At 42.0% G+C, this 144,179-nt stretch overlaps 5 protein-coding genes across 8 annotated transcripts; 2 read left to right on the forward strand and 3 right to left on the reverse strand.

Annotated features, from left to right (window-relative positions):
- Positions 1–16,888: 16,888 nt before the first annotated feature.
- Positions 16,889–19,103, reverse strand: LOC106572181 (tumor necrosis factor receptor superfamily member 6B). The gene is made up of 4 exons (XM_014146103.2): positions 18,557–19,103; positions 17,939–18,338; positions 17,615–17,797; positions 16,889–17,400 (listed from the first exon to the last, which is right to left on the reverse strand). The coding sequence occupies exons 1-4, from the start codon at positions 18,563–18,565 to the stop codon at positions 17,135–17,137; spliced, it is 858 nt and encodes a 285-aa protein (XP_014001578.1). The 5' UTR covers positions 18,566–19,103; the 3' UTR covers positions 16,889–17,134.
- Positions 19,104–19,383: 280 nt separating this feature from the next.
- Positions 19,384–75,287, reverse strand: rtel1 (regulator of telomere elongation helicase 1). Of its 2 annotated transcripts, XM_014146101.2 has the most exons (33): positions 74,940–75,287; positions 74,366–74,564; positions 73,992–74,085; positions 73,816–73,897; positions 73,379–73,439; positions 72,989–73,064; positions 70,769–70,853; positions 69,948–70,013; positions 67,251–67,404; positions 66,971–67,009; positions 66,179–66,251; positions 63,667–63,764; positions 63,302–63,357; positions 62,848–62,931; positions 62,652–62,733; positions 60,688–60,820; positions 60,338–60,451; positions 57,245–57,285; positions 56,467–56,552; positions 54,647–54,724; positions 54,405–54,482; positions 50,182–50,328; positions 49,843–49,958; positions 45,041–45,164; positions 37,459–37,639; positions 32,705–32,868; positions 29,573–29,668; positions 24,487–24,700; positions 22,117–22,254; positions 21,068–21,226; positions 20,257–20,478; positions 19,967–20,086; positions 19,384–19,630 (listed from the first exon to the last, which is right to left on the reverse strand). In XM_014146101.2, the coding sequence occupies exons 1-33, from the start codon at positions 75,039–75,041 to the stop codon at positions 19,566–19,568; spliced, it is 3,627 nt and encodes a 1,208-aa protein (XP_014001576.1). In that variant the 5' UTR covers positions 75,042–75,287; the 3' UTR covers positions 19,384–19,565. The 2 variants fall into 2 exon arrangements, with proteins under 2 accessions (XP_014001576.1, XP_014001577.1); XM_014146102.2 differs by lacking the exon at positions 20,257–20,478.
- A 9,349-nt stretch (positions 75,288–84,636) lies between these two features.
- LOC106572179 (stathmin-3) lies at positions 84,637–97,080 on the forward strand. Its single transcript, XM_014146100.2, has 5 exons — positions 84,637–84,902; positions 93,964–94,062; positions 94,255–94,448; positions 96,150–96,341; positions 96,538–97,080. The coding sequence occupies exons 1-5, from the start codon at positions 84,884–84,886 to the stop codon at positions 96,595–96,597; spliced, it is 564 nt and encodes a 187-aa protein (XP_014001575.1). The 5' UTR covers positions 84,637–84,883; the 3' UTR covers positions 96,598–97,080.
- Positions 97,081–107,286: 10,206 nt separating this feature from the next.
- LOC106572177 (glucocorticoid modulatory element-binding protein 2) lies at positions 107,287–115,225 on the forward strand. Of its 3 annotated transcripts, none has more exons than XM_014146096.2 (10): positions 107,287–107,414; positions 108,247–108,393; positions 108,811–108,884; positions 111,271–111,395; positions 111,645–111,748; positions 112,470–112,627; positions 112,728–112,802; positions 113,165–113,302; positions 113,535–113,657; positions 113,866–115,225. In XM_014146096.2, exons 2-10 carry the CDS (start codon positions 108,266–108,268, stop codon positions 114,465–114,467), a joined length of 1,527 nt encoding a protein of 508 aa, XP_014001571.1. In that variant the 5' UTR covers positions 107,287–107,414; positions 108,247–108,265; the 3' UTR covers positions 114,468–115,225. The 3 variants fall into 3 exon arrangements, with proteins under 3 accessions (XP_014001571.1, XP_014001573.1, XP_014001574.1); XM_014146098.2 differs by lacking the exon at positions 107,287–107,414 and adding an exon at positions 107,428–107,598; XM_014146099.2 differs by lacking the exon at positions 107,287–107,414 and adding an exon at positions 111,089–111,167.
- Positions 115,226–122,680: 7,455 nt separating this feature from the next.
- On the reverse strand, positions 122,681–124,814 carry pdyn (prodynorphin). Its single transcript, NM_001140923.1, has 3 exons — positions 124,725–124,814; positions 124,103–124,236; positions 122,681–123,644 (listed from the first exon to the last, which is right to left on the reverse strand). The coding sequence occupies exons 2-3, from the start codon at positions 124,223–124,225 to the stop codon at positions 122,973–122,975; spliced, it is 795 nt and encodes a 264-aa protein (NP_001134395.1). The 5' UTR covers positions 124,226–124,236; positions 124,725–124,814; the 3' UTR covers positions 122,681–122,972.
- Positions 124,815–144,179: the final 19,365 nt, after the last annotated feature.

Consider the following 144,179-nt stretch of genomic DNA (forward strand, 5'->3'; position numbering starts at 1 on the left):
AAAAAATGTGTAGACCTCCACAAGTCTGGTTCATCCTTGGGAGCAATTTCCAAACGCCTGAAGGTACCACGTTCATCTGTACAAACAATAGTATGCAAGTATAAACACCATGGGACCACGCAGCCGTCATACCGCTCAGGAAGGAGACGCATTCTGTCTCTTAGAGATGAACGTACATTGGTGCGAAAAGTGCAAATCAATCCCAGAACAACAGCAAAGGACCTTGTGAAGATCCTGGAGGAAACAGGTACAAAAGTATCTATATCCACAGTAAAACGTGTCCTATATCGACATAACTTGAAAGGCGCTCAGCAAGGAAGAAGCCACTGCTCTAAAACCGCCATAAAACAGCCAGACTACGGTTTGAAACTGCACATGGGGACAAAGATTGTACTTTTTGGAGAAATGTCCTCTGGTTTGATGAAACAAAAATATAACTATTTGGCCATAATGACCATCGTTATGTTTGGAGGAAAAAGGGTGATGCTTGCAAGCCGAAGAACACCATCCCAACCGTGAAGCATGGGGGTGGCAGCATCATGTTGTGGGGGTGCTTTGCTGCAGGAGGGACTGGTGCACTTCACAAAATAGATGGCATCATGAGGTAGGGAAATGATGTGGATATATTGAAGCAACATCTCAAGACATCAGTCAAGAAGTTAAAGCTTGGTCACAAATGGGTCTTCCAAATGGACAATGACCCCAAGCATACTTCCAAAGTTGTGGCAAAATGGCTTAAGGACAACAATGTCAAGATATTGGAGTGGCCATCACAAAGCCCTGACCTCAATCCTATAGAACATTTGTGGGCAGAACTGAAGAAGCGTGTGGGAGCAAGGAGGCCTACAAACCTGACTCAGTTACACCAGCTCTGTCGGGAGGAATGGGACAAAATTCACCCAACTTATTGTGGGAAGCTTGTGGAAGGCTACCCGAAACATTTGACCCAAGTATAACAATTTAAAGGCAATGCTACCAAATACTAATTGATTGTATGTAAACTTCTGACCCACTGGTAATGTGATGAAAGAAATAAAAACTGAAATAAATCATTCTGACATTTCACATTCTTAAAATAAAGTGGTGATCCTAACCGACCTAAGACAGGGAATTTTTACTAGGATTAAATGTCAGGAATTGTGAAAAACTGAGTTCAAATGTATTTGGCTAAGGTGTATGTAAACTTCCGACTTCAACTGTATGGGGCTAAACGGACGGGGTTGGCTTAGATTGTTGACAACATGTAAACTTTTAGTCTCGAATATTTATTGAAAACGAATACATTTGCAAAATTAGCACTTGTTGTCTCTCAAATATATTGCTACTGTCGGTTAATTAGCTATCGATTTTTTGCCATATTAGCATAGACGCCTCAAAACAAGACATGATATCAAGAACAATGATTTTCCACATGGTAGCTTCTTGTCATTGTTGCTTGCGATATGGCCATACAAAATCACAACAACACACAGCCTTCTGCCCCACTGAAGTGTGCGTATTGTTTTCGTAAGGTTGTCAGCTAACCCATCTATGTGTATTATATATTTTTGGCTTAAAATTAGATGAGAGTAGGGACTCCTGAGTGGTGCAGTGGTCTAAGGCACTGCATCGCAGTGCTAGCTGTGCCACTAGAGATCCTGGTTCGAGTCCAGGCTCTGTTGCAGCCGGCGGCAACCGGGAGACGCACAATTGGCCCAGTGTCGTCTGGGTAAGGGGAGGGTTTGGCTGGCAGGGATGTTCTTGTCCCATTGTGCACTAGTGACTCCTGTGGTGGGCTGGGCGCAATACACGGTAGCCAGGTTTATGGTGTTTTCTCTGACACATTGGTGTAGCTGGCTTAAGCGGGCATTGTGTCAAGAAGCAGTGTGGCTTGGCTGGGTTGTGTTTCAGAGGATGCACAGCTCTCAACCTTAGCCTCTCCCGAGTCTGTATGGGAGTCGCAGCGATTGGACAAGAGAGTAACTACCAATTGGATACCACGGAATTGGGGAGAAAAACGGTCCAGGGATCAATTCTATTCAATTGGCATTTTAATTTGTACAGTATTTGTATTTATTAAGGATCCCCATTAGCTGCTGAAGTCCTTATGTAAATAGAGCACACGCATTTGTTTTCATAACTTTGCTCTTAGAGAACCAAAACTGTGACTAACGGTGAAACAAATCAACATAAACTCCCCTTTTCAGGACCCTGTCTTTCAAAGATAATTCGTAAAAATCCAAATAACTTCAGATCTTCATTGTAAAGATCTTAAACACTGTTTCCCGTGCTTGTTCAATGAACTATAAACAATTAATGAACATGCACCTGTGGAATGGTCGTTAAGACACTTACAGCTTACAGACGGTGGGCAATTAAGGTCACAGTTATGAAAACTTAGGACACTAAAGAGGCCTTTCTTCTGACTCAAAAACACCAAAATAAAGATGCCCAGCGTCCCTGCTCATCTGCGTAAACATGCCTTAGTCATGCTGCAAGGAGGCATGAAGACTGCAGATGTGGCCAGGGCAATAAATTACAATGTCCGTACTGTGAGACAGCTAAGACAGCGCTACAGGGAGACAGGATGGACAGCTGATCGTCCTCGCAGTGGCAGACCACATGTAACAACGCCGGCACAGGATCGGTACATGCAAACATCACACCTGCGGTACAGGTACAGGATGGCAACAACAACTGCCAGAGTTACACCAGGAACGCACAATCCCTCCATCAGTGCTCAGACTATCCGCAATAGGCTGAGAGAGGCTGGATTGAGGGCTTGTGGGGTGGTCTCACCAGGTCCTCACCTGACATCACCGGCAACAACATCGCCTATGGGCATAAACCCACCGTTGCTGGACCAGACAGGACTGGCAAAAAGTGCTCTTCACTGACGAGTCGCGGTTTTGTCTCACCAGGGGTGATGGTAGGATTCGCGTTAATCGTCGAAGGAATGCGCGTTACACCGAGGCCTGTACTCTGGAGCGGGATCGATTTGGAGGTGGAGGGTCCGTCATGGTCTGGGGCGGTGTGTCACAGCATCATCGGACTGAGCTTGTTGTCATTGCAGGCAATCTCAATGCTGTGAATTACAGGGAAGACATCCTCCTCCCTCATGTGGTACCCTTCCTGCAGGCTCATCCTGACATGACCCTCCACCATGACAATGCCACTGCTCATTCTGTGCGTGATTTCCTGCAAGACAGGAATGTCAGCGTTCTGCCATGGCCAGCGAAGAGCCCGGATCTCAATCCCATTAAGCATGTCTGGGACCTGTTGGATCAGGGGGTGAGGGCTAGAGCCATTCCCCCCAGAAATGTCTGGGAACTTGCAGGTGCCTTGGTGGAAGAGTGGGATAACATCTGACAGCAAGAACTGGCAAATCTGGTGCAGTTCATGAGGAGGAGATGCACTGCAGTACTTAATGCAGCTGGTGGCCACACCAGATACTGACTATTACTTTTGATTTTGACCCCCCCTTTGTTCAGGGACACATTATTCCATATCTGTTAGTCACATGTCTGTGGGAACTGGTTAAGTTTATGTCTCAGTTGTTGAATCTTATGTTCATACAAATATTTACACATATTAAGTTTGCTGAAAATAAATGCAGTTGACAGTGAGAGGACATTTCTTTTTTTGCTGAGTTTAGCAGGCAGGTTATGAAGACAATTATAAGGGCACAAGGCAAGACCCAGATGCAGACACAGGAGGCAGATGGTTTGAGTCTTTGATATTTATTAATCAATCCAAAAGGCGTAGGCAAGAGAATTGCCTGTCCACGACCAAAGGTCAAAACCAGTTCAGAGTCCAGAAGGTACATAGTGGCAGGCAGGCTCGAGGTCAGGGCAGGCAGAATGGTCAGGCAGGCGGGTAAGTTGTCAAAAAACAGGCAAGGGTCAAAACCGGGAGGATTAGCAAAAAGAGAATAGAAGCAGGAGTACGGGAAAACACGCTGGTTGACTTGAAAGACATACAAGACGAACTGGCACAGAGAGACAAGAAACACAGGGATAAATACACTGGGGAAAATAAGCAACACCTGGAGGCGGTGGAGACAATCACAAGGACAGGTGAAACAGATCAGGGTGTGACAACAATCAAATATCTGTATCAGTAAAGAAAGGGCTTTTCCTTGCTGTCATGGGAAAATAAGCTAGAATAATACTCACGACCCACATGATGGAGACAGTACTGTATGACAGAGAACTTCTTAAGGCTAGGCGTCCCGCTAGTGGGACACCTGTCGACAACATCCGGTGAAATTGAAGGGCGCGCAATTCAAATAAATAATCGTATTTATAAAATCCTTCTTTATAAATCGCAAAAAGTCTGTTTAGTTGGCGCCATCGATTTCAGTAATCCACTTGTTCAATATGCAGACAAAGGAATCCAAAAAGCTACCGCTAAACTTTGTTCAAACAAGTCAAACTACGTTTCTATTTAATCCTCAGATACCTTAAAATGTAAATAAACTATAATATTTCATACAGAAAGAAGAATGTTCAATAGAAAACTAAAATTAGCAGTCGCACGCCGACAGACTGATTTTCCACTGTGACTCTTTGTACCAAAACTCAAAATTCTTCCTCATTTTGGAAGAAACAAGCCTGTAACCTTGAACAAAGACTGTTGACATCTAGTATAAGCCATAGGAATTGCAAAGTCAAGGCTGCTTGCCAATGAGCATATACCCATATTCTGCATTTACTCATCATCATTTATGAAAAGGATGAAGGTCCGCCACAGAATAATTATAGTAGACGGCATTTGTCCGAAAGTGATTGATGACCTATTTTATGTGTCACGTGGTTATGCCCATTTATGTACATCCTGACCGGATGTTCTCACACTATCGAGTGAGTGCTTATGTAACTTGATAGTGCAGCTGTTTTGGGTAAAGAATGTGTTTGCAATGTCCTGGTGATTGGTGTGTAGTCATCTTGTTGAACTGAAAGAAGATTGGGAAATTTGGGAATTTATGTAGTGAATGGGGAGGCCTGAGTTTGAACATTTTAAACAGATGGGAATTTTTGTACTGAACTTATGGAGCTGCTGTTAAGGGAGCTTGTGAAATGAAAAAGTATTTTCCGGGTAGGGCTGCCAGGGGCGGAAATCCCGGGGGGGACGGGGGGGACACGACCCCCCCCATCCTGGGAAAAATATGATTTGTCCCCCCCAATATATCACTGAAACATAACTATGTAATTTAAATAATATTAATAATACGCAATGAAAGCAATTGTGCTGATTATAGACACTTAATAGCGCGTTTTTAAGTTTCAAAAGATTGCAACCCCCCCACCCTTTGCCTCACAATGGTTTGAGCCACTACCAGTTCCTTAGCTTGCTACGTAACTGACGTGAGGTTAATCCAGTCAATCGCGCACACACACTAGCTGAATATGCAGTGCTAGCGCGCAAATATTAACTATTAAGCTAGCTAGTACCTATTCCATTTATGTGGCGTCGTCAAAGATGGAATCAGCATGCAGATGATGTAATTTAGTGCTTCAAAGTCTCTGTGATAAGGTTAGCGATAAACTGAAATCCAAACTGAACAGAACTACACTCTCTTCTACCATTGTCTTATATATATTTAATGGTCTCGTTGCAAAAGCTAAATTGTCGCAAGTGAACTTTTATTTATTTATTTTATTTCACCTTTATTTAACCCGGGTAGCAAAGATTATAGCAAACACCACTGAAACTGAATTGGTGCTCGCTAGCTTTGCAAATTCAGCTATTGTTGGAAGCCAGCCAATATGAAACAAACTACTAAAATTACAAAAGGTTGCAGCATATGTTGTGTAAATGGTGAACTCATACAGCTGTCAACTCTTGTCATTTAAAATCCGTTTCACATTTGCTAGCTACCTTTTAGATCGAAGCCCAAATAGAATGATTGAAGATGATAGAAGCCCATCTCCTACTGTAAATAACCTACACACTGTGTGTGTAGCCAGCCAGCCAGCCAGCCAGGTAGAAAAATGGCAGAAAAATAAAAGATGGACATCAGAGTATTTTTCAATACACCAAAACGCATAGTAAGAACCCTAGTAGCCTAATATCTCAAAGACTAGTTGATAAAATGTTCATAAGAAAGAAATGAAATTCTAATGGAAATGTTTCACAATGATGTCATTAGGCAGAGCAGGCAACAGATGGCACACAGACAGCAGAGTTGGGGACAGATATGCAGGGACAGACTGGCAGAGACAGGGAGTCTCAGGTAAGTTTGTTGAGTCTTTGTTTGGCAACATTATGAAAGGTTCTCCATTTTTTTGACTTGTAAAATAGAAACATAATTGGAAAATGCCATGGATACCCCCACTCTCAACTTAAACTGTTGACTGAACTAAGATTTGCTAAAGGCAATGGTATTGCTGTTGTGATTAGTTGTGTAGTTTTGGGTACCGGTAGTTAGGAGTACGGCAAACACCTTATTTCTTTGGTTCCTCAATATACATTTACCATATTACAATGTAGGCTATGTGTTACAGCACTACTTTTGGTGTCCCCCTCAGGAATTGCTCTTGAGAAAATTTCATGTAATTGTCCCCTCCAAAGTTGATATCAGATTTTCGCCAATGAGGTCTGCCTGAGTATAAGTAACTGTTAGACTTATCCTATTTGTATTTATTATGGATCCCTGCCAAAGCAGCAGCTACTCTTCCTGGGGTCCAGCAAAATGAAGGCAGTTTATAAAATTTAAAAACATTACAATACATTCACAACACACTGCATGGCCTCAGGCCCCTACCACATATCTACAGTGCTAAATCATTGTGTATGTATAGTGCGTATGTTATCGTATGTTATCATGTGTGTGTGTGTGTGTGTGTGTGTGTGTGTGTGTGTGTGTGTGTGTGTGTGTGTGTGTGTGTGTGTGTGTGTGTGTGTGTGTGTGTGTGTGTGTGTGTGTGTGTGTGTGTGTGTGTGTGTGCGTGTGTGCGTGTGTGCGCCAATGTTTGTGTTGCTTCACAGTCCCCGCTGTTCCATAAGGTGCATTTTTATCTGTTTTTTTTAATCTAATTTTACTGCTTGCATTAGTTACTTGATGTGGAATAGAGTTCCATGTAGTCATGGCTCTATGCAGTACTGTGTACCTCCCATAGTCTGTTCTGGACTTGGGGACTGTGAAGCGACCTCTTGTGGCATGTCTTGTGGGGTATGCATGGGTGTCCGAGCTGTGTGCCAGTAGTTTAGATAGACAGCTCGGTGCATTCAACATGTTAATACCTCTCATAAATAAAAGTAGTGATGAAGTCAATCTCTCCTCCACTTTCAGCCAGGAGAGATTGACATGCTTATTATTAATATTAGCTCTCTGTGTACATCCAAGGGCCAGCCGTTCTGCCCTGTTCTGAGCCAATTGCAATTTTCCTAAGTCCTTTTTTGTGGCACCTGACCACACGACTGAACAGTAGTCAAGGTGCGACAAAACTAGGGCCTGTAGGACCTGCCTTGTTGATAGTGTTGTTAAGGCGGCAGAGCATCACTTTATTATAGACAGACTTCTCCCCATCTTAGCTACTACTGCATCAATATGTTTTGACCAGGTGGGACCAAGTCATTGTTTTACAAGTCACAAGTAAGTCTTAGCACTCAAGTCCCAAGTCAAGACAGGTAAGTCCAAGTCAAGTCCTAAACTTTGAGTTTCGAGTCCTAAACAAGTCATAATGTGCTCTTCACCAAATGTAATACCATTTCATATTTTTAACAAGAGTAATAGTATATTACATTTACGCAAATCATGAATGCTTTTAAAAATATATTTATTACTTTCCAAATAAACGTTATATTTCCATGGAAATACATGGGTAGCCATGAGAAAGTCCCCCCCCCCCATAGTGATCGACTATCGAGGATCGCTATGGGGCACAATCGCCCAACCTTAACACACACACACTCTCTCTGTGTGGTTACAGTAGGCTAACGTATGTCAATGGTTTTAGGAACAGCAGTAACATCAGGCAGGATTTAGGTTACCAACTGCCTAGCCAGTTGTAGCTCAATCTTGGGTGCAATGATCACGTTCCCGCACTGACTGACTGTGTGGAGTCTCATTGATTTAACATTACGTTAGCCTACATGATACACCAGTAAAGTAATAAAATATATAGCTGTCGGCTATATTAGCCACGACTTACCGTTCTTTGTGCAGCTTCAAATGTCGAACAAAGTTGGAAATTGTTGCGCCTCCGTCTGTAATTTTCTTCCCACATGTTTTGCAAGTTGCAATCCGTTTTTTGTAGATACAGCGTCGTCTTTATATCCGAAAATAATAATTTTGGGTATCATCTTTCCAAGGGCTCCATCTGAATTCACCTGCCGACATTCCTCTGCACTGCCACGGACAACTGTTTCTCAGCCTGCACAATTTGATTGGCTGCTGTCCGATTCAAACTGTAATCCGTTAAATGAAGAGTTGATGCGCTGCACACTTTTTTTAATAGCATCATTTTTAATATTTGGGCTTGGGGAGGGTATCAAGTCAGGTCGAGTCAAAAGGCTCAAGTCCAAGTCAAGTCATGAGTCACTGGTGTTAAAGTCAAAGTCGAATTGCAAGTCATCATATTTGTGACTCGAGTCTGACTCGAGTCCAAGTCGTGTGACTCAAGTCCACACCTCTGGTTTTGACAATTTACAATCTAGTGTTACTCCAAGCAGTTTAGTCATCACAACTTGCTCAATATCCACATTATTTATTACAAGATTCAGTTGAGGTTTAGGGTTTAGTGGGTGTCCTATGTCAAGTCTAATACAGGTAAACCGATAAATCACAGAAAACTACAGAAAACATTTCTAGGAGAGAGAGAGAACCCTTCCCGAGGCCTTCTTTTCTAAGACGTCTTTCCAACAATTAAACATAATTATACATTTTAAATATATATTTTGTAGTAATGTGTGATAATATGTATGATACATGTAAAGGTTTAGTAACAAAACATTAGAGGCATAGTTTAATATTGCATAGTAAACCTTTAATAATAGTAATACGTTTAAATGTTGGTAGTAACATTTTGGAAGAAATAAAGGGTTTTAAAATGTAATTTACCTTTAATGAAATATAAGGCTCTCTGTGTGTGTGTGTGTGTGTGTGTGTGTGTGTGTGTGTGTGTGTGTGTGTGTGTGTGTGTGTGTGTGTGTGTGTGTGTGTGTGTGTGTGTGTGTGTGTGTGTGAGAGAGAGAGAGCATGTGTGTGTGAGAGAGAGAGCGTGTGTGTGAGAGAGAGAGAGGGAGCATGTGTGTGTGAGAGAGAGAGCGTGTGTGTGAGAGAGAGCATGTGGGTGTGTGAGAGCATGTGGGTGTGTGTGAGCATGTGGGTGTGTGTAGCAGGGCATTAGGTTACAAGCAGAGAAACTTACTGAAAACATTATTTTCTAAGACAAATACATGTGGCTGTGTGTGTCTCTGTATGTGTGCTTGTACAAGCGTTTTTTAAACCTGTCTAACCTCTGCCTTTCCAAAAGACTTCTCAGCATATCCATATGAAGGGTCAATAAATGTTTACAACCCTTACACCTCAGGAGACCACATAACAAATAGAATTTGTGCTTTTATGAGGCTTACGGTTTATTGGTTTATGATTCTGTTGAAAGAGGAATCGCTGTAGGTGTCACTGTCTGGGTTAAGACTACTGTGTGTTGTGAGGATTATGTTGTGTTATGATATGCCTACCTGATTTCATAACACAGATAAGGCAACAGTATCGGCTGTCAGTGACGTAAGAATAGGTTTTGTGTGGGCAGACAAAGCATGGAGACTGGTGAAGTGTAGGCCTATGTGAATAGCATAGGAAACTACTAGTGATCCAAATACCATTTTTGTCCCAACCCTAGCAACAGTTTCAATACTATCAATCTGACCCTGAGTACACATTCAAAATAACTTCCATTACTATCCAGATTCTCTATTAACATAACAAACCAGTGGTCTCCAACCGGTATAATTTAAAAGAACGTCCCGAACAACAATGCATTGGCAGGTCAATTCAAGCAAAGCCAGTATGCGGTGATAATGTATTGAGCCTATAGCTTACTGCACAAACCTCATTGCTACAGTACTGTTTTTAATTGGTTATTGTTGCATAGGCTTACATTTTTTAAGTCATGGTAATAAAAAAAATCAGAGCGGTAGATCTCAGCATGCGTTTTGACTCAGAAAGTGATCTTGACTCAGAAAAGGTTAGTGACTGTCACGGTTGTCTGAAGAATGGGACCAAAGCGCAGCGTGTGTATCGTTCCACATTTTATTATAACTGTGAAACTATGCAAGACATACAAATAAACTAATGAACAAAACAACAAACCGTGACGAAGAGGTGCAACATACACTTACTCAAAATAATCTCCCACAACTCCTAGTGGGAGAAACAACAACTAGAACCCCACATAGAAATACATAAACTAGACAAAAACCTCCAACATAGAAAAAAGAAACTAGAACCAACATAGACATAAATAAACTAGACAAAACCCTCTGTCACGCCCTGACCTACTCTACCATAGAAAAATAAAAGCTTTCTATGGTCAGGACGTGACAGTACCCGAACTGTCACCGGAAGCTCTGAACTGGGAATGCGCACTGGAGGCCTGATGCGTGGGGCTGGCACAGGTGGTGCCAGACTGGTAAAACACACCTCAGGGCGAGTGTGGGGAGCAGGAACAGGACACCCCGGACTGGGCAGGCACACTGGAGACCTAATGCGTGGGGCTGGCACAGGTGGCGCCAGACTGGTAACATGCACCTCAGGGCGAGTGCGGGGAGCAGGAACAGGACACACCGGACTGGAGAGACTCACTGAAGGCCTAGTGCGTGGAGCCGGGACAGGTGGCCCCAGACTGGTAACACGCACCTCACGGCGAGTGCGGGGAGCAGGAGCAGGACACACCAGACTGGAGAGACTCACTGAAGGCCTAGTGCGTGGAGCCGGGACAGGTGGCCCCAGACTGGTGACACGCACTTCAGGGCGAGTGCGAGGAGGAGGCACGGGACTTACTGGACTGTGAAGGCGCACTGGAGACCTGGTGCGTATAGCCGGCCTCAATTGTACCGGAACTTTAACACACTTCTCAGGACGAGTACGGGGAGCTGACACAGGACGTACTGGCTGTGAAGGCGCACTGGAGACCTGGTGTGTATAGCCGGCCTCAATGGTACCGGAACTTTAACACACTTCTCAGGATGAGTACGGGAAGCTGACACAGGTGGCATTGGATGACTAACACACTCCTCAGGGCGAATGCCGTGTATGCTACGCCAAATCAACAGCTCTCTCTCTTTACTCTCCAATTTATCCAACAATTCCTCAAACGTCTCTAAATCTCCCCTCCGTTCACTCTCCTCCAATTTATCTAATATTTCCTCAACGGACTCGTCCCTCGCCCTCGCCGACTAACCCATGTGCCCTCCCCCAAAAATATTTTGAGGTTGCTTCTTGGGCTTGCGTTGTTGCCGTGCTAGTTCCTCGTAGCGTCGCCGTTCTTCTCTCGCTGTCTCCGCCTGCTTGCCTTGATGGTATAACGCCTCGTAATATCGCCGTTCTGCTCTCGCTGCTTCAATCTCCTCTTTAGGACGGCGATACTACCCGGGCCTTGTCCAAGGTCCTGCCCCATCTAGGATTGCCTCCCAGGTCCAGTCCTCCTGACCACGCTGCTTGGTCCGGGTAGCTTTCTATGGTCAGGACGTGACATTGACCACTGTAATAAACCATAAACTTACAAATAAAGCACTTTAATATTGCAAGAAACATGCTGGATTTCTGGGAAAGAATGTACACCATTTACCAGAATAGCAAGACACTGCTGAGAAAACATTTTCAATAATTTATGCGGTTATCCCACTGGGCACAGATGTCAGTTCAACATAGTTTTGATTTACATTTGGTTGAGTTGTCAACTAATGGGAATTCAAAGTGAAATCAACAAAACATTTCACCATGTCATTGGATTCAGGTTAAAAGTTGGGTGAAAAAAATATGAAATTCCCTTACATTGACGACTTTTTGCAAATCCAATCAGTTTTCCACGTTGATTCCAAGTCATCGCATAGATTTTTTTGGGCTGTTGCCTAGTGGGATCATAATACTGGTTCTGTGAATACAATAATTGATCCTTCTATTTTCCACGACCCTGGAAAAACTCATAGTAGCTGTTGCCTTGGATGTTCCTTATGGTTTCAACAATTTTGAGTAGTGTATGGAACATTACCATCTTGTGTAAAAAGAAATCTTGGAAAATTACAATCTTGCTTTAATATAATGACATAGTAATGGAAAGTATACATTGACATTTGTAGTTACGTCAAAGGTAAAATTGAGACGATTATAGGGTGTGGGTGTGTGATTGATTAGTTTTGATGGTCACAGTCTTTTTCACTGTCATACGTCATGCATTTACTGTAAAAGGCTACTGACATTTGAGAAAATACATGAAAAGGTCATCCATTCACTGAGCAATCAGCGTAGGAGTTGGGGATACCAATCTTGTTAAGAACACACTGCATGAATATTGAATAACAAATATCATAGGGACCAAGTTTTTGCTCGGTGAGTCAGTTTCAACATAGTTGTGTAAATACCAACAGTTACTAGATCAGTCAGTTCATGCCACTGGGAAAGGATTATCCCTAGATTTGGCAGTCACCCATAATGTGGATTTAAATTGTTGATTAATTTGAGTTGGAGGCTGCGGTGCATTTGTCCTACTGCTTATAGGTCTACTGTTGATTCTTAGCAGTGGCTATTGGATGTTACTTTAACATTAGATTTAGACGTTTGGCAGTCATGCATGTGGATTGAAATTGATAGAAATTTGTGTTGGAGGCGCCAGTGCATTTGACCTACTACTTATAGGCTTGTGTGGCTAACCTAATGCATAGAGACCATGTTGATGAAAGTACTTCAAGAGAGCGAGAGTTGCACCCCTTCTGAAAAAACGTACACTCGATCCCTCCGAAGTCAACAACTACAGACCAGTATCCCTTCTTTCTTTTCTCTCCAAAACTCTTGAACGTGCCGTCCTTGGCCAGCTCTCCTGCTATCTCTCTCAGAATGACCTTCTTGATCCAAATCAGTCAGGTTTCAAGACTGGTCATTCAACTGAGACTGCTCTTCTCTGTGTCACGGAGGCTCTCCGCACTGCTAAAGCTAACTCTCTCTCCTCTGCTCTCATCCTCCTAGACCTATCTGCTGCCTTTGATACGGTGAACCATCAGATCCTCCTCTCCACCCTCTCCGAGTTGGGCATCTCCGGCGCGGCTCACGCTTGGATTGCGTCCTACCTGACAGGTCGCTCCTACCAGGTGGCGTGGCGAGAATCTGTCTCCGCACCACGTGCTCTCACCACTGGTGTCCCCCAGGGCTCTGTTCTAGGCCCTCTAATATTCTCGCTATACACCAAGTCACTTGGCTCTGTCATATCCTCACATGGTCTCTCCTATCATTGCTATGCAGACGACACACAATTAATCTTCTCCTTTCCCCCTTCTGATAACCAGGTGGCGAATCGCATCTCTGCATGTCTGGCAGACATATCAGTGTGGATGACGGATCACCACCTCAAGCTGAACCTCGGCAAGACGGAGCTGCTCTTCCTCCCGGGGAAGGACTGCCCGTTCCATGATCTCGCCATCACGGTTGACAACTCCATTGTGTCCTCCTCCCAGAGTGCTAAGAACCTTGGCGTGACCCTGGACAACACCCTGTCGTTCTCACCCTGTCGTTCTCAAGGCGGTGACCCGATCCTGTAGGTTCATGCTCTACAACATTCGCAGAGTACGACCCTGCCTCACACAGGAAGCGGCGCAGGTCCTAATCCAGGCACTTGTCATCTCCCGTCTGGATTACTGCAACTCGCTGTTGGCTGGGCTCCCTGCCTGTGCCATTAAACCCCTACAACTCACCCAGAACGCCGCAGCCCGTCTGGTGTTCAACCTTCCCAAGTTCTCTCACGTCACCCCGCTCCTCCGCTCTCTCCACTGGCTTCCTGTTGAAGCTCGCATCCGCTACAAGACCATGGTGATTGCCTACGGAGCTGTGAGGGGAACGGCACCTCCGTACCTTCAGGCTCTGATCAGGCCCTACACCCAAACAAGGGCACTGCGTTCATCCACCTCTGGCCTGCTCGCCTCCCTACCTCTGAGGAATCACAGTTCCCGCTCAGCCCAGTCAAAACTGTTCGCTGCTCTGGCACCCCAATGGTGGAACAAGCTCCCTCACGACGCCAGGACAGCGGAGTCAATCACCACCTTCTGGAGACACCTGAAACCCCACCTCTTTAAGGAATACCTAGGATAGGATAAAGTAATCCTTCTAACCCCCCCCTTAAAAGATTTAGATGCACTATTGTAAAGTGGTTGTTCCACTGGATATCATAAGGTGAATCCACCAATTGGTAAGTCGCTCTGGATAAGAGCGTCTGCTAAATGACTTAAATGTAATGTAAATGTACTGTAATTAAATGTTCATTTCAATGCCATGTGGCAAGGTCCTAGATGGAGTACCGGGGGCATCATTTATAAAATGCTATTTTTATATCAAATTTCAGCATTCAATTTTGCTTTATATGATGTCTTCATCCATGAATAAAGTTGTGTTAGTCACAAATAAGGTTGCAAAGCGGGGCTATATTAATGTGAACTGAGATTTTTTGGCTTTCTAGTGGCCTTTGTGGAAACTTCAGATTATCACAGCTAAAGAGATTAAGATAATTTTACTGGTCAATTACACACAAGGTCCAACAAAAATGTTTAATCTGCTTATAACCTAACCCTTCCGAAAGACACACATATACTGGCAAGAGAAAGTATGTGAACCCTTTGGAATTACCTGGATTTCTGCATAAATTGGTCATAACATTTTATCTAATCTTCATCTAAGTCACAGCAATAGACAAACACAGTGTGCTTGAACTAATAACACAGAAATTTTATTTTTTAGTCTATATTGAATACAGAATTTAAACATTCACAGTGTAGGTGTAGCAACTTATTATGTGACTTGTTAAGCAGAATTTTACTCCTGGACATATTTAGGCTTGCCATAAGAAAGGGGTTGAATACTTATTGACTCAAGACATTTCAGCTTTTCATTTTTTATTCATTTGTAAAAATGTTGAAAAACAAAGTCCAACTTTGACATTGTGGTGTATTGTGTGTAGATCAGTGTCAGAAAATCTCAAGTTAATCCATTTTAAATTCAGGCTGTAACACAACAAAATGTGAAAAAGGGGTGTGCAGGCACTGTATATGAATACACATTCTAAAAGTTATTCAAATGTAAATTACCAAAGTTACCATAGAGTGCCATAAAGGGTTATTTTTGAAAGTATTAGTGACAAGCGTTGCCATTTGAAGTGCAGCATGACCTTCAGACGTGACACCAACAGAGTTCAATCTGACACCAACAGAGTTCAATCTGACACCAACAGGCTCTTGAACCGTTTCTACCCCCAAGCAATACCAGTGATAAATAGATAACAAAATAGCTACATGGACCGAGTTTACCTTGTACCTTTATTGATCACAGGGCCCTACACACTCATACACACTGTCACTCCAACACACACACTCCCTCCATTATTTGCTCACACATTCATACTGACTCACCCAATACCTTTTTTGCATTATTGGTTAGAGCCTGAAATTAAGCATTTCCCTGTAATACCTGTTGTATTCGGTGCACGTAACAAATAAACTTTGATTTGATTGATTTGACCCTACACACCAGCACACTCAAGCTGCTGCTACTATGTTCATCTTATATCCTGTTGCCTAGTCACTTTACCCCTATATATATCTACCTCCATCACTCCAGTATCCATGTTAATATGGTATTGGAACTGACACTAAATATTTCCTGTATATAGTATGCTTTACGTACTTACTTTGTGTATTTCATATTTCCTATTGTTATTTCTCGTGTTTTTTTCTAGTAATACATTGTTATTGATTATTACATTGTTGGGTTTTGAGTTTGCAAGAAAGTAATTTCACTGTAATTGTGCATGTGACATTAAAAACTTGAAACTAAGGCGGTACGGGCCAGTACGGGGTCCAAGCAAAATAAATAGTGGTGGTAAGCCGTACCGGTAAAACGTGAGCCTATCACAATTAAAACAATATGCCCAAAAAACTAGAAGCTTTTCACCATTACTTAACATTACTGCATGTCAGCCGCATGACAAATGAGCTAATTGACTAGAAACCGGGTGGTATACGCTCCAAATTGTGATATGAGAACACTTACATTTTGTCAAGACGGAGATGAGTGGCCTAGACGCTCGAGGACAAGGCAGAGATGAGTGGCCGAGACCGAGGAGCGCGTGGACAACAGGGGATGAATCAATTCAGGCTACAAGTGTAGGCCTAATGAAAAGACACGTAGGCGTTTTGTAAGGGATGTTTCTCCATTCATCAAATTGCTGGTGCACAGTTGGGGTTTGGATGATGAAATGATTTTGTGAATGAACGAATGTGTGAGGGTAGTTTACAGGAGCATCTTTGTTAAGGGATTGTTTGACAATTAGATGAAAACATGACTGGTTGTGTTTCTGACACATTAACCCTTGTGTAGTCTTAACATTCTGTATACTCCCCTTGTCCTAAGGGTAAAAAAATGACCCGCCTTCACTAAACCCCTAAAATAAAGCAGCTTGATTTAATTTTAAACCCCACATCTATTTTGCATGAAGAACATCAAACGTTATGAATATCTGGGTTATCCCTCTTTATAATGCATAAAGACTGCATTTAATCAGTGGACACACCTCATTTTTATTACAACACACCTGTCATAATTGTTTTCTTCACTAAAGTAGAGGTTTATTATTATTATTGCTAAAGGTACTGCATAGGTGTAAACATACATTTTTTTGCCTAAGAAAGTAGCAGAAATAGTTAGTCATTTTGAATGCATTTTATTGAAGGGAAACAATAAGTCTTGAACTTTTTTGGCAACATAGTGATGTATTCTTATATACGGCACAATGAGGAATTCAACTACAAAACACCAGTCTTCTATTTTTTTAACCATTGCCCCCACCCACAAGGTGTATAAACAACAATAAATAAGAATAAAATAAGATAATGGATACAAAACAAAAACGTGAAGAACATAAACCGTTTACAATATGTGGTGATATTAGCCCTATAAATTCATATGAGGAAACCATTTGTTGACTTTAGTCCTTAAATGGAACAGCCTGTCTGTGTTCAGGATATCATGCATTTGAATTGCAAAAGGTTTGCCAGGTTTGTTCCTAATAGTTTTGATGAGGTCTAGTACAGTTGCATTTTTGGTTGTGGCTTTACCAGCACTCCTCCTGAGCACAGCCACCAGTCTTTTGTCCTTTCTTGGTGTGAGGATCTGCAGTGCCAGGAATTCCATCAACTCCCCATCACAGATAGCTTCATCTGAGTGGTTGAGAGAGTGAGAAAGAGAAAAGGAGAGAAACCAAGACAATATTAATTGACTACATTACAATAAATAATTCCACCTTTTGTGACGCACAAGTAAGGCTTTTCATTTCCAGTTTTGGTAGATAAGAAAACATTATACAATTATCATTAATAAATCTTTTCCCCTATGCCTACAAAAGACTAAACAGAATGGACAAAATATTCTGACCTTCATGTGTTCTTGAACCAGTCCTACATGCTGAGCAGTAAACATCATTCATATCATTGCCAGGTATAGTGGTGCGACCTGGGGCACACACAGAAAACTTCTGACAGGTTTTCCTACTGGAGGACTCCGCAGAGAAGAAGCCCACTGGGCAAGGTTCACACTTCACATCAGTGTGTGCAGTTCCTGGAAAATAAGGATATTGATCATAAAACGTGTATTTAATCTGTAAACAGATTGCAGTGGTTTGCAGAGCCAACTGGAAAAATAGCAGTGGAAAAGGCGTATTCATTATGAAGGGTAGCCAAACATTATCACTTAACCTACCATTGGAGATGACCCCTTCCCCGGGTGGACACCTTCTGTGCCTTGAACATGACCCATGTCTCATGTGAAACCCGTCCTTGCACTCGCACTGTCGGTTGTGCAGTTGGGTGCACGGTACGCTTTCAATCTCATCAGCCGTGCAAAAACGATTGCAGTATTGACACCGCTCGATATAGTTCCAGATCTCTGTGTAGTGGGACTTTGGACAAGGTCCGCAGTCGCTCTTGCGGTCCTTTGTGCAATGCTTCAGTAAGTATGTGCCAGGAGCGCATAGGTCGCACGTAAGGGAATCCCCTGTCGCGTCATCTCTCCAGATATAAGTCGATGTGTGAGCGCCTGGCTCTGGCACGCTGCCACCACAGAGCGCAAATACCAGGACAGGCAGAACACAATTTGTCAGCTATTGGAAGAAAGAGTAATGTTATCATTTAGAATTAATCATAACTTTTGTGTAGTCTACGTCTCTCAATGACTGTCCAAATCAATCAAATTACTATTTAATTTGAGGCGTTCAGCTTCAAGAGTCAAATAGCCTAGCCTACGCTATAGCATAATATCCATTTATTTCCCATAGGCACAGAAGAGCTCGCTATATTTGAGCAGAGAAATGATACTCACCGGATGCATTTTTCTCTCTAGTCAGATAGCAACTGATGTTAACATGTTCAACGTCTTTTGAATTTATAGGGCCTGATGACTAATACTTGGGGAAGCCCTTTCCAATGACAATAGCAAAATGACCGCTTCCGCAACATCAGTTCTGTCTTTGGTATTACATAAACTAGACGTAACATATTAAACATAAATCCGGGACACTCTAATATATGTTACGTTTGGTAAGGTTAAATAAGACAGCTTACTTAAGGCAAAAACGAAAGGAGGGTGATTGGTCGGGTGTATAAAGCGAAAGTCTAGCAACCCAAAAGTTGTGTTCAAATCTCATCAGTGACAACCTTTGCAACTATTTACTACTTTTTAGCTACTTTCAACTCCATAGCTAATCCTTCCCTTAACCGTTTTAGCGAACCCTCCCCCCAGCTAGCTAACTTCAGCCACAATAAATTGGAATTCGTGACATTGTACGTTTCGCAAATTCGTAACATATCATACTTATTGGATGATTGACATCCACAAATTAATATACACCATACGAAATGCAACATAGGTTCAAGACCATTTGCATACCAATCATTTCTCCCATCCTGATGTGTTCCCGTGTGAACAAGTAGTGTATACTTCAGGAGAAATTAGAGTATTGTGTCTAACAGTTATTTTAACAGTTCACTACTTGTCTAACAGTTTCAATACTGTAATATTTTCAGTTGATTATGTATAAAGGAGGTTGACAAAGCAGCTCTTAGCACCCATCAAAGCCTTTCTGATAAGAAAACAACCTAATATTTTGATCAATATCTTACAAGATATCATTAAAAAAAAAGAAACAATCACATGAACATTTGTTTAATAAAAACAGTTATAAAATATGTTGGGAAAATATTATCATAATCTGCATACATTTATTACAACACCACAAAACCCTCACTTTTTACCATAATTTCCATACAATAGAAAGCTAGCAGCATCAGAGTAGGGGGATTCTTCTTAGAGGCTCCACTTCCAACAGCTTTCATTTCCTTTGGCTGCTGGGAAAGAAAGACGAGATTTTCCTTTGTGCTTTCCCAGGTGTTGAAACTGTAAGAGACCCAAAATTACATTGAAAAATGGTTGACACTAAAATTCTGTTAAGCATATAAAAGACTGTCTTTTTCAATTCTAACATTGTTAAATTACATTTAATCCCATTACTACATTATTAAATTAAAATGGTCATTATTGCAAACCAGCTGTTCTCAACACTACCAAATAGTGTTAATTAACAACGCCTGTTAAACAAAAATAATGGGTTCAATAATTACTTCTAGAGACTTTATGCTCACTGCAGTTACAATAGTGCTGACAATACAAGGACTTCTACTGAATTGCTACAAGTTATTTTCTCTTGAAGGCACTTGCGAATTGTCCCTTCACCTTGCATTAGTTGGCCTGAAATCCCAGAGGAAGCACTTGAGCCTGTCGAGTCACCTATCAAGGCGTCCAGCATCTCTCTGTACTGTTTCTTATGGTGAGGCCGGATGAACAGGGCAAATGCTAGGGACACAAAGGATGACAAAAATAATATGCATCTATACCGTAGCATTTCATGGTTCATCGATGGATGTTCAAATGTTACGATTTGATTTAATTGAATTTCAGATTTAAGTGAGAATGCAAAGAACTGTGCTTGCCAAGACGCTCAAGTCTAATAGGCAAGAACTTACTGCTAAGGAGGTTAAAGTCTTCGTTTTTCTCAGTTAACAAACTCACAACTGTGCCCACCAGGCTATCATAGTTGTCTGTCTTCTTATAGCTCTGAATAGCTGAGAACAGTTGGTTGGACTTCTCAAGTCCAATGGATTTTTTCACAGCCGCTATGAAACTGGCGTAGATTTGACTCTTCTGAGCAGATTGAACTGGTGCTTGGTCTTCGCATTTAGGATCAACTGGTGAGCACAGAACAAGACAAACACGTTCAATCCTGTCAGGATTTGGCCAAACCAGTTAAAAAAAAAAACATGTCAACTTTTATACAGCATGTGCGTGAATGTGGCCTCTCATATCTCCATCATGCTCGATCTTTGTGTCATGCTCATGCATAGCCATGAAAGACGTGGTGGTATTTCATGGTGTCAACTTGGTTGGCGAAAGATTGGAACAATAACACCACATCTGTCATGGCGAACTTTTGAACAACGTTGTGGGGAGATTTGCCTGTAAGGTGTCAATGCTGAAGCTCCTTACAAAAACTCCTTGTAACTGTATGTTTGTAACTGAATGTAGAGGGGAATCCTTGGTTCAAAAACAAAGATTCAATTAAAGACTTCCCCCCCCCCACCAAAAAAATATAATCTTCAACTAGGCCTGTTCAGGAAGGCACAACTTTATGGAACATTCAAATATAAATATATTATGTAGAACAGATGTCGTGCAGATGAAATGTAGGGAATTGTGTCAGCTTTATTTCTAACATTTCTATCTGAAACGTTATGAACATTCCATCTCATGGAATACACTCCAGGTATCCAGCAGTACCTGTAAGCACTTGATTCTTTGGCAAACGCTCTTCTGTAGTCAATCTGTGGATTCCAAGGTGATGGCCTCCTTTATTAAGCAGCAGACTGGCGTTGAGCTGACTGCAGGAGGAGCTTGAGTCAGAAGCGACAACAACACCCGTCAGCTTTCCCGGCTTGGCTTTAAAACAAAAGCAAATCCAGGTTACTGGGTTGTTCAGGGGGTGAAATAAGTCGCATTTTTGAAGCCTTGCTGCAACGATGGTCATAATTGTCAGAAAGTTAGGCTCAGGACCAGCTCCAGGCATAAGCGGTCACTTAGGGCCCCTGGGAGAGAGTTAGCATAGTAGAAAAAACAAGGTGCAATTTCTACATTTGGCTGAGCGTCTCTTGTTATGTCAGTCACTCAATTAGCTATGTCAGCTAACAATTTTTAGATTGGTAACGTTTAGCCAGATATATAAATCATAGCCAAATACCAACCGGGCATGCTGGGCATATGCCCAGGGGACCTGACCTCCAGGGGGCCCCCATTGATTTTGTTAGTCACTCATTTAGATAGGGCTATCATTAATATGTCATAAGTCTTGGTAAAATGTGTAGAATTGCATGACATTTTTTATATAATTGCTAAACTTCTCCCCCACACCATGGCAAAATGTCTAGAATTGCAGAAAGCTTGCTTTAAAACTGGAACATTTTCTCCACATGGCAAAATGTGTAGAATTGCAGGAAATTCACTTTAAACCGTTTTTCTTTCCGTCGTGAAGAGGGGGCCACTAAAATGTTTTGTCCACGAGGTGTGGGGCCCCCCAACCAAATCTCGCTGAGGGCCCCCAAAAGGCTAGGGTCAGAATGTAATGATTCAGGAGTCATGAACTGGTATGATTAAGCCAAGACACTGGGTGGGTGTCATCTTGCTGAACAAAGGTATCCTTGCTTTAATGTGAAATGACTCATGCATCACATGTACAATCACACTCTATCCAGTCTCTTGAAATATCTGGAAAATACAGTGTTACTAAATGCATCCTACTGGTCAGTGTCAGAAACTAAGAATTGACTGCATACCCCCGTTCTGCATCAGCGTTTCTTTCTCCTCCTTGGAGAGCGAGTGATCAGGTTTGTAGTCACAGCCCTGGCCAGTCAGCTCCACGCACTTCTCATCAAATCTCTTCTTGTGGTGGGGTCGTATGAACTGGTAGAATCCTGAAATACAGTAAGGTTTGCATTCCTTTATGAACAAACCTGTGATATGAGCCATGTCTATCGTGAAAATTGTTAAATTTCCTAAAAACAGGAATACAATAATGCAGTTTGGCAGTTCATAGTTTACACAATTTCCTTGGAATCTTGAATCAGAGAGAAGATCTGCGCTACACTAAAGTTTGTGTAACGTTTGTGTACATGTGACAATTCATGACTCACCACAGAAGAGAACTTGTGTAACTAACTTCCTTTTTCCTGCATAACTTACATAATATCATCAACTGCATTACTCATGTGCTGGCTATGACTGGCCATGACCACTTAACATCCCGCTTCTAATGGATTCTCTTGTGACAATGATTTCAAAGTTCTGTTACAGTCAAAATGCTGATTAATGTAATTCTCTTGAAGTTGTCATTTGAAAACTGACAGTAATGACCAAAAACAGTAGACATTACAGAACCAGGAAAATCTTTTCACTGTCACACAGGAGTGGCTCATGTTTGGACTTCAGTTCTCATTCTCAGCCCGAACCCAATGGTCCTATACCAGGCCGACCTCAAATTCCAAGAATTGATTCAGGCCAGGCGGGTTGCGACCTAGCCACGCTGTGTTTGAGAAGGGAAAAAAAGTATACGTGTCTTAGCAGCTTTTACTACTGCGGTCTCTCAGCAGCCACATTATTCCAATGGCATCTGTTATTGGCGACACATTCTAACAAAATACTGTCTATGACTGCCCTGCTAATGTGCCATGCTGGACCTTGTAAACTATCTAAAGTAGACCCCTAATTTATCAAAATGTTTTCCTAATCAGGCATAGGCTTAATGCAGTTATTTCGGAATAAACTATGCATTCAAAACAGGGATTTTGAGCGATTATTCAAATGGATGTATGGCAGACAATATTTAAAGGCTCTTAAGAATTTTAATAATAATTTTATTAAAGAAATTAAATGCTTTCTGTATTTAAAGATTAAATCCACAGTAGGGGCAAACAGCGTCAAGGCCGTAATATTTTTGTTTTGTTGTTGTTGATAGAGTGGAAGTGAAATTGCAGTACATATTAGGCTCCCGAGTGGTGCAGCGGTCTAAGGCACTGCATCTCAGTGCAAGAGGCACCACTACAGTCCCTGGTTCGAATCCAGGCTGTATCACATCCGGCCGTGATAGGGAGTCCCATAGGGCGGCGCACAATTGGCCCAGCGTCGTCCAGGTTTGGCCGGAGTAGGCCGTCATTGTAAATAAGAATTTGTTCTTAACTGACTTACCTAGTTAAATAAAAGGTTGAATTAAAATATATTTTTTATATTCCAAATTGCGCATGCAATGATGTCCAAGAGAAAAAGATGGTGTCTGTCGTTTGCAGTAACTTCTATGTTGTTATAATATTGCAAACGGACGTGGCAGTTTCACCATTAAGAATTTCAGCTTTAAAAGGCATAAATTACTTGTATGCCGTGTAATGAAATTAATGAATGTTTGATTGAGATACTGTATATTTAAGTAGGCTAAATTACTTAAGACAGAAAACAGGACGCACTAACAGCTCGATAGATAAGGCTACTATAGCCTATATGCGAGTCAAGAGAAAAATAACACACTTCAATTGCATTTGCAGACTTTATCCCAATATTTGCCATCCAGTTTATCATAACAAAGGTGAGTTTTCAGCTCTCTTCTCTTTTCTAAGACAAGGGCTGTTTCCTCATCTCCTCACTCCACTCCCAACTCCAACGCATTGTTCTTAACACCCGTTTAAATCAATGTACTGGGGAGGGGGGGGGGGGGGTTACATTTCTGTGATGTGATGTCGGACCAAGCCTGGGCTCAGGCTTCAGCTCACCGGGCTTGGGTAAGACCGGCCTCAAATTTTCAGGCACGATGAGAACTCTAGGTTGGACAAGCGTAAATGACAGCCATCGTTGTCATTCGGGGTCAATGTATGCAAGAGGGGTGCGACTTCAAGCGATGTGACTTCTGATTGCTAGTTATTTTTTCCCTATGCTTCAGTCATGCCCTCCCCCACTCTTGGACATGCTGTGCACCCACACGCACGTCAGGCACATGCAGCAAATGTTTTTGCTTAAACATTATAATGTACCATTGAGTAGGATCCATTTTCTCTAGCTGAGTCAGAGTGACCTGATGACTCAGACGAGCCCAGTAGTGATCACACAAGGCCAAGATCCCCTACTATACAAGCTGAACCCACAAGCACACATACACACACCTCGGAGCAGGTTGTGGGTGTTGGCGTCCCCGGTGAAGAGGTCGGCTGCCTCGGCCAGCAGTTCGTCAAGGTCATCCATTCGTTTGTACGTCTGCAGGGCCGCCATGATTCGCTGGAAATTCACCTGACTCAGCGACCTTTTCATTTCCGCCAGGAACGACTTGGCTTTTCCCGCTTTGCCCTCCTCTGACACATCAGAAGACAGGGGGATTTTCTATGGGAGGTGGGAGATATGGTGTGTTAGTGTGTCCTACATCTTAGTGTGTCTAGCCATGACAGATGCAAGGGTATTTCACTGTGTTCATTTGGTTGGCAAATGGAATGATACCTATTATTCTAAGTTGTTTGAACAACGCTGTGGGGAGATGTGCCTGTAAGGCATTTACGCTGAAACACATTAACTGTCACAAGAAATGATGAGTTAGCGTGTGATAACTGTATGCCCCCAAAAACCATAGAAGCCTCTATATAGTGCCTTCGGAAAGTATTCAGACCTCTTGACTTTTCCACTTTGTTACGTTACTGCCTTATTCTAAAATAAAATTGACACAAAATACACCATAATGACAAAGCAAAAACAGTTAAGAAATGTTTACAAATGTATTAAATTTAAAAAACAGCAATAACTTAATTTACATAAGTATTCAGACCCTTTGCTATGAGACTCCAAATTGAGCTCAGATGCATCCTGTTCCCATTGATCATACTTGAGAAGTTTCTACAACTTGATTGGACATTATTTGGAAAGGCACACACCTGTCTATATAAGGTCCCACAGTTGACAGTGCATGTCAGAGCAAAAACCAAGCCATGAGGTCGAAGGAATTGTCCGTAGAGCTCCGAGACAGGATTGTGTCGATGCACAGATCTGGGGAAGGGTACCAAAATATTCAAGCAGCATTGAAGGTCCCCAAGAATGCAGTGGCCTCCATTCTTAAATGGAAAAGGTTTAGAACCACCAAGAGTCTTCCTAGAGCTGGCCGCCCGGCCAAACTGAGCAATCGTGGGAGAAGGGACATTGGTCAGGGAGGTGACCAAGAACCCAATGATCACTGACAGAGCTCCAGAGTTAATCTGTGGAGATGTGAGAACATTCCAAAAGGACAACCATGTCTCCAGCACTCCACCAATCAGGCCTTTATGGTATAGTGGCCAGACGGAAGCCACTCCTCAGTAAAAAGGCACATGACAGCCCGCTTGGAGTTTGCCAAAAGACACCGAAAGACTCTCAGACCATGAGAAACAAGATTCTCTGGCTGATGAAACCAAGACTTAACTCTTTGGCCTTAATGCCAAGCGTCACATCTTAAGGAAACCTGGCACCATCCCTACAGTGAACAATGGTAGTGGCAGCATCATGCTGTGGGTATGTTTTTCAACGGCAGGAACTGGGAGACTAGTCAGGATCGAGAGAATGATGAACGGAACAAAGTACAGAGAGATCCTTGATGAAAACCTGCTCCAGAGTGCTCAGGAACTCAGACTGGGGCTAAGGTTCACCTTCCAACAGGACAATGACCATAAGCACACAGCCAAGGCTGGAGTGGCTTCGGGACAAGTCTCTGAATGTCCTTGAGTCTCCAAGCCAGAGCCCGGACTTGAACCTGATTGAATATCTCTGGAGAGACCTGAAAATGAGGATCTGCAGAGAAGAATGGGAGAAACTCCCCAAATACAGATGTTCCAAGCTTGTAGTGTCATGCCCAATGAGACTCGAGGCTGTAATTGCTGCTTCAACAAAGTACTGAGTAAAGGGTCTGAATACTTATGTAAATGTGTGTATTTCTTGTGTGTATAAATTAGCAGAAATGTCAACCTGTTTTTGCATTATGGGGCATTGCGTGTAGATTTTTTATTATTATAATAAATAAAAATGTTTTAGAATAATCCTGTAACCTAACAAAATGTGGAAAAAGTCAAGGGGTCTGAATACTTTCCAAAGGCACTGTACCTCTGTCTCTCCCTCCACTCGTACAGTTCCACTCCATAACATATACATGACATTTGAGTGAGAGCTGTTTGAGGGGGCCTAAACGATGTGGAAGGAAGACTACTTGGAATTGTACGAGGTCATCACCGGGGAGTGTACTGTGGAAAACATTCAAAACGAGGGGACAAAAGAGAGCGCCAAATCTACTCCATACTTTGCAGTCCTTCCAGGATTTAGAAATTCTGAGGTGTCACACAATTTTAACCAATGAACTTACTTTTACAGCATAGGAAAACTGAACAAAAATGAAAAAAAAAAACATAACATGCCACAATTTCAAAGATTTGACTGAGTTACAGATAAGGAAATCCACCCATTGAAATAAATGAAATTATGGATTTCACATGACTGGAAATACAAATATGCATCTGTTAGTCACAGACACCTTAAAAAAAAAAAAAATGGGCGTGGATCAGAAAACCAGTCAGTATCTGGTGTGACAACCATGTGCCTCATTCAGCGTGACTCATCTCCTTGGCATAGAGTTGATTAGGCTGTTGATAGTGGCCTGTGGAATGTTGTCCCACTCCTCTTCAATGGCTGTGCGAAGTTGCTGGATATTTGTAGTCATGGGAACATGCTGTCATACACGTCGATCCAGAGCATTGCAACCATGCTCAATGGGTGACATGTCTGGTGAGTATGCAGGCCATGGAAGAACTGACAGCTTCCAGGAATAGTGTACAGATCCTTGCGGCATGGGGCTGTGCATCATCATGCTGAAACATGATGTGATGGTGGTGGATGAATGGCACGACAATGGGCCTCAGGATCTCGTTATGGTATCTCTGTGCATTTAAATAGCCATCGATGAAATACAATTGTGTTTGTTGTCCGTAGCTTATGCCTGCCCATACCATAACCCCACCTCCACCGTGGGGCACTCTGTTCACGGTGATATCAGCAAACCACTCACCCACACGTGGTCTGCGGTTGTAAGGCCGGTTGGACATACGGTCAAATTCTCTAAAACGATGTTGCAGGCGTTTTATGGTAGAGAAATTAACATAAAAAATTCTCTGGCAACAGCTCTGGTGAACATTCCTGCAGGCAGCATGCCAAATGCATGCTCCCTCAGACATCTGTAGCATTGTGTTGTGTGACAGAACTGCACATTTTAGAACAGCCTTTTATTGTCCCCAGCACAAGGTGCACATGTGTAATGATCATGCCGTTTAATCAGCTTCTTGATATGCCACACCTGTCAGGTGGATGGATTATCTTGTCAAACAAAGTAGGGCACAAAAACAGGGATCTTCTATTTGAGTTCATGAAGCATGGGATCAACACTTTACATGTTGCGTTTATATTTTTTTCAGTGTAGTTCAATCAAGCCTGTGTTGACAAACTTTTCACTCTGTCAGCGCATTTGTGACAAATTGGTTTTATGGCAATAGTTGTGTCATTGGTGTTAAATAATTAATTACTAAGATATACAGGGACCTTGAGCATTCCCTCCAATAACAAATATTACAGAGGGAGGGGTCTATATTAAATAATTATTACCATTTTAGTATGTAAAATATGAGGATTCCATTGCTCATTTGGTGTGTCTAAATACAAAGTGTCATTGGTGTTACTCAGTTTAAAGGAAGGCTAATTATATTGTGAACAAAATTATGAATCATATCACTTTAGTAAATGTTCTTTTAAAGGGTTAATAATCGTTCCTTTTATGCATCTGTGGCCTACATTTAAGAAAATCCTCAATTACCTAAAATGTGTCATTGGTGTTACTACTCCTAGTGGTGGCACAATGTTATCACAATGGTACAAATTATTTAAAATATTTAGATGATTTAGAATAGTAAGATCTAACCAAATTACATTTAAAAATGCAGAAATATTAAGTAAATTATTTCCAAAATGCTATGCCCAAATCAATGCCACCGCAATTCTAAGAACCACCCTACTATAACAGAGGGTTGATTCACCATAGTGTGAAATCAACCTACAACTTAAATTAAACGCTTAGACTTTTAATAGTTGGGCATCAGCACACATTTCAGCAAATACATGTCTGTTTCAAATAGCTGCTGGGTCTAAATTAATTGTTTACAAGGTTACCATGGACACCGCTCTAGTCATAATTTATTTTATTCTGTCATTGTTGCTAGCCATTGCGCCACCAAAAAGAAAACATCAAATTCAAGCTAGCAGTGATCAAACTGGGTGTGCCGTAAGATGATCAGGGTGAACGCAAAGGAGATCTACGACACCGAGTGACAGTGGAGCCTCTGACTTCGCTGCTGGTGCAGGCTGGCTTGACAAATTCCTTAAGTGTATCAAGTTCTCAGTCAGACGGCACACTACTGTTGGAAAGAGACGCCTGGCTCAAATAGAAGCCTGACGCTAATAAGCGCCGATTGTGTTCAGTGATTGAAGCAAATAAACGACCAGGCTATTAATTTAAGTTTTACAGTAGTATATTTGATAAAACCATCTGGACAAAATTAAACTATACATTTTTCATAGTCCATACTGTGACCTGAATTTCTCTTGAAAACCTACTATTTAGCCAATTTTATCAATTTGAATGTGTCTCAATGAGTTTATCACAGATTCAAAACTTATATTACGTCACAAGTTAATTTAACAAAATGACAGTGTCTTTTCATTGTACCTAGGTAATATTAATACAAACCATGAGGATGTTCACGGTTTGCCAAACAGACAAGACTCAACAATAGGTAATAGGCATGTACAGCACGATTTTCCGTGAGTCAGTATCACACAGAAACCTCCGTGCCAGAATAAATAATGGAACTCCCGTTCAATGTATTTTGTTCCACAAACCCTAGCCAACGCATCCTTGTGCAAATGATGATAGGGATCAACAATGCGGGTGACACATAAACAATGGAGTGAGAGGCTCTTGTGACTGTGGTATGAAGACAGTGTGTTGGAGCTGGGGGCTAGTCTTAGCGTTAGCCTTATAGGGTATTTCTGAAATAATTGTTTGTGCCATCATTCCTCTGTGACCAAGCTGCTACAAGTTGGGGGAAGCGTGAGGATGAGTTACACACAGGCCTCAAACTTAGTGCGCTATAGAGCTTTTAACAGCAGTTGTGTTTAGACATCCAGTATTTCACATACCCGTTCTTGGACCACTTTGATTTTTCGTTTTCCACCACGCAATTCGTCATCCACCCGCTTGTCGTACTGAAGAGACAGCGTGGATATGCGATTAGCCTAAACAGAATGGAACCATTATCAGACAATGTTGTTAGCATCATCAGCAGTTTTATTCAGTAATACATTTATACTAAAAAAAAAATACACTTTTGCTATGATCACCTACTGTATGGTCCTCCTAAATCTGCTGTAAACAGCCGTTACCTTACACTACCTAAGCTCATAGCGTCCCTGGATAATAAAAACAGAACCTTACATGAGCTTATTATATTATTTTCTCATCATGGTCTATTGATTGATCCATCGTGACCAAAGAAAAATTATATATATATATTTTTTTAAACTTTAGGACATTTGATATTTCAGGAAACTATTGAGAGAAAGAGCAGACGGGATATGTTTTCCCCCCTCAACTGAAAGATATCATATGGTTACGTTACAATCTCCATACTACACCACTTTGAATACATGCCCAATACTTTGGCTCATTCTAAGTCGCATGCTAAGATATTGGAAGGAACAAAGTCTATAGTGCATGACTGACTAACTTCAAAAGTAGTGTTACCACATCCAATAACTAGCCTAAGCTTGCAGGTATCTATTATTTATTTCGTAACTTACTAAACATGTGTATTGAGACAACCACCGCTTCCACATGGCTTTTGGGAACTGGAGCCGGAGAGCATTTTGTTCAGACCATAAACACACATAATTTGTTCAGCGTTAAGTGGGAAATGGCATTTAGAAAAAAAGAGTAAACAATAGGCCATTATAAAAGGTGCTCAACCACTGGTGGTGAATCTGTCATCCAAAGGGTAATATAAGCCCTGTAGTTTTAAATGTGTGACCTTTTGATTGTGCTGATACAAATAGACTGTATGGCTTTACAAAATGTTAGTGAGCGGATTACTGGAAACTGTATGTAGTGCTTAGCAAGTGTCACATACTTGCTAGCGATAAAGGAAACAATAGCATTATGTTTCATTTATTACAAGTATAAAATTATATTTGATTTAAAATCGGTTTGATTTAATAATGTTAATTTTAACAAATAAAATCAATGAAAAACAGTATAAGTATTTCGTAGACAATTGGATGAGGGGAGTAACAGAAATAGATAGAGCTTATATTACCATTGAAATATTATCTAATATAGTTTTCACAATTCCTGATATTTAATCCTAGTAAAAGTTCCCTGTCTTAGGCCAGTTAGGATCCCCACTTTATTTTAAGAATGTGAAATGTCAGAATAATAGTAGAGAGAATTATTTCAGGTTTTATTTCTTTCATCACATTCCCAGTAGGTCAGAAGTTTACATACATTCAATTAGTATTTGGTAGCATTGCCTTTAAATTGTTTAACTTGGGTCAAACGTTTTGGGTACCCTTGATGCCATCTATTTTGTGAAGTGCACCAGGCCCTCCTGCAGCAAAGCACCCCCACAACATGATGCTGTCACCCCCGTGCTGTAACCCCCCAATAAGTTGGGTAAATTTATTGTGGAAATTCCTCCTGACAGAGCTGGTGTAACTGAGTCAGGTTTGAAGGCCTCCTTGCTCACACACGCTTTTTCAGTTCTGCTGACAAATTTTCTATAGGATTGAGGTCAGGGCATCGTGATGGCCACTCCAATGCCTTTGTTGTCCTTAAGCCATTTTGCCACAACTTTGGAAGTATGCTAGGGGTCATTGTCCATTTGGAAGACCCATTTGCAACCAAGCTTTAACTTCTTGACGGACATCTTGAGATGTTGCTTCAATATATCCACATAACATCATGAGGAAGGAAAATTATCTATTTTGTGAAGTGCACCAGTCCCTCCTGCAGCAAAGCACCCCACAACATGATGCTGCCACCCCCATGCTTCACGGTTGAGATGGTGTTCTTCGGCTTGCAAGCCTCCCCCTTTTTCCTCCAAACATAACAATGGTCATTATGGCCTAACAGTTCTATTTTTGTTTTGTCAGACCAGAGGATATTTCTCCAAAAAGTGTGATCTTTGTCCCCATGTGCAGTTGCAAACCACAGTCTGGCTTTTTTATGCCAGTTTTGGAGCAGTGGCTTCTTCCTTGCTGAGCGGCCTTTCAGGTTATGTCGATATAGGATTTGTTTTACTGTGGATATAGATACTTTTATACCCGTTTCCTCCAGCATCTTCACAAGGTCCTTTGCTGTTGTTCTGGGATTGATTTGCACTTTTCGCACCAAAGTACATTCATCTCTGGGAGACAGAATGCGTCTCCTTCCTGAGCGGTATGACGACTGCGTGGTCCCATGGTGTTTATACTTGCCTACTATTGTTTGTACAAATAAACTTGGTACCTTCAGGCGTTTGGAAATTGCTCCCAAGGATGAACCAGACTTGTGGAGGTCTTTTTTCTGAGGTCTTGGCTAATTTCTTTTGATTTTCCCATGATGTCAAGCAAAGAGGCACTGAGTTTGAAGGTAGGCCTTGAAATACATCCACAGGTATACCTCAAATTGACTCAAATTATGTCAATTAGCCTATCAGAAGCTTCTAAAGCCATGACATTTTTCTGGAATTTTCCAAGCTGTTTAAAGGCACAGTCAACTTAGTGCATGTAAACTTCTGACCCACTGGAATTGTGATACAGTGAATTATAAGTGAAATAATCTGTCTGTAAACAATTGCTGGAAAAATTACTTGTGTCATGCACAAAGTAGAGGTCTTAACCGACTTGCCAAAACTATAGTTTGTTAACAAAAAAATGGTGGAGTGGTTGAAAAACAAGTTTTAAATGACTCCAACCTAAGTGGATATAAACTGTATGCTAGCTCATATTTAGTCAACTAAAACATGTTTTTGCTCAATGCTGTGGGTTCTTAGCATTTACCAATCAGTCTCCTTATTTCATCACTTAAGGACGGTTTCCCTAAGTGAGTCCAGGACTCAGCTTGATCTGGTACAACGATATTGGCAGTTGCATCAAAGCAGTGCAACATGCATTTCTCCTTCTGCACCAGTTTAACTAGACGTGTTCAGTAAAACATTCCTTGATATTATTTTGAAGGACCACCATCCTCGAACTCATCTGTTCAGACAGAGGTTTCTGTAGTAAAGCCAAGTGTACCCTCTCCTCGCCCCCTAGGGCCTCGTCTTCATCTCCATAGCGGCTGTCGCTGTGCTCCAGGGCGTCCAGCAGGCCGGCTGGCCTCCTCCGGCTCGCCTCCATCTCCGTTTCGTACTCGATGCACAGCCTAGCCATGCCGTTCCCCTCACTGCTGCCATGCTCATCTGAGAACAGAAACAGGAGACAGGTGATGAGACAAGTGATCAGATGTGATGAGACGAGTCACTTCCAGGCCCACAAACACGACCAGACCTGTGGCAAATAGTTCAGGTCTCTCCTGAAAAAGTAATTTTGTATCATCTCAACAAGACTAACCTGGTTAAATAAAGACTTTCATACATTACAGCTGCGCTTGATTTAGTTTGCCCACCCAGTACAATGGAACCAATAGAATAGTCCCAACAGTGCAAACTTCAAATTAAATCACATTTTATTTGTCACATACACCGAATACAACAGGTCAAATCAAAATCAAATTAAATTGTATTTGTCACATACACAGTTAGCAGATGTTAATGCGAGTGTAGCGAAATGCTTGTGCTTCTAGTTCCGACCATGCAGTGATATCTAACAAGTAATCTAACAACTTCACAACTACCTCATACACACACACGTGTAAAGGAATGAATAATAATATGTACATAAAAATATATATGGATGAGCGATGGCCGAACGGCATATGCAAGATGCAGTAGATGGTATAGAGTACAGTATATACATATGAGATGAGTAGTGTAGGGTATGTAAACATGATATAAAGTTGCATAGGTTAAAGTGACAAGTGATACATTTATTACATCCAATGTTTAATTATTAAAGTGGCTAGAGATTGAGTCAGTACGTTGGCAGCAGCCACTCAATGTTAGTGATGGCTGTTTAACAGTCCGATGGCCTTGAGATAGAAGCTGTTTTTCAGTCTCTCGGTCCCAGCTTTGATGCACCTGTACTGACCACGCCTTCTGGATGATAGCGGGGTGAACAGGCAGCAGCTCGGGTGGTTGTTGTCGATGATCTTTCTGGCCTTCCTGTGACATCGGGTGGTGTAGGTGTCCTGTAGAGCAGGTAGTTTGCCCCCGGTGATGCGTTGTGCAGACCTCACTACCCTGTGGAGAGCCTTACGGTTGTGGGCGGAGCAGTTGCCGTACCAGGCGGTGATACAGCCCGATAGGATGCTCTCGATTGTGCATCTGTAAAAGTTTGTGAGTGTTTCTGGTGACAAGCCGAATTTCTTCAGCCGCCTGAGGTTGAAGAGGCGCTGCTGCGCCTTCTTCACCACACTGCCTGTGTGGGTGGACCATTTCAGTTTGTCCGTGATGTGTACGCCGAGGAACTTAAAACTTTCCACCTTCTCCACTACTGTCCCGTCGATGTGGATAGGGGGGTGCTCCCTCTGCTGTTTCCTGAAGTCCACGATCATCTCCTTTGTTTGGTTGATGTTGAGTGAGAGGTTATTTTCCTGACACCACACTCCGAGGGTCCTCACCTCCTCCCTGTAGGCCGTCTGATCATTGTTGGTAATCAAGCCTACCACTGTAATGTCGTCTGCAAACTTGATGATTGAGTTGGAGGCGTGCATGGCCACGCAGCCATGGGTGAACAGGGAGTACAGGAGAGGGCTGAGAACGCACCCTTGTGGGGCCCCAGTGTTGAGGATCAGCGGGGTGGAGATGTTGTTACCTACCCTCACCACTTGGGGGCAGCCCGTTAGGAAGTCCAGGACCCAGTTGCACAGGGCGGGGTCGAGGCCCAGGGTTTCTCGAGCTTAATGACGAGTTTGGAGGGTACTATGGTGTTAAATGCTGAGCTGTAGTCGATGAACAGCATTCTTACAATGGTATTCCTCTTGTCCAGATGGGTTAGGGCAGTGTGCAGTGTGATTGTGTCGTCTGTGGACCTATTGGGTCGGTAAGCAAATTGAAGTGGGTCTAGGGTGTCAGGTAGGGTGGAGGTGATATGATCCTTGACTAGTCTCTCAAAGCACTTCATGATGACAGAGGTGAGTGCTACGGAGCAATAGTCATTTAGCTCAGTTACCTTAGCTTTCTAAGTTGGCTGCGGTGAAGGAGAGCCGGCAGGTTTTGGTAGTGGGCCGTGTCGTTGGCACGGTATTGTCCTCAAAGCAAGCAAAGTTATTTAGTTTGTCTGGGAGCAGGATATCGTGGTCCGCGACGGGGCTGGTTTTCTGTTTGTAGTCCGTGATTGACTGTAGACCCTGCCACATACCTCTCGTGTCTCAGCCGTTGAATTGCGACTCTACTTTGTCTCTATACTGACGCTTAGCTTGTTTGATTGCCTTGCGGAGGGAATAGCTACACTGTTTGTATTTGGTCATGTTTCCGGTCGACTTGCCCTGAATAAAAGCAGTGGTTCGCGCTTTCAGTTTTGCATGAATGCTGCCATCAATCCACAGTTTCTGGTTGGGGAAGGTTTTAATAGTTGCTGTGGGTACAGCATCACCGATGCACTTGCTAATAAACTTGCTCACCGAATCAGCGTATTCATCAATGTTATTGTCCGACGCTATGCGGAACATATCCCAGTCCACGTGATCGAAGCAATCTTGAAGCGTGGAATCAGATTGGTCGGACCAACATTGAACAGACCTGAGCACGGGCATTTCCTGTTTTAGTTTCTGTCTATAGGCTGGGAGCAACAAAATGGAGTCGTGGTCAGATTTTCCGAAAGGAGGGCGGGGCAGGGCTTTGTATGCGTCGCGGAAGTTAGAGTAACAATGGTCCAGGATTTTTTCCGCCCGGGTAGCGCATTCGATATGTTGATAAAATTTAGAGAGTCTTGTTTTCAGATTAGCCTTATTAAAATCCCCAGCTACAATGAATGCAGCCTCAGGATATGTGGTTTCCAGTTTACATAGAGTCCAATGAAGTTCATTCAGGGCCATCAATGTGTCTGCTTGGGGGGGATATATACGGCTGTGATTATAATCGAAGAGAATTCTCTTGGTAGATAATGCGGTCGACATTAGATTGTAAGGAATTCTAGGTTATGATCACACCACGTCTCGTTAATCATAAGGCATAACCCCCCCGCCCTTCTTCTTACCAGAGAGACGTTTTTTTTCTGTTGGCGCGATGCGTGAAGAAACCAGGTGGCTGTACCGACTCCGATAGCGTGGCTCCGCGAAACAAAGAACGTTACAATCTCTGATGTCTCTCTGGAAGGCAACCCTTGCTCGGATTTCGTCTACCTTGTTGTCAAGAGACTGGACGTTGGCGAGTAGTAAACTCGGGAGCGGTGCGCGATGTGCCCTTCTACGAAGCCTGACCAGAAGACCGCTTCTTCTGCCCCTCCTGCGGCGCCGTTGTTTTGGGTCGCCGGCTGGGATCCGATCCATTGTCCTGGGTGGTGGACCAAACAGAGGATCCGCTTTGGGAAAGTCGTATTCCTAGTCGTAATGTTGGTAAGTTGACGTTGCTCTTATATCCAATAGTTCCTCCCGGCTGCATGTAATAAAACTTAAGATTTCCTGGGGTAACAATGTGTTACGTTCCCCAGTTTCTGTGTTGTGGTTTGTATATTTTCATGTATGCATTTCAGGAAATGGCTTCCTGAAATTCTCCAAGCAGCTGATTGGTCGGCCTTATTGCTAATTGGAGAGCTGACCCCGCCCCCTCGTCAGGACGCAGCTGTCTCCCATTAACAACTCCTGAAGCTTTATAAGCCAGTGTTCTGTTTCTCAGCAGGGGAGATGATTGCTGAGAGAGAAGGCTGATGGCTAATTCTGTGTTCAGAGTTTTCTTAAGTATTGTGTAGCTGCTGATTTGAGGTATGTGTGTGTGCCAATAGACTTGTGGTTTTGATTATTGGAATTGCTTACTTACATTTGTGTTATTCTGTTTAATTTGTTCCCAGGGAGGAAGGGGAAAGCACCTAGGGAGTACTTAGGCAAGAGGCCCGCGGGCATACATAACCCGTAGTAGTTTACTGTCTATGCACACTAGGAAAGACCTGGGCGGACCATCCCCTGTATTTTGGTTAGTGCACCAGGTGGTGCTAGTTAGGTAGTGGGTAGGCAGGTAAGGTAGGAGAGGGGGCTTTGATATTTACTTTCTTTGCTTTGGTTCCGTCCAGCCCCTTTTCCCCAAACTTACAGTGCAACGGAATAAATTTCCTGTAAACTGTAATTCTCTGCCTTTTGTCATCCTTACTCACACCTACAGTCCATACCTCTTTCACACCACGGAGAGTTGAGTTGTAGCAGGGTGTTGCGTTCCCTCTTCCGAGAGGCGTGCGTAACACAATGTAAGAAATAATACATAAAAAAACAAAATACTGCATAGTTTCCTGAACGCGAAGCGAGGCGGCCATCTCTGTCGGCGACTGATGTTATATGTAGACCTTCCCGTGAAATGCTTACTTACAAGCTGTTAACTCTATTTCTTGAACTGCATTGTTGGTTAAGAAAATATTTACTAAATAAACAAAAGAAAAAAAGAAAAAAATAACGAGGCTATATAAAGGGGGTACCAATACAGAGTCAACGTGCAGGGTACAGGTTAGTTGTGGTAATATGTACATGTAGGTAGGGCTAAAGTGACTACATGGACAAATTACCACGACTAACCTGTACCCCCGCCGGAGGAAGCGTTAAGTCAAGTACATCTCAAATAGTATTTAATAGGTATTGAACGCAGATCTGCACATGACAGAACTGATGAGAAGCAAAAGCCTAAGGAGACATTGTTATGCAACTAAAACGTTCACTCAAACCATGTGTGGTGGTGGTTGATACTCACTCAGCCGTCGCCTCTTCAGACTGGGCACGTGGGAGTCCAGTACTTTGGCCTTCTGGGCGAAACCTCCCTTGGTGGAGCCCTCGGAGGAGTGGCAGGGTCCGGCGCTGACACACTGAGCATCTGCCGAGTGTACCACCCCACCACAGCTCCCCTTTGCTGGCTTCTTCTCCGGAGGAGGCCTCTGGGACATTGGAACAGTCAAAGAGTTCAGAGGTCAAGATTAAGGTCAGAATTCAACAAAAATTGGTCTCACATCTGCAGTGAAACAACAAAACCAAATGGAGGAATAACAGTTTCATCCCCAGTTGTGCTACTTTGAATCACCCATTGACACTACCCACAGTCTAATCGAGGGAGATTGACTCCCTGTTCTGAGGAAAGGCTAGATGTAGACTTCAGTTCTGACGAAAAATCTTGGTTACAGTTCTGAGGAGAGCCGTAGGCTACAGTTCTGATGAAAGATGTTCAGTTCCCAGCCAAATGTATTGGCAACCTTGACCATTTTTTAAATAATTCCCTAATTATTCTATAATAAATAAATAAATAAATATATATATATATATCTTAACATTGTTAAGTAGATTCTCAACATTGCAGAAACATTTGTTTTTGAAACTTAAGTTTACAATTTTAATTTAGAGAAGAAGATTCAAGAAACATGGGGGAGGTTTGATAATGCTGTGGGGTTGCTTTGCCGCCAGCACCGGAGGCCTTGAACATGTGCAAGGCATCATGAAATCAGCAGATTATCAAGGTGTGAGTCCACTATTCAACCCAGTGTGCAAAAACAGGGCATCCCTTGAAGGTGGGTCTTCCAGCAGGACAACGACCACAAACGCATCAAAAAGCACACAGGAATGGTTCAAGAATAAACACCGGACTGTTCTGGAGTGGCCAGCGATTAATCCAGATCTGTATCCCATGGAAAACCTACGGTGAGATCTGAAAACAGTAGTTTGTCGAATGCACCCCTCAAAAATGGCAAAATTTGAGCAGTTTGCAGCTGAAGAGTGGGCAAAACCACCAGTAGAAAGGTGCAGCAAGCTGATGGCCACAAAAAGCATTTGTCAGCAGTTCTTGGCCAAAGACCATGCAAACCAAGTATAAGCTCTTCTGTGCTAATAATGTTATCCATGCCATTTCTTTTTCTTTTCAGAATTATTGTAAACTTCAGTTACCAAAAACTAAAATGGTTCAAATTGTGTGTGAGACCAAAAGTAATTTTGAATTTCAACAAATGTTTGAAGAAATAAGGAATTATTTTAGAAAAGTGCAGGGTGCCAATACATTCGGCCAGAACTGTAGGCCAGGGGATCCCAAATCTGTTTGTGTCTGGGAACCCTTTTGAGATGGCAAATTCATCAGGAACCCCCTCATAATATCAGAACACAACTCCTACTTTATAGTGCAAAAAAAAAATTGCATACAAGTATCTGCAGTTTAATGTTGCCCATGCTACGTCAATGGGTTGTGCAGTGCATTCTGGACGATTCTGGGACAAGGAGCGCTCTCCTTCAAAGAGTCTATTGGGCACTAGCTCAAACTTAACATTAGCACGAATTTCGTCAACAAGAAGTACAACATTACAAATCTTTTCCCGAGATATGAGATAATTAACTTGTCATCTGTAATATGTTATAGCTTTGGAATCATGACACTACGTACTTACAAGGGAAATAAGCATGTTTCTCGAAATATACACTGACTTAAAGGGATTGTGTGACGATTAGCTTAGCAACCACATGACGCAGTATGACAACGTGAACGCAATTGGTCGACAGTCTGCTGGGTGGGACGTTATACAGTGCATTCAGAAAGTATTCAGACCCCTTCACTAATTCCACATTTTGTTACAGCCTTATCCTAAAATGAATTAAATTGTTTATTTCCGGGGAAGGGTACCAACACATTTCTGCAGCATTGAAAGTCCCCAAGAACACAGTGGCCTCCATCATTCTTAAATGGAAGAAGTTTGGAACCACCAAGACTCTTCCTAGAGCTGGCCACCCGGCAAAACGGGGGAGAAGGGCCTTGGTCAGGGAGGAGACCAAGAACCCAATGACCACTCTGACAGACCTCCTCTGTGGAGAACGGGAGAACCTTCCAGAAGGACAACCATCTCCGCAGCACTCCATCAATCAAGCGGGCACATGACAGCCCGCTTGGAGTTCGCCAAAAGGCACCTAAAAGGACTTTCAGACCATGAGAAACAAGATTCTCTGGTCTGATGAAACCAAGATTGAACTCTATGGCCTGTATGCCAAGCATCACATCTGAAGGAAACCTGGCACCATCCCTACGGTGAAGCATGGTGGTGGCAGCATCATGCTGTTGGGATGTTTTCAGCAGCAGGGACTGGGAGACACGTCAGGATCAAGGGAAAGATCAACAGAGCAAAGTAGACAGATTCTTGATGAAAACCTGCTCCAGAGCGCTCAGGACCTCAGAAGATGAACCTTCACCCCAGTCTAACAGAACAACGACCCTAAGCAAACAGCCAAGACAATGCAGGAGTGTCTTCGGGACAAGTCGCTGAATGTCCTTGAGTGGCCCAGCCAGAGCCCAGACTTGAACCCGATCAAACATCTCTGGAGAGACCTGAAAAAAGCTGTGCAGCGATGCTCCCCATCGAGCTTGAGAGGATTTGCAGAGAAGAAATGGGAGAAACTCCCCAAATACAGGTGCCAAGCTTGTAGTGTCATACCCAAGAAGACTCGAGGCTATAATCTTTGCCAAAGGTACTTCAACAAAGCACTGGGTAAAGGGTCTGAATACTTATGTAAATGTGATATTTCAGGTTTTTATTTGTAATAAATGTGCAAAATTAAAAAAAAAAAAAAAAGTCATTATGGGATATTGTGTGCTGATTGATGAGGGGGAAAAACTATTTAATCCATTTTAGAATAAGGCTGTAGAGTGACAAAATGTGGAGAAAGTCAAGGGGTCTAAAGACTTTCCAAATGCACTGTACGTTCCTCCATTCATTGGATTCATATCTCCTTTCTATAATATATCTGGCAACGGCACCATGCAATGTACCCTGGACTAAAAAGGCAGACAAATAGGAAAAATGTGCTAGACCCTCTGTTAAATTACACATTTCTTGAGGAGGAATATCGCAAAAAGAGAGAAGACATCCTCCCGAGTTATAACGTCGGCCAGTACTGAAATGTAACATGCATGATAGAGGTTTTCGCGGTCTAAAAGTCGCATTCCTATTCATTTCCAGTGTAGTGAGAGCGACTATCACAGTGCTGCTGCTTGAACGCCAATAACTCAGATACACATGAAAACGTTTCCAATCCCCCACCCCCCCCCCCCGGATCATTGCAGCTAGCTAGCTTCTATCCGAGTGGCCACTCCTGGCTAACGTCTCTGTCCCGAAGCAAGAACCAATTAGCCTGGAGCTAGCCTTGCTAGGCCCATCAGGCACTCATTGAGCTTCAATACCTATTTTGCCGACTGGCCTGGACCCCCACCAACCCATCACAACTGGACTACCGACGTGATTCGCCCGAGGGGGTCTCTCAACTGGCTCCTCCGTCGTGACGTCCCCTGACGTCCCGCCTATCCGTAAGCATGCTAGCTGTCTAGAGCACATTGGACTGTTAGCTTAAGAGGCAGATCGGACAAATTCTTTGGCCACTATACCTATTTTGCCAATTGGCCTGGTTTTCCACACGGAGCCCTGCTGATCCGTCTGCCGACGTAACAGCACGAGGGGGCCACAACAGACTTTCTCCTGTTGCGACATCCCTCAAAAGGCCCTTCTGCTAGCTTGCTAACCCCAGCCCGCTAGCTGCCTGAAGCCACTCACTGGACTCCTATGATCACTCTGCTACGCATGCCTCTCCCTAACGACAATATGCCTTGTCCATTGCTGTTTTGGTTAGTAAATATTGCCTTATTTCACTGTAGAGCGTCTAGCTCTGCTCAATACGCCTTAGTTAACACTTTAGTTCCACCTCCCACACATGCGGTGACATCACCTGGTATAAATGATATTTCTAGAGACAATATCTCTTTCATCGTCACTCTATGCACAGGTTTACCCCCACTGTATTCACATCCTACCATACCCTTGACTGTATATTATGCCTTGAATCCATTCCACTGTGCCCAGAAATCTGCTCCTTTAACTCCCTGTTCTGAACGTACTAGACGTCCAGTTCTTTTAGCCGTACCCTTATCCTGCTCCTCCTCTGGTGATGTGGAGGTTAATCCAGGCCCTGCAGTGCCTAGCTCCACTCCCATTCCCCAGGCGCTCTCATTTGTGAGACTTCTGTAACCGTAAAAGCCTTGGTTTCATGCATGTTAACATTAAAACCTCCTCCCTAAGTTTGTTTTATTCACTGCCCTAGCACACACTGCCAACCCAGATGTCCTAGCCATGTCTGAATCCTGGCTTAGGAAGACCACCAAGAACCCTGAAATTTCCATCCCTAACTATAACATTTTCCGACAAGATAGAACTGTCAAAGGGGGCGGAGTTGCAATCTACTGCAGGGATAGCCTGCAGAGTTCTGTCTAACTATCCAGGTCTGTACCCAAACAATTTGAGCTTCTACTTTTAAAAATCCACCTCTCCAGAAACAAGTCTCTTACCGTTGCCGCTTGCTATAGACCACCTTCTGCCCCCAGATGTGCCCTGGACACCATATGCGAATTGATTGCCCCCCATCTATCTTCAGAGCTCGTGCTGCTAGGTGACCTAAACTGGGACATGCTTAACACCCCGGCCATCCTACAATCTAAGCTTGATGCTCTCAATCTCACAAATGATCAATGAACCCACCAGGTACAACCCCAAATCCGTAAACACGGGCACCCTCATAGATATCATCCTAACCAACCTGCCCTCGGTCTGCAGTCAAGCAACCACCCCTCATCACTGGCAAACGCTCCCTAAAACCCTTCAGCGAGCAGGCCTTTCTAATCGACCTGGCCTGGGTATCCTGGAAGGATATTGACCTTATTCAGTCAGTAGAGGACGCCTGGTTGTTGTTTAAAAGTGCTTTCCTCACCATCTTAAATAAGCATGCCCCATTCAAAAAATGTAGAACCAGGAACAGATATAGCCCTTGGTTCACTCCAGACCTGACTGCCCTTGACCAGCACAAAAACATCCTGTGGCGTACTGCATTAGCATCAAATAGCCCCCGCGATATGCAACTGTTCAGGGAAGTTAGGACCAATATACACAGGCAGTTAGGAAAGCAAAGGCTAGCTTTTTCAAAACAGAAATTTGCATCCTATAACACTAACTCCAAAAAGTTCTGGGACACTAAAGTCCATGGAGAATAAGAGCACCTCCTCCCAGCTGCCCACTGCACTGAGGCTAGGAAACACTGTCACCACCGATAAATCTGTGATAATTGAGAATTTTAATACGTATTTTTTTACAGCTGGCCATGCTTTCCACCTGGCTACCCCGACCCCGGTCAACAGCCCTGCACCCCTCACTGCAACTTGCCCAAGCCTCCCCCATTTCTCCTTCACCCAAATCCAGATAGCTGATGTTTTGAAAGAGCTGGAAAGTCTGGACCCCTACAAATCAGCAGGGCTAGATAATCTGGACCCTCTCTTCCTAAAATTATACGCAGAAATTGTTGCAACCCCCATTACTAGCTTGTTCAACCTCTCTTTCGTATTGTCAGATCCCCAAAGATTGAAAAGCTGCCACAGTCATCCCCCCTCTTCAAAAGGGGGAGACACTAGACCCAAACTGCTACAGACCTATATCTATCAGGGGCCTTTCTAAGGTCTTTGAAAGCCAAGTTAACAAACAGATCACCGACCATTTCGAATCCCACCGTACCTTCTCTGGTATCCGAGCTGGTCACGGGTGCATCCCTCAGCCATGCTCAAGGTCCTAAACGATATCATAACCGCCATCGATAAGAGACAATACTGTGCAGCTGTATTCATCGACCTGGCCAAGGCTTTTGACTCTGTCAATCACAATATTGTTATCGGCAGACTCATCAGCCTTGGTTTCTCAAATGAATGCCTAGCCTGGTTCACCAACTACTTCTCTGACAGAGTTCAGTGTGTCATATCAGAAGGCCTGTTATCCGGACCTCTGGCAGTCTCTATGCGGGTGTCACAGAGTTCAATCCTCGGGCCGACTCTTTTCTCTGTATACATCAATGATGTCGCTCTCGCTGCTGATGATTCTCTGATCCACCTCTACGCAGACGACACCATTCTATATACTTCTGGCCCTTCTTTGGACACTGTTAACTAACCTCCAGACGAGCTTCAATGCCATACAACTCTCCTTCCGTGGCCTCCAACTGCTCTTAAATGCAAGCAAAACTAAATGCATGCTCTTCAACCGATCGCTGCCCACACCTACCCACCCGTCCAGCATCACTACTCTGGACAGTTCTGACTTAGAATATGTGGACAACTAAAAATACCTAGGTGTCTGGTTAGACTGTAAACTCTCCTTCCAGACTCACATTATGCGTCGCCAATCCAAAATTAAATCTAGAATCGGCTTCCTATTTCACAACAAAGCATCCTTCACTCATGCTGCCAAACATAGTCAGTTTTACTAGGGTATCCTACTGATCCTTGACTTCGGCAATGTCATTTACAAAATAGCCTCCAAGACTCTACTCAGCAAACTGAATGTAGTCTTTCACAGTGCCGTCCGTTTTTCCCCATATACTACCCACCACTGCGACCTGTATGCTCTCGTTGGCTGGCCCTCACTTCATATCCGTTGCCAAACCCACTGGCTCCAGGTCATCTATAAGTCGCTGTTAGGTAAAGCCCCGCCTTATCTCAGCTCACTGGTCACCATAGCAGCACCCACCCGCAGCACGTGCTCCAGCAGGTATATTTCACTGGTCAGCCCTAAAGCCAATTCCTCCTTCGGCCGCCTTTCCTTCCAGTTCTCTGCTGCCAATGACTGGAACAAACTGCAAAAATCACTGAAGCTGGAGACTCATATCTCCCTCACTAGCTTTAAGCACCAGCTGTCAGAACAGCTCACAGACCACTGCACCTGTGCATAGCCAATCTGTAAATAGCCCATCCAACTACCTCGTCACCATATTGTTATTTATTTTGCTCCTTTGCACCCCAGTACAGGTACTTGCACACCCATCTTCTGCACATCCATCACCCGTGTTTAATTTGCCATACTGTAATAATTTCGCCACTATGGCCTATTTATTGCTTCACCCCCCTTATCCTACCTTATTTGCACACACTGTATATAGACTCTCTCTATTGTATTATTGACTGTATGTTTGTTTATTCCATGTGTAACTTTGTGTTGTTGTTTGTGTCGCACTGCTTTGCTTTATCTTGGTCAGGTTGCAGTTGTAAATGAGAACTTGTTCTCAACTAGCCTACCTGGTTAAATAAAAGGTGAAATAATTGTATTTTTTTAAATGGCAGGGCATTGATATAACATCATTCAGATGCACAAAAACAATAACATTCAAAATGGGTGAACCTTTCCTTTAAGGGTTATTATTACAGTACATTCCAAATGTATAATTTATCGGTTCCCTCTCAAGCAGTCAGAAAGTCACTCAAGATGTACTCTTCTGCTTGACCCACTTACAAGTTTCTGTGCAACTCTGAAGAACTGCGCCACGTCACGGACCACATTTCCAAAGTTGTCGTAAGTGCGCACGTAGGGCCTTATCCATGAGGGTAGCTGGGCACGTGCGTCTGTGCTTTTGAACCTGGAGGAAATAGCCAACGGACACTAGAGTTGCATGATAGGAAAAACTCTGGTAACACTAGAACGTTCAGTAATAAATAATTTAAGGCATTTACAAACAGTTTGTTCACCATTTATAACTCATTACTACCACATTGGAGAAGGTTGGTAAGCTACTGCTTATTCTTTATCATTGATATGATTTAAGCCATTTTGACACCTTAAAAGAGCATCAGGTACTGCTGGAATGTCTACCAATGTCCATCTTTTTGTGAGAAATTACACTGGTCACTCAAAACATTTATAAAGTATAGCCTAGATAGCCATCACTTCATATGAGGAACCACAAAAACACTTTACTAATGATTAGTAAACAGTTTAAAAAGGACCTATATTAAACATCTTATGAATTATTTATGAATACAAGTTGTTTGTGTGAATAACTAGCTTACTAACATTTACAAATGGGAGAAATGTTGAGCAAACTTTAAATGCCTTATAATTGGTTTATTACCGACTGTTACTAGAAAGTGTTACCAAAACTGTAACAGTCAGTCTGACGATACTGACAGAGACACTAGATCGAATAATCCACCCTTACAACAGAACAATGTAAACAGAAGTTCTATTCAGTGTCAATGTTGAATAGAGACAGACATGAGTGACTCTATTGAAATAATAACTACTGTTGGATTCGGGGTGAACATTGAACACTGATATACTAGAGACATGATAGATCAGAAGGATAAAGCATAAAGGAGTGTAAGAGACTGGTTTTTACATCAGAAGTTAAAGGGTATCTGTAGGAGACAGTGGCTGTGGAATGTGCTGGGTGGATGGGAGTAAGTCACGGGAGTGCGATAGAGGATACGGGTGGAGAGCTTTGGATTAGACATCAAGGGGTCAGGTCAGGTCACCATAAGGAAGACAGAACGGTTTATTACGCTATCACTTTGTCTTCCTGTCGAACCATAAGATGTAAGGATTGGAGAGAAGGAGGAGTGTCTAAAGTGGAGTAATACATACATACATACATACATACATACATGCATACACACACTTGTAGTGGTGGAAACATGTCTTTGTCTGAATTACAGCTGTAACGACCCTTTGGGAAGAATTAAACTTGGTTAAGCTTCACTAGTCTCCATGAGTTATTTATTCAAAATTGGAACCTAACACTACCTACCAATACATAGGTGAGATAGCTGATGTTTTCAACTTCAACATAATAGCTGGTGATTCCTAAATCACTATAACGTTAATATTCTATATTGATGGTGACAAGTGATGACTGGTACAGCACATACTGTACTGTACCAGTCAAAAGTTTGGACACACCTACTCATTTAAGGGTATTTAATTATTACTATTGTCTACATTGTAGAATAATAGCGAAGACTTCAAAACTATGAAATAACATATGGAATCATGTAGTAACCGAAAAAGTTTTAAACAAATCAAAATATGTTACATTTGAGATTCTTTGAAGTAGCACCCTTTGCCTTGATGACAGCTTTGCACACACTTGGCATTCTCTCAACCAGCTTCACCTGGAATGCTTTTGAAACAGTCTTGAAGAAGTTGCCACAGATGCTGAGCACTTGTTGGCTGCTTTTCCTTCACTCTTCATCTCAATTGGGTTGAGGTCGGGTGATTGTGGAGGCCAGGCCATCTGATGGAGCACTCCATCACTCTACTTGTTGGTTAAACAGCCCTTACACAGCCTGGTGGTGTGTTGGGTCATTGTTCTGTTGAAAAACAAATGATAGTCCAACTAAGCCTAAACCAGATGGGATGGCGTATCGCTGCAGAATGCTGTGGTAGCAATGCTGGTTAAGTGTGCCTTGAATTCAAAATAAATCACTGATAGTGTCAACAGCAAAGCACCATTACACCTCCTCCATGCTTCACGGTGGGAACCACACATGGAGCTCATCCGTTCACCTAATCATCGTCTCACAAAGATTGACTGACCATCATGTCAAAGTAATGATGGACTGTCATTTTCTTTGCGTATTCTTGCCATAATATGGACTTAACCCAAAAATAGGGCTATCTTCTGTATACCACCCCTACCTTGTCACAACACAACTGATTGACTCTAACGCATTAAGAAGGAAAGAAATTCAACAAATTAACAAGGCAGACCTGTTAATTGAAATGCATTCCAGTTGTGCAAAGCTGTCATCAATTCAAAGGGTGCTACTTCAAAGAATCTCAAATATAAAATGTATTTGTTTAACACTTTTTTGGTCATGATATGATTCCATGTGTTAATTCATAGTTTTGATGTCTTCACTATTATTCTAAAATGTAGAAAACAGTAAAAAGGAAAAACCCTGGAATGAGTTGGTGTGTCCAAACTTTAGACTGGTACTGTAGGAGTTACGAGGCAAAGGATGATGACTAGAATCCTATAGGACAATATAGTTTATGTGCCGGTCATGTGATGTTTACAATGTCAACCTCTATTTCTAGAGACATGTCATGTTCCGTCACCAACGCTGCCTGAAGAAGAATATAGGCTGATCTGCTCCTACTTGAATATACAGTTGAAGTCAGAAGTTTACATACACTTAGGTTGGAGTCATTAAAATTTGTTTTTCAACCACTCAATAAATTTGTTGTTAATTAACAAACTATAGTTTTGGCAAGTCGGTTAGGACATCTACTTTGTGCATGACACAAGTAATTATTCCAACAATTGTTTACAGAAAGATTATTTCACTTAATCACAATTCCAGTGGGTCAGAAGTTTACATACACTAAGTTGACTGTGCCTTAAACAGCTTGGAAAATTCCAGAAAAATGATGTCAATTGGAGGTGTACCTGTAGATGAATTTCAAGGCCTACCTTCAAATTCAGTGCCTCTTTGCTTGACATCATGGGAAAATCAAAGGAAATCAGCCAAGACCTCAGAAAATGTAGACCTCCAAAAGTCTGGTTCATCCTTGGGAGCATTTTCCAAACGCCTGAAAGGACCACGTTCATCTGTACAAACAATAGTACGCAAGTATAACACCATGGGACCACGCAGCCGTCATACCGCTCAGGAAGGAGACGCGTTCCGTCTCTTAGAGATGAACGTACTTTGGTGCAAAAAGTGCAGATCAATCCCAGAACAACAGCAAAGGACCGTGCGAAGATGCTGAAGGAAACAGGTACAAAAGTATCTATATCCACAGTAAAATGAGTCCTATAGACATAACCTGAAAGGCCGATCAGCAAGGAAGAAACCACTACTCCAAAACCGCCATAAAAAGCCAGACTAGGGTTTGCAACTGCACATGGGGACCAAGATAGTACTTTTTGGAGAAATGTCCTCTGGTCTGATGAAACAAAAATAGAACTGTTTGGCCATAATGACCATTGTTATGTTTGGAGGGAAAAGGGTGAGGCTTGCAAGCCGGAGAACACCATCCCAAACATGACGCACGGGGGTGACAGCATCATGTTGTGGGGGTGCTTTGCTGCAGGAGGGACTGGTGCACTTCACTTGTTGGCAATCAGAGGTCAGACGTTTCTTGTAGTTGGCCACCAGGTTTGCACACATCTCAGGAGGGATTATATCCCACTCCTCTTTGCAGATCTTCTCCAAGTCATTAAGGTTTCGAGGCAACTCGAACCTTGAGCTCCCTCAGATTTTCTATGGGATTAAGGTCTGGAGACTGGCTAGGCCACTCCAGGACCTTAATGTGCTTCTTCTGGAGCCACTCCTTTGTTGCCTTGGCCGTGTGTTTTGGATCATTGTCATGCTGGAATACCCATCCACGACCCATTTTCAATGCTCTGGCTGAGGGAAGGAGGTTCTCACCCAAGATTTGACAGTAAATGGCCCCGTCAAATGATGCGGTGAAGTTGTCCTGTCCCCTTAGCAGAAAAACACCACCAAAGCATAATGTTTCCACCTCCATGTTTGACAGTGGAGATGGTGTTCTTGGGGTCATAGGCAACATTCCTCCTCCTCCAAACACGGCGAGTTGAGTTGATGCCAAAGAGCTCCATTTTGGTCTCATCTGACCACAACACTTTCACCCAGTTGTCCTCTGAATCATTCAGATGTTCATTGGCAAACTTCAGACGGGCATGTATATGTATTCTTGAGCAGGAGGACCTTGCGGGCGCTGCAGGATTTCAGTCCTTCACGGCGTAGTGTGTTACCAATTGTTTTCTTGGTGACTATGGTCCCAGCTGCCTTGAGATCATTGACAAGATCCTCCCGTGTAGTTCTGGGCTGATTCCTCACCGTTCTCATGATCATTGCAACCCCACGAGGTGAGATCTTGCATGGAGCCCCAGGCCGAGGGATATTGACAGTTATTTTGTGTTTCTTCCATTTGCGAATAATTGCACCAATAAACCTACCATTAAAATGAGAGACTGATCCTTTCATTATCAGTGGGCAAACATACAAAATCAGCAGGGGACCAAATACTTTTTCTCCCCAATGTACATGTTTGTAAACAATTGTTGGAAAATGTACTTCTGTCATGCACAAAGTAGAAGTCCTAACCGACTTGCCAAAACTATAGTTTGTTAATTAACAACACATTTATTGAGTGGTTGAAAAACAAGTTTTAATGACTCCAACCTAAGTGTATGTAAACTTCCGACTTCAACTGTACCCGATGATCACCTGAAATGACCAGCATGCACCCCTGGTGATCACCTGAAATGACCAGCATACAATACTGACCTGTGGTCGCACAAGAAGATAGCCCCGTAGTCATCACGGTGGCGAATGACTCTTCCAATAGCTTGGTTCACTGCCCTGGACGCCTGCTGTCTATACCAGTTCTGCCCCGATAGGTACTACAGACACACACATGGAAAGACAGAGAAACACACTTATTAACTAGATGTCCAACTTCTTAGTGCATGAACATCTTTGCCAAAAATGTTTTAAAGTATATGTTTTGTTTGCTTTTAGTGAGAAAAAAAGTGAATTGACAATTTACATGGGCATTAGTGAAGTCCTAATAAATCCTGTAATATATCATCAGTCAGAGGACCAGCGAAGGGGCTTCCTCTATACCTGCACCCCAGGGGTCTTCTTCCTGCACATCTCATCCAGGTACTGCATCTTCAGAATGACCCGGGGGTCCATGCGGGGCGGGAATGGGAGGCCAGTGATTATGACCCCTCGGCCATACGTGTCAGCAAAATCCAGCCCCTCGCTGGCCTGGCAGAGGTACAAGGAAACCAATCAAGGCACACAGAAAACACCATGTATGGGCTTAAGATCAATTCAGAGTGATGTCTCCATGCGTTGTCAAAATTGTAGCGACCTTAACCTAACACTTAGCGACCTCGTTAAGAGGTTTGGATATCTTACCGAGACAGCTGAGGTAGTGGTCAATTTCACTTTGAGTCAAAATGCAAGCCGAGATCTACCGCTCAGAATTTTTTGTATTTTAAATATGACTTATAAAAACAGAAGCCTATGCAACATTAACCTTTTACAGTTCCAGAACAATGAAGTTTGTGCAGTAGGTTTAGCCCAATACATTACTGCATTGGGACATGCTTGAATTGCCCTGCCAATGTTGCTCTTCTCAGACCATTTCAAAATAATATTTCAAAATAATATTTCAAAACTTGAGGTATGATCACACCAGTAATAGATCAGTTGTTGTAGTACTTGTGAAGCACAGCTCAAGTGAGCATAAAATTGATGATTGAAAATATATTATCCACATTTTTTTTCTCCACTGGTCTGACATGGTCAGTCTCAGCGGAGGGAGGTAGAGAGCAGCTCCCTCCCTCCACTGAGACTGAACAAAAAGGGGACAACATCTTCCAACTGATTGTGAAACTCGAGTCGCACCGCATTATTTCTGCTTTTTTCATTTTCTACATTGGTGTCAGAAGTGGGATGGAACCCATGAGGCCATCAGAGGGCCATGTGCAACTCAGGAACTTGGTATAGAGAGGCGCGGGAAACGCTTCCCCGAAGGAAGGGGCGTCAAACGGTTTGGATGTCTTGGCGTAACAGCTAAGGTGTTGGGTTGACAGTCACTGGTCACGGGTTCAAGTCCCAATCAGCGGTACCCCCTGAATTTGCTACAAGATATTTATGTCAAAAGGCTTAAACAATATTTTTTATAAGGTTTCTGTTCACAAAAAGTAGATTACCCAATGAAATGATTAAGACGGGACACACTCCAGGAACAAATGTAAGTACATTATTTGTTTTAATTAAAAATCATAATAACAGCAGCCAGTGCTTGAGAGGATGCAATAGGCAAAACTGGTTGAAATTAAGTCATAATGAGGTCATACTGTATCAACCAGTTTCTGGTTGTATTTACTGGGAAATGGTTCTCAAACAATGCAGTATTTTTCAGGTATGAGCAATGCCTAAAACTCGGAGGCATGTGTGCAGGTTTTTCCTCGATTTTTTTTTACACAATACAGACAAAATACAACATACCAAGGTACAAACATCAACGACATCATACCCGCCCAGACACCTTTTCTCACGCCTATCTCCAGTGACTGTAATCATCTCTGCAACGTATCACGGGGGGGGAAATCACTAGGAAAGCCAAGCCAAGGAAGAAAAATAGCCATATTACAACTTATGTGTTGTGATAATTGCGTTGTTTGGTCTATAACCTGTTAGTTCATATGCCTTGCCACCGTGATACATAGGCCTAAGGCCGAGACAATAAGAAGACAGAGTGGCAGAATAAATTCAACCACACAAAACTGGAGAACAACATCTGTCCTGTTAAGTCCACAAAGCATATTGCATGTAACAAACAAGTTAGTATTTCAGAAATTTTTTGGACTACTAAACTACTATTGATTTAGAACTGTTAGGGTTTGACCAACTATTTGTTTGCATAACCTATATAATATAACAAAGAAGCTATGCTATAATATTAAGTTTATACTCTATATGATAAGAGCATACTGCTGTGTGAAAGGAAGGGGCTCATGGGATGGTGAGTCATATGGAAAGAATGCAGATGCTGTAAATCAGGGATGTGGAAGAGCTTGTTAAATGATAACGGCAGGATATGGGTGAAATGTATATGCGGAGGGGTGTCGGGGTTTTAGAGAACTGTGCGTTGTGCAGCCACAAGATAAATCAACTGCCAAAGATAATAACTACGCCCGGCAACAGGAGGCGTCTCGAGGTTGGGACCAACCTGCACGCCAACGATAGGATGAGTAAGTTTAAACCACGCTCATCCTCCCTCTGACAGGCCAGCAGTGAGCGGGAACTATCTCTGTCAGAGTATTTAATGAAAATCAAAGGATGTGTAACTCAGTTCTCTGTTTTGCCCTGCGAGGTGTTACCAGGGAGCCCGTATATACGAACCACCTATTTACCCTTCAAGTGTTTGCATTAATTAAAGTACAAAGAAATCAGAAGTTACTATGTGCTGACTATTTTGTTCCGATACCAGATTCGAATTGACGCGACTTAACAGAACCATGCAGAGTTAGGCTACCACAAGTCGCAAAGAAAACAGGAGCTGCCTATACTGTTCCAGCTTTAACATTTCAACATAATCAAAATCACCTATGCTTAGTCTAATACAGTGACAACTAAAAGATACCAAAAACAATCCAGTCCAATCAACATAAGCTAAATACACTGAGAAAAATATTAACGCAACATGCAACCAATTTCTAAATATTTTAGAGTTACAGTTCATATAAAGAAAATCAGTCAATTTAAATAAAATTCCTATGGCTTTAATCTTTGGATTTTACATGACTGGGAATACAGATATGCATGTATTGGTCAGACACCTTCAAAATAAGGTAGGGGAGTGGAACAGAAAACCAGTCAGTATCTGGTGTGACCACCATTTGCCTCATGCAGCACGACATCTCCTTAGCATAGAGTTCATCAGGCTGTTGATTGTGACCTGTGGAATGTTGTCCCACTCTTCAACGGCTGTGTGAAGTTGCTGGATATTGGCGGGAACTGGAACACACTGTCGTACACGTCGATCCAGAGCATCCCAAACGTGCTCAACGTGTGACATGTCTGGTGAGTATGCAGGCCATGGAAGAACTGTGACATTTCAGCTTCCAGGAAATGTTTACAGATCTTTCCGACTTGGGGCTGTGCATTATCATGCTGAAACATGTGGTGATGGCGGCGGATGAATGGCAACAATAGGCCTCAGGATCTCGTCACGGTATCTCTGTGCATTCAAATTGCCATTGATAAAATGCAATTGTGTTCATTGACCGTAGCTTATGCCTTTCCATGAAAAGCAAATCGAAACTGGCTTCCCTAAACTTTTTTTGGGGTGTGCCAGGACTATTCACATTTGAGCTTGTTTAGTTCAACGCTGATTGGCTATTATTTCATTTTATTATCAAGGGAGGCCAAATGCTCGCTGGCTTCCATTGCAGCAACAACTTCATTCTTTTTGACCAGATAGATGGGCTACACATAAAGAAACAGGGTAGGGTGGCAGGGTAGCCTAGTGGTTAGAGCGTTTGGCTAGTAACCGAAAGGTTGCAAATTCAAATCCCCGAGCTGACAAGATACAAATCTGTCAGTCTGGCCCTGAACAAGGCAGTTAACCCACTGTTCCTAGGCCGTCATTGAAAATAAGAATTTGTTAACTGACTTGCCTAGTTAAATAAAATAAAAATAAAAAGAGGGGCGCTTGCGCGGATGCTTTCTCCTGCGAGATGCATGCAGCCTCTTGCGAATTTATGGGTAAATTATGAAACACAGAGACAAAAGATGTACAATTATGTTTTTTTTGGTTTTTTTTCAGGAAGCCTGGCTTCCCTTGACATCCATGAACGCACGCCACTGCTGCACCCTTATATGGAATATCTTGAAATATGCAGACAGAAAGATTGAAAGTAAATTTAGATTGTGATACTTCTGACATCCAACTTTGTAACTCTGCCCATAACTTTTGGACTTTAAAGCATTCCCAGAAAATGACTCTGTTGTTGTGCTGTAGAATGTGTTAATTTGGTCTTGTATAATAAAGTGTGCTGTTTTTCCAATGAGGCCTGGTGACATTCTGCTTTGCCAAATCAGGAACTACTGTGTTGACATTTAAAAAGAGGTAGCATGCTATGTTTCCCTAACATGACGATGTTAGGCCATGGAGGGTAAACAGTGACCTTTTGGTAGAAGTGATTTACAGTATGTGAGTGGGCGACTATCTGAACCAGTAAATGCTATAAAGCCATTAGAGCAGAGGAAGTACTTCAGGCAAGAATATGGGGAAGACAGACTGACCATGACAAACAAACAGGTCTTACCTTTCCCCGACAGACCGCAAAGAAGCTGCCCCCTTTAGATTTTGAGTCATTGACTTTGTCATAATAACCATCAATTATCTAGACAAAGGGGAAATGGTATGGGTTAAGTTAGTTTCGCTGTACTAAAGATAGTCATCATGGGAATGTTTCTTCTGCACTGTCATTTACTGTTACGGTCACAAAACTGCAGGTAGTGACAGAGTACATGCAGTGTTTTGCATGGGACTGTCTGCAGCACTGACCTCCGTGAACGTCCCCTTTCCCCTGGGCTCCACAAACATGGGCTTTATGTTTTCAATGCGGTCGGCATGCCCGTTGGCCTGGGGAAAAAAAGCAGGCATAGAAGAGCATGTTATTATATTAAGTAAGACCAGAGGATTCTCATCACAGGCTCAGCATCAAAAATGAAGCAGGAGGATCCCCTACACACACAGTGCCTTCAGAAAGCATTCAGACCCCTTTACTTTTCCCACATTTTGTTACGTTACAGCCTTATCCGAAAATTGATAAAATTGTTTCCCCCCCTCAATCTACTCACAATAGCCCATGATGACAAAGCAAAAATAGGTTTAGAAATGTTTGCTAATTTATATATATATATATATAAAAAAAAAATACATCACATTTACATAAGTATTCAAACCCTTTACTCAGTACTTTGTTGGAGCACTTTTGGCAGCGATTACAGCAGCAAGTCTTCTTGAGTATGACGTTACAAGCTTGGCACATCTGTATTTGGGGAGTTTCTCCCATTCTCCTCTGAAGATCCTCTCAAGCAGTGTCAGGTTGGATGGGAAACGTTGCTGCACAGCTATTTTCAGGTCTCTCCAGAGATGTCCAGGCTCTGGCTGGGCCACTCAAGGACATTCAGAGACTTGTCCAGAAGCCACTCCTGCGTTGTCTTGGCTGTGTGCTTAGGGTCGTTGTACTGTTGGAAGGTGAACCGTCGCCTTCCCAACAGTTCTCCCATCTCCACAGAGGAACTCCAGAGCTCTGTCAGAGTGACCATCAGGTTCTTGATCACCTCCCTGACCAAGGCCCTTCTCGCCCGATTGCTCAGTTTGGCCAGGCGGACAGCTCTAGGAAGAGTCTTGGTGGTTCCCAACTTCTTCCATTTAAGAATGATGAAGGCCACTGTGTTATTGGGGGCCTTAAATGGTGCAGACAATTTTTGGTACCCTTCCCCAGATCTGTGCCTCGACACAATCCTGTCTCGGAGCTCTACAGACAATTCCTTCGACCTCATGGCTTGGCTTTTGCTTTGAAATGTATTTTCAACTGTGGGACGGTATAATAGACATGTGTGTGCACCTTTTCAAATCATGTACAATGAATTGAATTTACCACAAGTGGATTCCAATCAAGTTGTAGAAACATCTCAAGGATGATCAATGGAAATAGGATGCACCCCGAGCTCAATTTCAAGTCTCAAAGCAAAGGGTCTGAATACTTATGTAAATAAGGTATCTGTTTAATTTTGTATAAATTAGCAAAACAATTGTCATTATGGGTTATTGTGTGTAGATTGCTGAGTATTTTTTTATTTAATCCATTTTAGAATATGGCTGTAACATAACAAAATGTGGAACAAGTCAAGGGGTCTGAATACTTTCCGAAGGCACTGGATAAGGTCTTTAATTTATGATTCATCACACCGCTTGTCCTCAGCCATCTAGGCAACATACACTGCTTTGGATCTGGTCCTATGCCTGCTCCAGCGTTGAATTTCTGTATTACGGTGACGTCATTGTCCAGACCTTGCATCCATGCAGTTACCAACACATGGCAACGACTGTTGCCATGTCTAGGTAACCATAGAAGTGTAGAGTTGGCATCAGCACATACTGTACACATACAAGGCTACCTCTACATCAGGCCTTGGGTCAATTCAACACAAAATCATTTCGCTGCAGGAAATAGATTGATATTCAAATCCTATCCTGAAAAGTACTTTCATAGAAAAAGTTATCAATGTATGGGTGGAATTTCAAAAAAGTTGCTGAATTGAGGGTGTTCAAATGGTGACAACCTCTTTTCTGAGGGATCTCTGAGCTGCACTCACCCTCCAGAACTCCAGCGTCTTGTCCATCACAGGGTAAGAGGGGAAGAACACCAGCAAACCGTGAGGGACAATGCGTCCCAGATTCACTGCAGAAAGAAAAAGGAGAAAGAAGGAGAATTGTGGTAATATAGTAGAATGGGTTGTCTCCAGTATGTTTCTCGAGCTGATGCTCTCTAGCATTAAAGCAATGGCTGGAAGTCTAGTGAAACTACCTTCATACTGGACACAGAGATACAAATGGTATCCATGAGTTCATCTGACTCAGGGGAAGTAGATAACGGGCATCATTGCTAAAATTCCGTAGTATCCCTTTAATATACTCCTCCCCGATAACAATTTGCCACTGGAGGTCATTCAAGGTCCTTGTATATCTCTGTAATGAGTGATTTTCAAGATGTTTACAGCAATTACATAAAAATTAAGGATACACATTACACTAGTAAAAAAGATGTATATTAATAGCCTTTGTTTTTATTAATCAATACATTAAATAATTTTGTTCACTTTGGACCATTGAATTTTTTTTGAAAGAAACCTCTAAATCCCAAAACATCTCACTACAACTCTACACACCACTACTGGGACAAGTCAATTTGATTATCCCATCTTTAAACAATGCACAAATAATATTTTAACATTGATAAACATTGCAATATATACAAAAACATTTATGATGTGTAACTAGTTTCTCTCATGGTTGCAAAGGCAAGATACACAAATGCCACCGCAAATCAAGAACAACGCACAGATATTAATTTGTAGGATATGTTCATCTTACCAACAGTGTTCCCTAAAGATGCCATGTTTTCAGGGACAAACCTTTGAAACAAATAGTGAATGTGTGTTAATTAACCAAAAATTATATTAGCATACATGCAGTTCCTTCAGAAAGTATTCAGACCCCTTGACTTTTTCCACATTTTGTTACGTTACAGCCTTATTCTAAAGTGGATTTAAAAAAAAAAAATCTACACACAATCCATAATGACAAAGCGAAAACAGGTTTTAGAAATTGTTGCAAAATTATATTAAAAAAGACTGAAATAGCTTATTTACTTAAAACCTGTTGGGGATAGCGGGCAGTATTGACACGGCTGGATAAAAAACGTACCCGATTTAATCTGGTTACTACTCCTGCCCAGTAACTAGAATATGCATATAATTATTGGCTTTGGATAGAAAACACCCTAAAGTTTCTAAAACTGTTTGAATGGTGTCTGTGAGTATAACAGAACTCCTATGGCAGGCCAAAACCTGAGAAGATTTCAAGCAGGAAGTGGCCTGTCTGAGAAGTAGTGTTTCATCTTGGCTCTTTTTATTGAAGACTCAGGATCTGTGCAATAACGTGACACTTCCTACGTCTTCCATAGGGTCTCAGAGCCCGGGAAAACGTTGAACGATATCGAGGCAGGCTCTGGCTGAAACACTATCGCTTTTGGCAAGTGGCCACTCAGAGTACTATGGGCTTAGGCGCGTGCCCGCGTCGACCGAATGCTTTGTTTTCCTTTGTCTGTTTATCTAAACGCAGATTCCCGGTCGGAATATTATCGCTTTTTTATGAGAAAAATGGCATAAAAATTGATTTTAAACAGCGGTTGACATGCTTCGAAGTACGGTAATGGAATATTTAGAATTCTTTTGTCACGAATTGCGCCATGCTCGTCACCCTTATTTAGCCTTTAGGATAGTGTCTAGAACGCACGAACAAAACGCCGCTGTTTGGATATAACGATGGATTATTTTGGACCAAACCAACATTTGTTATTGAAGTAGAAGTCCTGGGAGTGCATTCTGACGAAGACAACAAAGGTAAGAACATTTTTCTTATAGTAAATCTGACTTTGATGAGTGCTAAACCTGCTGGGTGTCTAAATAGCTAGCCCTGTGATGCCGGGCTATCTACTGAGAATATTGCAAAATGTGCTTTCACCGAAAAGCTATTTTAAAATCGGACATATCGAGTGCATAGAGGAGTTCTGTATGTATAATTCTTAAAATAATTGTTATGCTTTTTGTGAACGTTTATCGTGAGTAATTTAGTAAATTCACCGGCAGTGTTCGGTGGGAATGCTAGTCACATGCTAATGTAAAAAGCTGGTTTTTGATATAAATATGAACTTGATTGAAAAAAACATGCATGTATTGTATAACATAATGTCCTAGGGTTGTCATCTGATGAAGATCATCAAAGGTTAGTGCTACATTTAGCTGTGGTTTGGGTTTATGTGACATTATATGCTAGCTTGAAAAATGGGTGTCTGATTATTTCTGGCTCGGTACTCTGCTGACATAATCTAATATTTTGCTTTCGTTGTAAAGGCTTTTTGAAATCGGACAGTGTGGTTAGATTAACGAGAGTCTTATCTTTAAAATGGTGTAAAATAGTCATATTTTTGAAAAATTGAAGTAATAGCATATCTAAGGATTTGAATAACGCGCCACAGGATTCAACTGGCTGTTGAGTAGCCCATAGAGGTTAAGTATTCAGTCCCTTTGCTATGAGACTTGAAATTGAGCTCAGGTGCATCCTGTTTCCATTGATCATCCCTGAAATGTTTCTACAACTTGGAGACCACCTGCAGTAGATTCAATTGATTGGACATGATTTGGAAGGGCACACACCGGTCTATAGAAGGTCCCACAGTTAAAAGTGCATGTTAGAGCAAAAACCAAGCCAAGAGTTTGAAGGAATTGTCTGGGGAAGGGTATCAAAATATTTCCGTAGCATTGAAGGTCCCCAAGAACACAGTGGTCTCTATTATTCTTAAATGGAAAAAGTTTGGAACCACCAAGACTCTTCCCAGAGCTGGCTGCCCGGCCAAACTGAGCAATCGGGAGAACAGGCCTTGGTCAGGGAGGTGACCAAGAACCCGATGCTCACTCTGACAGAGCTCTAGAGATCCTCTGTGGAGATGGGAGAACCTTCCAGAAGGACAAATATCTCTCCAGCACTCCATGAGTCAGGCCTTATTGGTAGAGTGGCCAGATGGAAGTCACTCCTCAGTAAAAGGCACATGACAGCACGCTTGGAGTTTGCCAAAAGGCACCTAAAGACTCTCAGACCATGAAAAACAAGATTCTCTGGTCTGATGAAACTAAGATTGAACTCTTTGGCCTGAATGCCAAGTGTCACGTCGGGAGAAAACCTGGCAAACCCTACAGTGAAGCATTGTGGTGGCAGCATCATGCTGTGGGGATGTTTTTCAGCGGCGGGGACTGGGAGACTAGTCAGGATTGAGGCAAAGATGAACGGAGCAAAGTACAGAGATCCTTGATGAAAAGCACTCTGGAGCAGGTTAGGACCTCAGACTGGGGTGAAGGTTCACCTTCAACAGGACAACGACCCTAAGCACACAGCCAAGACAACGCAGTAGTGGCTTCGGGACAAGTCTCTGAATGTCCTTGAGTGGCCCAGCCAGAGCCCGGACTTGAACCTGATCGAACATCTCTGGAGAGACCTGAAAATAGCAGTGCAGCTCCCCATCCAACCTGACAGAGCTTGAGAGGGTCTGCAGAGAAGAATGGGAGAAACTTCCCAAATACAGGCGTGCCAAGCTTGTAGCGTCATACCCAAGAAGACTTGATGCCGTAATCGCCGCCAAAAGTGCTTCAACAAAGTACTGAGTAAAGGGTCTGAATACGTATGTGAAATGTACGTTTTTATTTTTGATAAATGATCTTACATTTCAAAAAACCTGTTTTTGCTTTGTCATTATGGGTTATTGTGTGTAGGTGAGTGATTTAAAAAAAAATACATTTTAGAAAAAGACTAATGTAACAAAATGTGGAAAAAGTCAAGGGCATCTGAATACTTTCCAAAGGCACTGCACATTACCCCAGAGAGGGTAGTCACAGCGGTGGAGGTGCCCACCTGCGGTCAAATGCTGAGCTGAGCTGCACGCTGTCTGGACCGCGGTCAATTATGCTGACAAAGATCTGATCATGCTGAATCACATGCGAGTTCTCCAGGCATACTGGAAAGGGACTGTGGGGGCAAGGGGTCAAGAGAAGAAGTGAAACACAAAAAAGGAAACCCAAGGTCAGTTGAAAACACCAAAAACAGAACTGTCTCTTATGTTATGGACAAGAGCATCTGCTAAATGACCAACATGTGAATGACAAGACAAGTAGGTGATGAACAAAGTTGATGGCTAATTTCCTGTTATAGCTTTTTTCCCCCTCTGTGTGTGTGTGTGTATGGTTGATAAATAACACACTCACATTTGCATTTCGGAGGTGAACGAGGACAGAGGGGAGAGGGTCCCGCTGGTGAGGATGATGCTGCGCACGCCCTGCCTCACCAACTCCTGCATGCTGATCCCAGGCGAGAAGCACCAGTAACTCAGAACATTTCCTGGAATACACGAGAAAAACATTACATCACCACTGGTTATTTAAAATCGTAAAACACCATGGTACATCATTCAACCGGGGAACTCGGTCCAAACATGAGCGCAGATGTCCATAATACACTCTGTTTAGCTCAGTAACCTGAGTTGGATGGAGAATGGCCAAGCAACACTGCCTCTAGCTAGATCTAAAGTGACCGGTTGATTCAGATTTTCTTCAAGGAGGAGAGCAGAGGACTTCTGTTCTATAATGTACAGGGATCTCAATGTCAACCTGTAGGACAAGGGCCTTTATTCTCAAATCGTCTCAGTGAGTGCTGATCACTGAGAGCTTTGTACATAAAGCCCCAGGTCCCCCGTCAATATAATCTTATTCATTATGATCTAAAAGGCCAAACTGATCCTAAAAATCAGCACTCCTTCACTGACACGCTTTGTGAATACAGAATGAGATCTGTGTTCAAAATACATACAGTGAGGGAAAAAAGTATTTGATCCCCTGCTGATTTTGTACGTTTGCCCCCTGACAAAGAAATGATCAGTCTATAATTTTAATGGTAGGTTTATTTGAACAGTGAGACACAGAATAACAACAAAAACATCCAGAAAAATGCATGTCAAAAATGTTATAAATTGATTTGCATTTTAATGAGGGAAATAAGTATTTGACCCCCTCTCAATCAGAAAGATTTCTGGCTCCCAGGTGTCTTTTATACAGGTAACGAGCTGAGATTAGGAGCACACTCTTAAAGGGAGTGTGCCTATGTTTATTATTTTGACAAATAAAAAAGGATATGTATATAAAAATACTTACCTTTATGCTTAAAAAATATTTTGTTATAATGAAGGAAATATCTACCTGTGGTGGTCGGTACCGTTTAAGATGAGGGAGGACAATTATTATTTAAAAAAATGTATGCGCATGGCCTTATTTCTATTACAGCATATGGATGACTATCATTCATATTCCATTCACCCAGTTCAATGTAACATCAATATGTTTGGGCTACTACATGAGACTCAAATTTTCCCTATAGCCATCATGAGGTTGCTACAACCTAGCCTATGAATGAAAGTTTACAATGTAGGTGCACAGGTTGAGAGAAACATTTTAGTAATCAAGGTGACAGACAGTGACACATTCAATACTGCCTTGCACACTCTTGCTGATCTAGGTTGTAATCATTTCGTTCTGTTTTCTTACGTTTAAGAAATGTTTTTCTACAGAAATAGGCGGAATGAATACATCCCTGATCACATGCAAACAGTTCACTTTCATTGCAGCCACATACAAACAGCATGACCACTTTGCTCGTTGCAATTCCTTCTCACATCTACGCACCATCCTCCTCTCTCACATTTTCCCTTCGCTTGTGGACTTCAGTGCACAACACATTAGCTGTCTGTGACCAGGCAAAAAAAAACGTTCCAAGTCAAACCTTCACATCATAACTGCTACACAGCCTACATCGTTGTCACCATATTAGCTAGCTAATGTCATAGTTAGCATAGCGAATAGAACTGACGCATTAGTAAACCCACTACAATCATGCAGTAGAGTGTACAGTCAGCAAACAGTTTAGCATTTACACCAGCGGGCCTGTGGCAATAAATTAAGAAAACCAAAAGCTCAGCTTGACTTAGAAAAGTATCAGTTTTGGATAGCCATTGCCAGATAGCTAACATAGCATCTCTCTCTGAGCCGGGTGTTTGTGTAGGCTCAACTAGCTAGCTGCATTCGCTAAGTAAGCGAAAGTGAAAAAATAAAAATGACATCTCTCTTCTCCATTTTTGAAGAAATGTATTTGTTCAACAATGACTGACACAGAATGTTACCTTGTTTTTTGGAGGAAGATGAAGACCACACATCAGTATTTTGTTTTTTCTTATGATGGCTGGTGTCTTTATGGATATGGACCTGTGACAGCGGATGTGCCAAAACAGTATTAAAACCATGGTTCAAATTTACAATTCTGATTGGCATTTGTATATCCAGATAGATGTGATAGTGACTGCAGTGCCTAATACACACCTTAAATTTAGTGGTGCTGGATTGCATGTTGGGCGGCATGTTTGCACCTTTGTTGCCCTCTTGTGCATCAACGCAGAACACCAGCTAGTGAGAGAAAAGAAGAGAAAGATAAGAAAATACATGATACAGTATTCACATTGGACATACATTGATAGACTTAAAACAAGGACATTGTTCCTGTTCCAATGCTTTGGATTTTGCTTTATTTCAACCACATCTCCCTTCTCTAATCCCTCTATATCATCCCCCTCTTCTTTCTTTCCCTGATCCTGTTTCTTTACTTCCCTCTGTCCCAGCTGTAGGACAGGAAACCCTCTGAAAATCATTAGGTCTGAGAAGTGCTCAACATCTTTCAATTCCAATGAATTGTTGTTACATCTGCACATTTAGTGTAAAAATGTTACAAATAAATACATGAAAGGGAAAAAAACAACGCTTTAAAAGTGCACCAAACCTGAATTATGTCCGCCAATTTCTGTAATCCATTTGTGTTCATGAATATGCCTGGTTCTGTTAAAAGAAATAAACACTGATGGTATCGCCGCCATCACTAACTATGTTCAAACACTCAGCATTCAAATTACAATGTAAGGTACAGTACTAGAAAAAGGCAGTGAAAAGTGAAAGTCAATAATGGAAGGCGTAACTTAAATCCTAAGACTACAATGACTCAGGACTTCAGACAAGTGGACATACAATAGCTCAATAATAACGTTTTAGAATTTTCATTGAATTAGCTTTCAATTTTATTTTAGATTTGAACTTGATATCACATCAGAATGGCTGAATAAAGGGGAAGCCATATGAACAGAGACTCACTTCCAGCCAGATATCCAGTGATCTGCTCCAGGGCTTCAAAGATGGGCGTCCTTGTGTCGAATGTGAGGTGAGCCTTCTGGAACAACTCATAGATGAAGCTGAGAGGGATGATTTAAAGTGTACAGAATGTGGATGAGCGCTTTCTACATTGCCTTCAGAAAGTATTCATACCCCTTGACTTATTCAAAATTTTGTTGTGTTACAGCCTGAAATCTAAATGGATTAAATAAATAAATCCTCACCAATCTACACCCAATAACGGCAAAGTGAAAACATGCTTTTAGAAATGTTTGCAAATTTATTGAAAAAGAAAGAGAAATATCTCATTTACATAAGTATTCACACCCCTGAGTCAATACATGATAGAATCCCCTTTGGCAGAGATTTCAGCTGTGAGTCTTTCTGGGTAAGTCTCTAAGAGCATTGCACAACTGGATTGTACAATATTTGCACATTCATCAAGCTCTGCCGAGTTGGTTGTTGATAATTGCTAGACACCCATTTTCAAGTCTTGCCATAGAATTCTGCTTGAACATAAGTCAAAACTGTAACTAGGCCACTCAGGAACATTCAATGACGTCTTGGTAAGGAACTCCAGTGTATATTTGGCTTTGTGTTTTAGGTTTTTGTCCTGCTGAAAGCCAATTGTCTCCCAGAGTCTATTGGAAAGCACACTGAACCAGGTTTTCCTCTAGGATTTTGCCTGCGCTTAGGTCTACACTTTGTATTCAAGACATGTTAATTTCTTTGCCACATTTTTAGAATTTTTACTTTAGAGCCTTATTGCAATCAGAATGCATGTTTTAGAATATTCTGTTCATATTCTGTAGTTATTTTCACTCTGTTATTTAGCTAGCTTGTGGAGTAACTACAATGTTGAGACATCCTCAGTTTTCTATCACAGCCATTAAACTCTAATTGTTTTAAAGTCACCATTGGCTCATGGTGAAATTACTGGGTAGTTACCTTCATTCCGGCAAATGAGTTATGAAGGATGCCTGTATCTTTGTAGTGACAGTGTATTGATACACCATCCAGTGTGACTAATAACTTCGCCATGCTCAAAGGGTTATTCAATGTCTGTCCCACTGAATACTTTCCTGAATACAAATGCCTCTCAAAGAAGGGCACCTATTGGTAGATGGGGAGGGGGGGGCCCCTCCCCATCTACCAATAGGTGCCCTTCTTTGAGAGGCATTTGTGGTTGAATCTGTGTTTGACATTCACTGCTCGACTGAGGGAACTTACAGATAATTGTTCAGTGCAGTCGGAAAGTATTCAGACCCCTTGACTTTTTCCACTTTGTTACGTTACAGCCTTATTCTAAAAAGGTGTGTGCCTTTCCAAATCATGTCCAATCAATTGAATTTACCACAGATGGACTCCAATCAAGTTGTAGAAACATCAAGGATGATCAATGGAAACAGGACGCAAGTGAGGTTAATTTCGAGTCTCATAGCAATGGGTCTGAATACTTATGTAAATAAGGTATTTGTTTTTTTTAATGTTAATACATTTGCAAACATTTATATTTGTTTAATCCATTATAGAATAAGGTTGTAATGTAGCAAAATGTGAAAAAAGTCAATGGGTCTTAATACTTTCCGAAGGCACTGATACAGTGCCAGTTAAATGTTTGGACATACCTACTCATGTTTTCATTCTTTTTTTACTATTTTCTACATTGTAGAATAATATGGAAGACATTAAAACTATGAAATAACACATATGGAATCATGTAGTAACCAAAAGTGTTAAATCAAAATATATTCTATATTTGAGATTCTTCAATGTAGCCACCCTTTGCCTTGATGACAGCTTTGCACAGTCTTGGCAGTGTCTGAATACTTATGTAAGTTATTTCTGTTTTTTATTTTTAATATATTCGCAAACATTTCTAAAAACCTGTTTTCGCTTTGCCATTATGGGGTAGTGTGTGTAGACGGATTAAATAAAAACATTCTCTCATCAGTTTTAGAATAATGTGGAAAAAGTCAAGGGGTTGGAATACTTTCCCAATGCACTGTATTTAGGCTTGCTCCAAAAACAAAAAAAGGTTGAATACTTATTGACTCAAGACATTTCACCTTTTCATTTTTAACATAATTCCACTTTGACATTATGGGGTGTAGGCCAGTTACATAATCTCTCAATTTAATCCATTTTAAATTCAGCCTGTAATACATCAAAATATGGAAAAAGTGAAGGTGTGAATATTTTCTGAAGGCACTGTAAATGCAAGCATGATGCTTTGAAAACCATTTTTAAAAAAAATACACTAATGTGCATGAAGTGTAAAATGTGCTTTACCCTTCATCATCTTTGGAGATGACAGCAGTAACCAAATGCATAGCCTGTCAAGTGCTTTTGCAATGGTGCTATGAGGTGAGTTCCAAAATAAATGCACTGACTTTATCCTTAATTCTCTTTTGGGTGGTGATGACAGCCATAAGCAAAAAACATCTCAATATTAATATCACGTATACCCTCTGTAAAACCCAGAAGCACACACCTTCCAGGTTTGGTGATCCCCTTGTCCGACACGTCGTAAGAATCAATGGCCGCCTCCAGATCCAGAAGTATCTCTGCAAAACCATTTATGTAAGAAGGGAGTTGTGCAGTGCAATCTCTAAGATATTACACATTTAAACCATTGGACACATTCATTGGTGAAATCCCATGCTTCTTAAAGCAGCAATCAGCAGTAGAAACAATAACAAAGCAGTCTCCCTCACCCTGGTTTGGTAAAAAGCTGAGGGATGGGCCTGGAGAAATGTAACCACTCTCAAATGCATAGGGCTATAGATGCAAAAACTGACCATCCATATCAAAATGATAGCTTCAACACATGGTTAAAACTATATAGGGGGCGGCAGGTAGCCTAGTGGTTAGAGCGATGTGCCAGTAACCGAAAGGTTGCTGGATCGCATCCCTGTGCTGACAAGGTAAAAATCTGTCATTCTGCCCCCGATTTCACTGTTCCCCGGGAAGGCCATCATTATAAATAAGAATTTGTTTTTAACTGACTTGCTTAGTTAAATAAAAAGGTTAAATGAAAAAATATATAGTTTTTGTTTAAAATGTTCTTTGTTTACAAACATTGGCATAAAACAAGCTTATATTTTGGCTTCTGATGGGGTACAACTAAGCTCATGAGGCATTTATAAGTTAAATTCTTCATGAATCATTGGGTACATATAATTCATTTATATGTCCAAAAATGGATGTAGCAACTGCTGATTGCTCCTTTTAAGATAGGAGTGTATGATGGTTGCATGACAAACATTAGGATAAAATAACTTACGTTTTATTTTAGCAATGGTGGTTATGTCCAATTTCAAACCTGGAATGAAAGAATCGTTAAAAGGTGGCACTTTCCAAAAAAAATTAATAAAAAATGTTTCCGTTTCAAATTGAACAATGTAGTAAAATTTGTCATAACAATACAATTCACACATTTCTCAATCAATGGAACCAAGACACTACTTCAAAGATCTCTGCATATGAATACGGGGGGGGGGGAAATCATGAATGCTTGTCCTTACAATGAGTTTCCAAATTGTGTAGACAATAATTATTCTGACCCCCGTTTATGGATTCCATATTGAAGTCCTCCGAGACGTCTCCTCGCCCGGCTTCTTTGGCCTGCTCCGCTAGCAGCTTGTCCACAGCGTCAATGGCTGATGCCAGGTCGTAGGGCGTGAGGTCAAAGGATGTGGACTCCTCACACATCTTCTCCTGTGGGCATTTTCAGTGGTCAGAGGCAAAATTTACAGTGGTTCATGTTCATAAGGGTATACAACGGAAACAGTTTCCTTTGTTTTGCAAATGAAAAAGGAGTACTTTGTTTTCAAAACATCCAGGTAGTCCATCCCTGTTCGTCAGTTTTCTTCCGTTTAGTGCCTAATGGATATTTTCCTGTTCCTGAGTTTTGCACAAAGTGCTAAATACCTGAAAAATGGTCTCGTAATACCTGGTAATGGTTGAACCGTAATCCGCCATGCTCAAACCTTTCTAATGGAGGAATATATTAGAATGTTGGTGAATCATTTCTGCAGATCCTCTCAAGCTCTGTCAGGTTGGATGGGGAGCGTCGTTTTACAGCTATTTTCAGATCTCTCCAGAGATGTTAGATTGGGTTCAAGTCCGGGCTCTGGCTGGGCCACTCAAGGACATTCAGAGATTGGTCCAGAAACCACTCCTGCAGCCGAAGCCATGTCTTGGCTGTGTGCTAACGGTCGTGGTCCTGTTGGAAGGTGAACCTTCGTCCGAGTCTGAGGCCCTGAGTGCTCTGGAACAGGTTGTTTTCATCAAGGATGTACTTTGCTCCCTTCATCTTTCTCTCAATCCTGACTAGTCTCCCAGTCCCTGCTGCTGAAAAACATGGTGCCAGGCTTCCTCCAGACGCTTGGCATTTAGAAACCAATCTTGGTTTCATCAGAACATACATACATACATACATACATACATACATACATACATATGCAACAATTTCAAAAAACCTGTTTTCGCTTAGTCATTATGGGTTATTGTGTGTTGATTGATAAGGAAAATGTTTTATTTAATCCATTTTAGAATAAGGCTGTAACGAATCAAAATGTGGAAAAAGTGAAGGGGTCTGAATACTTTCCGAATGCACTGTATAGTACTGCAGTAGGCAATCAGAGTTGGGAGACTGAAGAGACAACAGCCAGCCACTTGGCAGCCTTCCAGATTGTTCTCAAAGTTGAAATAACTCCAAACTCCTGGACTGGACGGGGGGTTGGAGAAAGACACAGAGACAGACAAGAGGCTGCCACTGAAAGCAAAAATGTTTGCCTGAAATTAAAATGGAGACATAAGAAATAAATCAACTTGGCTGGTTCTCGTTTTTTCTTCCGACCTATAAAATGGATTGAAGTTGGGGCTTGGGGTGACTAGGGGTGGAAGTGTTGACACACTATGGATGCAGATCTTGATTATTTGGCTTAGTCATGCTCGTGCTCTGCAGTTTCTGTTTGTCTGGCAGTCATTTAAAGGCTGCTCTTTAGTTTCACAAAAGCAGACTACAGCTACTGTCGCTGATGCCTTACTGAAATAAATATAGCTCAACTCTCTCTATCCACACAGTCAAAAACAATAGTTGTAAAGGAAAGCCAACAGTGTGAAGAGGGCTATAATAATGATAATGAAATTTTTTCTCACAGGGGGAGAAGCCAATCAGGGCCACGTTCAGTAGGCAAACATTGTGGATAGAAATGTACTATTTATAACAAATATGCCTCTCTGACTCTATTCGTGACCATGTTCCACAATGTTATAGTGCTGTGCGACGTTTGTTCTTGGTAGCCATGAGGAGTTGGTTTTGGAGCATATGACTGCCGGGTTATTATTGCAAAGTCAGGGGCTCCTATTAGTGCCGGGAGGCTGGGCGCCAACACCCTTGCGTGACTTGCACATCGCCTCCCCATGTTCTATTCCGTCCCCCACTCCGATCTGGTTGTGGTCTAAAAAGGCAGGCAGGGAGGGTGTACACTGACTGCAGTGCGGTGTGTGTGATTAGGCAGTGGCCAGATTGCGTAACACCCAGAGGAGAGCAGGTTGTTCTCAGGCTCTCTCACGGAAGGCTGCCACACTGGCTCTGGCTGGAGGGGGTTTAATAGGACACACCAGGATAGTGTTGTTCAGTAGGGAGAAAAGGTTGTAAAAAGGCAAGGTACTACCTGAATTTGTCCAGTAATACTTTTTTGATTTTCATGTTTTACAGTGTGTTTTAGTGAACACGACCCTGAAGGTAGAGGATAGAAAATAACTGGGATAAAACAGATAAGTATTAAAATACCCTCAAATAAAAAAGGTGACATTCTGTACTGTTGACTCATGAAACATTTGATCTCAAATCCAATATGCTGGAGTAAAGAGACAAATTAAAAGATTTAGCTTTACTTTCCAAATAAATACATAGGGGAGTGTATATTGATGAAATGCGTTGGTGCTATTTTTTTACAACTGGTAGTGTTACTTATATTTTTTGCAGAACTGTGTACCCCATAAACATCCTCTTATAAAAAAAAATGTATCTTCCTATTGTGCACCGATGAAGGCATTTAGCCAAAAAAGTGCTTTGGATAATCGATTACCTTAAAATTGTATTAACATTTTCCTTTAAGAGAGGCTGAATGCTTTATATCTTCGTGGAACTTAGATGTTTCAGAATGGTGGTGGGTGAAGAAGGGGATCATCAATTATCAATGACCTCCATTGCTCATGAATAAACCAAGAAGACCTGCAGTCCAACTTACCACGTTATGCGCTTCGTCGAAAATGACCACTGCCCCTTTCAACTCGATGTTGTGCGCCCTGCGACTCTGTCAAGCAATGAGGAAGAAATGTAAAATGAATTGTGAAAAGAGCACAATTTTGTGAAAATCTATGATTTTAAAAGCCAATATGTATTCTATATGCATCCATGTCATGACTAAAACATGCTAATATAGCAGTCTAAAATAAGCCTGACAGGGGTTTAATGGCTAGCACATGAGAAACTTGTGCTGTAAGTAAAATTGACCAAGTACCTAAAAGCAGCACTTACAGACCCTTTCAAGGCAGGCATGACACAGCAGTTTCTCCAAAGCCTACATTTGTACTACTATTAAGCAACTGGCTGAAACTGAAATCTAAAATATTGCATTATAACTTTGCAGAGAGAGAAAAGAGACATTTTTCTTTAGTGTGATTCAACAATAATACAACATAACGAGCAGTTAAATTTGATTCAACAAAGCCAGTCAACAAATCTTACTTGGTAGCATTGGATATACTGTATGATGCTCTGTGAATTATTGTTTAATTAAGTAAATGACTTGCTAGTACTATAAAATATAAAGAACGGTCAAGACCATTTTCAGGGAGAAATGATTGCGCCTCCTCACACATCAGGGTCGTATTCACTTGGCACCAAACAGAAGACAACAGACTTGGAGTGGGAGAGACTACCTTAACTTATCCAATAAGAAACCTTTGTTTTTGTGCTCGGTGCAAAACATTTTGCTACGGTGTGCACTAATAAATACAACCCATATGGCCTCACATTCTCAGAATCACAGAAGAACACGTGGCTCACCTTTGGGTCCAGGAGATAGTTGTAAGGCATGAATATGATTTCTGCCTGCTGTTTCAAGGAGCGTGAGAGGTAGTATGGGCAGACCCTAGGGAAACAAGGCAACTGTGAGACAAAGAAAAGGGGATGCTCCAGTAAACCAATACATTTCCAAAATAGGGATATTAAAGTCCTCTCCAGAAATAAGTCAATGATTGCATGAAGAAAGAGTATGGCAGAGAGAAAGAAAAAAAAAGATGAGTTCAGTGTGATTCGGAATGAAGATGATAGGCACAGGTTAACCTCTCTGGGAGATGTGGGACGACCCGCAATACACACTATCAACAGCCAGTGAAATAGCAGGGCGGCAAATTCAAAACAACAAAAAATCGCAAAATTCTAATTTCTCAAACATACAAGTATTATACACCATTTTAAAGATAAGATTCTCCATAATCCAACCAGTGTCCGATTTCAAAAAAGGCTTTACGGCGAAAGCATAACATTAGATTATGTTAGGACAGCGCCTAAACAAGAAAAACCACACAGCCATTTTCCAAGCAAGGAGAGGCATCACAAAAACCAAAAATACAGCTAAAATGTATCACTAACCTTTGATGATCTTCATCAGATGACACTCCCAGAACTCAATGTTACAAAATACATGTATGTTTTGTTCGATAAAGTTCATATTTATATCCATAAACCCCATTTTACATTGGCGCGTGATGTTCAGAAAATGTATTCCCTCCAAAATTTCCAGTGAATGAGCACATCAATTTACAAAAATACTCATCATAAACGTTGATAAAATTTACAACAGTTATTGAAAGAATTATAGATACACTTCTCCTTAATGCAACCGCTGTGTCAGATTTTAAAATAGCTTTACGGCGAAAGCACATTTTTCAATATTCTGAGTACAGAGCTCAGCCATCAAAGCAAGCTATATAGTTACCCGCCAAGTTCTGGAGTCAACTAAACTCAGAATTAGTATTATAAATCTTCACTTACCTTTGCTGATTTTCGTCAGAATGCACTCCCAGGACTCCCACAAGAAATGTTATTTTTGTTCGAAAAACTCCATATTTATGTCCAAATACCTCAGTTTTGTTCACGCGTTCAGATCACTAATCCAAAGGCATAACGCGTGAGCGCAAAACCAGAGACGAAAAGTCAAATAGTTCCATTACCGTTCGTAGAAACATGTCAAACGATGTTTCAATCAATCCTTAGGGTCTTTTTAACATAAATCTTCGATAAATTTCCAACTGGACAATAGCGTATTCATTACAGAGGAAAAAGAAGGAGTGGCGCATCTGCGTGCTTGCGCAGTAAACAACTCGTTGGTCCCAGGGTTGAGTCAGCTCCTATTCTCTGCCCAGTAACAGTTGAAGCATAAAACAAGGTTCTAAAGACTGTTGACATCTAGTGGAAGCCTTAGGAAGTGCAAAATGACCCCACAGACACTGTAGTTTGAATAGGGATTAGATAGAAAAACTACAAGTCACTTCCTGGTTGGATTTTTTCTCAGGTTTTTGCCTGCCATATGAGTTCTGTTATACTCACAGGCATCATTCAAACAGTTTTAGAAACTTCAGAGTGTTTTCTATCCAAATCCACTAATAATATGCATATCCTACCTTCTGGGCCCGAATAGCAGGCAGTTTAATTTGGGCCCGTTATTCATCTTAATTTCTGAATACTGCCCCCTGTCACCAAGAAGTTAAAGACTGAATTCAATCAGTCTTCATTAATAAGTATGAAAATAATTGACCTTGTAAAAACACAATAGTCTCAAACTAAACCTCCCTGGCAAAACTGTAGTTGAGTGAATAATTACAAATCCCATATGGCTACATCCAAAAGTTTGCCTCTAGTCCTTACACCCCCTGCCGATCTGAATTGCAAGACAAATTAATTACAAAACATAATGCCTCAAAATACATCCTCCTGTTTCCCAGGTTTCTATTAGTTGCCAGTGTGGGTGGCACTTCAGAGGGAATCCAGTGGGCTGCCATACTGTAACTGATGGCTCCAGCTATAACTGAAATCCTTCATATCTGGCAACCGGCGTCCCCTGAAACAACAGTCGCAGCTTAAATGCTCCAGAGACATTAATATTCCAATATGCCCTCCATAAACAAGACTTATGATACCGGTTTGTAGCCAAGCTGGTAAAGCTAGGGGTTTGGAAGAAGGAGTGGAATAGTACAAGAAAGGGTGGAATGGGAGATTTCATACCTTTGCTTGATGCCAGCTTTCACCAGATCTTCAACATCCAGAATGGAGTTCACCAGGTCTTTATCCATGCTCTTCTCTGGAGATGGGAGAAAATCAAAGATCCGATTTCACAATTAATTGCAGGCATTTTAATTAATTCAACTATTGGTCAATGACAATTACTATCTTGGGGAAGAAAAAAAAAATGAGACAGCTGTAGACAATAGCTTATGAACTTCTGTTTTTACTAGATTTTGTTGATGTCCTCAATCATAGAGGATAATAAAAGTCTGTGCTTAAAGACAGTATCAGGCATAAAGATACACATATTACTAGTGTAATATATTATAGTAGTGTTCTATTTAATTCTGTGGTATGAGCCATCGTCTCTCAATCTCTTTACACGCATACCTTCAACATTGTTGTAGAAGACGCACGACCTGGTGGATATCTTTTGCCTACACATGTGAACCTGGGAAGAGATTACCATGTCAGTCAGATTCAGGATATATCAACTCTGAAATCCAAAAAGAATGTCTAACGTATATTTATGGATAAAAATAAGTTGTTAAGGACAGAATGTGTTATTTATATCATAAAGATTGAAAATTGTAAATCATGTATTGTACAAGAAAAGCATATGGATTTGGTAAAGTGATTAGAACAGGGTATAGACTGATTTGGTAAAGACAGAACACAAACTAATTTGATGCCTCACACATTCTGACTTGACATCTACTAATTGCACGTTGACAGAAGCTCACTGCACCTCTACTGTCCATCCTAATATGGTTGATTCATCCCAAGCTGTGTTGACCTCTCAGACTTTATTCCTATCCTTTCTGTACCTTAAGGTGGTTGCTCTCCTGACGCATCACCTCCGGGTTAATACAAAGCTGCTCCCTGGATCCTAACACACACACTTTGGGCCTGAAAGTCAGAGAACAACACAATTTTAACACTGACAATAATTGCAACGTACACAAGGGTGTGAGTCTTCTAGGATTAACAAGAAGGCCCTTACCTGTAGGAAGTGTTCTTTAACTCGTTAATGACCTGGGTCAGCTGAGAATGTGTCCTGGATGCATAGATGATCTTTGGAATATCAGTATAATAAGCTACAAGGGACAAAGATATCATAAAAGGGATTAAAAAATGTATTAACATACAGGTGTAAATATAAAAGCATGGTGATCTACTAAAGAAAACAAAATGTAGTATGTATAAACTGTGTTAAAAACAACATAATCTGATAAATACTGACACAAACTATGTGAACTGGACTGCATATTTTGCTGAATTAGCCTAGTTTTGCAATCAGCAACATCGCGATGGCAGTTATATGATAGATTAGCAGTTTTTCATCCAGAACAGATGCTATGTGTGTGGTGCCCATACTTGTTGTGTCTCCATCTGTTGCAGCGGTCCCCCACGATGCCAATTGTGTATTGGGGAAAAGCTCGGCTCCTCCCATCTTTTCTGCTATCTTCCTGGCAGAAATGGTGTCTTTGAAGTAGTCCCTCCAGGCAAGGGTGGCACACAGCAGGCATAGGGTTTTGCCCGTGCCTGTCGGACTCTCCAGAACCCCATTTACCTTCTGAAATACACTTATTAAAATGTGTTTCAACCAAAAAGGTTCAATAGCGTTCCCCTTAGAGAATCTGTTGGTTTGTGTAGCGGCTACTGTCCATACATGGGGATTAAGAATTTACATTTCCACTGTCGCTAGGTTGTTTGCCTTAGACTTTTTAAAATTATTATTTTGTATTAATTCCTGCATTTATTAATTCAGGTTGATAGTTAGCTAATTAATTTATCTGAGCATGTTGACTACAAGTTACTGTACCCATCTTAAACCCACCTCAATCTGACCCGACGGCCAATGACATTTCACAAAAAATGCACTTCCTGGATAGCTTGCTAACTTTGATAGCAAGATGGTCATGTTTGAAGGTTCATAAAGCACACTTACGTTTTGTAGACACTCAATCACCTTGCTCATATAATCCTTCTGACATTCGTATGGGGTGAAAGGGAAATCCACAGTTATCCCTTTCAAAGTCAGTGGAGGCATCGTTTTTCAGCAGGCTCGCGCAGCTTGCTAGCTGGCTACATTAGCAGATTAGTAAACTAGCTCCTTAGCTAAAGCAACCTAACAAGTACCTGCTGTCAAACCACAGCACTGGTCAGCACCTGAAACATAACTAAAGATGTATGGATTTGCTTGGCTGATGTATCTCCCCGAATTCAATTAACCGGAATTAAAGACAGTCAGTGCTATTCCACTTTCATGCTTGGCGCGAACTCTCTGCTTTCACACATGCGCACTTACGCAAAGGCATGGCTCTTTGCTGCCTCTTGATAGGCTCATCTACTAACTCAATGGACATTAGATTATTATGTGCTCTGAGTGTTGATGTGTTTGCTTGAATTCAAATGGTATGGTGGCCAATGCTTATAGTCTTTATTCACAACAGAATGTCTGTGATATTGTCAGGCAGTGTCATTGATATGAAATCAAAGACATTTTGCGCACACACACACACACACACACACACACCACGTGAAGACTACACAACCACACTCACAGACAGACAAACATGCTAGGAGGAATGCTCTCTTTCTCTCTCGTAAATTAGCAGAGCAACCAGAAATGATCAAAAGCGCCTTATAAACCGGGTGGTTCGAGCCCTGAATGCTGATTGTCTGAAACAGTGTTATACCACGGGTATGACAAAACAATACTTGTATTGTTCTAATTACTTTGGTAAACAGTTTATAATAGCAATAAGGCATCTCCGGGGTTTGTGGTATATGGCCAACATACCAAGGCTAATGGCTGCATCCAGGCACTCTGCATTGTGTCATGCAGGAGTAAGCAGTGGTATATTGGCCATAAACAGTACCACAAGTCCTTGGTCCTTATTGCTTAATTAGACATAATGTATTCGTTGTAGAAGTTGATCTCAAAAAGCCAGACAGAAGTAGATAATAACAAAAAGAATATGCTTATTTAATGAAAACAAGACACTTGGATGTTCACCTCAATAAGAGATCAGGCATGGGGTTCATATATACAGTCATTGGGTTGTTCAATGGCATACATGTATTTCTTTTTAATCTATCACTTGGTGATTTCATTTCATAGAGACAAATAATCATATTTTGTTGCAATATATATATATATATATATATATATATATATATATATATATATATATATATATATATATCCGCCTCACTGAGAGAAACAAGTAGTACTGCTAAGTTTTACATAGTGAACTGTGAATTGAATTATCAATACAGCAATATAGATCTGTATGTAAATATTAACATTTGACATTTTAATCAGATGCTCTTTATCCAGAGCGACTTACAGTTCATTCATCAGCCACATATCACAGCCAAATATACAGGACTTGAATATTCCATTCCAGCTAAACAATTGATAAATAGTGTTTTTGCAACAAAACCCATTTTAATACACATCTAAAATCTATTAATAAAAAAATTGAGAACAGTAAGATTTTACACCCACATGAAGGTAAGCAATAATTTCTGATGAAAAAACACAAATGTGAAAAATTGGTGGAAATAGCTTTTTTTTCATATAAATGCAATATAAAAACATGGATATTTTCAGGAAGCTTTGCCATGCTCTGCTGCCAGTATCCAGAAGGAGAGTCCAGTTCAAGATTTAATTGACCACAACAACAAAACTCGTATCAACAATTCTTGCTCCAGACATTCTTGCTTCAACACTTGTGTGTGTTTTTATCCCAAAATGACGGAGCACTTCTCTGAGCTCCAAGGTGCAACAAGCTAGAAGAGCCCAAACTGACCTAGCTCTGGTCCAGTCATTTGTGAAAGTTCTTCCACGTTAGTGTACATTCCGCCACTACGACTGGAGCACAATCCCCCACTACAAGTGAAGGAATGCGCACAAGTGCCCTGGACCAGAGCTAAACCTGAACCAGTAAGCTGAAACAATGTATTGCTAAGGACTCCTTACATGTACAGTTTTCCTATATATACCATGTGATACTGTATGTATACAGTATATGTCTGATATCTTTGGTTCCATCCATCAGTGTTGATGTTAGAGGGAGGATTCCCCCCAATGAACATGATTGATGTTCCCTATTAGTGGCCACAGTGAGCTGCTCTTATTCCACATGGATCCTCCAATACCAGCTTCTCAATCGTATTGCAAATGCCATAGAGCCAACACACACCCATTTATATACCCAATACGCCTTTCCTTATATTATAATCCCAATTATAATCCCAGTGTGATTGCTGCTGGCATCATATTCAAATAGTGTTCAAAAATATGTTGTTCTGCCCCTGAGCAAGGCAGTTAACCCAACGTTCCCCGGGAGCTGATGACGTGGATGTCGATTAAGGCATGAATGTCTGGATGTCTGATTCAATGTCTGGGCTCTGGCTGGGCCACTCAAGGACTGTGAGACTTGTCCCGAAGACACTCCTCTGTTGTCTTGGCTGTGTGCTAACGGTTGTTGTCCTATTGCTCCGTTCATCTTTCCCTCGATCCTGACTAGTCTCCCAGTCTCTGCCACTGAAAAACATCCCCACAGCATGATGCTGCCACCACCATGCTTCATCGTACGGATGGTGGCAGGTTTCCTACAGAAGTGACACTTGGCATTCAGGCCAATTTGTTCAATCTTGGTTTCATCAAACGAGAGAATGTTGTTTCTCATGGCCTGAGAGTCTTTCAGTGCCTTTTGGCAAACTACGGACAAATACTTTGACCTCATGGCTTGGTTTTTGCTCTGACATGCACTGGCAACTGTGGGACCTTATATTGACAAGTGTGTGCCTTTCCAAATCATGTCCAATCAATTGAATTTACCACAGGTGGACTCCAATCAACTTGTAGAAACACCTCAAGGATGATCAACGGAAACAGGATGCCCCTGAGCTCAATTTTATGTCTCATAGCAAAGGGTCTAAATACTTATGTAATTCAGGTATTTCCGTTTTTGGAAAAAGTCAGGGGGTCTGAATACTTTCCGAATGCACTGTAGGTATCTGTGTTCATAAAGCACTAGAATGACTGCCTGAAATTCCACCTGGCTCAGATAGAAGGAATGTGCAGTTTTGCATTGGGAGATATGAAAGCACCTCTACAATTTAGAGCAGATATTTTAAATGACTGGATACCCCATTTCCAAAAACCAATTACCCTCCAAAATATATAAAGGACCAGTCAAACGTTTGAATTCAAGAATTTTTCTTAATTTTTACTATTTTCTACATTGTAGAATAATAGTAAAGACATCACAACAATGAAAAAACACATATGGAATCATGTAGTAATCCAAAAAGTGTTAAACAAATCAAACTATATATTTTATATTTTACATTTTTTAAAGTAGCCACCCTTTGCCTTGATGACAGTTTTGCACATTCTCTAAACCAGCTTCACCTATAATGCTTTTCCAACAGTCTTGAAGGAGTTCCCACATATGCTGAGCACTTGTTGGCTGCTTTTCCTTCACTCTGCGGTCCAACTCATCCCAAACCATCTCAATTGGGTTGAAGTCGGGTGATTGTGGAGGCCAGGTCATCTGATGCAGCACCATCACTCTCCTTCTTGGTAAAATAACCCTTACACAGCCTAGAGGTGTGTTGGGTCATTGTCCTGTTGAAAAACAAATGATAGTCCCACTAAACGCATACCAGATGGGATGGCGTTTAGCTGCAGAATGCTGTGGTAGCCATGCTGGTTAAGTGTGCCTTGAATTCTAAATAAATCACTGACAGTGTCACCAGCAAAACAACATCACACCTCCTCCTCCATGCTTCACGGTGGAAAAGTTCTTGACATTTTCCTGATTGACTGTCCTTCATGTCTTAAAGTAATGATGGGACTGCCGTTTCTCTTTACTTATTTGAGCTGTTCTTGCCATAATATGGACTTGGTATTTTACCAAATAGGGCTATCTACTGTATACCACCCCTACCTTGTCACAACACAACTGATTGGCTGAAACGCATTAAGAAGGAAAGACATTTCTGTGAATTGAAATGCATTCCAGGTGACTACCTCATGAAGCTGGTTGAGAGAATGCAAAGAGTGTGCAAAGATGTCATCAAGGCAAAAGGTGACTACTTTGAAGAATCTCAAATATAAAATACATTTTGATTTATTTAACACTTTTTTGGTTACTACATGATTCCTTATGTGTTATTTGATAGTTTTGATGTCTTCACTATTATTCTACAATGTAATAATGTATATATTCCCCCATTGCATTAAAATAGTTTGATGTGTAATTGATAGATAGATAGAAATTGAGCTCAGGTGCATCCTGTTTGCATTGATAATGCTTGAGATGTTTCTACATTTTGATTGGAGTCCACTTGTGGTAAATTCAATTGGTTGGACATGATTTGGAAAGGCACACACCTGTCTATTTATTTTTTTAAATAGGCAACTCGGTTAAGAACAAATTCCTATTTACAATGACAGCCAATTGTGCGCCACCCTATGGGACTCCCAATCACGGCCAGATGTGATACAGCCTGGATTTGAACCAGGTACTATAGTGATGCCTCTTACACTGAGATGCAGTGCCTTAGACCTTTGCGCCACTCAGGAGCCCAATATATAAGTTCCCGCAGTTGACAGTGCATGTCAGAGCAAAAACCAAGCCATGAGGTCGAAGGAAATGTCCGTAGAGCTCCGAGACAGGATTGTGTCAAGGCACAGATCTGGGGAAGGGTACCAAAAAATATCTGCAGCATTGAAGGTCTCCAAGAACATAGTGACCTACATCCTTCTTAAATGGAAGATGTTTGGAACCACCAAGACTCTTCCTAGAGCTTGACGCCTGGCCAAAATAAAAAATCGGGGGGGAAGGGCCTTGGTGATGGAGGTGACCAAGAACCTGATGGTCACTCTGACAGAACTCTAAGGTTCCTCTGTGGAGATGATAGAATCTTCCAAAAGGACAACCATCTATGCAGCACTCCACCAATCACGACAGCCCGCTTGGATACCAAGCATCATGTTGAGGATCTTCAGAGAAGAATGGGAGAAACTCCCCAAATAAAGTTGTGCCAAGCTTGTAGGGGCATACCAAATAAGACTCAATGCTGTAATCGCTGCCAAAGGTGCTTCAACAATGTAATGCGTAAAGGGTCTGAATATTTCTGTTTTTTATTTGTAATAAATTTACAAAAAGTTCTAAAAACCTGTTTTTGCATTGTATTATGGGGTATTGTGTGTAGATTGAAGAGAAAAAAACCAATGAATACATTTTAGAATAAGGATGTAACGTAATAAAATGTCAAGGGGTCTGAATACTTTCCGAAGGCACTGTAGATACAGTTGAAGTCAGAAGTTTACATACATTTAGGTTGGAGTCATTAAAACTCGATTTTCAACCACTCCACAAATTCCTTGTTAACAAACTATAGTTTTGGCAAGTCAGTTAGGATATCTACTTTGTGCATGACACAGGTAATTTGTCCAACAATTGTTTACAGACAGATTATTTCACTGTATCACAATTCCAGTGGGTCAGAAGTTTACATACACTAAGTTCACTGTGCCTTTAAACAGCTTGGAAAATTCCAGAAAATTATGTAATGGCTTTAGAAGCTGCTGATCGGCTAATTGATATAATTTGAGTCATTTGAAGGTGTAACTGTGGATGTATTTCAAGGCCTACCTTCAAACTCAGTGCTTCTTTGCTTGACATCATGGGAAAATCAAAAGAAATCAGCCAAGACCTCAGAAAACAAATTGTAGACCTCCACAAGTCTGGCTCATCCTTGGGAGCAATTTCCAAATGCCTGAAGGTAGCACGTTCATCTGTACAAACAATAGTACGCAAGTATAAACACCATGGGACCACGCAGCCGTCATACCGCTCAGGAAGGAGACACGTAATGTCTCTTAGAGATGAACGTACTTAGGTGCGAAAAGTGCAAATCAATCCCAGAACAATCGCAAAGGACCTTGTGAAGATGCTGGAGGACACAGGTACATCAGTATCTATATCCACAGCAAAACGAGTCCTATATCGACATAACCTGAAAGGCCGCTCAGCAAGGAAGAAGCCACTGCTCCAAAACCGCCATAAAAAAGCCAGACTGCGCTTTGCAACTGCACATGGGGACATACATAGTACTTTTTGCTGCAAGAGGGACTGGTGCACTTCACAAAATAGATGGCATCATGAGGTAGGAACATTTTGTGGATATATTGAAGCAACATCTCAAGACATTAGTCAGGAAGTTAAAGCTTGGTCGCAAATGGGTCTTCCAAAATGGCCTAAGGACAACAAAGTCAAGGTATTGGAGTGGCCATCACAATGCCCTGACTTCAATCCTATAGAAAATGTGTGGGCAGAACTGAAAAACCATGTGCGAGCCAGAAGGACTACAAACCTGACTCAGTTACACCAGCTCTGTCAGGAGGAATGGGCCAAAATTCACCCAACTTATTGTGGGAAGCTTGTGGAAGGCTACCCGAAACGTTTGACCCAAGTTAAACAATTTAAAGGCAATGCTACCAAATACTAATTGAGTGTATGTAAACTTCTGACCCACTGGGAATGTGATGAAATAAATAAAAGCTGAAATAAATCATTCTCTCTACTATTATTCTGACATTTCACATTCTTAAAATAAAGTGGTGATCCTAACTGACATAAGACAGAGAATTGTAGTTTATGTGTCGGGGGGCTAGGGTCAGTCTGTCACATCTGGAGTATTTCTCTTGTCTTATCCGGTGTCCTGTGTTAAGGCCAAACAGTTCTAACCCTCCAGTGGTGTGGGGGCTGTGCTTTGGCAAAGTGGGTGGGGTTATATCCTACCTGTTTGGCCCTGTCCGGGGGTTTCATTGAATGGGGCCACAGTGTCTCCTGACCCCTCCAGTATTTATGCTGCAGTAGTTTATGTGTCGGGGGGCTAGGGTCAGTCTGTCACATCTGGAGTATTTCTCTTGTCTTATCCGTTGTCCTGTGTGAATTTAAATATGCTCCCTCTAATTCTCTCTTTCTCTCTCTCTCGGAGGACCTGAGCCCTAGGACCATGCCTCAGGACTACCTGGCATGATGACTCCTTGCTGTCCCCAGTCCACCTGGCCGTGCTGCTGCTCCAGTTCCAACTGTTCTGCCTGCGGCTATGGAACCCTAACCTGTTCACCGGACGTGCTACCTGTCCCAGACCTGCTGTCCCAGACCTGCTGGAACCCTGACCTGTTCACCGGATGTGCTACCTGTCCCAGACCTGCTATTTTCAACTCTCTAGAGACAGCAGGAGCGGTAGAGATACTCTCAAAGATCGGCTATGAAAAAGCCAACTGACACTTACTCTTGTGTTGCTGACTTGTTGCACCCTCAACAACTACTATGATTATTATTATTTGACCATGCTGGTCAAATATGAACATTTGAACATCTTGGCCATGTGCTGTTATAATCTCCACCCGGCACAGCCAGAAGAGGACTGGCCACCCCTCATAGCCTGGTTCCTCTCTAGGTTTCTTCCTTGGTTTTGGCCTTTCTAGGGAGTTTTTCCTAGCCACCGTGCTTCTACACCTGCATTGCTTGCTGTTTGGGGTTTTAGGCTGGGTTTCTGTACAGCACTTTGAGATATCAGCTGATGTAAGAAGGGCTATATAAATAAATGTTATTTGATTTTATTTGATACTAGGATTAAATGTCAGGAATTGTGAAAAACTGAGTATAAATATACTTGGCTAAGGTGTATGTGTCACAAAAAGTGCCGTGTTGAATTGACCAAACTGCAGCGGGTATGTGGATACTCATTCTTTTAATGAAAAAAACACAACGCATCCACAGGAAAAACCAAACAATAACCGATACTCACGACCAAACAGTGTGGCAGGCTAAACAAGCAGTGCTCACAAACAATTACCCACAGACAAACACACCCTACTAATATAGGACTCCCAATCAAAGGCAACTCAACACACCTGCCTTCAATTGGGAGTCCAATCCCAATTAACTCTACATAGAAAACAAACCTAGAACCTATACCCACAACTAACTAACTAAACCTAGAAATACATAAACACAGAGCAGTGCCCAAAACCCCCGGAATACATAAATAAAACAACCTACTACCTACACCACCACCCCAAACCATATAAAACAAATACCCTCTGCCACATCCTGACCAAACTCCAACAACAAATAACCCTTAACTGGTCAGGACGTGACCGTATGTAAACTTCCGACTTCAACTGTAGATAGAAAGATAGTGTCACGTTCGTCGTAGGAAGGATACCAAAGCGTGGCTTATTTTAATGTGAAACTTTGCAAAACAAAAAATAAACTACAAACAAAACACAAACCGTGACGAAAGCGGTGCAACATGCACTAACTCAAAATAATCTCCCACAAACACAGGTGGGAAAAACAACTACTTAAATATGATCCCCAATTAGAGACAACGATGACCAGCTGCCTCTAATTGGGGATCATACAAAAACCCCAACATAGAAAAAAGAAACTAGAACCAAACAACATAGAACTAAATAAACTAGATAAACCCCCCCAGTCACGCCCTGAACTACTCTACCATAGAAAATAAGAGCTCTCTATGGTCAGGACGTGACAGATAGATACACTACAAAAGTATGTGGTCACCCCTTCAAATTAGTGGATTTCGCTATTTCAGCCACACCCGTTGCTGACAGGTGTATAAAATCGAGCACAAAGCCATGCAATCTCCGTAGATGAACATTGGTAGTAGAATGGCCCATATTGAAGAGATCAGTGACTTTCAATGTGGCACCATCATAGGATGCCACCTTTCAGTTGGAGCTGCCTCTGTCAACTGTAAGTGTTGTTATTGTGAAGTGAAAAGGTCTAGGAGCAACAACGGCTCAGCCACGAAGTGGTAGGCCACACAAGCTCACAGAACGGGACACCCGAGTGCTGTATCAAGTAGTGCTTAAAAGTCGTTGGTCCTCGGTTGCAACACTCACTACCGAGTTCCAAACTGCCTCTGGAAGCAATGTCAGCACACAAACAGTTTGTCGTGAGCTTCATAAAATGGGTTTCCATGGCCGAGTAACCGAACACAAGCCTAAGATCACCATATGCAATGCCAAGCGTCGGCTGGACTGGTGTTAAGCTTGATCGCTCAACATCAGAGCACGACCTCACTAATGCTCTTGCGGCTGAATGGAAGCAAGTCCCCGCAGCAATGTTCCAACATCTAGTGGAAAGCCTTCCCAGAAGAGCGGAGGTTGTTATAGCAGCAAAGGGGGGGCCAACTCCATATTAATGCCCATGATTTTGGAATGAGACATTCGACGAGCAGGTGTCCACATTCTTTTGCCCATGTAGTGTAGATAGATACAGTAGAGCGATATATTGTTTGGGTTATGCAACTTGGTTTGTGGAAAGAGAAAGAAAGCTTTTAGGAGTGTGAACTTAGAGACAATTACTTTTTACTGACTTTACTATTGGATATAGATGTACAAGCAGTTGCAAACAACTCGCCATTTCAATACACAAGAATAGACTACAAATTGGTTGGTGGTCGGTGGCACTGTCCGTGGTGCTGAAGGGGTGTCCTTAATCCACACCTATGCCCATGCCTCTTAAAGTGCCAAAAGTGAAGGCTACCATTTTCTGTTAGTCTTAGATAATAATCCTATACACCCATCCATCTGCCTCTGTCCATCCTTATAGCCACCCATATCCTGTGTGCGTGCACGCGTGTGTCTTCAAGCGCTCACTCCTCCGCCTCTTCTCCTTAACCCCTCCTCTTGACAGACCGCAGCCCGTTAGATCTGACTAGAGTGCGTTGTTCATTGTTCATTAACGCAGCAGCGGACAGCTTCCACCCTCACACGGATACACAAGCATTTCTTCTCCCACATCGCCTTTCCCGTCAGTTACCATGGCGAGCACAGTATCAGGTAAGAGTCGGGGAAAAGCTTTGTTATTTCAAGCATAGTCGGCTGCGTTACTGTAGATTTGGTGATGGCTCGAGGTGCGACCTGTCTGGGTGACTAGTAGCAACCCGTGTGGGTGCACTCACTTCATGTTACAGACAAGGCTACCATATAGAGTCACCTAGCCTACCTATTTCAAACGTTGTATAAACGACTGTCTTTGTGATATTGACGAAAGGTTACTGGTCCTGATGCAGATGAGACCACTCCTTTTGTCACAATGTCGCTTAGCGCGAGTTATGTTTTACAGCACAACTTGCGTCATTTCAAATAATGTAAGATCCCCAATATGACATACAGTAAGCAATTTCTGATCAATATTAATTTGTGGAAATGAATAGACTTTGATGGATGCATCCCATGGGCACCAATCAAAGCTCAAAACTGAAATGCTTGTCCAGTTAAAAAAAGAAGTAAGGAAATGAGTCACTGGAGACATAGATAATAAAAACGTGCAATGATATAGATTTGGCCAATTGTGGCAACACAATTGCTGAATAGGCTACTGATGTGGGGAGGTAACATTTTGGTCATCGCTTCTCTTGCTTGCAACTTACTCAAAAAATGAGTGTAAATGTTAATCCAAAGTTTGAACATGTCTTATTATGATTGTATTGTATTGTGTGTGTGTGTGTGTGTGTGTGTGTGATGGTTTGAAAATCTGGTTTATGTCTATGTCATGTAAAAGGTTGTCAGGTGTGTTGTGCCTGGCCTAGTCCTAATTAGCCAATGTCACATGTGTATTGACTGCAGACAGACACCAGACATTAGCCACTAGGGCCAGCAGTAGCACCCTGCTCAGCTGGTAAACAGAGAGAGATAAAGATTGGAGAGAGAGAAGCCTCTAAGACCTCCACCGTAGTAAGGAAAGACACCTGGACCCCAGTGTGATATCAAAATTCTGCAGCTTAAACACTTTGTAACCCCTCTTTCTGGTAGAGCTGGCCTATATCATGACAGTGTGTGCGTGTGTGTGTGTGTGTGCGCGCGCGGGGTGTGTGTGTGTGTGTGTGTGTGTGTGTGTGTGTGTGTGTGTGTGTGTGTGTGTGTGTGTGTGTGTGTGTGTGTGTGTGTGTGTGTGTGTGTGTGTGTGTGCTCAGTGCTGCTCAGTGCTGAGCAGTAGCGGCCACACCCTTAGCGACAGATAGAATCAGGGGGGTATACAACAGCAGTCCATGTGTTCAGTTGTATTACAGGAATACAGGTTATTTGTTCTGTACAGTGTATAATAATAATAATATAGAATAATAATAAAGAATTATCTAACTCCTCAGCTAAACACATGCTTTATGCCCATTTTTCACTGAAGGCCTACTGTAAAAATGATACTCTCAAATGTATTACTTAATTTATATACATTTGTACAATGGTTTTACTGTAGCACTTTTGGTGGACAGATAGGTTTTAATGTGCATTATCTCTAACCCAAGACTAGCAAGAGTCAGTCCTTGTTTGTTGTCTCTGCCATTGTCTCAGTCCGGCTGGAAGAGTATTGAGCAAATCAAAAGAGGGAGGTTAAAGAACAAGCTCGCACTTCCTGTCAAAATTGAACTGCTTTGACCTTTGCGCTCTGTTCCAATCAATGGCCCAATTCCATTCTGATTATTCACCCCCTTCCCCTCTGTCCTGGTTGATTCTCCTTCGGGGATCTAAAAGTATCAAATAGGGTTAAGCAATATAGCCGACTAGCTGGCCTATGTGGAGCTATAATCATATGTTTGCTTACACCCAACATAATCTGCCTATCCAGAAAGTTTGAGATCTATAACAAAGGGATACATAATGTTGATAGGAAGGGAACAAGGTATTTTATTGGAACCTTCCCTTGGAATGTTTGGGGGAGTGATCACAGCTTGTGTATCTGTATCTGTTTCTTAAGTGGTCTAGAAAGTAGGTGAACCCCCTATGGTGTTCTTTGCTTCTGGGTGTTCTGTGTCTGCTGGGTTCCCACCAGTGGTACGTCGTTACATGCCAGCTCGTTTTGATCAAAGTCAGTTCTTTTGAAGTTGTACCTAGTCTCCTGTGAGGAGAGACTGAAAAGAGAGACTGAAAATAAATATTTTGTAGCTGTGAATAGATCAAGACAAGAAAGGCAAGTGTTTACAAAGAACAGAGAGAAAAGATAGTAGGATGGAGAGATCTGGAAATAGAGTGATAAACAATTCTGCAGAGGCTGCCAGGGTAACAAGAGCTTAAGGGAAGGAGGGGGAGAGAGAGAGAGGGGTGCTGCTGAGCCAAAGGAGAAATCATATTAAGGTTTCATCTGGAAGCATGCACATGAAATATGTGAGGGCCTCAAACTACTTAATTTCCCAAGCGACGCCGAGTTAGTCAGGCAGTGCTATTGGAGGAGATAGTATTCTATTACTGTAGAAGGGGGGCTTTTGGCACAGTATTTTGTGGATTGGGGATATTTTGTTGTTCGTTTTTTTGTGGATTGGGCATATAGTGAAATAAATACGATTTAAGTAATTGATTTCCTGAAATTGTGCCACCAAAAGTCTGATAGTTTTCTCCTGTTAGCTTACAGTGAAAATGGTTGATTAATCCAATCGTTTTTGCATCATAGACTTATTGTGTGTGTGTGTGTGTGTGTGTGTGTGTGTGTGTGTGTGTGTGTGTGTGTGTGTGTGTGTGTGTGTGTGTGTGTGTGTGTGTGTGTGTGTGTGTGTGTGTGTGTGTGTTTGGGGGGGCTCATGTAGTAGATCATAGAGCATTGACTTTTTTGCTTCCATTGAACCCCTTCATGGAGCTGTTGGAATAAGCGCCACACTCCATAGACATATTCAGCACCTTGGTAAATATCAGCAGCTTCCTTAGTTTCTCTGATGAACCTACCTTTTCTACTGAGGCACTTAGGCACTGCTGTAGAGATGAACTCTCAGCCTCTGCAACGTCAGCCATGTTATGGGGGTCTAAGGGTTTGTTGGCTCTCCACTGCAGGAGTAGACTGATGTTTTTTAGGGGGGACCACAAGGATTATTATTCCAAAGAAAACCAAGCAAGGATACCTTTCTAAAAAAGAGCATTTGAATAATTTACAATGCACACCCACCAGCATGGAAGACCGTGTGTGTGCACAGCAGGAGGGAGGTTTGCGTGTGTGTGTGCATACTATATGTGCGTGCGTTAACGGTGTGTGTTAGGTGTGCGTATACTGGTGTATGTGTAGTTTTAGCTTTGTGTGTCTGTGCGGTGTGCATGAATCTATGTGAGGCTTTAGCTGTGTGTGTATATCTGTGTGATGTGCGCGCACACGCAAATGGATGGAGGAAGAGGAGGATGGAAGTTGACATCACTCCTCAATAATTCAGCACATGACCAGGCAAAAAACAGCCACTGAGATTACCCAAGCGACCCAGCCTCGTTGTCGAAAACGTGCCTTCTCTTTAAAGGTCCAATGCAGCCATTTTCTTCTCAATATCAAATCATTTTTGGGTAACAATTAAGTACCTTACTGTGATTGTTTTAAATTAAAATGGTCAAAAAAAAGAAGAACAATTATTCTTAGCAAAATGCAATTTCTCAAGCAAGAATTTTGCTGGAACTGTCTGGGAGTTGTCTGAGAGAGGGGCTTAATTGGAGAAGCCTAATGGGAGGTATATGTAACCTGAAAACGAGCTGTTATTGGGAGACAGGAGGGCAAACGATCTTTCTTATTGGTCTATTAACCAGGCATTCCAAAAATCCCACCCAGCCAAACAAGCAAAAATGTCATGTGGTCTTTTCAAACAGCACCTACTAGTGCATTATCATAATTTTCACAATTTCACAGTATTATTCAAACTTTATAGTTTAGAAATATATATAAAACATGGGAGTTTAGAAATATATATAAAACACGGGATAATCACATTTTTGAGTGCTCTGCCCCTTTAAGAGTGCATCTTAAAGGTGTGTGTAGCTGCAGCCACAATCCTCTGCTGTTTCCTGGCATGATTCAGGAAGCAGCTCAGTCCCCGCGTTCTATAAGGAGTAGGAAGAAGTTTCCCCTAGACACTGGTCTGGGGTTCGTTTTGCATTTCCTCTACTAATGCACAAGGCTAGCATTTGGGGAGGGCAAACTGATCCTAGACCTTTACAATGCAACTTTAAACTTTAAAGGGAGGATGGAGGCTTCCTGCTGAGAATAAGATGTCTGCTGCTCAACGCAGGACGCAGTTTTCTTCCTGAATAGAACTGCCAAGTAAAATATGTCTGGGGGCACGTGCACCTGCAGACCCTTCTACTTCTCTCATTCTCTCTCTCTCTCTCTCTCTCTCTCTCTCTCTCTCTCTCCATTTCTCTCTCTCCAACCACCTCAGCTGCATGCTTTTGGTATTTTTTTTATTTATACAGTCAGTTTCACAATGAGGGTAAACACAATACAATAGATACAAAATACATCAGATGTTCAGTTGCTCTAAGGTACTGCACCTTGTCTTTGAGATGACATTGGAAGAATGTTTATGAAATATTCACAGAACATAGCAATTTATGCAATGAGAGCAGGGATGACAGCAAAGGTATAACACAGAATCTTTCCCTTTTCAGATTTGACAATGCTCTGACCACTCTTGCTTTGCCATTTACACTGTAAATGTTACACAATTTAATGAGCATTGGAAAAAGTCGCGCAGTTGCTGACTCTCACATTTGGACAATATTTCTATCCTGCACAGATTCTATATTCAGGCTTAAGCCCGTTCAGCATCACGGTGCTGTCCACCTACACACAGACACTAGAGACACATGCTTAATTATCTCTTGCATTGAAATCCATCACACCCAGTTGTAATTAGTAGAGATCTGAGACAAATCAGATTCGTAGTAGATCTCTGCAAATGTGGAAGCAGTGTTTAACATGGCAGGAACCCCATCAATATGATTTATGGATCTGATCATCTGCGACACTGTGTTACACGACTGCGATGGAAAGGGGCCTTACATGTGTTTGCAAGGCTAACATGGCTGAAACATTAACGGCACTTTGAAAAATGTTTAAATAAAGGATCCTTTTTTTAAAACTCCAGTGTTCGTGCAGTGCCCACTTTCCTCATGTACCCATGAGAGTTAGAGCAGGTCGGTATATCTGCTCCAACAATGAGGGCCACAGCCTGCTTATCTATTCAGCAGCAGCAAGCCACCTTAAAAGGCATTGATCTTTAAGAGGAAGTAGTATTTCCGGGGGCTAATCGTCTAGACATGCTCAGGCTCCTGCCTCATTAGCATTAAAGGAAGACTGACTTCAGACAGGACCAACACACAGGCAGTCATGGGGCGCGTCCCAATTATCTCTCCTTGCTCTTAGGGGTAAACGTACCCCAGGTTTTGAACCACTGGTGTAAAACACTACAGCAGATGGTGTCTTTCATATACAATATGTAGGTTGGCGTGAGTTTCTTAAAGCACCACAACTGAGCAGTACTTTGAGACGGGTGCTGGTGAATTCACTCCAATGGCTCACACACCCTGCCAAGCATAAAACAAGTCACACTGCAGAATGCACACCACTGAACACAGACTGCGGAGCACTTACGTAACCCGTACTTGTTCAGTGGTTGCATTCAGTGGCATGGTTCCTACAGGGGCCAGGGAGGGACCATGTGAAAACTTAGGGGTTGAGGGGGCGGGGGGAACTGCTTTGGATGAGATGAATATTACATGTTAAGTCTCTGTGCTGCTGTGGAGCAGTGACAGGAAGGGGAACATATTCGGCTGTAAAGTACAGTACCTTCATCATCAGAAGAGAAGGTGGCGTAGTCACACAATAAGGCAATTGAAATGATGAAAGGTCAGTTAGTTGATTTGATTGATAGTTAGTGGATATTTCCATACTAGGTTGCACTCCCATATTAGTGGGTCTTTCCCTGTGTTTGGTGTGCTACGGAGAGTGCAGGTGATCTTTTCCTTGAAGTGGCTTCTGATGAGGTGTTACTTACTATACATTGCCTTATAAACATTCATATAACACCTTAAAGATGAACTGGATAATAAAACTACAGGAGAGGCCTCTTAGCTGTGATATATTCACAACATATCACGGCCTCTCATACCTGTTTGCTTTGTTATGCAGTTTCATAATGTTGACTGCATCTATAAGGTGTTGTGAATGTCCATATGGCAAAATAACACTTCATAAGAAGCTACATTAAGTAAAGTGTTACCAAACCTTCTACCTCAACGGTGTTAAAACCATTCAGCCCCACTTCACTCCCCAAAAGCTGACTACAGTACATCCTGGCACTTAGCTAATCCCTTCATGTGTCCTATCAGCGACCTCCAGACAAGCCCTGCCTTCAGCCTAGATATCGTAAATGAAATTCCCCTGACAAACAAGCCTAAAAGCTACAAGTCCCCCACATTGCTGATCATATCTTAGACCATAGATAATGAGAACACTGACCTTTAACAAACACAATAGTAATTAGACAAGTATTGATTAAGTGTAACTGTGATCTGTAGGCTGCGTCTTCTCCCTCGCCTCTGCTGACTGATCTGGGTGTGAACCTTAGACAGAGCTTCATTACCCAGAGGGACAGAATGCTAAACAGTTGCTTTGTTTCATAGCAAATATTTTTTTTTGGGGGGGGGGGGGTTCATAAGGGCATGTAAGGGAAAAGGCTGTTAAACATTTAGCAATCTAGAACGAAAGTCCCTCGTTGTTTCAGTCTGGGTTTTTTTCTCTGTTTGGTGCCTCATGAACACAACCCAATACTGTCTATTATCAGAGCTAGCCATCTTAAGCTTTGGTGGGTTAACTTTGGGCTTGGTTTTACCAGAGTTATTGGCAGGGCCGGACTACCGCATTTGGGGTCCCGGGGAACTGACCTTCAGCACCGCAAAAAATGTTGCAGTTTTATAATGCTCTTCTACACATTTTGTCTTGAGGCTAAGAGAAAATGTTGCAGTTTAAAAGCCAATTTCCTGCAATTCTATACTTTTTGCCATGGGTCAGAGAGAAACATTTACTGTTTTATAGCTCATCTCATGCTATTGTTCACATTTTAAAGCTAATTTCCTGCTATTCTATGCAGTGCATTCGGAACGTATTCAGACCCCTTGACTTTTTCCATATATTTTTACGTTACAGCCTTATTCTAAAGTGGATACACTTTTCCCTCATCTATCTACACAAAGTACCCCATAATGACAAAGTGAAAACAGGTTTGTAGAAATGTTTACTAAAAATGAAATACCTTATTTACCTAAGTATTCAGACCCTTTGCTATGATACTTGAAATTGAGCTCAGGAGCATCCTGTTTCCATTGATCATACTTGAGATGTTTCTACAACTTGTTCGGAGTCTACCTGTGGTAAATTCAATTGATTGGACATGATTTAGAAAGGCACACACCTGTCTATATAAGGTCCCACAGTTGACAGTGCATGTTAGAGCAAAAACCATGCCATGAACCATGAACCAAGCCATGAAGTCGAAGGAATTGTCCGTAGAGCTCCGAGACAGGACTGTGTTGAGGCACAGATCTGGGGAAGGACACTGTAGTGTCTTAGAATGCTTCTTACATTCATGACACCGGACACGTAAGTACGTTTTAGTATTTCATTTTAACTTAGAATAACATTACCGGAATGCACCTGGCGTCAGCTACCTGAGACTTTTTCCGAGCACGGTTATGTGGACAGACATTTAAACGGCTTCGGAGAGCAGAAAGCAAACCCTATTGAGTCAATACTGCCTTCTATTGGTAAACATAATTTAACTCTTTAGCCTTAATATCAAGCGTCACGTGTGGAGGAAACCTGGCACCATCCCTACGGTGAAGCATGGTGGTGGCGGCATCATACTGTGGGGATGTTTTCATCCTTGATGAAAACCTGCTCCAGAGCACTCAGGACCTCCGACTGGGGCGAAGGTTCACCTTCCAACAGGACAACGACCCTAAGCACACAGCCAAGACAATGCAGGAGTGGCTTCGGGACAAGTCTCTGAATGTCCTTGAGTGGCCCAGCCAGAGCCTGGATTTGATTTGAACCCGATCTAACATATCTGGAGAGAACGGGAAATAGCTGTGCAGCAATGTTCCCCATCCAACCTAACAGAGCTTGAAAGGATCTGCAGAGAAGTATGGGAGAAACTCCCGATATACAGGTGTGCCAAGCTTGTAGCGTCATACCCAAGAAGACTCGAAGCTGTAATTGCTGCCAAAGGTGCTTCAACAAAGTACTGAGTAAATTGTCTGAATACTTATGTATATGTGATATTTCTGTTTTTTAGTTGTAATACATTTACAAAAACATTTTTAAAAACCTTATGGAGTATTGCGTGTAGATTGATGAGGAAAACAAACAATTTAATTCATTGTATCAAAAGACAGTAACATAACAAAATGTGGAAAAAGACAACGGGTCTGAATACTTTCCGAATGCACAATTTTGCATTGAGGCTGAGACAGAATTTTGCCCTTTTAAAGCAAATTTCCTGCTATTCTACACATTTTGCTATCATATGCTATCTGGGACACACACACACACACACACACACACACACACACACACACACACACACACGTATCGCTGCGTGTCCGTTCGGTAATCCGACCCTGGTTATTGGATTTGCATAACCATGCATAGTGGTAAAAGTAGATTAGAAGGATCTCTAGCATTGTAATTACAGTATGGGTAGCACCAGGCACACTCATTCTCTCTCTCTCTCTCTCTCTCTCTCTCTCTCTCTCTCGCACCTCACACATTCACATGACTCTGCCAAAGTGCTGAAATTTAAAAACTAGTCCAGTTGGCAGGTAATGCAATAGTCTCTAACTCAATCTGCTGTGAAAGTGCCATTACTGCACTCTCATGTTTTTATAGCAGACACACCTTCAATCTCATCCCAGCTGCACTGTATACAGCCTTGTAATACTAGCCTTCTTAACAACATTTCCTCCTAAAAACCTGGGGCCATGGTTGCCATGGCCACAAAGGAAGATGGCAAATAAATATATAAAAATAGGACGATTCTTTTACCCTGTATATCATTGGAATATCTTACCATGTCTCTCGTTGTTTCTTTGTCCCTTAAAGCCTACACAGAGAAGATCAAGGAGATGTCCATGATGTCTCTCATCTGCTCCTGCCTATACCCCCAGACATCATACCCCACCACCAACTACCAGTTTGGAGGTCTGCCCAAAGTGTGCTTTGTTTTTTAATGTGAATGTTGTATTTTGGCTTAAAATTCGTTCTTAGTCTCAAAACACTTTACATTGTATGGCCGGTAATTCATCCTATCTACCACCAATGTGTAGCACCCACCCATCTAGGGTAATGCACAACAGCCATTTTGTGTCTTATTTGTCTTGTCTCTCTCAATAGACCTGGAGGTGAAGCCCATCAACAAGCGACTGTCGGGCCAGTCCTTTGAGGTGATCCTGAAGTCCCCCACCGACCTGTCCCCGGACAGGCCCAGTCCCCTGGCCTCTCCCCCCGCCCTGACCTCGCCCCCTAAGAGGGACATCTCCCTGGATGAGCTGCAAAGGAGGCTGGAGGCCGCGGAGGAGAGGAGGAAGGTAAGACAAGAGGATGGCGGGAAAGGAGGGAGGGAGTAAGAAAAGGGAGGATAGGGAGAGAGTAGGGGAAAAAGCAGGTGAGATAGAAGTTCATGGAGGTTGCTGAGGACAGGCGGAAGGTAAGAGATGGGAACAGTGGGGAAGGAGAGTGCAAGAGAAGGAAGTGAGGATGGGGGTGAGGAGGGAAAAAGCATTTCAGGTTCATAGAGTTCATGGAGGTTGCTGAGGAGAGTAGGATGGTAAGCGAGGATGACAGATGCAAGTGTATGAAGGAAGGGTGCAAGTGTATGATGGAAGGGTGCAAGTGTATGAAGGAAGGCAGGGAGAGGAAAAAAACATGTGATGTATGTTAATTTAGTTTGCTTAGAGGTATTTTTGGGGTATTTTATTAGGATTCCCATTAGCTGTTGCAAAAGCAGCAGCTACTCTTCCTGGGGTCCACACAAAACATGAAACATAATACAGAATGACATAATACAGAACATCAATAGACAAGGACAGCTCAAGGCAGAACTATATACATTTTTAAGTTAAGAGAAGGGAAGGCAAGGCAAGGAAGACAGAGGGAGAGAAAGGAGGGAGGAAGAGGAGGAGGAGGAGAGAGACAAAAAGCTGGTGAGGTAAAGGGCTATTGACTTTGCTGAGGAGAGACGGAAGAAGAGACGTAAACAGAAGATTAAGTGAAATGAGGAAAAGATCATCACTCAATGGGGAGAAGGAGGCGAAGAAGCTGTAAGGAAAGATGAATGAGATGGGGAAACAAATACCAGTCTCTCTCTAGACATCCAGATCCTCTACTGAAATGCCAGAGCTGTCACACATGAATGAGCTTGGTTGTGTTCATTAGGCAACAAATGGAAGAAAAATGACCTGGACTTGTCCAATAAGAAATACCTATTGTCTTTTTCATTGCTAAACTTTTCAAAATGTTTTCTGTCACATGCCCTAATGAACACAACCTTGAAAAAGAGACAGATATCTGACATTTCATGAAAACATAAATAACTAGCAACCCATTGCTTCATCATCCTAGTTCAGTTAGGGGGATTTCCTGGGTTTTCTGTGAGCCTTTTTCTACCTTGCATTTCCACTTAAATAGAAAAACTGATGACTAATTATCGTTGTTGGGTGAGAACTACTTCAATGCTTAATCGCTGCGTATCAGACAGACCCAGCCAGACCTGTCACTGGGTTCCCTGAGGGAAAGAAAAGCCATGAATGGGGAGAGCCTGTCATCGCTGCTGGAATATACCATAGGGAGGAGGGGAAATGTGTATGTGGAAGTCTGGGGGCGAGATAAGCAGTTAAAACAGAAATCCAAATTGGAGTTGCAAAATCTGGTTGAATGCTTTGACAATAAATGATCAGGCTACTCATTAGCATTTTGATTCAATTCCCTGATATTGGGGAAAATATTTTATCATCAGTCTTTCCTACAACATAATAGGAACTGGATATTTTACCAGCAAACCAACACTTTAGCATAGGGATAGAAATTGGTTATGGTTAGGGTCAAGGTTATGTTAAGGGACAAGGGCTAGGTTAATTTAAGTGAGGTAAGGGTTAGGGTTACGGAAAATCATAAAAGTTAGCATTGGGTTAGCATACTACTGCCGTACACTGACATTCATTTTCAGTAAATATACACTGCTAACAAAATCTGTGCATGAAAAGAGTGCACTTTTTCTCTCTGCTCCCTAGTCCCAGGAGGCTCAGGTGCTGAGGCATTTGGCTGAGCGGAGGGAGCATGAGAAGGAGGTGCTGCACAAGGCCATGGAAGAGAACAACAACTTCAGCAAGATGGCGGAAGAGAAGCTCAACTCCAAAATGGAGGCGAAGAAAGCGAACCGGGAGGCATACCTGAACTCACTGAAGCAGCGGCTCCGTGAGAAGGTTAGGGCGTGTTTTGTTTTCTCTCCTCTCTCTCTCTGCTCTAAGTCTGATGCCCCACCTTTTCTTGGTCAGAGAAATAAAGATCTATGCTCAGAACAGAAATAGCTAAGTACTCTGACATATTTCTAGGCTGCAACATAACCTGTCACCTGCGTCTTGACAGATTTCTCTTTGTGGTGTTAATGGTTTTTCCTAGGAGATGCATGCAGCAGAAGTGCGCCGGAACAAGGAGCTGCAAGCAGACCTTTCTGGATAAGAAGGCTTTACTGAAAGGAATTCCCATTTCCCAGCTTGTGTGAAGTGTGTTTTTAGCGAGGAAGTTTTGTGTCAAAAATCATAATTCTGCTCTACATCCTGCAATCTCATCTGTCATTCAATAGGGAACAAGTTTACCTGCAAGATATCACAACTGTCATAGCTCTTCATCTCTCTACACATCCCTACAGTATAACATTTTTTTTCTCTCACTAAAACATCAACACCACCAGCATTTCAAACAGTAGATTATAACATTTCTAAATGGTTGGAATACATTCTAATGGCTGGAATTTCAAATGTGCTGCGCACGCCCACACACACATGCACAGACACAAACATACATCCAATTCACACACAGACACACACATATAAACTCAAACACTGACATGCATCGCTTTTTACATAAATGGCATGGATTGTTGAAGGGGAGTCTGTCTTGATCTAACTGTGTAATGGACTAATAAAATGTGAGTGTACTGGATGTTGTCAATGTTCTTTTGGGTGTAAGACATAAGGTACTAAAAGGTAACTAGCCCTCCCCCCTAAGAACAATGTCTAATTGCTGACACACAAAAAAAAGATACGTTTGGAAAAAAATTGGTATGTGGATGAAGGACATGCTTATGTGAATAAACTATAAAGGGAAATAAATGGCTACAGTTTACACTTTTTTAGTTATTTCATGAAATGTTGTTTTTAGAAGTTACCCCGGTAGAAGATTATGGCATGGGGTTTCACACAAGTGTGTTAAAATTCATTTAATCAGTTTTATTTACAAATTCTTTAGAAAGTAATACTTAAAAGCTAAGTCGAGTTGTCAAATAATATGCAGGGAAATGGTGTTACACGTCACCATTAATATCTGCACTATGAGGAGATTTGATGTAAAGTCCCTCTTTTTAACTCACCTGCACATTCATTTTATTTGTTCTTTCTTTGTTGTTACTTTTCCATACAATCCATTATGTACAATTGCACTAAATATGTTTGGAATAATGCAAGATTTTAAATCCCAGCAGTCTTTAAAATTACCTTCAGGAGCAAAAGGTTTTCAATAGTTGTTTTTAATTCATAAAAACAATAATTTATTGGAATATAATATTGGAATGGAATATAAATAATAACATTAGAATATAACATTTAATAACAATACCTTAACTAATAAACTCAGTGTAACATTGATGTGGCAACTCTCTTATGCTTCTAATTTGTGCCTGTAGGTCACAAATAAAGCTATGCCCAGGAAAATTGGAGCACAACTCATGAGCCCACCTTCTGCACTGCTCACACCTAATTCAGCCCCCACCTGTGACTGAAAACGGGGATAGATGCCAATTGAAAAGCTCTCTCTTAAAAATGTAGATAGCTATCTAGCTATATGACATAAAATGCTGTGTAAAATAGCTAAAAGGCTATAAAGTTGCATTTAACTGTAAAGTTATCAGTCACTTGTGGAAACATTTACAACTGAAATTAAGTTACGTTAAGGTTGCTAGCTAGTATACCTAGCAGCTTATGCTAACTAGCTAACTGGCTAGCATTTACTGCTTGTGAAGTTGCTAGTTAGTAAGTTAGCATAAACAAGTGCTAACTGGGCTAGTCATTGTCTAAATGACAGGTAGAAAAACATTCATAACCATAAAGGGGTAACTAGCCCCTGGGGGCAGGTTGCCCCCAACACACTCATCCAACATATTACCACTTTACTAAAAAGTTATATAAATGTTTCTCTTTAAACACGTGGATTATTTATCTTAAGACTTTCCTACTTGTATATTTTAAAAATAAATATAGATCTACCTTCCCTGGAATATATCTACAACTTTTTCAAAATGTATGTTTTTGTGAATTACAGGAGAGGGCAGTTACCCTAGGGAGCTAGTTGCCCCCTACTACCCTATTCTATCCACATGATCAGCTAGTAGAATAACTTAAATGCAGCTGAAAGTCTATTATAGCCACACACAAAAAATGAACAAATAGCTAGGTTTCCATCCAATATTGCGTAATATAGCAAGTGTGCACACTCTGGTGTGTCCCCACTCTGGTATTGGCAAGTGCGCTCTAGTCAACAGCGTTATCTGTGCACTGTTGGCTAGCCGCTAGAGCGCACATAGCCTATAGTCTATAATGAGATTATAATATGCATGTTTATGCATATTATAATGCATAAACATTATAATCTGTCCCTGCCGCTTTACAAAAGAACGAGATTATTTTTATTTTTCGAACGGCAATCAAGCATTGATTATCATGTCACCAGAATAAGACCCTAGATATTTAATGGAAAGGAGCACCAAGCTCATCCCCTTGCACTTTCACCACCCTGTGGGAAAGGAGAATCAACCTCATCCCCTTGAACTTTCACCACCCTGTGGGAAAGGAGAATCAACCTCATCCCCTTGCACTTTCACCACCCTGTGGGAAAGGAGAATCAACCTCATCCCCTTGCACTTTCACCACCCTGTGGGAAAGGAGAATCAACCTCATCCCCTTGCACTTTCACCACCCTGTGGGAAAGGAGAATCAACCTCATCCCCTTGAACTTTCACCACCCTGTGGGAAAGGAGAATCAACCTCATCCCCTTGAACTTTCACCACCCTGTGGGAAAGGAGAATCAACCTCATCCCCTTGAACTTTCACCACCCTGTGGGAAAGGAGAATCAAGCTCATCACCTTGCACTTTCACCACCCTGTGGGAAAGGAGAATCAACCTCATCCCCTTGAACTTTCACCACCCTGTGGGAAAGGAGAATCAACCTCATCCCCTTGAACTTTCACCACCCTGTGGGAAAGGAGCACCAAGCTCATCCCCTTGCACTTTCACCACCCTGTGGGAAAGGAGAATCAACCTCATCCCCTTGCACTTTCACCACCCTGTGGGAAAGGAGAATCAACCTCATCCCCTTGAACTTTCACCACCCTGTGGGAAAGGAGAATCAACCTCATCCCCTTGAACTTTCACCACCCTGTGGGAAAGGAGCACCAAGCTCATCCCCTTGCACTTTCACCACCCTGTGGGAAAGGAGAATCAACCTCATCCCCTTGAACTTTCACCACCCTGTGGGAAAGGAGAATCAACCTCATCCCCTTGAACTTTCACCACCCTGTGGGAAAGGAGAATCAAGCTCATCACCTTGCACTTTCACCACCCTGTGGGAAAGGAGAATCAACCTCATCCCCTTGCACTTTCACCACCCTGTGGGAAAGGAGAATCAACCTCATCCCCTTGCACTTTCACCACCCTGTGGGAAAGGAGAATCAAGCTCATCACCTTGTACTCCACCCCAGATTTATTCAATCTGTACCTTAATAAACTGCATGCTTTCCCGATGAGTCTTAGTGGGAGGACCACACAAAATGTAATCGCGTGACTTTACTTCTATATGATGGTTATTATATTAATATTTGCGCATAAGCATTTCCACCGGCATTTCTCTTATAATTCATTTTACCGGCACAAAAAAAAATCTAATTTTATCTAGCATATTTTGTTTAATCAACATTTGGAAAGTTCCGTTTCTATCAGGTCTGTAAGGACATGTTTTATCCGACATGTACTTTCCTCACATAAAAAGTTTGGATGTAAACCTAGTTAGTGATGGCGAGCACTTTTTTGTCACCACCAGATGAATAGGAGAAACCTATTTATAGTTATCATTTGTGGTTAGTTATCTATCTTGCTGTCACATTCTCGACATTTAGGCATTGTTTTCAATTTGGTGCTAAATATAGCATAAACATGCAGTCAGGCATGCCACAATACATGCCATTATGGTGGTAGGAAAAACAGATCAAATCATATGTTATTTATCACATGCTTCTTAATAAGGATCGGACCATTTTTTTCAATTTCCATCTAAAATGACATAACCAAATCTAACTGCCTGTAGCACAGGACCTGAAGCAAGTATATGCATATTCTTGAAAGTATTTGAAAGGAAACACTTTGAAGTTTGTGGAAATGTGAAATTAATGTAGGATAATATAACACATTAGATCTGGTAAAAGATCATACAAACCAAAAAACATGCATTTTCTTTCTTTTCAGAGACAGCAGGGGTTCAAACTGTAGAACCAAGTTCCTACATTTGAATATAACATTTGATTTTATCAAAAAAACTACGCTATATTTTATCTCTGGGACCCTCAGGATGACAAATTAGAGTAAGATTACTGAATGTAAGTACATTATTTACCTTCAGAGGTGAATGTATCAAACCAGTTGCCGTGATGTGTTTTGTTGCTGTGCACTCTCCTCAAACAATAGCATGGTATTTTTTTGCTGATTAACACAAATTTAAGCTTCATCCTCATATAAGACATGTCTACGTCCTGGAAAGTTGGCTGTTACTTACGTCATTCTAGTCACATTAGCGCACGTTAGCAACAACTGTCCCGATTTAGGGACACCGATTCCATAGAGGATAAACAACAGGAATTGACTAACAGTAAAATGCTTACTTACGGATCCTTTTCCAACAATGTAGAATTAAAGATAAATATAGGCCTACATAAAATAGAAATAGTAACACAAGGAATAAATACACACTGGCCGGCGTCCAGCTCTAGGGAGAGTCTTGGTGGTTTCAAACTTCTTCCATTTAAGAACGACGGAGGCCACTGTGTTCTTGGGGACCTTCAATGCTGCAGACATTTTTTGGTAGGTACCCTTCCCCAGATCTGTGCCTTGACACATTACATTACATTACATTACATTTAAGTCATTTAGCAGACGCTCTTATCCAGAGCGACTTACAAATTGGTGCATTCACCTTATGATATCCAGTGGAACAACCACTTTACAATAGTGCATCTAAATCTTTTAAGGGGGGGGGTTAGAAGGATTACTTTATCCTATCCTAGGTATTCCTTAAAGAGGTGGGGTTTCAGGTGTCTCCGGAAGGTGGTGATTGACTCCGCTGTCCTGGCATCGTGAGGGAGCTTGTTCCACCATTGGGGTGCCAGAGCAGCGAACAGTTTTGACTGGGCTGAGCGGGAACTGTGCTTCCTCAGAGGTAGGGGGGCCAGCAGGCCAGAGGTGGATGAACGCAGTGCCCTTGTTTGGGTGTAGGGCCTGATCAGAGCCTGAAGGTATGGAGGTGCCGTTCCCTTCACAGCTCCGTAGGCAATCACCATGGTCTTGTAGCGGATGCGAGCTTCAACTGGAAGCCAGTGGAGAGAGCGGAGGAGCGGGGTGACGTGAGAGAACTTGGGAAGGTTGAACACCAGACGGGCTGCGGCGTTCTGGATGAGTTGTAGGGGTTTAATGGCACAGGCAGGGAGCCCAGCCAACAGCGAGTTGCAGTAATCCAGACGGGAGATGACAAGTGCCTGGATTAGGACCTGCGCTGCTTCCTGTGTGAGGCAGGGTTGTACTCTGCGAATGTTGTAGAGCATGAACCTACAGGATCGGGTCACCGCCTTGATGTTAGTGGAGAACGACAGGGTGTTGTCCAGGATCACGCCAAGGTTCTTAGCACTCTGGGAGGAGGACACAAGGGAGTTGTCAACCGTGATGGTGAGATCATGGAACGGGCAGTCCTTCCCCGGGAGGAAGAGCAGCTCCGTCTTGCCGAGGTTCAGCTTGAGGTGGTGATCCGTCATCCACACTGATATGTCTGACAGACATGCAGAGATGCGATTCGCCGCCTGGTTATCAGAAGGGGGAAAGGAGAAGATTAATTGTGTGTCGTCTGCATAGCAATGATAGGACAGACCATGTGAGGATATGACAGAGCCAAGTGACTTGGTGTATAGCGAGAATAGGAGAGGGCCTAGAACAGAGCCCTGGGGGACACCAGTGGTGAGAGCGCATGGTGCGGAGACAGATTCTCGCCACGCCACCTGGTAGGAGCGACCTGTCAGGTAGGACGCAATCCAAGCGTGGGCCGCGCCGGAGATGCCCAACTCGGAGAGGGTGGAGAGGAGGATCTGATGGTTCACAGTATCAAAGGCAGCAGATAGGTCTAGAAGGATGAGAGCAGAGGAGAGAGAGTTAGCTTTAGCAGTGCGGAGAGCCTCCGTGACACAGAGAAGAGCAGTCTCAGTTGAATGCCCAGTCTTGAAACCTGACTGATTAGGATCAAGAAGGTCATTCTGAGAGAGATAGCAGGAGAGCTGGCCAAGGACGGCACGTTCAAGAGTTTTGGAGAGAAAAGAAAGAAGGGATACTGGTCTGTAGTTGTTGACATCGGAGGGATCGAGTGTAGGTTTTTTCAGAAGGGGTGCAACTCTCGCTCTCTTGAAGACGGAAGGGACGTAGCCAGCGGTCAAGGATGAGTTGATGAGCGAGGTGAGGTAGGGGAGAAGGTCTCCGGAAATGGTCTGGAGAAGAGAGGAGGGGATAGGGTCAAGTGGGCAGGTTGTTGGGCGGCCGGCCGTCACAAGACGCGAGATTTCATCTGGAGAGAGAGGGGAGAAAGAGGTCAAAGCACAGGGTAGGGCAGTGTGAGCAGGACCAGCGGTGTCGTTTGACTTAGCAAACGAGGATCGGATATCGTCAACCTTCTTTTCAAAATGGTTGACGAAGTCATCCGCAGAGAGGGAGGAGGGGGGGAGGAGGATTCAGGAGGGAGGAGAAGGTAGCAAAGAGCTTCCTAGGGTTAGAGGCAGATGCTTGGAATTTAGAGTGGTAGAAAGTGGCTTTAGCAGCAGAGACAGAAGAGGAGAATGTAGAGAGGAGGGAGTGAAAGGATGCCAGGTCCGCAGGGAGGCGAGTTTTCCTCCATTTCCGCTCGGCTGCCCGGAGCCCTGTTCTGTGAGCTCGTAGTGAGTCGTCGAGCCACGGAGCAGGAGGGGAGGACCGAGCCGGCCTGGAGGATAGGGGACAGAGAAAATCAAAGGATGCAGAAAGGGAGGAGAGGAGGGTTGAGGAGGCAGAATCAGGAGATAGGTTGGAGAAGGTTTGAGCAGAGGGAAGAGATGATAGGATGGAAGAGGAGAGAGTAGCGGGAGAGAGAGAGCGAAGGTTGGGACGGCGCAATACCATCCGAGTAGGGGCAGAGTGAGAAGTGTTGGATGAGAGCAAGAGGGAAAAGGATACAAGGTAGTGGTCGGAGATTTGGAGGGGAGTTGCAATGAGATTAGTGGAAGAACAGCATCTAGTAAAGATGAGGTCAAGCGTATTGCCTGCCTTGTGAGTAGGGGGGGAAGGTGAGAGGGTGAGGTCAAAAGAGGAGAGAAGTGGAAAGAAGGAGGCAGAGAGGAATGAGTCAAAGGTAGACGTGGGGAGGTTAAAGTCACCCAGAACTGTGAGAGGTGAGCCATCTTCAGGAAAGGAACTTATCAAGGCGTCAAGCTCATTGATGAACTCTCCAAGGGAACCTGGAGGGCGATAAATGATAAGGATGTTAAGCTTGAAAGGGCTGGTAACTGTGACAGCATGGAATTCAAATGAGGAGATAGACAGATGGGTCAGGGGAGAAAGAGAGAATGTCCACTTGGGAGAGATGAGGATTCCAGTGCCACCACCCCGCTGGCTCGATGCTCTAGGGGTATGCGAGAACACGTGGGCAGACGAAGAGAGAGCAGTAGGAGTAGCAGTGTTATCTGTGGTAATCCATGTTTCCGTCAGCGCCAGGAAGTCTAGGGACTGGAGGGTAGCATAGGCTGAGATGAACTCAGCCTTGTTGGCTGCAGACCGGCAGTTCCAGAGGCTGCCGGAGACCTGGAACTCCACGTGGGTTGTGCGCGCTGGGACCACCAGGTTAGAGTGGCAGCGGCCACGCGGTGTGAAGCGTTTGTATGGCCTGTGCAGAGAGGAGAGAACAGGGATAGACAGACACATAGCTTCTTCCAAAAGAGTCCCTAGCAACTGCTTAGCAACTGGTAAACAATTCAGCTAGCTAAGATAACTACAATTTTATGAAAAATAGTTATTTTTCAAAAGCCTATCTTTGTTTGTTGCTTGTTTTTTCTCCTCTTCAGTCTTGCAGTTTTCTTTTGCTTTTTTCCGATGTACTTCACTCTAAAAACCATGTAAATTTCAATATTTGTAGGAGCTCATTTTTCAGCTGCTGCTGCTCAAATTGGAGTTCCGGAACATTATCAAGACACAATCCTGTCTCGGAGCTCTACAGACAATTCCTTCAACCTCATGTTCAATCTACATAAAATAGAAATAGTAACACAAGGAATAAATACACACTGAATAACAATTCCATGATGATTTCATGGGATCCATAATTTCCTTAGAGAACTATGTAGCCTATCCATAATGATACATTGTTCATGTTCCTTTCACATGCAGTGCATTCGGAAAGTATTCAGACCCCTTGATTTTTTGATCTTACAGCCTAACAGACCCCTTGATCTTACAGGCTAATTCTAAATTGTATTACACCGTTTTTTTCCCCTAATCAATCTACACACACCCCATAATGACAAAGCAAAACAGATTTTTAAACATTTTTGGTAATTTATTATAAAAGTGAAATATCCCAAGTATTCAGACCCTTTACTCAGTACTTTGTTGAAGCACCTTTGGCAGCGATTACAGCCTTGAGTCTTCTTGGGTATGACACTACAAGCTTGGATCACCTGTATTTGGGGAGTTTCTCCCATTCTTCACTGCAGATCCTCTCAAACTCTGTCAGGATGAATAGGGAGCGTCGCTGCACAGCTATTTTCAGGTCTCTCCAGAGATGTTTGATCGGGTTCAAGTCCGGGTCACTCAAGGACATTCAGAGACTTGTCCCAAAGCTACTCCTGTGTTGTCTTGGCTGTGTGCTTAGGATCGTTGTCCTGTTGGAAGGTGAACCTTTGCCCCAGTCTGAGTTCCTGAGCGCTCTGGAGAAGGTTTTCATCAAGGATCTCTCTGTGCTTTGCTCCGTTCATCTTTGCTCGATCCTGACTAGTCTACCAGTCCCTGCCGCTGAAAAACATCCCCACAGCATGATTCTGCCACCACCATGGTTCACCGTAGGGATGGTGCCAGGTTTCCTCCAGACGTGACGCTTGGCATTTAGGCCAAAGAGTTCAATCTTGGTTTCATCAGACCAGAGAATCTTGTTTCTCATGGTCTGAGAGTCCTTTAGGTGCCTGTTGGCAAACTCCAAGCGGGCTGTCATGTGCCTTTTACTGAGGAGTGGTTTCCGTCTAGCCACTCTACCATAAAGGCCTGATTGGTGAAGGGCTGCAGAGATGGTTGTTCTTCTGGAAGGTTCTCGCATCTCCACAGAGGAACTCTGTCAGAGTGACCATCGAGTTCTTGGTCACCTCCCTGACCAAGACCCTTCACTCCTGAATGCTTAGTTTGGCCGGCGTCCAGCTCTAGGGAGAGTCTTGGTGGTTTCAAACTTCTTCCATTTAAGAACGACGGAGGCCACTGTGTTCTTGGGGACCTTCAATGCTGCAGACATTTTTTGGTAGGTACCCTTCCCCAGATCTGTGCCTTGACACAATCCTGTCTCAGAGCTCTACAGACAATTCCTTCAACCTCATGGCTTGGTTTTTGCTCTGAAATGCACTGTCAACTGTGGGACCTTATATAGACAAGTGTGTGCCTGTCTATATTTCTAAAACACTTTTTTCGCTTCGTCATTATGGGGTATTGTGTGTAGATTGATGAGTGAAAAAAAGTAATTTAATACATTTTAGAATACGGCTGTAATCAGTGGTGGAAAAAGCAACCAAATGTCATACTTGAGTAAAAGTAAAGATACCTTGATAGAGAATTACTCAAGTAAAAGTGTAAGTCACCCAGTAAAATACTACTTGTGTAAAAGTCTAAAAGTTTTTGGTTTTAAATATACTTAAGTATCAAAAGTACAAGTATAAATAATTTAAAATTGCCTATATTAAGCAAACCAGACAGCACAATGTTCTTGTTTTTATTTTATTTAGTATAGCCAGGGGCACACTCCAACACTCAGACATAATTTACAAACTAAGCATTTGTGTTTAGTGAATCCACCAAATTAGAGGCAATAGGGGTGACCAGGGATGTTCTCTTGATAAGTGCATGAATTTAACAATTTCCTGTCCTGCTAGCAATTCAAAATGCAATCAGTACTTTTCGGTGTCAGGGAAAATGTACGGAATAAAAAGTACATTATTTTCTTTAGGAATATAGTGAAGTAAAAGTTGTCAAATATAAATAGTGAAGTAAAGATATCCCAAAAAACGAATTAAGTTGTACTTTAAAGTATTTTTACTGAAGCACTTTACACCACTGACTGTAACATAACAAAATGTGGAAAAAGTCAAGAGGTCTGAATACTTTCCGAAAGCACTGTAAGCCAACAATACAGAGGAGTAATGCGTCTACACATTATGCATTGTATTTTATGGACTAGGTTACATGACAGGCCAGCACCCATAAACCAACTAGGCCAATGGCTCAATAATCTGTAACCAGGAACAATCATGATTGACTATTGTCCTAACTGACCCATCTATGTCAGATAGTTATTGATATAGTTAAAGATGTAGTTAAACATGAAAGTGGTAACTAACACTAACTGTTTGTTAAATTAAATACTTAAATACGAGTATTTTCTTGAATGGTATTTTACAGACCAGTTAATATTCAATACTGGCAAAGACAAAAAAAATTGCTTAAATTCTTGTGTTTCTTGTGATATTATAATGTAATAAATATGAAATGTCAATATCCAATTAATTATATTACTCCAAATGGATTGCCAATTTCTCTATCACGACTATGGAACTCTGCGATAGCACCATCCGTGACCGCGCAAAACCGACGCCCGTAAACATCTCGTTAGGTCAACGTTAGCGAAAGCAGCTAACTAGCCTTACTCTTGAGCACTGCAACAGTAGCAGCCATTTCTGAAATCTGAAAACAAAAGGTAAGATGAGAATCTATTGAAAAAGTGTCACGTTAGCTCGCTACTATAAAAACAGGCAGATGGGTGCCTCTGTGACTAGTTAACAAGCAATCAACTGCTCCTCACTATGCAAGCTAGCTAGTAGCAGACCGTAAACACTGGACGCTTCAATATGTCCGTCGTCGTAACGTGCGTGCCGTGCTCGGTAAAGATTACGTTATTTTATCACCACGACGTAGCGTTCGCTTTCTGTACGTGAACTGTCAAGCTAAAACGTAGCTACAGCCTGTGAAATTGAATTTCTAATGTATGGTTTGTCTAACATTGTAAAAATATCCAGCTGAATAAGTCTCCCCATCTGTATCTGCATGCCCTGTTTGGGCCTGGTTTTCTTGCTAAACACTTAGCTAGCTAACTAGCTAGCTACTTAGCAAACTTCTTACGCCATAAATATTGTTGTTGCTAGTTACAGCACAGAACAAGCTGCAATGAGAACTGTGTAGGTAACAACTAACTAGCTAGCGCGCTCGCTCATTAATAGCATTGATGTCATATTTATTAGTTAGCCAGGCCCTCTCCACAACATTTATCACTAACTAGCTGCCAAGCTAGTTTAGCTACGCAGCCAATTGAAACGGGCCTATTAAAGCCAAGTTTATGATCCCTACCACCATAATCACCCCTGTAAGGCCAGTTGGTGGAAGCCACAATGAAGAGCCCAATAGCTTCTGTTAATGGCCAGTAGCCCACCTCATCTCATGCAAGCTAACCCAGCCTAGAAGACAATGAAGGGAGATGTGCTCTTGAATTATAAATGTTATCACTAGCACACAACTGTGTCTTCATCACTTAGTGAGACCTCAACCTCCCTCATGGCATCATCTGAGGTCAATGTTCATGTGGAGGAGGTGGTAGTCGTGACAACGCCGGATGGAGCAGGGGAGGGCTCAGCTGCCGAAGTGAAGACTGCGCTGGTGGCTACAGAGCTGACCCAGCCGGGGTGAGTGGTGGACACACTAGAGCTATGTATGAGGATCAGTGAATTCCCAGCCCAGCCAGGGAAGTGTTAGAGCCTGATACACAACGAATTAGTTCATCGTGTGTTTACCATACACACACCTCAGTCATTTGAGTTAGTGATACCCTTTAGGCCTATACCTTATGTTACATTACACTATTTAGTGACGAGTTCTTCCTAGTCAGGTTACATTTATTCAAAAGGTCAACCCTACTAGTGGTAGTAGGTTTGTAATCAAGTGTACCACTACCAAAGACGGTTATAGACTAGTCTTTGGTAGTGGTACGCTTGATTGTACCCTCTCATCTGGGGTGCTGCATATTGTCTTTGGTTTAGCACTCACTGAAGTTTGTCTATGGTTTATAGACTCATTGGAGTTTTTCTGTCTATGCCATTCAGGGAGGAACTTGCAGATGGAAGCATTGAGTCTGAAACCGATGCCACCACCACTTTGACAAAGGAGGCAGTCTTAGGTAAAGTGTGAAGTTAGTGCATTCAGAAAATATTCAGACCCCTTGACTTTTTCCACATTCTGTTACACTACAGCCTTATTCTAAAATGTATTAAATAATTTTTTCCCCTCATCAATCTACACACAATACCCCATAATGACAAAGCAAAAACAGGCTTTTAGACATTTTTGAAAATGTATAATAATAAAAAAACTGACACCACATTTACATAAGTATTCAAACCTTTTACTCAGTACTTTGTTGAAGCACCTTTGGGAGCGATTACAGACTCAAGTCTTCTTGGGTATGACCCTACAAGCTTGTCACACCTGTATTTGGGGAGTTTCTCCCATTTCTTCTCTACAGATCCTCTCAAGCTCTGTCAGGTTGGATGGGGAGTGTCACTGCACTGCTATTTTCAGGTCTCTCCAGAGATGTTCGATCGGGTTCAAATCCGGGCTCTGGCTGGGCCACTCAAGGACATTCAGAGACCTGTCCCAAAGTCACTCCTGCGTTGTCTTGGCTGTGTGCTTAGGCTCGTTGCCCTGTTGGAAGGTTAACCATCGCCCCAGTCTGAGGTCCTGAGTGCTCTGGAGCAGTTTTTCATCAAAGATCTGTCTGTACTTTGCTCCCTTCGTCTTTCCCTCAACCCTGACTAGTCTGCCTGTCTCTGCCGCTGAAAAACATCCCCTCAGCATGATGCTGCCACCACCATGCTTCACCGTAGGGATGGTGCCAGGTTTCCTCCAGACGTGACGCTTAGCATTCAGGCCAAAGAGTTCAATCTTGGTTTCATCAGACCAGAGAATCTTGTTTCTCCTTTAAGAGCCTTTTGGCAAATTCCAAGTTGGTTGTCATTTGCCTTTTACAGAGTAGTAGCTTCCATCTGGCCACCAATCTACCATAAAGGCCTGATTGGTGGAGTGCTGCAGAGATGGTTGTCCTTCTGGAAGTTTCCACATTTCCACAGAGGAACTCTGGAGCTCTGTCAGAGTGACCATCGGGTTCTTGGTCACCTCTCTGACCAAGGCCCTTCGCTCCCGATTGCTCAGTTTGGCCGGGTGGCCAGTCTTGGTGGTACCAAACTTCCATTTAAGAATGATGGAGGCCACTGTGTTCTTGGGGACCTTCAATGCCCAGATCTGTGCCTTGACACAATCCTGTCTCTGAGCTCTACGGCCAATTCCTTCGACCTCATGGCTTGGCTTTTGCTCTGACATGCACTGTCAACTGTGGGACCTCATATAGACAGGTGTGTGCCTTTCCAAATTATGTCTAATCAATTGAATTTACCACAGGTGGACTCAAATCAAGTTGTGGACACATCTCAAGTATGATCAATGGAAACAGGATGCATCTGAGCTCAATTTCGAGTCTCATAGCAAAGGGTCTGAATACTTATGTAAATAAGGAATTTCTGTTTTTTATTTTTTAAACATTTGCTAACATTTCTAAAAACCTGTTTTCGCTTTGTCATTACAGGGTATTGTGTGTATATTGAGGAAAACATTTACTTTAATCCATTTTAGAATAAAGTTGTAACAAAATAAGGAAAAAGTGTAGGGGTCTGAATACTTTACGAATGTACTGTAAATAATGAATCATTCTTGATATACACAGGAAACTCTTGAGTGTGAAAAACCCAGCAGCGTTGCAGTTCTTGACACAAACCGTTGCGCCTGGCACCTACTACCATACCCTGTTCGAAGCACTTAAATCCCTAAATCCCTTTTGTAGGTTTGTGTCAAGAACTGCAATGCTGCTGGGTTTTTCATGTTCAACAGTTTACCGTGTGTATCAAGAATGGTCGACCACCCAAAGAAAGGTCAGCCAACTTGACACAACTGTGGGAAGCATTGGAGTCAACATGGGCCAGCAACCCTGTGGAAAGCTTTCAACGCATTTGTAGAGTTTTTCTTGAATTATTCTTTATCTGGCATTAGAGCCTAAGCTTTAAGGCCTAACTGTAGTCACTCCAAATACACACCAAATGCTTTTGGGAAGTTACCGTCGATCCACTGAGGCAAAAAGGACAATGTCGGAGTGTAGTTCAATAAGACAAAAGCATGCACAAGGTGTCATTGTTAGAATTGTTTTGTTTCCGCAAAACATTAGGCTACTGTTAAATAGGCCTAAATATTCAACAAAATAAATGAAGAAATGTTGAAAAAAACCTTCATTGTTCAATAAATGTTCAATAATTATTTTTTTTTCAAAATCTGCAGGTACGGGTCAGTTGCAGGTCTCAGAGTTTCAATTTATCACATATTCGGGCAGTTGTGGACGGGTTATTAGCAATTTCTGGTGGGTGCGAGTGAACAAACAGCTGACCCGCACATCAGAACTGTATGTGTATTTTGAAACAATCAAATAAAAGGACTGAAGTGTTATGTGTCTGTCTTATCAGTGAAGCTGTCAGGTGAGATGGATGTGGAGGCTGACGTGGTCTACCCAGTCACCTGTGGGGACGTGAAGGCCACTCTGGTCTGGAAGAAGTTTGTTTGTCCAGGCATCAACATCAAATGTGTCCAAGTAAGTCTGATTAACTCACTTTAGCAATTTTTTAAAACTTAACTCAGTCCTATTGGATCATGATTTTGAGGTCTCTTATTCCTGTGATATGCACACCAAGGAAGGAACCACGGAGGTACTGATTCGTGTTCATTAGGGACAAAACGGAGGACACTACCTGAACTTGTCCAATAAGAAATGCTTGTTTTGCTACGATGTGCACTAATGAAAACAACTCTGATGACATCTGCCTGTTTATCTGTGTTTCAGTTCAATGAGCATCTCATCAGTCCCAAGGAGTTTGTCTATATGGCTGGGAAATCTACACTGAAAGACTGGAAGAGAGCGATCCGAGTGAACGGCACAATGATCAGGTCTGTGGCTTCGAAAGGATGCATACTTGGGTTTGCACAATACATTTATAATGTGAATCATATGGTCCTCCATGCAAATAATTTAGAATTCTTGTAGTTCCCACTGCTAAGCAAGGTGGAAATGTAGATCAAAAAGTTGGAGCATTCAAAGTACTCATGCCCATGTTATCCAAAACATGAGCCTTGTAATCATTGTGCAGTTCTCAAATGTGCCACAAGATGGCACTATGACATAACATATGATATCAGGTGATTTTAGGGCTCTAGTTCAGTATTGCTGGCCTGGGTAGTGTTCATTATGCACCAAACTGAAGAAAAACATTTCAATTGGACTAAAACAAGGAGGGGCTTCCTGGACTTATCCAATAAGAAACGCTTATTTTCACTTTCCATTGCAAAACCTTTTAAAACATTTAACGTTGCGTGCCCTAATGCAGGGTTTTCACAAATCTGTCCAGGGACCCCCCCGGCTGCACGTTTTGGTTTTTGTCATAGCACTACACAGCTGATTGAATAACCAACTCATCAAGTTTAAACATTTTTTTTATCAGCTTCATAGTGTTGGGGCAAAAAACCAAACGTGTACCCAAGGGGTGCCTCAAGACCGACTTCAGAAAGCCCTTCACTAATGAACATGACACTGCACTTTGTTGGAGAAAAAAATACTTTCTCTGATGCTGTCTTGCAGCTAAATAATGGTGTATAATACAATTCCCCATAGGAAAATCATGGACTCTGGCGAGCTGGATTTCTACCAGCACTCCAAAGTGTGCTCCAACACATGCCGCAGTACCAAGATTGACCTGGTGGGGACCAGAGTGTCACTCAGAAGCCAGCAGTCCACCGACTACGTCCCTGTCACCCCCTCCTCAGCCGACAGTAAGCACACACACGCCTCGATTCCCTCAAACCCTCTTATGTGTGGCATTTTTTGTGTCAAATTGTAAGTTATTCAAAGCTTACGATTTTGTTGTTCTAGTGAACGGATCACAGGCCACGTTTCCCACAGAAGTATCATCAGACGAGACCACGGAATGGGTCACGGCCATAGGAGGTGAGTTTGAACTTTGAGTTATCATTTTAAATGTCAAAAGTTTTTAGCCTGCCTTCTTCTTTCCAACTGACCACTATGCTTAGAAATGAGGCTAGGTGACCACTCAAAGTTCAATAATCAGACAGGCAATCAGGTAATGGGCCAACTATTTGTCTAGTCACCTGACACGGTGCTAAAGCACTTAGATCCATTGACTGTTATAATTGTGACCATGTTGTACACTGACTCTCTATATACTGGCAATTCACAAGTCTAGCAATCAGGTTTAAACAGTGCTTTATCCAACTCTCTGAATGTCTATTTGAGATTATGTAGTTGATTGTATAGAAGCAACTCCGTGGTGTGTGTTTGTATTGTTCCAGAGGACTCTGTGACGTTCTGGAGGGGTCTGAAGGAGGCGGGGCTGCTGGAGGAGGTGGTGGAGGACTTCCAGAAGGAGATCCAGGAGATGCTAAAGGGCATGCAGGAGCGCATCACCGAGCCTCCCCTGCAAGTTAATGGTCAGTTTCATATTGTTGGATGATCATAAGGGATATTTCACTCAAATATTTTTATAAAATGTATTAATTACGGTATTTCACTCTGTAATATTGCTATACTAGCTTGTATGTTTCCCCCATTTATTGAACGTACAGTCATGTGGGAGCTGTTGTTCTGCTGTCTTAGTGCCATTCTAACTTCAAACCTGTCTTCTCATCTCCCTACTCTCTGTGTTGGACCTTGACTTCTCAGATGCTGTGCTGCTGAACAACATAGTGCAGAACTTTGGCATGCTTGACCTGGTTAAGAAGGTGCTGGCCAGTCACAAGAGCCAGATGGACCGATATAGGGAGCAGTATTCACGCAGTCTTGTCGGTGAGTTAAATAACATTCTTCATTATTGTGTCTTTGAGTGCTTGTTTTGTGTTTTTATGGGGTTTTCTAGACAGTCTTTACACTCTCTTTTGTAGACATCATTATTTTTGTTGTAACTGGCTTAGAAGCAGCTCCTTGAGCAAATAATGTGAAATGTTACTGTTTGGCCTAGGTGTGTATTAAGTTTGACCGCTTTCTCTTGCCGTAGCTCTGGAGCAGCAGTGTGACGAGCACAGGAAACGTGCCAAGGAGCTGAAAAGTAAATCCCAACACCTCAACAATGTCCTCATGACCCTGACCCCCGTGGCCACACCACCCACGCCCAAACGCCCCCGCCTCACCCGCGCCGTCTCAGGCCCCGCCGTTATGTCCAGCGCCCCCACCCAGATCACCCTGCCCCTCACCCAGCTGTCGGGTCTGCCTGCTGGTTGCAAAGTTCTCTCGATGGGCGGCGCGGTTGGTGCCGGCCAGCAGACCTACACGGTGCTGACATCCCCCGTGGGCGAGTTGGGCCCAGATGCCTCCAATCTGACGGTACTCTCTTCAGCCGCTGCCGTTCAGGAGGGCGCCACCGCCACCACGGCCTTCATCAAGATGGTCAGCCCAGGCTACCAGCTAATCACGCTGCCTGCTGCGCTGGGAACCCAGCTACAGGGCCTGGCAGGGGGCACGCTCCAGGGCACCCCCACCATGGTGGCAATGCCCATGGGTAACAACTCGCTGCAGGGCATGGCAGCAGTCACAGCATTGGAGACACAGGTGGACGTTCAGGTGCAGGAAGCCAAGGAGACGGTGGAGGTGGATAGTTAGAGAGATGTACTACTCCTATATTATTACACACACACACAGCAGGAACTGAGGCCCCGTTTGTCCTCACTGGTTTAAGTGCTGGAACCAGTGTAGGTCTAGTGGTGTTGAACTATGAAGCACCCATCTCAGTAAAGCTTTAAAAAGATCACTTAAAAAAATGTATAACAACGTATACATGCACTGCCCGTTTTAGTCTAAGAACCAGCACGTGTGTGTATGTTTTTTCCCAACATGCAAGTAGATGCCATCCCTGCTCAAAAGTCATGATCTTAGCTCTTCTCAGGTGTCCATTTTCACTGGGGTGTACGTGCCATGTTCACGTTATTTCTTTACATTATGCTAAAAATGTAGATTCTACAAATGCTCATCTTTCAATGTCAGAATTATTTTTCATTTCAGCGACGAATTAACTGTATATATCTTTTTTGTTGAATATTACAATACATTTAATTATATTGGGTTCTGAAAATGAGATGCAAGACTTCGCTCACACACAGTATAAGCGCATGTGCGCGGGTTCGCTTCAGGCTGTTAGAGCGTGGCAGCCAGGGAACCAAAACAGTAGAGAAGTTGAGCCTTGTGCTTCAACGCTCTTAGTGGTTGCGGAAATTGACCCACAATGCTGTTTACTTAATGCATCTGTCATATCGCTGAGTCTACCTTTTAAAGCTTTGAACAAATTGAAAGTGAACAAACTGGTTGTTTTGTTGAACTTGTAAGAGTGTACACTTTGTAAATAAATTTGCTAAATTCTTCAATCTTTGTAATTCGTTAGGGCTATGAGTTTTTGTCGATTAGAACAGTTCAATGTTAGTCGTGTTTCCACTGTAGTGTGCTCTGAAATAACTGAAATCTACAGAGCATTCGTAAAGTATTCAGACCTCTTCACATATTTCACATTTTGTTACGTTACAGCATTATTCTAAAATGGATTCTATAGTTTTTTTACTCAATCTACACATACCCAATAATGACAGAGTAATAACAGGTTTAGTAATATTGGCTAATTTATTCCAAATAAAAAAACTGAACTCACATCAACATAAGTATTCAGACCCTTTACTTTGTTGAAGCAACTTTGGCAGTGATTACAGCCTTGAGTCTTCTTGGATGTAATGCTACAGAACAAGCTTGGTACACCTGTATTTGGGGAGTTTCTCCCATTCTTCTCTGCAGATCCTCTCAAGCTCTGTCAGGTTGGATGGGGAGTGTCCGCTGCACGGCTATTTACAGGTCTCTCCAGAGGTGTTCAATTGGGTTCACTCAGGGCTAGGGTTGCACATTTTGGGGAATATGAATATTCAGAGGTGGAAACCTTCTGTGGGAATTAACGGGAATATATGGGAATTAACGGAAATATATGCAAATTAATACCATTTAAATGTAGATGTTTTTTGCATTGGATATATTTACCATATCATATGGAGATGAACATAAACCTTTTACCTTATCATAAGTAGACATAATTGCAAATGATTAAATCCTTCCAATAGAAAAAAAAAAAAGTATTTAGTTACAAATTGAACTTTAATTAAATGAGTTGACTCTTCACATGGGATGATTTCACTGAACAACAAAAGAAAGGGAATATTGAATGATCCCCAATGATCCATCGCATCTCCCAAAAACGTTTTCAACATACATCTGTAAAATGATAGTCTAGAAAATAAAGCTTTGGTTGTCTTCCTCTCAGGCTTCCATGTCTTCTCCCTGGACCTCCTCAATGTCCACCTCTTGAACATCAGACTCTGAGGCCTCATCTTCACTGTCACTTTCCAAACTTGTTGAGGATGGCTTGTTGTCAGGCTCAAAAAGCCTCACATTTGCCCGGATGGCCACCAATTTTTGCACCCTTGTATTGGTCAGCCTGTTGCGTGCTTTGGTGTGTGTGTTCCAAAACAAGGACCAGTTGCGCTCTGAGGTGGCTGATGTTGGTGGGATTTGGAGGATGATGGAGGCAACAGGGGAAAGAGCCTCAGATCCACAAAGTCCCTTCCACCAGGTGGCTGATGAGACATGTTGGCACGACTGCCATATTGCATCTCCATCCCAAAGGCCTTGCTTTGAAGTGTACTTCGCCAGACTGCCAAGAACCTTGCCCTCATCCAGGCCAAGATGGTGAGACACAGTAGTGATGACACCATAGGCCTTGTTGATCTCTGTATCAGACAGGATAACTCTTTCCAGCATACTTGGAGTCCAACATGTACGGTGCGGCGTGTATGGGCTTCAGGCAGAAGTCTTCACGCTTTATGATATATTTCAGAACTGCAGTTTCCTCTACTTCGAGCAACAGTGAAGTGGGCAGGGCAGTATGGATTTCTTCTCTTACATCTGCAAGCAGAGTCTGAACATCAGACAGGATGGCATTGTCTCCCTCAATCCGTGCAATGGCTACTGCTATAGGTTTCAGGAGTTTCAGGCTGCTTACCACTCTCTCCCTAAATACATAATCCAGGAGGATAATCTTGATGGGGCTGTCCATATCGGCAGACTGTGATATGGCCATTTCTTGGAGAGACTCCTTCCCCTCCAGGAGACTGTCAAACATGATGACAACACCACCCCAATGGGTGTTGCTGGGCAGCTTCAATGTGGTGCTCTTGTTCTTCTCACTTTGCTTGGTGTGGTAGATTGCTGCTATAACTTGATGACCCTTCACATACCTAACCATTTCCTTGGCTCTCTTGTAGAGTGTATCCATTGTTTTCAGTGCCATGATGTGCTTGAAGAGCAGATTCAATGCATGAGCAGCACAGCCAATGGGTGTGATGTGAGGGGAGGACTCTTCCACTTTAGACCGAGCAGCCTTCATGTTTGCAGCATTGTCTATCACCAGTGCAAATACTTTCTGTGGTCCGAGGTCATTGATGACTGCCTTCAGCTCATCTGCAATGTAGAGGCCGGTGTGTCTGTTGTCCTTTGTGTCTGTGCTCTTGTAGAATACTGGTTGAGGGGTGGAGATGATATAGTTAATTATTCCTTTCCCACAAACATTCGAACACCCATCAGAGATGATTGCAACACAGTCTGCTTTCTCTATGATTTGCTTGACATTTACTTGAACTCTGTCGAACTCTGCATCCAGCAAATGAGTAGATAAAGCATGTCTGGTTGGAGGGGTGTATGCTGGGCGAAGAACATTCAGAAATATCTTCCAATACACATTGCCTGTGAGCATCAGAGGTGAACCAGTTGCATACACAGCTCAAGTAAGACATTCATCAGCATTTCTCTGACTACGATCCTCCATGGAGTCAAAAAAACGTCTGATTCCAGGAGGACCATGAGCTGTTGCTATCGATAAGGTGTCTGAATCATAATATTTACCTCGAATAGAAGTAGAGGGACTTTTGTCAGAGGTTGCTTGTTGTGAGCGCTGAGGGAACTTTATGCACTTGGCTAGATGATTCTGCATCTTTGTTGCATTCTTCACATATGATTGGGCACCTTATTTGCAAATGTACACAGCTTTTCTTTCTACATTATCTGCAGTGAAATGTCTCCACACATCAGAAAGTGCCCGTAGCATTTTCCTGTAAAGATTAGAAAAAAGAATGTAAAAAAAAACAAATACAATTCCATGTACAGATAAAAAGTTAAGCAGTTAGATTAAACAACTCATTTGTAAGATAAATGTTTTAAAATGAAACATGTATGGAAACAGGTGAATTAACACTCCTCAGTTAGCAGGCTCAAACAAGCTAAAACCCACATGGCAGCAAAAACTAACTAGCAGAAATTGTTAACAAGTTCGAAATTATTTAAACACACTTTGCTGTAGGCTACTATTTACTAGTTAACAAAAAATCATGTATGTCATATAAAATATATTCACCCCACCCAGTATTGTAATCAAAACTTACCAGAAAGCATGTAGTCCTTGGCTAAGACAGTGTAGTAGTGTGGGCTCAATAGCATCTCATTAGTGTAAAGATCTTGAGAATCAGCTGTACATGTGATGCACTGTGCATGCAGAGGGTTGCAATTATATTTAATTGGGGATAGTTTAACCAAAACATGCCACAAGACCTGGAATTGCCTTATGTGTATCCCACAAAAAAAGGTTCACTGTTAAAAGCTAACTTTTTGGATGAATCTAAGCAAAATTCCCCAAATTCCCAGGCTTTCCCATGGAAAATTTCCGACCCTTGGCAACCCTAGTCCGGGCTCTGGCTGGGCTCAAGGACATTCAGAGACTTGTCCCGAAGCCACTCCTGTGTTGTCTTGGTTGTGTGCTTAGGGTCATTGTCTTGTTGTAAGGTGAACTTTCGCCCCAGTCTGAGGTCCTGAGCGCTCTGGAGCAGGTTTTCATCAAGGATCTCTCTGTACTTTGCTCCGTTTATTTTTCCCGTGATCCTGACTAGTCTACCAGTCCCTGCCGCTGAAAAATATCCCCACAGCATGATGCTGCCACTAGCATGCTTCACCATAGGGATGGTGCTAGGTTTCTCCAGAGATTACGCTTGGTATTCAGGCCAAAGACTAAAATGTTGGTTTCATCAGACCAAAGAATCTTGTTTCTCATGGTCTGATAGTCCTTTAGGTGGCTGTTGGCAAACTCCAAGTGGGCTGTCATGTGCCTTTTAGTGAGGAGTGGCTTCCGTCTGGCCACTCTACCATAAAGGCCTGATTGGTGGAGTGCTGCAGAGATAGTTGTCCTTCTGGAAGGTTCTCCCATCACCACAGAGGAACTCTGGAGCTCTGTCAGAGTGACCATCGGCTTCTTGGTCACCTCCCTGACAAAGGAACTTCTCCCAATTGCTTAGTTTGGCCGGGCGTCCAGCTCAAGGAAGAGTCTTGGTGGTTCCAAACCTTTTTCCATTTAAGAATTATGGAGGCCACTGTGTTCTTGGGGACCTTCAATGCTGCAGAATTTTTTTGAGAGCCGTAGGACTCCAATCAAAATGTAGAAACATCTCAAGGATGATCAATGGAAACAGGATGCACCGGAGCTCAATTTTGAGTCTCATAGCAAAGGGTGTGAATAATTATGTAAATAAGGTGAATAAACTTGCAAAAATTTTAAAAACCTGTTTTCGCTTTGTCATTATGGGGTATTGTGTGTAGATTGATGAGGAACATGTTTTGTTTATTCGATTTTAGAATAACGCTGAAACGTAACAAAATGTGGCAAAAGGGAAGTGGTCTGAATACTTTCCGAATGCACTGTATATGTCAAATAATGAATGCTATCTGATTTATGGCCTCATAGCCATTACTGGAAAAATGTAAGTATTTTGTTTAAGGCCTTTATTTTTATTTGTAAACCTGTTTTCTCAATTCATCATGAAATCAATACTTTAAAATAACTTTTTGTAACATGCAGTACCAGTCAAAAGTGTGTACACATCTACTCATTTAAGGGTTATTCTTTATTTTGACTATTTTCTACATTGGAATTTTTTTTTGAAGACATTAGTACTATGACATAACACATATGGAATCATGTGGTAACCAAAAAAGTGTTAAACAAATCAAAAAATATATATATATTTGAGATTCTTTAAAGTAGTCACCCTTTGTCTTGATGCCAGCTTTGCACACTCTTGGCATTCTCTCAACCAGCTTCATGAGGAGTGACCTGGAATGCATTTCAACTAACAGGTGTGCCTTGTTAAAAGTTAATTTGTGGAATTCCTTTCCTTCTTAATGCGTTTGAGCCAATCTGTTGTGTTGTGACAAGGTAGGGGTGGTATATAGAAGATAGCCCTATTTGGTAAAAGACCAAGTCCATATTATGGCAAGAACAGCTCAAATAAGCAAAGAGAAATGACAGTCCATCATCACTTTAAGACATGAAGGTCAGTCAATCTGTATAGTCGCAAAAACCATCAAGCACTATTATGAAACTGGCTCTCATGAGGACCACCACAGGAAAGGAAGACCCAGAGTTGCCTCTGCTGCAGAGGATAAGTTGATTCGAGTTAACTGCACCTCAGAAATTGCAGCCTGAAAAAATGCTTCACAGAGTTCAAGTAACAGACACATCTCAATATCAACTGTTCAGAGGAAACTGTGTGAATCAGGCCTTCATGGTCGAAATGCTGCAAAGAAACCACTACTAAAGGAGACCAATAATAAGAAGAAACTTGCTTGGGCCAAGAAACACGAGCAATGGACATTAGACCGATGGAAATCTGTCCTTTGGTCTGATGAGTCCAAATTTGAGATTTTTGGTTTCAACCACCCTGTCTTTGTGAGACACACAGTAGGTGAACAGATGATCTCCGCATGTGTGGTTCCCACCGTGAAGCATGGAGGGGGAGGTGTGATGGTGTGGGGGGTGTTTTGCTGGTGACACTGTCTGTGATTTATTTAGAATTCAAGGTACACTTAACCAGCATGCCTACCACAGCATTATGCAGCGATACGCCATCCCATCTGGTTTGCGCTTAGTTGGACTATCATATGTTTTTCAATAGGACAATGACCCAAAACACACCTCCAGGCTGTGTAAGGGCTATTTGGCCAAAGAGAGTGATGGAGTGTTGCATCAGATGACCTGGCCTCCACAATCACCAAAACGCAACCCAATTGTGATGGTTTGGGAAGAGTTGGACCGCAGAGTGAAGGAAAAGCAGCCAACAAGTTTTCAGCATATGTGGGAACTCCTTCAAGACTGTTGCAAAAGCATTCCTCATGAAGCTGGTTGAGAGAATGCCAAGAGTGTACAAAGCTGTCATCAAGGCAAAGGGTGGCTACTTTGAAGTATCTATTTGTTTAACCCATTTTTGGTTACTACATGATTCCATGTGTGTTATTTCATAGTTTTAATGTCTTCACTACTATTCTACAATGTAAAAAATAGTACAAATAAAGAAAAACCCTTGAATGAGTAGGCGTTTTCAAACTTTTGACTGGTACTGTATTTTTCTTCTGACTAGAAACAGGGTTTAGAGTTGTTTTGTGCGAGAATTTCATCACTTGTCTTCTCTAATTCACCACATGATCATGCCCCAGCTTGATTGGCAAGCATACAAGCAAGCTAGTATACTTGACTCGTAAATGTCACCGGCTAGTCGTGCTGCAATGAAATAGGTAAGCTTGACGTTTTGATGTTGAAATATGGCGTGTTTTAGCAGTCAATGTTTTTATTTTTTAACTTCGTTACCTGCTTGGAAGTCTGTTATATTATTTCATCGTTTTGTTACAATAGCCTGCCTATACGTTTTCTAAACACGTTTTCAGACGTGTCGCTATGCCACTAGCCCCTCACCTTGATATCAGAATTTACTGATAGGGGGCGCTGAAGTCTTAACTTTGTTTCTCTGTATATTCATATTTGGCCAGCGACTGCCGGCAGGAGCGTTGGCTTTAGGTGCGCTACTGCATATAAAGTCAGATGACATCAAACCTGGATAACAGTTGCTGGACTCAATGGTGACCGCTCAACAGTGAGTTTGATATGTCCTTGTATTCATGTCATTGATTTAAGTTGATGGGAATATTTTACTTCAACTTAAAATGTTTGATGGATTCTTAGAATAGCCATTGCAATCAGTGAACTTCAAAGGCTACAACATTTTATTCAATGTTTTATTCAATGTAAATCATTCGAGCGTACTCCTGATCGTAAATGCAATGAAAGGTCCTCTTGCAATGAGGCGATCTCCATGGTTTTGAAATGCACCACGAGCCTTTGCGCATTGGCGCTCCCAATGCTCAACGCTCCGCGCTGTCCTCTTGGCAACGAGGTCCTACTCTTGGGCTACTCGTCCACAAGATGGTGCTAGTACACTTCCACTCATCCTCACAACTCAATGTGGTTGGGTGATTGATTTTAATTAAGAAATGTATTTTCATGGTAAAAATGAGCCCACTGATATAAAGGCCCATGTCATCCTCTATGTTCGCTATGCTGTAGGCCTAGTTTTTGCTGTTGTTATTCTTTATTATTGTTGAAATATTACAGATATCTCATTAATTTATGTATTTTTTTTCTCTCCGAATGATAACAGGCCGTTGGTGGTGGCCAAGGATGTGTCTGCGTCTTTACGCGTTTGGTCACCTTTGGCGCTACAAGGTGAATGGCAAGATGTCGATTTCATTTTTGTAGGCTATGTTGTATGGTAGCCTACGTACATAAATCAGGTGTGCGTGTGGGTGGCTGGATGTTTGTGTGCTCGCGTTCAATGAGCCATTTTGGAGTTTGATAATCAATTCGCCTAGACATTTTTTTCATTCAAGCGACACAAACATGTTTTACTTACGACTTTGACAAATAAAGTAATTTATTCATTGATTTATTAAACAAGCATCATATATTGTAATAAATAATATTTTACTAATAACACAGAAATTAATTGGTTGGTCACGGGTAAGTCCGTCACACAGAAAGCGTTTAAACATGACTGACACAAGCAGGTAGGCCTATTGACCTTTGCTTTACAGATATGAAATCTGCCGCAACAATGTGCAACCAGGTAAGCAGTAGGCTATAGGTAGCACACATACGGATAATCGTGAGAATTCAAGTGAATTAGCGAAAGAAGTTCGTTTTTTCTATAGACCAAAGTCATCATATGAACTAGGCTCCTCATCTGAACGAACGGACAATTTGTAGTGGCGACGTAGAAAGCCACCGTACCTCTTCTGATTGTCCCACTTCAAGGTGTTCAAGTTGTTCAACTTTGGCCGAATCCTTCGCATGAAACCTCCATATCGCTTTTGTAACTCCTCTCGACTACCTTGCTCCCTGGAATCACTTCTCTTTGACTTTGTCTTTGGACCAAATTTGCGTAAAAACCCTCCGTAACGTTTGACCTTGTTTATTACTGCTTCATCATCATTGAACACTCCCATCTCGTTTTCAGAATCAACATCTCCACCCTGATCGTCCTCCGAAAACTCCGAGAGGTCTCTCTCTCCAAATTTTCTAAGCAAGTCCTTGTATTTCTTAGGGAACGCGTACGCTCCTTTATAAACGCCATTTTCGCGCCACGGAGAGGTTAACAATTTGTTTTTGTTTTTGTCAATTCGTTTAATGAATCCACCGTAACGCTTGACCACGTTTGCAATTGAAGCGTCTTGGTCGTCCTCCCTCTCTGGCGTGGTCCGCGGACCCGCATCTTCATCGCTGAACTCCGAGCCCACTGCGCGCGATTGTAGAGTCTTCCCGCATTTGTCTAACTCGGCCGTGGTCAGTAGAGTTCCCTCACATTCCAAGGTACAAGTCTGAAAAGAAAATGCAAAGAGCAGTGAGCAAAAATCGGCCAATTTACTAACCACATTATGAGAAGGCTAGAAAAGAAAAAGAGTAGGCAGAAAGAGAATCATATATTTACCTACACTCAGTTATATGGCTTTGTTTGTTTACTACAGAAAACATTTAATCTGAGTTTGTCATTAATTTGTGCCCCCAGGCTTCTGTAGAACACATTTGGGGAAAATGGCAAGTTTGTCTGAAGACAATTCTCACTCGCTTCCACAATCCACGCGCGCTCTCCATGGTGCTGAAATGGGCCACGAGCCTTTGCGCACTGCAACAACATGCTCAACGCTCCACGATTTTTTATAACAAAAATTACACCATCATAGATACATAAACACACATCAACGTAAAACAACACTTTCTGTTTGTTTCCATTGGATAAAAGCAAAGTTATCGTGTCATGATGTAAAGCAAGTCTTACCAGACTGTTGACTGGGATGTCTGTATTGAGGATTTGTTGCGCGCATTGCAGACACTTGGAAGAGCAGTCTGCTTGTGTCGAAGATGGCAAGCTAAGTATCAACACCAGGACATACCACTCCATTTTGCCAAATCCTTGAAATGAAAGAGAAAACGTGAAGAAAATGTAATGTTCACTTGCAAGGGAAAATGTAACACTTCCCTATGAGATTTAGACTTATTACAGATTTGTTTTTAAATATCCCTCGACAATACGCATGTATTTGTTTTTAACTTTGATTAGTCTTTGTTTCAATTCCATGTTAGTGGCACAACTTTTCTCTCTTTTTATTGATCAAGCGCCATGCGTAATGGTGTGGTCACCACGCAATTCAATTAGTCTACGATGTTAACTGCCAGCAGTTTACCAAATTGTAATAGGCTAGTATAACTCTTCACGGGAGCATTTTGATTAATAAACACGACATTTGCAAGTCCATTACTGATTATAAAATACAGTAATTGCGAGTAACAGCTGCAATCACACGACTAACAAATGTTATTATTTGGAAATATTATAACGCCAGTACAACACGGTAATAACCAGACTGACAAAAATAGAATAATAAATCAAATATAAATACCGCAGTAATGTTGGATAATTGTTTCAACCCAGGCGTGGAGAGGTGCAGGTGGAACAGGAGCGCATATGATGCAAGTCAGTGTATGTTCTTCCCCAACAGTTGTTTTTCTTTTGACTGGCTTGTCGTCTTTCTTTTTATTGACGGAATCTTCGTCGTGTCACTGAAGAACATCAGAATAGCTTCTATTAAGTGACCAATGGGAGATAAATATTGCGCAAATAAGCCCACTCGTGCCCGTCACCGCCTCTCTCCCTCCCCTCTCTATTTTCTGACGCCCACTCAACATTCGCTTCAGAAACTTGGCAACTCAATAATCACACACGTTCTAGCACATTCATAGAGGTTATTGGTTTACAATAGGTAATTGCAAGGAGTTGCACTTTCAATAGGGTTCTTGAATGGTCATAACGACATATGTTTTCTTTGTGTCAAGTAGTGTAAACAGGAAGTCTTCAATATAGAGACATCACAATGAGCTTTATTTCAAGATTAAATCCTGGTAATTGGAGCTCATTGAAAGAGCAAGGATGCAGAATGCTCTCCCCTCACATTATTTATTTGAATCGGGGAGAAACCTTGGACTTTCACTCCTGAAAACCATCAACTGAATTGGACTCTCATGTTTTGATATAGGCCTATCTTTTTATTATTATTATTATTATTATTGCTTGCCAATACCAGCATAAATATGACAAATTCAATAGCAGGATTTCAAGAACACATTTAAAATAGGTTTTTGTTGTTGACATATTTGCATGATTAAATAAAATGCCCAAATATATATTTTGTAAAAAGTTAACGAACACATGCCTGGTGTTATATTGGCCTACGTATCTTGGCCCTAATAAAACTGCTTAAATACATGAATCCAAAACACATGTTTTGAACAACAGCAATAATAATTTCATTACATTTAATACGAAATGAATGGTGTAAATCCAAGCAAGAAGTTAATGTGGTAACTTCGATATCTGATGATCAAAGTAGGTCATAAGCAGAGAAGTAGCCTATACTTGAAATTTGTGAAAACTTTGTCTTGTCAGAAAGGACTGCCAGAGAAGGATGCAACGTGGGAATGAGTATCTGGCAGGTGTGAATGAATGGAATCCCCAGTTATTTGTGAGAAATGTTATTTTGCACCCATTAACGCTGTTTCATATTGGCTTTTTAGTAGACAGAACCTTTGTATCTTCTTAGATTTTTCGTGTATGACGTATGAGAATGAACTCTAATCAGCTTTAACCCAAACATAATTTGAGTGTTTTTGCTTATGACACATCAAATGATACCCTTCTACAGAAAGACCATAACATAAACAGGAACAATAATGTTGGATGAAGATAATGTGATGTGTCGTCCCATTTTTAATGAGCGCCAATCAAATTGGCAAAGCGTTCCCTAGGCAACCTTGAGTGGGCATTCTCGTGTTTTCTCTGATGTCTTGATCTGCTGTTTGATTTGCACCACATCTTTCACTGAGCCTCGGCGCGCCTCTACTTCCCAAGCTGACGTTATCAGGGGAGAGTCTGCGCGAGAGGCGACTGATAAGTGTGTGCGCACCGCTTCTCTATTGTCCGACGTCAGACTCCCAAATTAATCGCATCTCTTTCAAAGTACTCTTCATGAAACAACACGTTTTTCAACTTCATAGGCTCGTGTCATGTAACAATTACCATATTCCACTTGGGGGGTGAAAACCTCTGACGCAATGAATGATGGTTGAGTGGATACCACAAAATTATTGACAAGATTGGGGTTCTCTAAAGTCCACATAGCAGTGGCACAACTTTCATGTCCCACCACATTCTGAAATTGCATTTTGTTCCCCCCCAGTTTTATCATTGGAATGTGATACAAAACAAGGTAACGGTGGGCTTTAGGAACATGTGGACGCCTCCGAACGGTTGGGTAGGCTGTTTGGAAATAAAATAAAATGTTATGTCCCCTCACTTCTAAATCCAAAGTTGTGCCCCTACCACATAGACTAACATTCTTGACGCATGCCACTGGAAACATTAGCTTCCGGCTTAGGTATCCAAACAACCATTTTTTTTCTCCAGTAGGGTAGGCTCTGTTTGTCAACGCTGCTTTTTAAATAAATTATTAATCCACTCCTCAGGCCTTTTCCAAACAAGATACTGGATGATATATGTGCCTCTGGTTATTATACTGCCTCATATACTTTCTCTCTCTCTCTCTCTCTCTCTCTCTCTCTCTCTCTCTCTCTCTCTCTCTCTCTCTCTCTCGTGTGTGTGAATGGTTGTGTCTTTGGCTGAGGTCTACATTTACATTCTACAGTATCTTGGAAACACTTGCATTTTAAATTAAACTACATTCTTCCCACAAGCTAGACACATCTCTGCCATTACACACATACTATTTCCTACAGATATTTATTTTTTTGCAAGATTCTACAAGTGTCTGGAACTCACTATTGGAGGGATGCGACACCATTCTTTCAAGAGAAATTCCATAATTTGGTGTTTTGTTGATGGTACTGGAAAACGCTCTCTCAGGTGGTGCTCCAGAATCTCCCATAAGTGTCAGTAACGCTCAGAACACGCAGGACCCCCTATCGGCGAATGATGAACTGACAACTCCAAGTCTGAACTGCCAAAAAATGATTTGAAGTCAGATACAAATCTGATTCCTGGCCATGCAACTTGTCTGAATGGTCAAATCTGATGTATTTTCCCTCAAGTAGTTTTTACACTTATTTGGCATATTTTGCTGCTTACTAGCTACTCTGTTTACAGTTCGACAAGAACATGTGGTGGCTAACTAGCTTGTTAATTGTTTACAAACAAATTAGTGAATGTGCCCGAAAGCTAAACAGCTAGCTCACTAAGTGACTGCTGTGGCTAGCCAAAAAGTTGGATCATCTTATCCTTTGAGGCTTTAAAAGTGTTCTTACACTATGATTTTTAACATCCAAAGCAACTGGGAAACGTCCATGGCAGGCAATGTTGTCACCTTAGCTTGCTACATAACTTCTGAGTGATAGGAAGCATGAGCACCACCACCAATCAGCATACACCACTGTGCACACACCTGTCATTACAATGGCAACTAGCATAGCCATGTCAGTAAATGACTGCTGTCTGAACACACGCATCCAATTTGGTCACTTGTAACTTGCTGTTTGGACAGTCAGTATTGCAAAACGGATTTGAAAAACAAAACAGATTTAGCACTATAGGACTGCAGGGTGAAAAAGGCTTTTGAGATTCCTCTTTCAAAGTCACTGAGATTTCTTCTTCTAGCCATTGTAGCCAAAATAATGGGTAACTGGGCATTTTTATACATGACCCTAAGCATGATGGGACGTTAATTGCTTAATTAACTCAGGAACCACACTTGTGTGGAAGCACCTGATTTCAATATACTTTGTATCCCTCATTTACTCAAGTGTATCCTTTATATTTGCAGTTACCTGTATATTATTGATGTACTGAATTGCTAGTTTGATAAGTGCATCTTTCACTAAATATTAATTATAAAAGTATTTCTATAGAGATGTGGGTGACCACGGTCCACAATATATCCTACTGTAGAAGTAATGAAAAGGCAAACTACAAGGTAGCCTACATTAGATTTTAACACACCATGATATTGACGTGAGTTAACAGTTACAGCACAGCACTACGGCGTCATCCAAGACATGCTATGTTACATGGTGATTTCTTTGACATCATTCTTCCTCCCGCCCCCTCCTTGACTCCTCCTCATATAGCACCTCCAGCAATGAACTAAGTCTGTTGGGAGAAACGTGTGCGTTTTAAAGTAGAGCAAAGCATTAGCAACAACTTTATTCATGTGTGAAGGTAACCATAGCAGCAGTTAAGAATGACTTGCCACCATTACCATAAATAATATTGAGGGGGATGTACATTTCTTATTTTTCCTCCGCCCTTTTTCAACTGGGGGTAGAGGGTGACTTGTTTTTAGTCTGCTGTCAGGTTGTCATGGGGGAATTCTCAGTTAAATGTGTTATGATTGCAATCGTCATGTGTTTTCCTCAGGCGTGTGCTACTGACATTGGGTTGGGTGTAACATACAATATGGCACTTTGGAGGCTTCCTTGGGATTTCCATATAGATTCAAAACAATACTATTGAGAATGAATAGCCTATGTCTCAAACAGAGAAGCAGTGATCAAATATACATTTTTGTTTGTTTTTTTACAAAGCCTTTTCATAGCAGTTCTTTGGCTATGGTATGCAAAGCCAGGGGGTTACCAAGGCATTTCTATGCAATTTAAAAACTTTCAAATTCTATTATTGAGAACAGCAAAAACAAGCAAAAATTGCCCCAGCCATTATCACGCATTGGTTGCTGTAGTTTCATTCACTTCAGTCGATCAAAAAACTGATAGCCTATTAGATATACAATTAGGCGCAACACACTAACTCACATTAACTCAGCACCGGCATTAAAAACGATATTTTAATACATACAGATGTGTTAGCAGATTTTTTTTGCAGTTTTATAGCTAATTTCCTGCAATTATACACATTTTGCCATGGAATGGGGAGAAATGTTTGTTGTTTGAAAGCTAATTTCTTGCAATTCTACACATTTTGCCATTACTTATGTCACATTGATATGATATCTGAGGGAGAGTGATTAACAAAATTAATTGAGGCCACCTGGAGGTCAGGGCCCCTGGGCACGTGCCACACATGACCGGTCGGTGACAGGGGCTAATTGAGTGACTGTCAGTAGGCAGGTTTGTGTTGACCAAGGTTTATTCGTCAAAAGCAATGTCGCAAAAAAAATTGTTTTGACGTGTAATGGAAACTAAAGATATAGGATACATTTTCTAAAGATCGACAACATTTTTATCCGTTCGACAGGTACGTGGGGCACGTGATGTCACCACATAACTATAAAGCTCCACTCCACATTTAATGCTAAATGCCTACTGATTGCAACAACAAAAAAGTTCAACTACAAAAATAGTTTTTTTGCAGGACAAAGATTGTCCTGACTTTGAAGAATGTCTGAATTGCTTCGCCTTGCTTTACTGGTTGGCTGGCACGATTCACCATCCAATTATTTCACATCTACAGGAGTGCACGTTTCACCATGGCAGGGACCTTGGTGATACGTTGGCACATGAGAATTATTCGAATATGGAAAATACTGTATGAGTCAATTATTGCATTCTGTTCATGCTACCTTAGACATAAAACAGATAGGTGGAAGGGTGACGTCGAATATGCACTTGTATCACGGGTGACCAGCCTGGGGAGGGCATACGGCTGTCACCAATTTATTAATGCGCAATTTGCCTAAATGGGTAATGGAAACACTTCAACCACTACATTTTTATTCAACACTAGGTTTTTGCGAGAACAATTTTTTGTTGTTGTTGGTGTGACGTCATTGCGTCCAGCTATTTTTAATCGACTCAAGAACGTTAAATGGAAACAAACCATATGTCACGGCTGTTCGAAGGAGCGGACCAAAATGCAGTGTGTTCGTAGTTCCACATTTATTCAAACGTGAAACTGAATGCGATACATAAATAACTTGAAAACACAAAACAAACCGTGACGCAGAGAGGAAAACACACTACTCAAAAGATAACCCACAAACAAGAATAGAAAAACCCCTACTTAAATATGATCTTTAATCAGAGGCAATGAGGATCAGCTTCCTCCAATTAGAGATCAACCCCAAACAATCCCAACATAGAAATAGACAAACTAGAACTTTAAACATAGAAATAGAAAACATAGAACCCCCAAAACACCCCTGTCACACCCTGCCCTACTCTACTATAGAAAATGACATCTTACTAGGGTCAGGACGTGACAGTACACCCCCCCCCAAAGGTGCAGACTCCGAATGCAAAAAGGAAAAAAGAAAAATAAAATGAAAAAAAAAAAACAACCACAAAACACAAAGGGAGGGTAGGGTGGGTGACTAATGTCTATGGCGGCGGCTCTGGTTCCGGGCGTAGTACCCCCACCGCCCGCTGATCCCCCCGCTTCTGTGTGTCCGGAGGAACCAGACCATGGATCATCGCCGGAGGCTTCGGACCGCCAACTGCCGCTGAAGACTCTGGGCTAAAGGCCGCCGCTGAAGACACTGGGCTAAAGGCTGCCGCTGAAGGCTCTGGGCTGCAGACCGCAGCTGAGGGCTCCGGACTGGGGAGCGTCGCTGGAGGCTCCGGACTGGGGAGCGTCGCTGGAGGCTCCGGACTGGGGAGCGTCGCTGGAGGTCCGATGTGTGGGACTGGCATAGGTGGTGCCAGACTGGTAACACGCGCCTCAGGTCCAGTGCGGGGAGCAGGAACAGGACACCCCGGACTGGGCAGGCGCACTGGAGGCCTGATGCGTGGAGCAGGAATCGGTCTCACCGGACTGGGGAGACGCATTAAGGGCCGAATGCTCACAGCAGGCACTGGCTGTACCGGGTTATGGCTGCGCACTGGAGGAATAGTGCGAGGAGCAGGAATCGGTCTCACCAGACTGGGGAGATGCACTAAGGGCCGAGTGCTCACAGCAGGCACTGGCTGTACCGGGTTATGGAGCGCACTGGAGGTCTGATGCGTGGGGCTGATATAGGAGGCGCCAGACTAGTAACACGCACCTCAGGGCGAGTGCGGGGAGCAGGCACTGGACATACTGGGCTGTGGAGGCGCACTGGAGATCTTGAGCGTAGAGCTGGCATAACCCGTTCTGGCTGGATGCTCAACCTAGCTCGACTAATGCAGGGCGCGGGCACAGATCGCACTGGCCTGTGAATGCGCACTGGCGATTCACCGCATAGCTCGGTGCTTTCCTCGTCTCCCACTCCCCACGGTAAGCACGGGGAGTTGGCTCAGGTCTCCACCCTGACTCTGCCAAACTTCCTGTGTGCCCCCCCCAATTTTGGGGGGGGGAAATGCCTCTCGTGCTTCCTTCGTTGCCTTGCCTGTTGATCTCGTCGCTGTACTTCCCTCACTGCTTCCACCTGTTCCCATGGGAGGCGATCCATTCCGGCCTGGATTTCCTCCCACGTCCAGGATCCTTTTCCATCCAGTATTTCCTCCCAAGTCCATTTCTCCTGCTGCTCCATTCCACGCTGCTTGATCTTTTTATGGTGGGTTATTCTGTCACGGCTGTTCGAAGGAGCGGACCAAAATGCAGCATGTTCGTAGTTCCACATATTTATTCAAATGTGAAACTGAATGCGATACATAAATAACTTGAAAACACAAAACAACAAACCGTGACGCAGAGAGGAAAACACACTACTCAAAAGATAATAACCCACAAACAGGAAGAGAAAAACCCCTACTTAAATATGATCTCTAATCAGAGGCAATGAGGATCAGCTGCCTCCAATTAGAGATCAACCCCAAACAATCCCAACATAGAAATAGACAAACTAGAACTTTAAACATATAAATAGAAAACATAGAACAACCCAAAACACCCCCTGTCATGCCCTGCCCTACTCTACTATAGAAAATGACATCTTACTAGGGTCAGGACGTAACACCATATTAGGCAATTGTCACATCTATTTTCTATTGGATATTTCAAAATGTTTACAAAAAAATCACTGGACAAGTGAGTGACATATAACAAGAGGGAAACTGCTGATGTTCAACCAAGTTGACATTCCACCTTGTGTATTCTACTATTCTAACTCTCAACAGTAAGTTGAAACCCCTCCCCACTTTTTATTTTATTTCTATACCGCTGATGGGATTTCCCGGAAGTTGTTTGGACAAGTGGGAAGACGAGCATGCGAGAATACTGGAAATTGGAAAGACAAGCGTATGGTGTTGACTCTTGAAAGGAACAAACCCACTTTTACTTTTGCCTTTTTCTCTGCAACCTTCCATATCAACATAATTTAATATTATTGACGTAAGGCAGTTGAGAAGTTTCTTTATCTGCAGTAAACAGAAATATGTTGTATGTCAACATTTTTGCTGTAATGGTTAACGAAACAAGCCCTTTCGAGTTAATTATTTGATCGGATTTCATGACGGCTACGAAAGACTAGAGAATAGGACAGAACACAGCTCAAGCACATTCTGTTATCACTGTTCTAAAGATGAGTGGAGCATACATATCCTTGGTTACCAAGCGCGGTCGTATTTCTTTTCCCATATCTTTGGAGACCAAGGTCGTTTTACTGCTGTATACATTTCCCTTGTGAATGTCAACCACTTGTTCACGCATGCACGAACACGCACACACAGATGCGGTCTGTATACACCTCTACACAAACAATACAGGCAAACAGGCATTGTGACTCATCACGCATGTGTTACTATATGTGTGCTGCTTTCTTGGCTAGGGCTCAATTGAAAAATATATAAATCTCAATATGACTTCTCTGGTTAAATAAAATATAAATGAACAAATACATATTTTTGAAAACCTCTCAAACACGTGTGCTCATGGATGACATTACAAACACAAGAGACACACCGATTGATGGTGCACCCTCATGTACACATTCACAAACATGTACACACTCACTAACATGTACACATTCACAAATGACGAAACAATTTAACACTCATAGAGACAAGCGCATGCCAGACCTTGAACTATTCATCAAGTAAGCCAAGTTTTTTTCAAATCGATCTAGCAATATGTATTTTCTTGCATTGTTTGGATGCCAGGTTAGCCATTAAAAAAATAAAAAATAAAAAAGTGACTTCAAGAAAATACAAAAGTTCCTGATTGTTTATGGTAGTGGGAGAAGTGTAAATAGTTAGAGGCTAATGTACTGTACTGTAGAGTTCAAGCTCAACAGTCTGATTAATATGCAGTTGAAGTCGGAAGTTTACATACACTTAGGTTGGAGTCATTAAAACTTGTTTTTCATCCACTCCACAAATTTCTTGTTAATAAACTATAGTTTTGGCAAATCGGATAGGGCATCTACTTTGTGCATGACACAAGTCATTTTTCCAACAATTGTTTACAGACAGATTATTTCACTTATCATTCACTGTATCACAATTCCAGTGGGTCAGAAGTTTACATACACTAAGTTGACTGTGCCTTTAAACAGCTTGGAAAATTCCAGAAAATGATGTCATGGCTTTAGAAGCTTCTGATAGGCTAATTGACATAATTTGAGTCAATTAGAGGTGTATCTGCAGAACTATTTCAAGGCCTATCTGCAAACGCAGTACCTCTTTGCTTGACATCATGGGAAAATCAAAAGAAATCAGCCAAGACCTCAGAAAAATAATTGTAGACCTCCACAAGTCTGGCTCATCCTTGGGAGCAATTTCCAAACGCCTGAAGGTACCACGTCCATCTGTACAAACAATAGTACGCAAGTATAAACACCATGGGACCACGCAGCCGTCATAACGCTCAGGAAGGAGACACGTTCTGTCTCCTAGAGATGAACGTACTTTGGTATGAAAAGTGCAAATCAATCCCAAGATGCTGGAGGAAACAGGTACAAAAGTATCTATATCCACAGGAAAATGAGTCCTATATCGACATAACCTGAAAAGCCGCTCATAAGGAAGAAGCCACTGCTCCAAAACCGCCATAAAAAAGCCAGACTATGGTTTGCAACTGCACATGGGGACAAAGATTGTACTTTTTGGAGAAATGTCCTCTGGTCTGATGAAACAAAAATATAACCGTTTGGCCATAATGACCATTGTTATGTTTGGAGGAAAAGGGGGAGGCTTGCAAGCCTGAAGAACACCATCCCAACCGTGAAGCATGGGGGTGGCAGCATCATGTTGTGGGGGGTGCTTTGCTGCAGGAGGGACTGGTGCACTTCACAAAATAGATGGCATCATGAGGTAGGAAAATTATGTGGATATATTGAAGCAACATCTCAAGACATCAGTCAGGATGTTAAAGCTTGGTCGCAAATGGGACTTCCAAATGGACAATGACCCCAAGCATACTTCCAAAGTTGTAGCAAAATGGCTTAAGGACAACAATGTCAAGGTATTGGAGTGGCCATCACAAAGCCCTGACCTCAATCCTATAGAAAATGTGTGGGCAGAACTGAAAAAGCGTGTGTGAGCAAGGAGGAAACCTGACTCAGTTACACCAGCTCTGTCAGGAGGAATGGGCCAAAATTCACCCAACTTATTGTGGGAAGCTTGTGGAAGGCTACCCAAAACGTTTGACCCAAGTTAAACAATTTAGAGGCAATTTAAATTAATACAAAAATACTATTATTCTGACATTTCACATTCTTAAAATAAAGTGGTGATCCTAACTGACCTAAGACAGGGAATATTTACTAGGATTAAATGTCAGGAATTGTGAAAAACTGAAAAACTGAGTTTAGACGTATTCGGCTAAGGTGCATGTAAACTTCTGACTTCACCTGTATCCGGATGGATGTATTGTACACTGAAGAAAAATATAAAAGCAACATGTAAAGTGTTGGTCCTATGCTTCATGAGCTGAAATAAAAGATCCCAGAAATGTCCATGCACACAAAAAGCTTATATCTCTAAAATGTTATGCATATTTGTTTACATCCCTGTTAGTGAGCATTTCTCATTTGCCAAGATAATCCATCCACCTGACAGGTGTGGCATATCAAGAAGCTGATTAAACAGCATGATCATTACACAGGTGCACCTTTTGCTGGGGACAATAAAAGGCCACTCTAAAAGAAATTTGTCACACAACACAATGCCACATGTCACACGTTTTGAGGGAGTGTGGAATTGGCATGCTGACTGCAGGAATGTCCACCAGAGCTGTTTCCAAAGTATTTAATACTTTAATTTCTTTACCAAAAGCCACCTCCGTCATTTTCGAAAATTTGCCAGTATGTCCAACCAGCCTCACAACCACAGACCAAGTGTAACCATGCCAGCCCAGGACTTCCACATCTGGCTTCTGCGGGATCGTCTGAGACCAGCCCTCGACAGCTGATGAAGCTGTGAAGTGTGCTCTTCATGGATGAATACCTATTTCAACTGTACCCAGGCAGATGGCAGACATGAGTATGGCGTCATGTGGGCGAGCGGTTGCCTGATGACAACATTGTGAACAGACTGCCCCATGGTGACAGTTGGGTTATGGTATGGGCAGGCATAAGCGACAGACAACTAACACAATGCATTTTATTGATGGCAATTTTAATGCACAGAGATCTCGTGACGAGACCCTGAGGCCTATTATCGTGCCATTTATCCGCCGCCATCACCTCATGTTTCAGCATGATAATGCACGACCCCATGTCGCAAGTATCTGTACACAATTCCTGGAAGCTGGAAGTATGTGACCAACTGATGCATATCTGTATTCCCACTCATGAGAAATCCATTGATTAGGGCCTAATGAATTTATTTCAATTGACTGATTTCCTTATATGAACTGAGTCAGTAAAATCTTTTAAATTGTTGCATGTTGCGTTTATATTTTTGTTCAGTGTATGATTGATGGAAGGATAAAGGAAGGTATAGATGGATGGATAGATAAATGGATGGAGGGATAAATTAATGAAAGTTAACTAGTTGATGGATGATGAACAGGGGTTAGAGGGGTGAATAGATGGATAAAGAGAAGTTGAAAATGGTGTGAAAAGGGTAGATGTTTACACCACCTGTAAGTAGGTTTTACATGTTATTTTTTATAAAGAATCAAATAGTTTGGGACAGATATAGAAAAGAAGACATTTTGACGTATTCAACAACTGGATCCTGACTAGATAATTGACTAGATAGTCAAAGGATTGCTGGCGTCCTGGTCCACGGAGAGGGACAAGACAGGGCTGTTTCATCTCCCCACAGGTCCTTCATTGACAGCTGTGAATTGACTATGATGTACGGAGCCATCAAGGACAAGCGCAGAGTGACTCAACTGTGCCATTGAACCTTTGTACCATTTGAAATGAATAATGGATACGTTATCGGAGCTCTGAGAAAGGAACAAAATAAGACAGACTGTTTCTTTCATTCATGGAATCAAAGAACCAAGAATTATAAGGAGGTGTAGGAGAAGAGATCCTAGTACACAGTAATTTAATACAAAAACTTGGAGTGAATTTTTATTGTATGACTATGAACATAAGATCATGCCTTATATTCTATTGCCATGTGATTGTATATCTGCCCAATTCTGTCCCTAGAGAGCAGAGCATTCTAGAGCAGAACATGCAAAATAGTAAATTAATACGTTTTTTTGCATATATACACAGTACCAGTCAAAAGTTTGGACACACCTACTCATTCAAGGGATTTTCTTTATTTTTACTATTTTCTACATGGTAGAATAAGAGTGAAGACATCAAAACTATGAAATAACACATACAGAATCATGTAGTAACCAAAAAAGTGTTCAACAAATCAAAATATATTGTATATTTCAGATTCTTCAAAGTAGCCACCCTTTGCCTTGAAGAAAGCTTTGCACACTCTTAGCATTCTATCAACCAGCTTCACATGGAATGCTTTTCCAACAGTCTTGAAGGAGGTCCCACAAATGCTGAAAACTTGTTGGCTGCTTTTCCTTCACTCTGCAGTCCAACTCATCCCTGAAACCATCTCAATTGGGTTGAGGTCGGGTGATTGTGGAGGCCAGGTCATCTGATGCAGCACTCCATCACTCTCCTTGGTCAAATAGCCCTTACACAGCCTGGAGGTGTGTTGAGTCATTGTCCTGTTGAAAAACAAATGATGATCCCACTAAGCGCAAACCAGATGGGATGGCGTATCACTGCAGAATACTGTGGTAGGCATGCTGGTTAAGTGTGCCTTGAATTCTAAATAAATCACTGACAGTGTCACCAGCAAAGCACCCCCACACCATCACACCTCCTCCATGCTTCACGGTGGGAACCACACACGCGGAGATCATCCGTTCACCTACTCTACTTCTCACAAAGACACAACGGTTGGAACCAAAAATCTCACATTTGGACTCATCAGACCAAAGGACAGATTTCCATCGGTCTAATGTCCATTGCTCGTGTTTCTTGGCTCAAGCAAGACTCTTCTTATTATTGGTGTCCTTTAGGAGTGGTTTCTTTGCAGCAATTTGACCATGAAAGCCTGATTCACAGTTGATGTTGAGATGTGTCTGTTACTTGAACTCTGTGAAGCATTTATTTGGGCTGCAGTTACTGAGGCGCAGTTAACAGTTAATGAACTTATCCTCTGCAGCAGAGGTAACACTGCGTTTTCCTTTCCTGTGGTGGTCCTCATGAGAGGTAGTTTCATCATAGCTCTTGATGGTTTTTGCGACTGCACTTGAAGAAACTTTCAAAGTTCTTGGCATTTTCTCGATTGACAGACCTTCATGTCTTAAAGTAATGATTGACTGTCGTTTCTCTTTGCCTATTTGAGCTGTTCTTGCCATGATATGGACTTGGTCTTTTACCAAATAGAGCTATCTTATGTATACCCCCCCCCACCCCCACCTTGTCACAACACAACTGATTTGCTCAAACACATTAAGAATGAAAGAAATTCCACAAATTAGCTTTTAACAAGGCACACCTGTTAATTGAAATGCATTCCAGGTGACTACCTCATGAAGCTGGTTGAGAGAATGAAGCTGGTTGAGAGAATTAGGCACACCTGGTTCCCATCCCCCCCTGATTAGTAATTGAATATACAGTTGAATGCGGAAGTTTACATAAACTTAGGTTGGAGTCATTAAAACTTTTTTTTAACCACTCCACAAATGTCTTGTTAACAAACTATAGTTTTGGCAAGTTGGTTAGGACATCTACTTTCTGCATGACACAAGTCATTTTTCCAACAATTGTTTACAGACAGATTATTTCCCTTATAATTCACTGTATGACAATTCCAGTGTGTCAGAAGTTTACCAACACTAAGTTGACTGGGCCTTTAAACAGCTTGGAAAATTGGACATATACCACACCCCCTCGGGCCTTATTGGTCCAATATACCACGGCTAGGGCAGTTCTTATGCACAACGCACGTGCATGGACACACCCCTTAGCCGTCATATATTGGCCAAAATGTATATACCACAGCATGTATATACCACAGCTGTCAGCCAATCAGCATTTAGGGCTCGAACCACGCAGTTTATAAATGTGCTTAATAAGGCACATAAGTTGCAAAAATAGTGTTTAACATGATTTTGGAATTTCTACCTCATCTCTGTACCCACATATACAGTACAATTATCTGTAAGGTCTCTCAGTCAAGCAGTGCATTTCAAACACAGATTCATCCACAAAGACCAGGGAGGTCTTCCAATGCCTGGCAAAAAAGGACACCTATTGGTAGATGGGTAAAAAAAAATCTGACATTGAATATTCCTTTGAGCATGGTAATTATACTTTGGATGGTACATCAATACACACAGTCACTACACAGATACAAACATCCTTCCTAACTAAGTTGCCGGAGAGGAAGAAAACCGCTCAGGGATTTCCCCATGAAGCCAATGGTGACTTTAAAACAGCTACAGAGTTGTATGGCTGTGACATGAGAAAACTGAGAATGGATCAACAACAATGTTGTAGTTACTTCAGAATACTAACCTAATTGACAGAGTGAAAATAAGGAAGCCTGTCTATAATAACAATATTCCAAAACATTAATCTTGTTTGCAACAAAGCACTAAAGTATTATCCTGATTACAAAATATTATTTTTGAGGCAAATCCAATACAACACATTACTAAGGACCACTCTCCATACTTTTAAGCATAGCGGTGGCTGCATCATGTTATGTGTATGCTTGTAATCATTAAGGTCTGGGGAGTTTTTCAGGATAAAAAAATTAACTAATTGGAGCTAAGTACAGGCAAAATCCTAGAGGAAAATCTGGTTTAGTCTGCTTTCCACCAGTCACTGGGAGAATAATTCACCTTTCAGCAGGACAATAACCTAAACACAAGGCCAAATCTACACTGTAGTTGCTTACCATGAAGACAGTGAATGTTCCTGAGAGGCCAAGTTGCAGTTTTGACTTAAATCTACTTAAAAATCTATGGTAAGACCTGAAAATGGTTGTCTAGCAATGATCAACAACCAATTTGACAGAGCTTGAATACTTTTGAAAAGAATAATGGGCAAATGTTGCACAATCCAGGAATGGAAAGCTCTTAGAGAATTAACCAGAGAGGCTCACAGCTGTAATTGTTGCCAAAGGTGCTTCTACAAAGTATTGACTCAGGGGTCTGAATACATATGTAAATGAGATATTTCTGTATTTAATTTTCAAGAAATTCGCAAACTTTTCTAAAAACATGTTTTCACTTTGTCATTATGGGGTATTGCGTGTGGATGGGTGAGGAAAAAATACAATTGAATCAATTTTGGTATAAATCAAGGGATATGAATACTTTCTGAAGGCACTGTATGAATGGTAATATTAATGACGTTGTTTTTCAAACCATGGGGAAGTGCTCGCTTGGATCCACTCTAAACCCCCCTTCTGTTTGGCATCCAGTCCTTGGGCTTGGCCTGCTATATGTATATTTGAAGAAGATAACAGCGGACGCCGTTGTTCGGGAGACTAATGATAAATGATGCATCATGGAGTCACCTGCTTGACTTCCCACGTTTCCTCTTTGTGGCTCCGAACCCAGCGTGGCGTTTGGACTTCCTGGGAGCCGCCTAAAAGCATTTTGTCGTTTTATAACCCTCGACACGGGCTCTTTTTCCGTCCCAGAGTTGGAACGGGATCAAAATTAGAATTGGCACAGGAGCAAAGCAGCAGGCTATTTTACCTGTACCTAAATCTATTGTATTATAATTGGGCTGGCAAATATAGATGTGTTGTTGACCCTTCATGACCGAGGTCGCAGGCTGACTAACATAACGCTCACTTAACAATAGCTAAACAATCATTGTTGTTCTCGTCATTGACGTCAGCATCTTAAAGTAGATCTTCATGTTCACGTAAAAACATATTAAAACGAATATGGCCCGGACCAAGGACCAATTTTACCAAAATTATTAAATACGTTTGCTTTATAACTGCATAACCAAGGAAATTAAAACTAATTTTCAAAACATTTCACTGTCTTACATTCAGGGTTAAAACACCCGGAAATGATGACTGAAAGGAAAAGATTGATGTAGAATTGCCAGAGTATTTTATTGAGTTTGTGAAATAGACTTGATTTTGAATGAATGAGCTAAAATACGTACTTCATACAACGGAACATAATCCTTTGTGTGATTCAAATTCCAACAGCATCTACTTTGGAATACAGTAGACTTGTCTATGACACATTTTCAGCATTGTATGCATTTAAACTGTTTTTATGAAGTCGCTTAAAACATTTCAAAAAAATATGGCGGGCTAAAAAAGGCATTTAGTGAGCTTGTTAACCGTTTTCTTTAACGATCTCACGAAATGCCTTTTTTAGCCCGGCATAGGTTCAAAAAAAAATGTTTCCATGTATTCAGTATTATGAGACCCCTGTGAAATACTCATCATAATGAATGAATAAATCAATCAATCAATCATAATGAATAACATTGTATGGACATGGTGGACTTGATCATACGTCAGCACTCCTATTCCGAGATGCTTGATACACGCCCAAGAGTTGTAAGTACTGTCTCTGGGTTAGTCTCTTAGACTCCAAAAATAAAGCAGAGAGAGCAGTTCCTGGATCAGTGTAAGATAGAGCTTTGGCAATAGTGAATTCAATGACTGATATGGTTAATCATCTAAATTCAATTTATAGTCAAACTCTTTTGTTACCCCCACTTATTTTGTTATTTTATTATATATTTACATGTACTGTATATGATCTTACTGTTGTACTTGATTTTAAAGTGACTGTAAGTGACTCTGGATGCTGGATAAGAGCGTCTGAACTAAATGTCAAATTTGATCTAAAAGTCAGAACTTATATCCTACATCAGCACTACTATGAGACCGCACTCTTAATCTAATACCCTTGATACGGCTCCTGGTCTCTGCACATGGAAATTCGCAAAGAAACTATCATTGCCCACACTTCAACATCATATGTTATTCAATTTTAGATTGATGTTCTCTCAGGGAAACAGCAGGGGGAGCTTGTTGTTGACAGATTAGCCTCTGCAGAGCTGGAGACAATAGGCTACAGTGTTCGAATGCCTGAAAAGACCACTTCTAAAATAGTGATTATATTTTTCAGGGACATATTTCTACATGTGAAAATGCTTATATTTTTGGCCTTCCGAGTGGCGCAGCGGTCTAAGGCACTGCATCTCAGTGCTAGAGGTGTTGCTACAGACCCTGGTTGAATTCCAGACTGTATCACAACCGGCCATGATTGGGAGTCCCATAGGGTGGTGCACAATTGGCCCAGCGTCGTTAGGGTTTGGCTGGGGTAGGCCGTCATTGTAAATAAGCTTTTGTTCTTAACTGACTTGCCAAGTTAAATAAAGGTGCAACGAATATATTGCATGCTTTTATGAATAATGCCATCACTTTGTCACGCCAGACAAACAATGACCATAGGAGCTGGCAGGAGAGCATTGTCTACTCAATAACAATTGCCACTGTTTCCCACAAAGTCCTAGGTTCCATAGAAACAATCAAAGCATACACATCACATAAAAGTTGAGATAAAAACACCATACACAGAAGCATAGACAGTAGCAAAACATACAAAGCTCACTCAAATTACAGCACAAACAGATCTGGGACCAGGCTATCATTTTATATCCCTGGGCTTGTGTTCACAAACTGTCTCAGGGAGTGCTCATCTTGAATCATGTCCCCCTTGTCCATATAATCTTATTCATTCTGATTTAAAAACCCAAACTGAGCCTATATCAGCACACATACTCCTGATGCATCAATTACCATAACATAAAATACACAGTGAGTCAGAATAACTAATGTAACATGTTAACATTCTATTGAAAATTAATTTCATTTACAGATTTAACTGACACAGCAATTTACATAATAAACACACTCCCTTTTCGTATTCATGCATCGCTTTTTGCATTTTTATGTGACTGTATCATTGTGGATCCTATTTCAAGGTGTCTAACGTGTTCCTATCAAATATCTGACTAGCGCATACATACCACCTTGTAATGAACTCACTCAGTGTAGCACCAAAACATTTATTAAAAGCCTCTTGTTATCTATGGTATTTCCTTTCACTTTCTTTAAAAGGATGATGTCCTTCGGTTGTCATGGAAACGCAAATGACATCATGTTTTGTACAACAAGAGAGACAGAAAGAGGGGGAGAGAGACAAAGACAGCGAGTTCTGCGAGTTCTTGTGAGTCAGAGACTAGTAAGTGCCCCTGAAACTTGTGAAAGATATTTAGCCAGGAGCAGAACAGGCTGAAATAAAAGCCCAAGTCTATTGAAACTAGCTGCTTCACCATCAGAGTGATCCAGTCCCAAAGCAAAGGAGACTCAAGGAGGCTCAAAGCGCAAGGCTATGCTTGAACTGGGAGTGGGAGGCACAAACCCGCTGGGCACACACTGGTTGAACCAACATTGTTTCAACGTCATCTGTCAACCTATTGTGACGTGGAATCTATGTGGAAAACACATTTGGATTTGCAAAAAGTAATCGACCAGTACTGTTTTCATCTCATTTCAACCGGTTGTAAACATTGAAATTAGGGTAACACTTCAACAATGACTTAACCTGACTAACAGGTTGTTACTTAAATCTAATTTCAACATAGTCATCAGAACTATGTATACGTTAAAAATGAGTTAAACACATCACGTAGAAATGTTAAAAAAACAATGTCATCCTATATTCAATATAGTGGTTGAAATTATGTTAAATTTCATATTTTATTTGATCTAGTTTCAATGTTGATAGTAAAATGGTATGTTTGAATCAACATCCTTGTTTCAACATCATGCCATCAACCATCATACCATCAACCTAAATAAAGAGGTTTATTGAAATAAAATGTTGTATCTTTTTTACCACTTTTTCAGTATCCAATCAGTAGTTACAGTCTTGTCTCAGAGCTGCAAATCTCTCCCAAGAGCAATGCGTCCTCCGAAAAACAACCAAGCTGCACTGCTTCTTGACACAATGCCCACTTAACCCAGAAGCACCAATGTGTTGGAGGAAACACTGTACACCTGGTAACCGTGTCAGCATGCACTGTGCCCAGCCCACCACAGGAGTCACTAGTGTGTGATGAGCCAAGGACATCTCTGCTGGCCAAACCCTCCCTTAACCCAGACGATGCTGGGTCAATTGTGCGCTGCCCCATGGGCCTCCCGGTCACAGCTGGCTGAGACAGAGCCTGGGCTCAAACCCAGGATCTCTAAAGGAGCTGTGCCTTAGACCACTGCGCCACTCAGGAAGCCATTGAAATAACATTTGAAGCCACAGTCCAATGATTCCTGCCTGAACAGTGACTCCTACTGGTATGAGGGGTAATGCACTTCAGTGACAAGAAGTCTAGAATCTAGATGCCTACCTCTATGTACCCTGCATTTCTTTGAAAACAAGCTGTGTTTGTTTGAGCTGAGCTTTCATGTCAACACATTTAGCCATTGATCAGCTTCCATACAGGTGG

Source organism: Salmo salar, chromosome ssa15 (assembly GCF_905237065.1).
Source record: "Salmo salar chromosome ssa15, Ssal_v3.1, whole genome shotgun sequence".
Taxonomy (NCBI): domain Eukaryota; kingdom Metazoa; phylum Chordata; class Actinopteri; order Salmoniformes; family Salmonidae; genus Salmo; species Salmo salar.

What these genes read in the sequence shown, in the direction of transcription:
- LOC106572181 (XM_014146103.2), bottom strand. An exon ending in GGAAGGGGTCATCTCCAATG is followed by an intron (nt 17,798 to 17,938) that starts GTAGGTTAAGTG and finishes CTTATTTTCCAG; the next exon opens with GAACTGCACACACTGATGTG. An exon ending in TGGTTCAAGAACACATGAAG is followed by an intron (nt 17,401 to 17,614) that starts GTCAGAATATTT and finishes TCAACCACTCAG; the next exon opens with ATGAAGCTATCTGTGATGGG.
- LOC106572179 (XM_014146100.2), top strand. An exon ending in CACCAACTACCAGTTTGGAG is followed by an intron (nt 94,063 to 94,254) that starts GTCTGCCCAAAG and finishes CTCTCTCAATAG; the next exon opens with ACCTGGAGGTGAAGCCCATC. An exon ending in CCGCGGAGGAGAGGAGGAAG is followed by an intron (nt 94,449 to 96,149) that starts GTAAGACAAGAG and finishes TCTGCTCCCTAG; the next exon opens with TCCCAGGAGGCTCAGGTGCT.
- rtel1 (XM_014146101.2), bottom strand. Translation starts at nt 75,041, where the DNA reads ATGCCTCCACTGACTTTGAAAGGGATAACTGTGGATTTCCCTTTCACC. An exon ending in TCGACGAAGCGCATAACGTG is followed by an intron (nt 67,405 to 69,947) that starts GTAAGTTGGACT and finishes AAATGCCCACAG; the next exon opens with GAGAAGATGTGTGAGGAGTC. An exon ending in TCAAAGTGGTCCAAGAACGG is followed by an intron (nt 24,701 to 29,572) that starts GTATGTGAAATA and finishes CACCTCCCATAG; the next exon opens with AAAATCCCCCTGTCTTCTGA.
- pdyn (NM_001140923.1), bottom strand. Translation starts at nt 124,225, where the DNA reads ATGGAGTGGTATGTCCTGGTGTTGATACTTAGCTTGCCATCTTCGACA. An exon ending in ACATCCCAGTCAACAGTCTG is followed by an intron (nt 123,645 to 124,102) that starts GTAAGACTTGCT and finishes TTTTCTTTTCAG; the next exon opens with ACTTGTACCTTGGAATGTGA.
- LOC106572177 (XM_014146096.2), top strand. Translation starts at nt 108,266, where the DNA reads ATGGCATCATCTGAGGTCAATGTTCATGTGGAGGAGGTGGTAGTCGTG. An exon ending in ACAGAGCTGACCCAGCCGGG is followed by an intron (nt 108,394 to 108,810) that starts GTGAGTGGTGGA and finishes TATGCCATTCAG; the next exon opens with GGAGGAACTTGCAGATGGAA. An exon ending in GCCTCCCCTGCAAGTTAATG is followed by an intron (nt 113,303 to 113,534) that starts GTCAGTTTCATA and finishes TTGACTTCTCAG; the next exon opens with ATGCTGTGCTGCTGAACAAC.